General features: G+C 42.1%; 4 protein-coding genes across 5 annotated transcripts; 1 reads left to right on the forward strand and 3 right to left on the reverse strand.

The window, feature by feature from the left end:
* Nucleotides 1-9738: 9738 nt before the first annotated feature.
* Nucleotides 9739-21993, forward strand: LOC104254564 (granulocyte-macrophage colony-stimulating factor receptor subunit alpha). The gene is made up of 11 exons (XM_059825700.1): nt 9739-9826; nt 9998-10134; nt 11144-11264; nt 11891-12020; nt 12113-12288; nt 13449-13588; nt 16448-16486; nt 17453-17582; nt 18241-18334; nt 18974-19055; nt 21925-21993. Exons 1-11 carry the CDS (start codon nt 9739-9741, stop codon nt 21991-21993), a joined length of 1206 nt encoding a protein of 401 aa, XP_059681683.1.
* Nucleotides 21994-24726: 2733 nt separating this feature from the next.
* Nucleotides 24727-28600, reverse strand: SLC25A6 (solute carrier family 25 member 6). Its single transcript, XM_059836071.1, has 4 exons — nt 28434-28600; nt 26749-27235; nt 25863-26003; nt 24727-25361 (listed from the first exon to the last, which is right to left on the reverse strand). Exons 1-4 carry the CDS (start codon nt 28542-28544, stop codon nt 25204-25206), a joined length of 897 nt encoding a protein of 298 aa, XP_059692054.1. The 5' UTR covers nt 28545-28600; the 3' UTR covers nt 24727-25203.
* Nucleotides 28601-30943: 2343 nt separating this feature from the next.
* On the reverse strand, nt 30944-62506 carry ASMTL (acetylserotonin O-methyltransferase like). 2 transcript variants are annotated; one of them, XM_059835598.1, is made up of 13 exons: nt 62414-62506; nt 60659-60790; nt 58791-58838; nt 58096-58160; nt 56019-56080; nt 53822-53930; nt 47362-47788; nt 44290-44452; nt 42279-42463; nt 40179-40308; nt 38914-39057; nt 38217-38339; nt 30944-31639 (listed from the first exon to the last, which is right to left on the reverse strand). In XM_059835598.1, the coding sequence occupies exons 1-13, from the start codon at nt 62504-62506 to the stop codon at nt 31425-31427; spliced, it is 1896 nt and encodes a 631-aa protein (XP_059691581.1). In that variant the 3' UTR covers nt 30944-31424. The 2 variants fall into 2 exon arrangements, with proteins under 2 accessions (XP_059691581.1, XP_059691588.1); XM_059835605.1 differs by lacking the exon at nt 30944-31639 and adding an exon at nt 35956-36555.
* A 15844-nt stretch (nt 62507-78350) lies between these two features.
* P2RY8 (P2Y receptor family member 8) lies at nt 78351-79577 on the reverse strand. Its single transcript, XM_009821410.2, has one exon. It carries the CDS (start codon nt 79554-79556, stop codon nt 78483-78485), a length of 1074 nt encoding a protein of 357 aa, XP_009819712.1. The 5' UTR covers nt 79557-79577; the 3' UTR covers nt 78351-78482.
* Between the last annotated feature and the right edge of the window lie 64602 nt (nt 79578-144179).

The following is a 144179-nucleotide window of genomic DNA, read 5'->3' on the forward strand; positions in this document are numbered from 1 at the left end:
GGATGCTTTCTGTAAAAACTACTATAGGCATACCACAGCTTTTAAATGTGACTGTATTTTCCTTCTGTCACATTGATACTGAGATCATTCTAGAGCAGATTGAGTTTGCTCATGCCTTACTACTAAAGACCAAATGGAGTCATGTTTGCTAGCATCCGGCTTACCAGGGATATGATCACTACCACTGAGTAAGACACATCATACAACTGGTAACATTAGATAATAAGTTTAGCAACGTTTTCCTTGATAAGATTTTGCTAGTGAAAAAATTAAACATACAGGCTATGCACATACCTCTAAATAAAAGAAAGCTTCAAGGCTGAGTATCACTGGCTGGCTCATATTCACATAGCTTAGGTGGATAGATTAGGTTTATAGCAAACCTGTATTGGAGAGAGCTAGGGAGTGAGCTAAGAATTGAGGAGTGTGGAAACCAGGTGCTTGAGTCCTCTCTGGGGCCCTCCCCTACGTAGCAGGATAGACACACGCTGAGGGGTCGAGACACTTGTGAGGCTAGCCAGGAGAGAAAAAGGAAAGAAGCAAAGCAGAAACAAGCATAGAGTTAAGGATGGGGGGTTTCATCCTCATAGAGTGCTGTATTATCTCTTATATTAATGAAATATGAGGAAATACCACTTACACAAGAATATATATTTTTCTTCTAGTCTGATCCTCCAAATAACACTCCCAACCAGTATGACATAAGTATGTGTTCCTTCTGACACCTTCAATACTGAGGTCTGTTCAGAGCAGAGGGAGTTTTACCACACATGCCTGCAAAAGACCAGTCTGGGCGAGGGTGGACGTCCTGGAGGCACACAAAGCTCCTACAGATGTGGTGCTGGAGCCATTTGCTTGGCCACTGGGCAGAAAGTATGGATGGGTCAGGCAAATGACTTATGGCTCACCACAGCTCCTATATCTCTTACGCTGCCTGCAGGACAGTGAAAAGCCAGGGGACCTGGCTATGTGTTGGCACGTTCAGCTGGGGCAATAGAGAGAACATAGGCACAACACAACACTAATCCTTTCTTGTGTAATTTGTTTTAAAATTCAGTCAACTGTGAAACACAAATCCTTTGAGAAGCAAACCCCCTTAGTGCTGTGGTCAATGGAAATGGCCATTTCTTACGAGGAAAGTGAACGCTTACAGGCCCTGCTCTTCTCACTACAAGCCCAATCACACGTCCAGAGGCTGGAGGCAATGGTGTCAAGCAAGCATTCCTCTAAGCAGGCAGGGCTGCAGATGACTCCTTCGGCAGTGCTCCAAACAAGAATTTCCATGAGAAAAAGTGGCGAGTGCTTGCAGCATGGGGCTGATGTCGTGTGTAGGAAACCTGAGGGAGATTTTGAAAGCAAAGGCGTCATGAGAGCAGGCAGAGGGAGATGACAAGAAGAATGATGCAAAGACTATAAAGGAAAGGTGAGCAGACAGTTGCCAGAGAATAAGAAAATAAATGCCTAAAAAGGAATGTAGGATGAGGAAAGGAAGGAGAAAAGGTTAAGAGGGACTGAACAGATGGCACAAAATGGAGAAAAATATGGTTATATGAAAAGGGGCAGACTAGAAGGACAAGAGGTCTCGAGGTTCCTATGTGCATTACTGGAAACATCACTAAGAGCATGAGAAAGTGGAAATAACTGTTGAGACCAATATCTCACATAGCATTTCATGGCCAGTCCTCCATACTGTTTGTACTTAAGATTCTTCAGTATCACTTCCCAGCAGCTGTGGCCACATCCTTACTGTAGCATGATGATTTACAAAGAAAAGATTGATGCTGCTAGAGATAAGCAGAGAAGAATCAGGCTACAGTGAAGAGGCTCAGACCGCCACGCCACATGAATGAATGTGGAGTCACCCTTTGCAGGTACTCAACACTTCCTCAGCAATTTAAATTTCCTACAGTGATCTGTAACAGCTGTAACATCTGACTCCTCAGTTTCTGACACTGCAAGAAGCAAAAATTTGAAGTAGACTGTTCTGGGGTGAGGGATGTAAACCTCTAAGAACAGAGGGAGTTAATCTTCTTTGAAAAGTGGAGATCCATTTGTGATAGCAAACAGGAGAAAAATACTGTGGTGGTTTGACCTTGGCTGACCACCAGGTGCCCACCAAGCCGCTCTCACACTCCTTCTCTTCTTTATTCTCTACTTCCCATCAGCAGGTGATATCCAGCCACTCCCTGGGAAGGAGGGCCTCAGTACACACAGCAGTTGCTTCAGAAGACTTAATAACAAGTGAAATGCCTTAATAACTTCAGAAATGCCTTAATAACAAGTGCCTCCTTCCACTCCCTCCTCCTTTCTCCCAGCTTTTATTGCTGAGCATGATGTCATATGGTATGGAATATCCCTTTGGTAAGTTTGGGTCAACTGTCCCAGTTGTGTCCCCTCCCAGCCCCTTGCCCACCCCCAGACTACTGGCCTTTGTGGGGTGGGAGAGACAGCCTTGATGCTGTGCGAGCACTGCTCAGCAACAGCCAAAACATTGGTGTGTTATCAGCACCGTTCTAGCTACAAACACAAAGCACAGCACTATATGAGCTGCTCTGGGGAAAGTTAACTCCATCCCAACCGGACCCAATGCAATCTCTACCCCTTATTCCATACCATTTTTGTCATGCTCATGTCCCACATACTTTGATACATTTACATGTCTTCTGATCATCCCATTGTATCTGTTTCTCATTCCTGAAATCTCCTCTTACCAACACTTACAACTGCTACTACATACTTAAAGCATCTTTATATCCAACATACAGATTTATGCATTCTCATTAATTAATATCCCCTGTCCCTTAACAAATAGTTAGATATTATTTCCCCATTCCATGGGCCTCTGTCACTCCCCAAAATGTCCATAAGAACAGGCTATGACTTTGGCCCATCTGTCAAGGTCATTGCTCAGGACAGGGGAAGCAGCACGATTGTTGGGTGCCAACACCAGCTTGGTTTGGGTCATTGCTGCACTCACCGGTTCCTTGCGAAACTCACTCTTTGTCGTTTCAGGTAGTTCCTGCTACATTACTTCCTACAGCATACAGTTCACAACATGGATTATGTTTCCCGAAGGTTAAATCTCCTTGAAGTACACACTGGATCTCCCCATCCTTCCACATTACCCACCAAGTACACACAGGCCCTTGAGAAAAGACAATCTCATAAATGGGCTTACCTTTTCCTAAGGAGAAGGAACACACACTGCCTTCCCCAGCAACTTCCCTATGAGCACTACGGGGACCTTATCTCCTCCCACAGTATGCAGGGCCTTTGTTTGGGCAGGAGCAGGATGGTTAGCCAATCCTCTGGTGGCTTTTGCTAAACTTAATCCCAGTGCTTCCATGCCCCAGTGCCCAATGTTCTCAGCATAGTCTTTAACTGCCCATTATATTGCCCAATATTTCCAGAGGCTTGTGGGTGATAGGGGATGTGATACACCCAATCAAAGCTGTGTTTCTTGGCCAAGGAGTCTATGAGGTTATTTCAGAAATTAGTCCCGTTGCCTGACTCAATTCTTTCTGGGGAACCATGTTGCCATAAAACTTGCCTCTCAAGGCCCAAGACAGTGTTTTGGGCAGTGGCATGGTTTACAGGTATGTTTCTAGCCACCTGGTAGTTGCCTCCACCATGATGAGTATGTAACACTTGCCTTGGCGGGTTCGTGGCAGTGGTCCAACACAGTCAATTTGCCAGGCTTCGCCATATCAAAAGCCCAGCCATCACTCTCTATTCCAGGGAGACCTTACTCACATGACTCGCTTGATCGTGGCAAATTTTTCACATTCATGGGTGACCTGCATGATGGCGATGGCCACCATGGTCAGGTCCACCCCTTGATCACAAGCCCATCTGTGTGTGTAACTCTTCCTGGATGTCACAAAGTTTCATGGGTCCATCGAGCTACAAATAGTTCACTGTTATGCTCCCAGTCCACATCCCCCTGAGCCACTTCAATTTTGGCAGCCTTGTGTACCTGTTCGTTGTTTCGATGTTCTCAGTGGTGTGATTCTTCGGCATATGAGCGTCTACATGACGTACCTTTAGAGGCATGTTTTCTACCTGGGCAGCAATGTCTTGCCACAATGCAGCAGCCCAGATGGGTTTACTTCTGCACTGCCAATTGGTTTGCTTCCACTGCTGTAGCCACCTCCACAGGGCATTTGCCACCATATGAGTCAGTATAGAGATAGCATACTGGCCACTTTTCTTGTTCAGCAATCTCTAGGGCCAGTTGGATGGCTTTCACCTCTGCAAACTGACTTGATTCACCTTCTCCTTCAATGACTTGTTGTGTGAGACTCTGCACAGCAGCTTTCCACTTCCGATGGTTTTCTACAACATGATAGGATCCATCGGTAAACAGAGCATAATGCCTTTCATCTTCTGATAACTTATTATATGGTGGTGCCTCTTGGACACGAGTCACCTCCTCAGGCAGTGCTCCAAAATCTCTGCCTTCTGGCCAGTCCATATCTCTTCCACGACTCTTGGGTGGTCAGGGTTCTCCACTTGAGCCCATTGTGTGATCATGCTAGCCGCTTACTCCATATTGCGTTGGTTGCATAATGTGTAGAAGGGATGTTTCTTTTAAACATCCAGCCCAGCACAGGCAATCACGGAGCTGTGCTTGTGTACCAACAACTTCTGAAGCAGCTCAAACCCCCTCATATGCTGCTAGTATCTCTTTTTCAGTCAGGGCATAGTGGGCTTCCAATCCTCGATACCCCCAGCTCCAAAACCCTAGAGGTCAACCTTGAGTTTCACCTGGTGTTTTCTGTCAGAGGCTCCAGGTGATGCCATGCTCCCCAGCTCCAATGTAGAGCACATTTTGCACAGCTGGTCCTGTATAGACTGGTCCAACAGCCACAGCACAAGCTATCTCCTGTTTGATCTGTTCAAAGGCTTGCTGTTGCTAAGAGCCTCACTCAAAATAGATCTTCTTTCGTGTCACTCGATAGAGAGGGCTCACAAGCTGACTATAACCTGGAATATGCATTCTCCAGAATCCCACAAGGCCTAGGAAAGCTTGTGTTTCTTTCTTGTTACCTGGTGGACACACAGCTGTTTTCTTATTGATCACATCCATAGGGATGTGACAAGGTTAATCCTGCCATTTTACTCCCAAGAACTGGATGTCCTGTGAAAGTCCTTTGACCTTGCTTCTTTTTTTGGCAAAAACAGCTTTCAGAAGGATCTGAATTATTCTTTTTCCCTTTTCAAATACTTCTTCTGCTTTGTTGCCCCACACAGTGATGTTGTTGGTGTATTACAGATGTTCAGGGGCATCACCCCGTTCCAGTGCAGTTTGGATCAGTCCATGACAAATGGTAGGACTGTGCTTCCACTCCTGGGGCAGTCGATTCCAGGTGTATTGGACACCCCTCCATGTGAAAGCAAACCATGGCCTGCACTCTGCTTGCAAAGGAATTTAAAAATGGATTGGCAATGCCAATTGTAGCATACCACTGGGCTGCCTTTAACTCGAGTTCATATTGGAGTTACAACATGTCTGGTATGGCAGCACTCAGTGGTGGCACGACTTCGTTCAGGCCATAATAGGCCACTGTTAACCACTGTACTCCGACACTTTTGCACTGGCCATATGGGTCTATTAAAGGGTGAGTGAGTCTTGCTGGTCAGTCCTTCATTCTCCAATTGATTAATCAGCTCATAGGTGCGAACCAGGGAGTCTCGGTTGGTGTGGCCGTGCCACTGGTGCACCATCATGGTAGCAATTGGCACATGCTGTTCTTCAATCCGCAGCAAGCCCACAATGGAGGGATCACCTAAGAAGCCATGTAAGGTAGACAGCAGTTTAATCTTCTCTGTATTCACGGTGGTGACACCAAAAGCCCATCTCTACCCTTATGGGTCCTTGAAGTACCCTCTCCTGAGGTAGTCTATGCCAAGGATACAGAGGGCCTCCGGGCTGGTAACAGTAGGGTGCTTTTGCCACTTGACTGTGCTAAGTTCACCTCAGCCTTCAGAACAAACAACTGTTGGGATACCCCTGTGCTCCAGAAATCCAGATGGGGTCTGTGCCTTTATATCCTGATGGCACCAGGGTATACTGTACACTGTTGTCTACCAAAGCCTCATACTTCTGTGGATCTGATATGCCAGGCCATCAAATCCACACAGTCCAGTAAACCCAGTCATCCCTTTCTTCCTCCTAGCCAAAGGTAGGGACCCTCTATTACTGGTTGGACTATTCACTGTCTGACCCTTACAGTGCTAGACCAGAAGTCCCTTCACCAGAATCAAGGGAAGCAATTTCAGCCTTTCTGCATCTGGAGGATTCCTGATTGCCGCCTTCTGTCTTAACAGCAACTAAGCTGACAGACTTCTTGAGTGGCCCCTTCTTAGCAGCTGCCTTCCCCCTCAGTTCATGTACGTTGTCTTCCAGTTTAAAAGTGGGGCCACCATCCCACTTCCTCGTGTCCTCCTCCCAGTCATGCAGGAAGAACCAGAAAGTGCCACATGGCATGTACCTGGGGCTCCCTTTCCCTCTGACCAGGGCCAGAGAGAACTGACTCCATAGGGTGTCCCTGACACTGGCCCATGGGGACGAGGAGGGAGAGAGATTTTCTTCAATATTTTGAAGCCAGGAAGATGTTCTCTCCACAGTTGATGTATCTGAATCTGGGCAATATGTCATCACCAAGCTGCTGGAATATCATGCTGGTGCATTTTGGACCACCTTCCTCCACATGGCCCACATACACAGGATGTCATTAAGATCTTTGGAGAGCTGGCTGGCATTCAGGTCACTGTAGACAACTTCCAGCACTGCTAATTCTCTCAGGTGCTGGGTGCCTTCCTCAGCGGTAGTCCACTTCCCTTGGTAATTCACAAGATCTCTCTTGAACGAATATCTTATTGTCATGCTTGACAGAAGCCACCTCCAGAGACTGCAGATTGTTGCCTCTTTTCCAATTCCTCTGTCAATTCCCCAGTCCTTAGTGAGGGATCCCAGCTCTTGGGTTTCCTTGTCTTCTAATTCCTGACTGTTGGCCCACTATCCCAGCTTTGGAGCAGCCAGGCAGCAATCCGCTCTCCTGGCTGGCGGCTGTAATCTTTCTGCATGTCTTGAAGTTCTCTTGAGGTCCTAGCATTTATTGCATTCAGCTTTCATTGCTGAGCATGACCTCATATGGTCTGGAACATCCCTTTGGTCAGTTTGGGTCAGCTGCCCCAGCTATGCTCACCCCCATCCTACTGGCCTTTGGGTGAGAGATTGGTGAGACAGTCTTGATGCTGTGCAAGCACTGTTCAGCAATAGCCAAAACGTTGGTGTGTTATCAGCACTGTTCTAGCTACAAATACAATGCACAGCTGCTCTGGGGAAAGTTAACTCCAGCCCAGCCAGAACCAAATGTTTCTTAAGCTAGAGAAGGACAGCACTTGAAAGCACAACCATGAACTACCTTCTTGAACCAGGCAGCAGTGCCAACCCTCTCCTACACTCACACAGCCTGGAAGGGGAGGCACAGCCTCCTACAAATGGTCTATACACTGCTTCACCAGAGACAATATTCACACACTCTGTGAGAGACAAGAAACAAAAAAAGTAAGCAAAAGAAACCTGACCAGGTATAAAATTTGGTTGCTGCTTAAAAAAATGCCTTAAGGAAAAAGACTTCCAAATCAAAGAAACTCAGGAGAGGGAAACAGAAAATCAAATACATAAAAAATGGGAAGATACTAAAAATGTTAGTAAGACTTCTATATAGCAATAGTCAAAGGCTTTAAAACAAGTAGTGAGAAATTATTTATGTGTACCAGAAGCAGTGAATGGAATTCAACCAAATCTCCATTGACTATAACGGGAGCTTAAACAACTTGTGCTTATGTAGATACTGACTTGTAGATACATTTAGATGTCTTACTATCAAAATTCATCCCACACAGGATATCCGCAGGTATGCTAATAGGTCTGTTTCATTATCAAGACGTAACGGAGGCAAGTCAAGAGGGGAAAGAAACAATGAAAAATATCTTGTCTTTTGTAGCATTCCTTGTTGAAAAGCATCATTAGCATATACTATCTCATTTCAGGAAATTGGACTGAAAAACACACGAAGACAGAAGTAGGTTCTAGAAAATGTTGACAACTTACTTACTTACAGAAAGAAAGTTGTAGATGCAGAGGACCAGAATACCAAGAATGAAGGTGTACACTGTTTGTAATTATGTAAATCTTTGTTCAAATGAACTGTACATGAAGACTTGAGAGTTACAGTCTCTGAAATAGCTCTAAGCAGGTTCAGCATTTTTTCCTATCCTCTCAAGTACATTTTATAGCCCAAGTTCAATTGTTCATCACTTATATGTTTAAAATTATTATGGACATATTCTATGAGGTAGCATCATATTTTGACTACAGAGCAGACATCCTCAAAGTTTAATAATGCCCACAGTAAGATTCAACAATTTCTGGACCCAAAACAAATAATAACAAAGAAAGCATTAAAAAGTATCTTATTTGATAGTGAGATACAGTAAACTAGACCCAACAACTGGGATTCTTTAGTATATTCAGTTTTCCATGAAAAGAAGTGAGAAGTGAAAGACCACATATAAAAATGAAAAATTCATTCACATTAGTCAGGAACTGACAGAAGTGTCATCAAGTTTATGATAAATGCTGCTATTAGGGATATTCAGGACAATGGAAAAGCAGCTGAATCCAGGGCTATACAGTGCCAAATGGCCTTTGGAAAGGCCCATCAAAATTCCAGCTCCTAAGGTACTTTTCTGAATGGAGAGCTGTTCTTAGGTAATCTGTGGTCAGAAGAGAAAAGAAGAAAAGATGATATAAAATAGCACTGAAATTGATGGATAACATATACAAAACCAATGGTCTGCAGCCAGCTTTAATCTTTGCCTCCAGCAAAAGAATGAGAAGTTATTCAGGGCATTGCTCTAAACATTATTTTAAGGGCTATTAAGGCCTAACTACATGAAATCTTGAAATCAGCCCCAAAAGCCTTTCAAACAAGACTGCATATTTGCCATAGTCAAAAAAAGGTAAGCAGGTCAGCATTTAATTCCTGCTAAAACCTGATGGAGATTGAGACTTTTCTCTTCCTGCTTTGCTTAGGCAGTTCAGATCTCAGGGACATTTTCCATGCACTTCTCAGATGTAATGGCAGGCGCAGGTATAGGCTCTGGACATGCCTGATGGTGATGCTGGCTTTAACAGAACATTCATGAAGTGAGTCATCCACACCCCGACACAACCAAAAGCCAAACCATCCACTTCCCAAAAGGTGCCTTCAACAAATGGTTGAAAGTCAGTCTAAATGCTCACTTTGCAGCAGAAGCTGGAAAGCTCACAGGATCAGAAAGCAAGAAAACCTGACTTTCGGATGGTATGGTTAGGATAGATATGTGGGACAACAGTAATCCTAAGTCATGGTCTCTGCACCAAATACAGTGAGTGTATGTATCATAATGAGAGTCTGTGGCCTCTCTATGTCAAACCACTGTGTTGTAATAGACAACAGTGAGGCTACTCAGTTCTTTCAAAGAAGAGGTGCCTGCCAAAAGTCCTGAAGCACACCCTCTACTTAGCTTTTCTAAAGAATATTTTCTAGGGGTGACTCCTTGACTCCTGCCATGAAAAAAAATGAAGATTTGCAGAAACCAAAGTACAGTTGGGCATCAATTTTCTTTTTTTTTTTCCTCTTTTTTTCCCTGAAGGCTTCATTGTCTCTTTCCAGAGAAGAAAAGATGTTTGATATTCTTGGACTCATTTGCATGATTTGGTGGAGTATGATGTTATTTCATCCCTTGCATGCTGACATCCAGTGTATGGGGCGTAAGTATGTTTTTGCAGATATAAGCTGAGAAACAGGGTTTAATTCTTCATTTATCAGAGATATTTGCAATTAATCTGGCAATTGTCATCTTAAGCCTGACAGATACTATCCTTTGCATTCAATAAAAGCAATAGCATATCCTTACTGAACTTACTCTTCAATATTTTCAGCAAAAGCACAAGAATCACCTATTACGAATGTGAAAATGAATTGGAGAAAAATGGAACTGTCCTGGGAGAGCAGCAAGAATTTCTCTAAGTACCAATGTACCATCATGGACAGGAACATGGAACGTGTAGAGAAAGAGGTAAACTTGATATTTGTTGAGATAAATAATTGCAACTTTTTCTTTACCTTTTTTCAATTTCACTTACTTTGAAAAAATGAATCAGTTGCAGGTAAAATCTGATCAGTGATTGTTTGCAGTCTGCAGCTTGATCTGTCAGGGGCTGTGCAAAGCCATCACCTATGCCAAGGTGCATTTGCTGCAGGAGGAGTATCCTGTGCATACCACAGAACTGAAGTTCTGGCACCAAAGTGGAAAGGAGGTGATAGCATGACCTGTACCTACGTTGAATCATGAATAGGGATGCAGCTGCTGAAAAAAAGGGGCTGTGAGACTAAGTGAGACTCCTAGAAAATTTAAAGAGATAGAGCAAGAGACCCTTCAAATAAAAAGTCAATTCCACAAACACTGCCATGTATTTTCATTATCTCAAGTTCTTGTTTCCCAGTCAATTGGGTCATGCCTGTAGCACAGGTTATGTTATAAGCCCACATTATCCAAAGAGAAAAGTAGGAAGCTTGACAGAAAGAGAGATAGAGATGGCTTATTTAGCCTACCAAAGCAGATGCCTTAAACAGAAATACATATTACAAAACCACATCAATCTTTGTTGAAGATTATAAGTATAATGCCATAGACACCTTTCTGACCCAAGGGGAGGTCAGACGAGGACTTCTATTTTGCTTAATACTTTGATTAAATTCCATTGTGGTTCCCTCATTTATTAACCATCTTCTATTACGCCACTGGGGTACTATTAGCCTTCTCTAATAGTTGCACACTAGTGTAGCATCCAACTCCTGAGCTGCAGACCTTTTTGTGTAGTTATGCTTTTGATCGCTTAGCTCCATTCTGCATCACCCTCAAGTGGCAAAGGAGAGAGTTAGCTCTTGAAGCTAAACCACATACATATACACGCAAGATTTTGGCCCTACAAACTGAGTTTTTGAGTTGCACTTCCATGGCCAGCATCTTCTAACACCAGCAGAGGAAAAACAGAGAAATAAAACATCAACATGTTCTTTTTCAGGTGAATAGTCCACCATGCAGGTTTCCAGTAGAACAACACTTGCGTCTGCATGAAGGGGTATTCTTTGTCATTGAAGTGCCAAACACAAACATCTCAAAAAACTGCGCCTTTATCCCTGAAGGTAATGTCTATGGTCTGGGTAAGGTTTTCTCCATTTGCAATCTTTTAAAGGTAAAAATTGCCTTAGAAAACAATTCCTTACACAGTAGGTAACTGCTTTATTTTGTATTAAACATGATTTTTTGCAGATCTGCTGAAATTATTTGCTCTGTAATGCTCTGCAAGAGATGCATTACTACAAATGTATCAGTAATTGCATTTTTCTCTTTCATACTAGGGCTCCAAAATGCCACTAAATTACAGTGGTTTAAGGGTGGATTCAAGTAACTGTTCTGGCTATTACAGATTAAGGTGTTAGTGCCCATTTCTTTATTAAATGCTTTTCTGATGGGCTGTTGGTGAGTTTGTCAGGAGCCAGACCACAGGAGAAGAACTTCTCTCTGTAACACCAAGGATGATGTTAAAAGGCAATGTGCCTTCCTTTACTTGTGTGAATGCTCTACTCCCAGGTTTCACAGTTCAGAGGCAGTCAAAATAAGGTGAGAGTCCAGCTTTCTCTCAGCTGTCAACCCAAGCAATAACCAGCTGGAGTTGCAGGTGTCTAACATATCTAAGTGTGTGCCAAGATCCTCCAGCTTGGAGCAGTCACAGGATTTTTCCTCATCACGGCTATTCCCGTGTTTGCAGGCATGAATGGGTCGGCCATTGAAAACTTCTCCTGCGTGATTTATAATGTTTCCCTCATGAACTGCACCTGGCAAGCGGGCAGGGATGCTCCAGGAGATACCCAATATTTTCTCTACTGGCAAAACTCGAGGTAAGTAGGTCTGCCTGAGTCTAGGGAAATCTGAATTCTCATTCGACACATCACACTGACCAAGTTTAACTGAAATACCTTGCTATCTACAGATATGGCGACGAGATGGAATGTGAGCTTTACATTAAAGGTGAAAATGGCAGAAACATGGGATGTAGATTCCAAAACGTGAGGATAGAGACTGAAAAAACTTACTTCCTGGTGAATGGGTCTAGCAAAGACTCCCTGATCCAGTTCTATGATGAGTACATTCAGCTGTATAAAATTGGTAAGTGAACATTTTTACTTTATTACCGTTTTATAAAATAAGGAAGTGGGGAATTTTTCTCTGAAAAGAAGAATAAAAAAAAGTCTGTAGCCATCACAGGATCCTGCACTGCAGGACAGACTTCACTCCTGGTAGCTGACAGAATATAGTTCCAAAAATTAACTAAAACAAGCAAAGGCAGAGGCAGCCTAAAATAACGGCTCGGCGAAGTGGTGTGAACATATCCATAGAATCCAAGTGATGAAATGCAATGGTTAGACTTTTAAGGCCACCTTTCTGATGGGCTCATTTTTCCATCCCTTGATTCCACACCTCTCTGGGAGCCACAAGAGCTACGTGTCCTAAAAACAGAGGGAGGGCTCAACTTGCAAATTAAGACTGCGTTAGTAAAATAAGTGGGTACCTATCTGCAAGCTAGGTGTTTAAGCTCTGATAGAGACCTGGGACAGGATTCAATTGCCTAAAGACATGCCTCTAGTGCCATCTGAGACACCCTCAGACACTTGAGGCATCCACAAAGCTTGCATATGTGGCCCAGGACCTGTGAGACACCAGGCTCCTCCTGGGTGTCCTGTGTGGTCTGAAATGCACAGCATGAGACCGACTCCTGCCTGGAGCCGATGCAGGCTGTAAAGCTCAGAGCTACTGAGATGAGCACGACTGCTCCATGGTACGCCAAACAGCTTTGCAGACATCATGGGCACTAATGATGAGGTCTCTGCTGACTACAGCAGTTAGACACTTAGGTCACATCTAGTCAACTATATTGTAGGCACTCAAATTCCCATGACTTGGTCTTCCAACTGAATACTACCACACGCCCAAAAATCTCCATCTTTTTTCCTATGGAGACTTGTATTTTCAATGTGAAATTTAGATGTAGAAGAAAATGGCACTGTGCTGACTGTACTACTGAATTACACAAAATTCTTCATACTTTTTTTACACAAACTTCAGTTACTTCAGATGCCCAGCAACTGAAGTGCTATATTCCTGTTCTGTTACTGTATTTAACCCCTCTTTACCAGGTAACATTTGTTAACATCAGTAGCACACAGATGTACACCAGTTGCCTCAACTTCACATGTATTTTACTATGAACACATGAGTTGTAGCTGATTACTGACCATGTCTACATTAATTATTTCATTTCTTTCCAGAAATACTTACTCCTCCATTAAATGTCACTGTCAATTGTACTAGAGATCCAGCGGGTTGCATAATTACATGGCAACCACCCCTTACAAGTCATGTGGAAAATGTAAACTGTTTTCAGTATGAAATTAGCATACAAAAGAAGGTAAAAACAATTTCTTGGTTTTTATTTGGCACCATACCTACGCACATGCATATCTATAATGTAACTTCTGTTTCCTTTATTTATTAAGTTCTTTCTCATAAGCTGTGGTGTCCTCCTGCTCCGTCCCTGCTGGCCTCACATCCCGCTGCTCATGACCTTATTTCAACCTAACAGAAAAGCGGAGGAGAGCAGGGAAATGCTATGAGGGGTCTCTGTCCAAAGGCCGGGAGAGCACCTGAGGTGCTCTCCTGCATGAGCACGTCTCTCAGCAGCTGACGGCGTGATGGCAGCCTGTGATCTGCAACAAGGGCACTGCCTGGGCGACAACCTCCAGCCCAGGCCAGGGCCCCTCGTGCTCCCCCTGCTTCGCAGGGCACCTCGGCTTCAGCCACCCTGACGGCATGTTGCAGATGCTGGAAAGCTCACAGCCACCCCTCAATTTCAACACGTGGGACTGTTTTGCCCCCCTGAGCCTCCACCCCTCTCCTGCCATCCGTTGCCCTTTGGCAGCCTTCCCTCAGAGGCCGTCCTTCCCCTGGAGCCTGGCTGAGCCAGCCTGACTCCCGCCTGTCTACACAGTGTCCGCCAAAACTTCCATTTTGAAACCAGTGCTGAAATAGAAACCACTCTTCCCAAAAACTAGATACCAGCAGCTCAGGGGGAAGTTCGCACAGGAGCAGGGTAGACGTCCGCAATGGATGCGTTTGCTTTTCAGTGAGTTGCCCTCTACTCTCTCTGCAGTCAGATGTGGTGTTACCCATCTCCTACCAAGGTAGATGACAGACAAATCATGTCCTTAAAGCCCTTCTTTCTTTCTGTTGTCTGTAAGAGAGGAACCTAAGATGGCTATCTCAGATGTAAACGTGTATGCACTAAAAGTGAGCTGTGATTTCTCTTACGCTGTAGGCAGAGCACTACCAAATTACGGTAGTAACCACAGGAAAAGTGCAGGACGACACAGAGTGTGTCACTTTACCATAGCTGAGGTATGTCTGGTTTCCATCAAATACGATGGAGCAGAGAGGCTGAGGTATCAAATCCTCTTCCACAAATCTCAGTGCCTGAAGGACCTGATTTTAACACCCCTAAGGACAAAGGGCAGGAAAATTCTTTGAGCCCATGGGTTTGACAAGGAGGCAAGGAATAGCACTCCCCTTCCCCATCCCTGGGATACCTGTCTCATCATTACGTGATTTCCTCACGTGGATAACATCTGCGCTGTGACAAATTAGGGCTCCCTACCTAACCCATTTCCCAGGCACAGCTCAGAAGCTTATCGTAGTGGTGATTCCTCAGGCATTTGTAACACAAGACCATTACAAGAAAGATCAGCTAAGGGTTAAACATAAATGTACAACTGCAATAAAGCAATACTTCATTAAAACTCATTAATTCATTCAAAACAAGGCCTGCAGCTTGCAGGACGTATGGATTATCTGGATTTTGTATCTTGCATGCATTAATGGTATCTACCTTGGTAGCTATTTCAAGGAGCAATTGCAGTACATGTAGCTTTCCAGCTGGCTGGTATAATTTGACAGTAAGATTTGTGTGAAATACTTTGAATATTTTACAAAAAGATATAGCTACAACAGATGACTAAAGCAATATTATTAAAACGTTTGTTTTAAAGAAATACACATTACCTCTTCTTTCCCATGCTGCAGTCAGAATGGGCGGGGTTCAGTCGATTCCTACATGTGGGTGTGAAATTCATCTCACAGACTGAGACACCTTAATGTAGGTGTCTGCAAAGGAGCACAGATATCCCGTAACAGTCAATGCATATCTAGGGCTCCGTGCAGCTGAGCAGTAGGTGCCTCATGCCCCTAAATGTGCTATAGGTACTGGAGGTACCAGAGGTACCTACACGGAGATGGCAGATATAAACCACACCTTTTGGGAGAGGCCATCAGCGGCAAGGCAGGATACCCAGTAGCAGCTAAAATGGCACTATACATCTAAGTTTAGGCAACTCAGTTGCACCCTCCCTGTTCACAGCAAAGGCTGATGACTTTCATTATGTCCTAAATTGAAAGAGCTCAGATGGCAATGAATAATGGGGAAATACTAGTCTACTTTATAATGCAACATATGTGGCGGGTGTATTTTCTGAAATGAGATATTACTTCCAATAACATCGTTCTGACTTTTCCATAATGCCAGCTATCCTTCTGATATTACATGCGATAGATGTTTCCAGGACCTCAGCTTTTCAATATTTTCTGGGATCCTTGCTAAAATCACTGCTGTTGATTTTGTTCACTCATTTTTGAACGTATCCTTTTTTAAAAATTTTCAGGTTCTTTGATCCAGGTCAATGTTTGATTCCAGTTAATTAAATTTTGATTGTATGGGATGTGTAAGTAGCTCTTCAGAGTACTTTGGGGAAAGCCCCCGAGAATGGATCACTCAGATGTCTAACAAAGACTTTGACTGGAAGGAGAGTAAATTTGCTGTTCACATCAATTTTCTGCCCATGTTATCAAATTATTGTGAAATCACAGCTTCCAGTTCTGCCATGTTTGGAGGATGATTTGATTGCTTGCGTAATTTGAATATACTTCTGCTGGATGAGAACGCACAGTGTAAATACGCCCTTAGAGGCAAATACAGCTTCTCACAACTGCTGATAAATAATTCACGTTTCCTTCCTTTTCTAAAATGAAATGGAGGAAGCCAAAACTCTGAATAAAGTGCTACATTCTGGGACATTACTGGAGCAGAATATACAATTGATTTTTCAGTTTAAAATTACTTATAATCTTTATAAGCAAGAAAATCAAAACAAAAGAGGGAGAAATATTTGATTATTTGACAAGAAAATAATAAAAATGAAGATTTGTCTTTGGTTTGCAGGATGAGGCCAAAGAAGAAAAAAAGGATCATCCCGTAAAAGTAAGTATTCTTGTCCTATACAAATTTGTGCTTTTGCCCACTTCAACATATAAATACCATTATACAGAATATAGTTACTTCTAGAACTGTATTTTTTGTATCAATATAGCAATAAGAATTCAGGAAGTTATGTTTCTGTGGAAGTGGAAACTTCTTAATATATCCCTCTTGGAGGGGTAGCTTACACTAGGCAAAATTTTCCATGAATTTCACAAAACTTCATACTTTCCATTTATTGCACAAATAGATTTTGATTAAGACAGATGTGACATTTTGCTTAATACAAATTGGAAACATTCTCTTTCTTGTATCTGTTGGTAGAAAAGTACCACTGTAGTTCAGGACAGCTAGACAGAGGGAACATCGAGATCTTAAAAACCTGTGGAAGTTAATTGCGATTCCAATACACACTGTCAGTCTTCCCCTGACAGATGAGTGGTCCTTTCAGCCCTGGAAGTATCTTAGGTTTGGCAGATTCCAGACTTCATATAAAGTATCATGAGCCCAGATGATACATATCTGTTATTGGATTGTCTCAAAACCATTAAGTCTGTTTAGCAAAGGCAGATGCCATCCAGGGTATATTTGCATGATTAATCCCTGTAAAGGTTGCAAGGTGAATTTACAGGGTGCTTCTCCAGTTTCACCTTTCTGTCCTGGTTTTGTTAGGATCTATAAACAAGGACAGGGAAAATAGTGTCCTTAAAGCGTAATAAATTGAATTAAATTAAATACCCAATAAACTTCAAAATCCAACTTCAAACTTCAAAAAACAGAACGATTCAGTGGCAGGATGAACTAATTTATCACGGTTTTAAATTTGGGGAGAAGAACATTTGACTACTACATACTTACGAAATCATACAAATTAGTTTTTTATAGAAACTGTATCAGGAAATTAAACCCCAAATTTTATTAATATTTGACTATAGGGTGAAATGGACATTGTTATTGCTTTGATTTTAGGTAAGGAACAACAGATACGAATTCCAAAACTACAATGAGAAAAAAAGATACATTCTGAAAATCAGAGCACGTGGAAAAAACTGTCTCGTAAGCTCAAACTGGGGGGAATGGAGTGAACTGATCGAGTTTGGTAAGACTGCAAAATATTATTTTAATACAGATTTTTTTTTTTTCAGTATTACCATGTTTGCCTCTTTTTCTGCCTCACACTCACAGATATGAACAAAATCTTAATTCTTACTCATGGAAGGAACCGGGTGGAAATTATTAATGTGGAGGAGATGCTTAAGTACTATGGCAACAGAGGCTGATACCAGCCTTTGATTAGTTGGGATTGTGAAGGCAGCAGTTTCCCAGATGCCAGGGCTACAGGAACAGGCTGAGATAGACCCAGTCTCGTCTTCAGTCCGGGGTGCGGAGGCTACCTTTCAGTTCTTTAAGTTTTGGCCATGAATATCATCCTCTTCCTTCTGCACCTTCCTTTTCACCCTTTCCTCAACAGTCTTTTTACAGTTCCATCACTTTTGCTCTATTTTTCGTTCTGTGACACTGTTTCTCCTTCTCCTTTTCTGGATTTTTTTTTTTTTAATTCTCTACATTTTAAATGTTCAAAATGTTTTAAAATGCATCAAGTGTACCTGAACTTTTTGACAAGGTTCTGCACTTCTTAGTCAGGTTGAAGTCCTTCAGATTATTCAAAAAGTTGGATTAAATTTGCATTCATTACTGGTAGTCACAAAGGTAGCTTTTTGACATGCTAAGATATTTCTCTCTCTTGGATCTTTCAGGTCAAGGGAAAGATTACTATTTTTTTGTGATTTTATTTCTGATAGCACTTGGAACCATCTCAGTGGCACTGCTCCTATATTGTCTTTTCAAATGGTAAATCAATCTTCTTGATGTACAAACTGCTGATATAGTACTATTTCTATGAAACACATTCCTCCTATCTCCTACCTCCCTACAAACAAACAAATAATTTTATTATTAATGTGATAAAGCATTATTACCAGTATTGTTGTGGATGCCACTTCGACATGCAAAATCACTACAGGTGAAAAAGGGGGAACGGATGTTAAAGTTAGTAAGTGATTGATTCCACTAGATACTGCAAAAACATTTCTGTTCTTACTCTTAAGCATTTAAGTTCCACACTGCTTTGAAGCCATTGGCTTCACACAGTACCAGACAAGAGAACAAAGACAAATTAACATGTCATTATTTTGATAAAACTTCTCACTTAGTGGTGAAAGAAAGTTATCTCATGTGATTTATTGAAAGTAATTTTTTAAAGTATTTACTGTGACTGTCATCACAAAATAAATTTTAGTTACCTGAGTGATAAGACAGTTACCCACCAGTCTACACTCAAAATATTTTCCTTCTCGCTTAGTGATTTGTAAAGCAATAGCTATTCAACCTTGAAAGTAAAAAATGTCCTTAAGGTACAACACAAAATATTTGTGTAAGTTATATTACCAGTATTTTTAATTTCTTCACAATCCCATTTTCTATCCAAAGGTATTGCAGTTTCAAAAGCATATTTCCTCCCGTTCCACAACCAAGAGACAAATTTAAATTATCAACAGATGAAGACATCCAGGTATGCTTTCCTTTCAATTCAGTCAAATTTCTTAACTATAAACCACAATAGGCCAAAGACTAGAATAACTGGATACAAAGATGAGAGTTAAATTTGGTCCATTAAAACGTAATTTGCTCCCATGCAAAGTATGCTGCTTTGAAACTAGAATGCCAGTGCTGAGACTACTGATTATCCTGTATGTATTTGCAGCCATATGTTAAGACCAGAGTTATCCCTTTTACTAAGACCAATAATTTCTGCGTGTACCAGTTTTGCTAGGTTTCTGCTCATACTTTGAAAATAATCTAAGTGAGAAAGCATTTGCCATTAACATTTTCAAATATCAATGATCGTAATACAATGTGAATATATATTTTGTAAGTCTGACCTACACCCCTGTAAAAAAACCTGTTGCATTGAATCATGAAAAACAAGGCTGGAAAGTGTCACCAGCTTAACTAGCCCTCCTCTTAGCTTCAGCATAGGATTAGTTACGACAATTTTGATGTTTTGTGCAAATTGTGTTCAATCGATAGTCTATGGCATCCCTATGCAGTCTATTCTAATGTTTAATTATCTTTCCTTTCAGAAAGCTTTTTTAATAGCCTGTTTTACCGCACTTAAAATCCATCACATCTTATCCTTATTCCTTTCCTGTTCACAGCATCTTACTGTCAACAGCAACTAACTCTTCCAGTCTTTCTTCACATTTCATGACAACCAGGCTTCAAACCATTCATGCTTCTCTTCTCATTTGTCCATTTGAAGAGTGGTTTGCACAGCATCTGCATAGTGAGGAAATGCTTTATAGCAGCTGGCTAAAGCAAAGATTTGCTTGTAAGTCAATAAATCAGGCTAGTTGTTCATTGCCTAAAATGTTTCAGTGGGCAACACCACCCTTTTCAATGAGGCTTTCAAAAGTGACATAGAAATTTTCCATCAATCCTTCACAAAGACTCCTCAAAGCTATCACTACTAAAACTTTCCAGTTTTGGTAACTATATACCATCACATTGTCCTAACCTATTTGTCTTTGGTCCTACCATCTTTGGCTTTAATAGAAGGCAGGTAGCAATGTAACTTGGATGAGATACCTGATATCTCACTTCATATCAGGCAGCCAGAGCTAAGGCTCCAGAGCAGCAGTCCATAGTCCATCAATTGACTTGATGATCTTACAGGTCTTTTCCAACCTTAATGATTCTGTGATTCTGTGAAATTATTAAATAGTAATTGCTAGTAAAGTAGCAAGCAGTCCTTCAAAAATTGCAGCCCCCCCGGATTGCTTGCTTTTACTAAACTTGAGGGGCTTCCAAATTCCTGTACATACACTACCAGAATTATCCAAATCACTCCACTACAACCCAGAAGCCTTTGTGGATGTGGTTTTGTAAGCCGTGGCACGGGCACTTCCATGCAGGAGGCAACTCATCAGCGGTAATTGTCAGAGTACAAGTGAAGCCCTCAGCTCAGGTTGCCTCATACCTGCCAACAGGCACCATGACGGTAATTCATAAGTCTCTGACATGTCTAAACAGTTCCTAAACTCTTCTTTGCCTATTTTAATCTAGTCTTAAAGCCTAGTTTTATTTTACCTCTTCTCTCCACACTCAGGTATCTAACACTGATTGAATGCTGTAATTCTTCAAAGCCGATAATAAAGCACAAACAGGTTACCTCGGGAGAGCTCGCCTCTCCATTGAATACCAGGACTCTCTCTTCCTGGCATTTAGTGCTAATATATTTACGAGCTATTTTGAACCTGTAATGTCCTTTAATTACACCTTTTTAAAGTTGCATTTCCTCATTTTGTCCCTACATACTCCATAACCTTTCACATTTTCTCATTGTTTTTCCTGTTTCACAATACAACTGTTCCTCAGATCACTGAAAAACCTCATGATTTACAACCCTAACCTTTCTGCACTGAGTTTGCACTTGCATCCTTAACACTCCTGTTAAAGAACTGCCAGTTTTGCTATTTGCTAGGGGTAAGATCCTACCAACCAATTCACTCGGTTCATCAGACACCTTGCAATCCTCTAACCCATTTTATTTTACTCATCTTCCTTCACTTTTTGGTCATTCTCACCCCAAATGCTTTTCCCACCTTCACTCAGAATTACACTTTTAATACTTTGTTTTCCTCTTTTCCTGAATTAAATACATTCCAAGAACTTGTGAGACACACTCTGTGTGAAGATGCATTGCTTTCCTCAGTGAATGGCCCAGTAGCCTAAAACACCATGACCATGAAGCCCCGCAGTGCTCACCAATCCCACAGATTTCCTAGACAAAATTCCCCACCAAGACATGCTGGTTTGATGTTCTGACCCTCAACGACAACAAGCTTGCTTTTTTTCCTTGCCTTTTTTTTTCCTTTTTCCAGTACTATCCCTCCTTTTTTTAAAATCATATTTATCTCCCCTCAGTATTTTAAGCCCCAAGCCCTGTATCAGTACTATAATCTTACCCACCAACTTCCACTCTCGCAGAACTCCAGGTTAACCAATGTAAAACCATATGATAGCAACCAAAATGTTTTCTCTGTAAGTCTAGTTAATGCCTGCATATATATGGAAAACTCAGGCAATACTCCCTGAAAAAAATTTATTCTATTGTCTCAGTTAAGGTTGTCCAGCATTTAAATCAACTTTCATTCTTTTTCCTTTGGTTGACAAATAGCTAGCACTGGTAATGCATGTTAAAAGTCAAACAATCCTCAATGGTCCTTAAACTGTTTTCTCCTGCTTTTGCAAGCATTTCTTGCAAAATAGCAAGATGAGGTGCCTTTGGTACTGGCGCATCTAACTTTTAGAAATGTTCTCTGATCATCAGCAGTGACCCTGTAGCTTATTGCACGTTACAGAATTTCCTTTCTCTTTAGACAGAATATGTATATCTATCAGAAAAAATTTGTACCGAGGAAGTAAGTATGGCTGAAGAGATGACGTAACTTTCCAAAAAGAAAACTCTTTAATTCCCCAAGGTGAAAGAAAATCATGGATCCTCCTGACAACTGAGGAGTACTTCAAAGCACAGACTAGAAATGCATATCGTCAACTGTAAAACTATTTGTCCCATAAAAATCCACCTAAAATGGAGCAGGGGAAAAAAGCGGAGAAAAATCAGTAAAATTTTTTTTCCTTTGTTCAAAAACACAATGCCTGGCAGCTAAGCTTTTCTGCAAACACCTACTGCGAAGACTTGCTTAAACTGTGCTGTTTTCTTCAGAATGTAAGAGAAGGCCTCATCCACAACACAGAAGAAACTTGTTACTATTTCCTGCCTTCATCACCATGATGCCCCTTTCCTCTGAATATAATGATTTCCTACAGGATGATAGGATTGCTCAAGAATGCCACAGTAGTTAGTTCCCCCAGCTTATAATTTTTACATACCCAGAATATTTTCTGAAGGGGAACCTAGCTATTCAAGATGCGTTTAAAATTGCCCTTCAATCTTGCAACCAGCAATACCAATCTGTCTCAGTATATTCAATAAACTTTATGCAAAACAGAAAATGGGAAATAAAACAACATTTGCCAAAAGTAACTATTAATGCTGGGCTGCCAGTCAGCCATTTCATTATCTCAGTACTTCCAATGCAAATGTGAACCTCTGCAATATTAATATGGACTTAATTCACAAAGATAGTATTTAAGTCTTCAAAAAAGTCCAGTGTAACAGTTGTGAGAATTGGAATAAAATCTGTAATAAGGTTTAATAACTCTATTTTAAATGTAAAGATTTCCTCACACCAATGCATTTTACTAATTCCCTTCAAAGTGTGCAAGCCCTATTTCCAATGCCTTTTTAAAACAACATAGGCTTTAGATGCCATTCTTTTCTTCTACAAATTCCAGATATTTTCCTGTTAGAAGTATTTTTCAAAATAAATGTTTCACCAAGTGCTTCAATAAGGCAGAAAACAAATGCTTTTTTTAAAAGTCTCATTTATTGTTTGCCTCGTATGTTCCCACACTGCATAACCACACATTGAAAATTGCTGCTGCACAACTAAGGGAAGCCATATACTAAAAAAATGAACACTAAGTAGTACATGCTGAATGCACAGCACAGGTAAATTGCAGTTTCACTTAAAAAAAAGCCACCCACACTTGCATTGATTTCTTTTCATATTTCTTCTATTTAAAACCTAGTTCTGGAGGGGAGGGAGGAGGTAGGGTGAAACATCTCCTCCCCCTTTCAGGGGCTGCTCAAGTACTTGTCATTTTTGGTTCTTCCTCACAAAGCTTGGGCCACCATGCACGCACAGTGAGGTTATGGGAGGTATTCTATCATTATCTCTACCTTTCAAGCCACTGATATAGAAAACAAACCTAAGCAATGTATTTATATAGACAAAACTCTTCCCCTGCCCCCCCAAATCAATATAATTGCAACTGAAAGAGCAGGTTGATTGGCAAGGTCAACATCAGATGACCAGCCTGCACCATGAGAGCACTACCAATTACTGAACAGGATAAAAATACTTAGAGTAGGTACATAAAGCTGCTATTAGTCCATGTACAAAATAGCTGTGTAATGTACTTAAACTCACATAGAGATACTGAAAGCAGTGCTTCTGCAACAGTGAAAGGAAAAAGGTAAATTACGTTTCAGAGGAAGGTAATAATCAGCCAAAGCCAAGTGGTTAATTTAAATACTTCATCTTGAACAGCAACCTCAGAAGGCACACAGAACTCAAAAGACGGCTCAGTCAGCCTTCAATGACGCACAGAATGACACACTGTTTCCTTCTCAAGATATAGGGAGAGTTCTTTAAAACATGATTGGAAGATGAACAACTTTTTTTCCTTTACTGGTCCCCCTACCAAGTCTTTGGAGGTTACAAAGTACAAAAGTGAGATCACATACATATGAAGAATGGCACATAGGTGTTACATTATCTCAAATAGCAGTATGAGAAATCATTCAATCTGATTTTGGTATTTTGACAATCCTCCGAAATAGACACCAATCAGTTAATATTGAAGGCTGACCTACTTTGATCTATATTTTACAGCTACACAGAAGCATACATATTCCCTCTCACATACCCCATCAACTTCACCTTTTAGAATGAACCTCATTTCAGATTAAATTTACCTTCCAGAGGCCCTGAGCACTGCTACAGATCAGGCCAAACAGTATCTTGAATAGCACAATCAGCATTTCCAAATAGCAGCAACAATACAATAACATAGGTTACTCAGAGTTGAAGGCATTTACTAGGTTCCTGGGTTTTTGCATGAATGCCATGTTGCTTTCTATATTGATTTGTTTTAAAAAAGTCATTTTAAGCTGTTTTACCAACAGCAAGAGTACTACTTTTTGACTGTCCTTGGGACTTTGAATTCTCCTCGCACTACAACAGAACCGCCCCCCCCCCTTTTAAATAATATGAAAAGTTGCAAATCAGTTTCTAAGAATCATGCAAAAAGCCACTTGCAGCAGCCCATCATATACTATCAGGCACAAAGAATGGGAGTGGTTTCTATTAGTATAACCCATGCTTCTGCCCCTCTGCAAAGTTCTCACATTCAATTATTTTATTTAAGAAAAAAATCAAGCTTATTCTGTTACAGAGGTGCAGTGTAAGTGTATCAGAGGAGGCATTATTTTAAACAAGTTTTCAAACACAAAAGGCTTTCCCAAAGCTTTTATGTAATAATTTCAACACAGACAGAGTAAGTATGTTTATTGTTTTACAGCAGAATGCCCCAATTTAAGAACAAAATTGCTAGATGTTCAGCTGTGCAAAATGGTACATAGTGCTTCAGTACAAGTGGAAAAGAACATGATTTGTTAGCAAGTACTTTCAAATACAATTTTATGGTCCTAGAAGATAGGACTTGAAACCGGGGACTGATCCATAGGCAAACAATTTTTTCTGCCTAAATTGGACCCAGCCACTTTGGACCCATAACCACTGATTCCTCATTGCTGAAAAAAATCACCACACTGAATTGCCAGATTCAGTGTCTTCATGCATGTTACCGAGAAATGGATCAGTCCTCTATGTCAGTTTCTAGCCCCATCTACAAATATCATCTGGCTCCGATAAATAAGACTCACAGGAATTTCTTGAAGGTCAATGGTCCATAATGGTAGTTATTCTACATGATCTGCTCAACTTGATTTCCAATTCTAGTTAGGCTGTTTAAATGACTTTCTTGAATTCATCGTACAGCACAAGCACAAAAGCACCCCCCATGCCTCTGAGAACATTAGACCATGCACCCTTGAAGAAGGCCTTTCCTCCCTCATCCCTTGCAATCTTGCGCCAGCAGTCAATTGTTCCAGAGTACATGATATCAGCTGCAGAAAAAGAGCAAAGAGTCATTTTTAAGTCCTATGATTGTATCTAAGATGTTTTTAACAACTGCCCCATTGCACTTCTACAGCTACTTCGTGATGTCCCAAACCACATTTTAAGAGTGTAATACAATACTTAGGAAGCTTTTCTATTGCCTGAACTATCTGCTTGCTTGGTTATTAAAAGCTAAGTCACAAAATAAAAACATTAAGCATTTTTTTGGCAATTATACTGTCCCCTAACGACCTTCATTTAATTTGTCATTACAAACAGGCAGTCCATTTGCCCATTTCATATTCTATAAGGAAAAGTCCTCAGCACAACTTGCAAAGTTTGTCAGGAATTATGAGCCCTACTGGATTTCCTCATATTATTTAGATATAATATAACTTAAATCATATTTATGGAACAAGGAACTGTAAGTGCTGAGGGATCACTGTTAGGAAAAAAGGAACTCTATCTTATTAACGCTGCTTAAAAGAACTCACAAATTAACAGCCTACCTCCTTTGCGTCCTGACTGCATCATCATTCTACGCCGCACTGTATCAAAAGGATAGGAGACCACTCCAGCCACAGCAGTCACCGTCTGGGCAATCATCCAACTGATAACAATATGAGTATTTCTGGGATCTGGGAGCATGCCTGCAATAAAAAGTAAGTAATTAGCTTTTTATCTTGTACATCCTCCTCCAGTTCACTCACTGCACGACAGCTACTTTACTAGAACTATTATGAAACATTGTAAAGCCATCTTTAAAGTTGCAACAAGACCCTTGATAAACTTTAAACACGCTGAAGCAATATAAAAAAGTTAAGGAAGTTCAGAGGATTTTCTTCTCAGTAATCAAAACAAGTAACATTTAAGCACCAGGATTCTTTTCAAACTAGCATAAGAAGAGATCTAACTATTCCCTCCTCTTTTTAGAAATAAATGTCACTAAATTAAGTCACTGTCCCTGTGAATTACATTAAACTATCAACAACCTCTATGCCCAATGTCAAGCTTAAACAAGTGCTTTCTAAAAGCAGTGCTCATTCCCATTCTGGCTAAACACACTTGAATTGGTCTAATATAACTACAGTAATGCACTAAACAAAAAAACCCTTGTAATTGTATATGGTTACCAACATGCTTTGATGGCACTAAGAAGAACTCTTATGTACAAATACAAAACCAGGAGTACCTGAACCTAGCCTGGGGCCATCAATACATGCCCGAGTTTTGCCTTGAACACTGCAGTGTCACTGATGTTGGCACCAACACCCCTTTCCACCTCCATGCTCACATAAACTATAGTTACTACACAAAGAATAACATCCAAGAATAGACATAAAGAGACAATACAAATCTGAAAATAGGTTTATCAGAACCCCTCTGAAATTTTACCTTTTGCTGTATCATAGATCCCAAAGTAGGCAGCTCTATAGATGATGATGCCTTGGACAGAGACATTGAACCCTTGATACAAGCCACGCAGACCATCAGACTTGGTAATTTTGACTAGACAGTCCCCTAGACCAGAGAATTCTCTGTCTGCACCAGCTTTTCCGACATCAGCAGCCAAACGGGTTCTTGCAAAATCCAAGGGGTAGACAAAGCAGAGGGAAGTGGCTCCAGCTGCACCACCAGAAGCCAGGTTACCAGCAAAATACCTCCAGAATTGAGTGTGCTTGTCTACACCTCCCAAGAACACCTGCTTATACTTATCCTTGAAGGCAAAGTTGAGAGCTTGAGTTGGGAAGTATCTGATGACGTTTGCCAAGTTTCCTCGCCAGAAAGACAGCACTCCTTGTTCCTTTGGAATACGCACTACACAATCAATGATACCCTTGTACTGCTTATCAGCGGCAATTTGTTTACTTGCATGTTGTACCTGCAAATAAAAACATGTATTTTGACTGTATGCCTTGGCAGGTCTGCACAATAGCTGGGCTTAAGTTGGCTTATACTAGGAAACAAAAAACTGTTAATGCTGAATGCCTGATAGTGGCTGTGCAAAAAGATTAAGCCTCTGTCAACCATGATAAACCAGCTGTGACAGCAAACTTCCCAGCAAAAGCTCCTGGCTCAGTCTGAATCTTAAGACTAAGAAAAACTGTATTTTGGTGAAGACCAAGGAACTCGAGGACTAACTTGAGTTAATTCTCCAGAATTGAAATAGGTTTTATTGAATAGGTTTTACACACACACAAAACCAGATAATGTATGCAAAGGAAGAACCGTAGATACAGCATGTCTTGTACAATCCTAAAAACCAGAAAAAGGCTAAAAATTGTTTCCCAGCGTCTCCAGAGCTCCAGACTGGCCAAAATAGGAAGGGCCAGCCGCGAGGAACAAGGGCAAGCAAAGACAAGTAGGTGAAGACCAGGACTACCTAGAGCCACGAGCCCCTACTGACAGAGCCGGGCCTGCGGGCGGAGGGGGCGCCTGAGCGAGCCGCATTAGGACAGGACTTCCAGCCGGGGGTGAGGGGCGGGCGGAGAGGGGGCCGTCAGCCCTGCGGCCGCCCACCCCCCCCGCCGCCCACGGCGAGGCCGGGGGCCGCGACCGCCGCGAAGGTCACGCGAGTCACCTTGCTGCGCCAGGCCGCCCCACGCCCCGCCCCAGGGGTCACACGAGGCCCCGCGCGCCGGTCGCAGGCCCGGCCCCGCCCCGCCGGCGGGCCAATGCGCTGATTGGCCGCGCCGTCACGTAAAGGTCACCAAGATGGCGGCGCACTGCCGCCCTCCCCCCCCCGTCCTCTGCGCGCTCGGCGCCAGCAGCGGGACGGGAGGAAGTGACCCCCTCGCCCCTCCCTCCCGTACCCCGGCGCCACGCCCCCGCCGCAACGCCGCGCCCCGCGTAGCGGAACCGGCTCCCCCACCGCCGCCGCGGGCGCCCACCGCCCACGTGACCTCCCCGCCAGCCATCGCCGACAGGCCGCCGTCTCGCGCGCGCCCTTTGTTCCGCGGGGACGGCGCCCGCCCTCCTTCCCTCTCCCCCGCCCCCGGCCCGCGCGGGCCTCAGCAGGCGCCGGCAGGGAAAGGTGACGGGCTGCCCCCACTCCCGCCGGGCTCGGCCGCGCCGCTGACCTGGAGCAAGAGCTTGACCCGCTCGATGGGCGCCACCGCCGTCTTGCTGATGGCGGCGGCGACGCCGCCCGCCAGAAAGTCCTTGAGGAAGGAGATGGCCTGGTCCGCCATGTTCGCGCCGCGTCTGAGCCTCCGGGAAAGAAACGCCGCTGCCGCTCAGGCCGAAAAGGCGGGACCGCTGCCGCGCATGAGCTAAATGCCGGGCCCTGCCGGCCCCGCCCCCCGGCGCCCCATTGGCCGCACCGCCCCGAGGGCGGGGCCTCGCCTCCCAGGGCGGGAGGGGCCGGGTCGCCTCAGGGCGGTGGTTACGGCGGGCGGTGGCGCGCGGCTCCCCCTCGCCCCCGGCCCGCGCGCCGGGCGGGGCAGTGCCGCTCCCTCCCCCCGCACACCCCCGCCCCTGCGGCGCCAGTGGCGCAGCGCCGCGTCGCCCAGGGCGCCCTGGGCCTGCCGGCCCCCTCCGCCCGCGGCCGCCACCTCTGAAGGGCGAGAGGCCTCGCCTCCGCCCGAGCGCGGCCCCCGCGGGGCGGGGCGGAGCGGCGCGGCGGACCCGGCACCGCAGCGGGGCCCGTCTGGCCTGGCCCGGCCCGGCTTCGCTCGGGCCGCAGCAGAGCGTGCAGGTCACCGTTGCTCGCGCCATTATTTCCGCCACAGCCGCGCTCCGAGGCGTTCTCTGCTGTCGCTTTGTGCCGTTCTCGGTAGAGCACGCAGGAACCTGTACAATTTAACAGGTCGCACCTGGCAGAAACGGTGTGCGCCACAGGGCCGGGCACGAAGCAGCGTGCGAGGCGGCGGAGCACCGGATTTGGGGTACGGGTTTGTGAGCCCGGCTGGTCAATCAGCGGGACAACCAGGCCAACTGGGAGACCAGTTTGGTGGTAGCTGTTGGAAGCCAGTGTAGGATGGCGGCATCGCTTTCTGCGTGGGGCCCTGGGCAGCAGCAGCAACTGTTAGGAGGAGGGGTACAGATTTGGGGCACTGTCTGGGCACCAGCAGGTTTTCCTGCGCGCTCGCCACCCTCAGGGTAACGCTGATCAAAGGCATCTCCTTGTTTCCAGGTTATGTTCCCACCTGCTCCTCCTCGCCATTGCGGTGCCAAGCGTCACATTGGCAGGCTTTACTGGGCAGTCACTGAACAGATCCGAGACAACGAAATGCCAAAGAACTTAATCACGTTTTCCTAGAGGGATGATGGGGAAGCGTGGTCCGGCTTCTTGTTTGGGTGCTCAAAGTTATATGCTGTAAAAAGCCGTTCTGCAGGTTGCCCAAGCAGGCGCTCATGGCAGGGCCTCTGCCCCTACAAACACAGGCCTGGTCTCTGTCAGTAATTTCTGCTAATTTTACTGTATGCTGAAACTGAAATTTTATACCTAATGGCCAAACTTCTGTCGGAAATTATACCTATTCTTTCTAAAAGTAAGACTTGAAATTGTTCTAGCTGGAGGGTGTTAGTTCACATGCACCTTTTGCAATTGCTTTCAATTTTAATGGATGTTTCCTATAAAAGTAAAGCCAAACTTTTTTTTAAAATAGATGACTGGTGAACCACAAAGTTGCAGTAGCTGAGGTGTCCGAAACCACTGCTTACACATGTATGTACTTTGCAGGATTTTAAAATGAGAGCATCTCTCTCGGAGGGTGTTGTGAGAACAAGATGTGCCAGGCATGGCCTTTCTCTCTGCTGTAATACAATAGACCGTGTATTAGATGTCACTATACTTTTTTTTGCACGTAAAAAGATACAAAGTAAATTGTGTGCTATTTTATATTCTAAATCATAATACATATACAGTGAAGTGACTCCTGTGCCCACACAGGGTTAGGCACATACAGTGTTACAGGACCATATTTTGGATGTAATTAATGAAAGGATGTGGTGCATATTCTCAGGCAGGCACACACAGCTTAGTGTGGTATTTTTTGTTTAAAAAAAGCTCATAACTGAATGTTAATACTCTCGTAGCACAACACAATGTGTGCAAGACTGGGGGTTTTTCCCCATAAAGTTTTCTATTGATTAAAAAAGAACTTCATACTCAGGGATTCTGAAACGTTGTTGGTTTGAAAAATTAAGGTAAAACATACGTAACGTTTCTGATGTGAAACTGTTCACTCAATAGTTGTCCTGCCCTGTTCACCTTGGGCGCTCAGACGCATCTGACTGGGGGAAATCCTTTTCTCTTCAGGACCATGCTTCTCCTTCTGTTTCTGCACTTCTTTTTTCCTTTTCTGTTCTTTATCTAATCTCATATTCTGCCATCCCTTTTGTAAGAGCTCACAAATTAAGTAGGGCTAAAAAGGAGGAGGAGGATGTTCTTGAACCACATATGATACCCCCACATTTCATCTCAAATTATAATCACAGGTGAAACTTTTGCTTTTATACAACTGCCTTTTCCAGAAACCTCACAAAAGGCAGAGGAGTCTGTCTTGACTCTCTTGAGAAGCTGCTGCTCCAGTGTCCAACCTTGACTATGCCATTGCAGTAGCAGTTTCCAGACTTCATTAGACAATGTTTCTTTATTTACAGTAGAGAGTGTAACATAAAATGGTATTAAAATATGGTGATGGAGTATTGAAATGATACCTGCATTAACCTCCTGAAACAGGGGCAAAGCGATGTGTGCTGGTCTAAAAACTGGACTATTCCTATTGCACCAGGTATGAAGAAACTGTGATTTCTCAGCAAGGTGAATACTGCCGTAGGGCTGCTGATACCATTTGTGGTCAGAGACTTGTTTCTGAGGGTACTACAGGTGTTGTGCAGCTACAGTATTACTGCCATCAAATGATGCCAGAATCTTCAGGCATCTTTTTACCCAAGTTCAAAATAATTGCAATCAATCTCTCCCCCTTTTTAAAAGTAACTTCAGAAAGCTGACGTAACATTTCTTGTTTATGATATTGATGGGAAACTGAGAATGTATTTGCATAATTATAAAACATCAAACATGACTAGAGACATCCAGATTTTCCTACTAAATCAATTTTTTTCTAGGTTTTAATGCAGAGAATGACATCTAACAAATTTCCTGTCAATCTGATTTTGACATTTGTGAATCCATGTTGTTCCAGTAAGCCTCGATATTCAGAGCCACTTCTCTCCTTCCCCTCTGTCTGCACAAGCATGTTCAAAGACTGCAACAGAGCTGTGCTCCTGTTCTTCTTCTCATCATCCAATACCATTTCAGCCAGCAAAATCCCACAGCCTAATTTAAAAACAAATGCATGCAACAGTACTAATCCATTATCAGGCAAAAGAATTTCTGCTACCAGTTATAAGGGTACAAACTACAAGACACAGGTGATTTCATTTATCATTTATGGATTTGCTCAGTTATTAAATGACTAATCCACTATTAAATCTATAATCCACTCCTCTCACAAAAACCAGGAAATTCACTTCCACGCTATGGAGGGATCAAACACTCTCAAGTCAAGTCACGTCTCTTTTCAGGGGAAGAGGGGATGACTTCTGTAGACTTGGCATGAGAGTTATGGACAACAGAGTAAGACAGGAATAGTAGTTACATCTCTCTGGGATATATTGCTGCGTCACATTCATATTAAAATGGTGCCAAGCAGACAAAACAGTGGATGGCAAGCATTAAAGAAGCAAAGTTGTCCATATTGTACATTACTTTTGTAGAAACTGAGGTCTTTGTGGGGGGACTGACCTAGGAATGTGGGCAGAACTTAAATGATCCTGTTTACACACAGCCTCTTCCTCCATCTTCAGACCCATGAGGGGAAAGGGAAGACGAGAGGGCTACTGACAAAACAAGCATTGTTTCACTCATTGCGTTTTGGCCTTGCATCTTATGCAGTGGTTTCTCTTGGCACAGTGGGGGTAGGAGGCCACCAACTCAGACCAAAATAGCAGCATTTTACAGTGATTTTAGTACTATTAAGTGCTGCATAACATTCACATCTTTCTGACCCTTAAGACAATGCCCTCTGAGCCATTCCTACCCGTACACCTCAGACATTTAACAATCGACAAAAAGTAAATTAAACGTAACACCGCAGTCTCTTCTCCAAGAGACTGCGATCTGTGGATAAAATTGCTGGCTGAGACCTCAGTGTTAACTATCAGGAGTCACGGAAGTCCTTCTGACAGCTTATTAATAAATGCCCTGTTTCTTCCCTGTATCATCAGCTACGTTACTAAACGCAAGTTCAAGCCACCTACCCTGTGATGAACCAATGACACAGGTGTGCTTCACAAAGGAAAAGGATTAGCCAAGCATGTCTGAGGTGAGCCTGAACCTACGTTATCTGTCCAGTAGGACTTTTCTGCCCTAATTCAGTAATCCATAGATTACATAGCTGCATTTCAGCTAGCTCGCTTAAATATGTTCTATCCACTATGAAATGTATAATCACTTTTCTTAGGAAAACCAGGAAATTTCCTTTCACAGATAGGTGAGACGAATCATCCTCTGAAAATGCCTATTTTTCTACTGATTGGAGAGCTCAAGGGGACCACATGATTTGAATGCCTAATATTTAGGTATGTAAAGTCAGGGTGATGAAGCCGGTTTGTTATGATTCAGTGGTTTCTATTCCCTCTCCCCATTCCCATGTGATTCTCCTTTGCCTTCAGAGAGACCTGGGAATCACTGTTCCTGGTTACACAGCAAACATTGCTAGGTAGAGTAATGCAGGACTATCATTTCTAAGTCACCGTTATATTACAGCTTTGGAAGACCGTGTCCAAATTTTGTACACTCTGAAAGGAGGACACAAATAGAAAGGTCCTTATAATTTGCCACGGAAAGTTATTTGGGACATCCAGATAACGTCAGGGTAATCTGGAAAAAACATACCCAGAAAGCACAACCAATGTGGGAAGAACACCTTCAAAAATCAAGACACAGTAAATTAAGCTAGTACAGGGAAAAAGAAAAAAACATTCTCTCTACAGTTAATGAAGGTTTACTAATGTAATTGAAATTTCTTCATGAGAGGGACTGAAACAGAGCTAACTTTCATCCTTTTCTGGAAGCATACTTTGAGGAAGAAATTTTGGCCATGGTTTTATAGGAAATAAAAATTAATGGTCATAACAGTCTTTTCTGAATTGGAAAGTAATTTAATCCAGATTATCATTGTTTAGTAAGGACATAATTTCCAGCCAAAAGATAGGGGTGGAAAAAATAAAGTGCCAGCCCTCCAAAACCTTTTTTTAAAAACAAAACATTAAATACTTCCACTATCCAGGACTCAGCTAACACATCCAAAACTGAACTGACAGCACACAAAGGAGCTTGGCCATTAAATAGCTCTTCCTAAGCTTTTGCGCTGGGTGACTCAGATGACATACTGCCCTTTGCTTCTGTCCCATTACTTTTCCAGGCACAAGTACTGTTAATAGCTGTAGCAAGGTCAAAAATTGATATAAAAATGATTGAGCTACGACAGCCAACCAAGATGTGTCTCTTCTTTCTTACAAACATCTCTGTCTTCAAGGATTCTTACCTCAGCATTCAGTAAGCAAGTGCTGAAGTTCTTGTTTCTACTATTCATCTATCATTCTGTTAACCCCCATGATTCTCCACCTCAAAAAATTGTTTTCTGTGCATTACATTTCCCCTAAACTGTTGTTAAGGCAGAATGTGGGTAAAAGACAGCATCCTCAAGAAGGCATAGCTGCATGTCACTTCCCAAGGAGCAACACAAGACCTACAGGCTTTTTTGGCAGTTCATTTGGATTTTAAAACTTACCCCCCTCATTCTTCATGTCTTAATTAGTGAAAAGGCACAAATTTTCCTCAGCTATGCCTATTGCTTAAGAAGTCTTTTCAGTGTAGCACCATTAAATCCACCCCTTCTACCAGTCAGCAAAAGATACCAACTTTCTCCAGAGCAACTGAAAAACTCAATTTGGACATAAATGAGAGAAAATGAGTTTATATTATTTCTCAGGTGACTGGGCAATGTCAAATGATTATAGAACAGCTTAGGCTGAAATGGACCACAGAGATCTCCAGTCCAACCTCCTGCCTGAAGCGGGACAGCTCTACAGTCAGCTCAGCTTGTTCAGGACTTTGTTCTCAGATCTTGAAACCTCCAAGGAACGACATTCCACAACCTCTCTGGGCAACCTGCTCCAATGCCTAATTATCCTGAGAGTGCAAAGCTGCGGTGCAGTACCACAGACACCATGCCCAAGGGACTAATGCTTAGTGTGTATAGAGTATTGTGCTTTAATCACAGAGTATGTTGAGGTTGTGTGGTAGCCAAGCACATTCTATTCAAATTTTACAGTCAGATACATAGTACTTAGAGGCACAGTTTTAAAGTCTGTGACAGTTACAGGTGTGCCAACTTTAGGATTGAAATTTTCTGACTCACAGAGCTTATAGCAGCTTGAAGAATAGCATTATGAACTTTATGAATAACTGTGAGATGAGAAACATCTGATTGCTGGAATAAGTCTCAAAATAGAAACCTGTTAAGCGTAATGGCAGGCTTCATGTCAATATGGAAAAGAAACATTTTAAATTTACTCAGTTGTTGAATATTTTGCCTTATCTTTTTAAATGTCTGTACAGATGAGATCAGTCAAATTTCCATTCATAAAAACCTTCTGCTAAGAATCAAAATTCCCAATGTGGTAAAAGTCTGACATTTCCTTGATTTTGTGCAGCTGCAATACTCTGTAGTAAGCTGTTTCTCATGATTAATTGAATCACTGTGGCACTTTTACTTTACTCAGTGCTCAAAGAGCAAAGTAACTTCTGATTAAGTAATGTAAGACAGAGTCTACCAGGCAGACGCAACTCCTGACCTTGCTCATCAACTCTCTTTAATTTGCTGAGGTTGGTGATTCAGCATAGGCATGGCCTCTTTCACGCTGGCTAATTGGGATTATTGCTGTAGAAGCTTGACAGGCAAGAAACTCACAAGTGATAGAGAAGAAAGCTAGTTTGAAAGTGCAACTTTAATCTCCAGGAAGGCTTCCTCTACAAAGTACACTTTAAATAGAAAAAATAAATAACAATGAACTATCAGGAAAAAATAAACATTAGGAGAGGTGACGTTAGTGACGAAGAGATGGGATACAGTATGTACTTCTCCAATTAAAGATGGGATCATGAAGAAACTTCTATTTTTAATTTTCATAAGAGAATTTACACATGAAACCTAAAACTCATCTCAAGTAATGAGACAGAAAGTGTATGTGGCCATTTAACCATATTCAGAAAAACCCAAAACTGATAGGAACCGATAGGAACAGCTCTCAACTGCAGCCTGGGTGGGTACATACTGTGGCTGGAGGTCAGAGGCTGCTGAAGTTTCTCTGTGACATTATAGCTGCTGTAGGAACATGTTTGAGCTTTGTCCTATTTTCACTTTTGCCTGTGGAAAAAGCGCTTACAAAAGGGTATCCTTGAGACGTTTTTGAGTAAAGCCCCGCAGAAAAGTGAAAAAGAGGACTAGCATCCCCAAATTCAGACAGATGGTACAGTATCCATTTTTATTTTTTCATTTCTGATAAAAATGAGCAGTAACCATTGAATACACTGCAGAGGGAGAATTCTCTTTAATTTTAAGGTCCAAGAAAACTAAGGTATTTACATGGCTTATAAAAGCTTGTAATTTTAACTTGCCATGCTATACAGCTATGTCAAGTCTAAGCTTAATACAGTCTGCAAACTAGCCAAAGGAACTGGACATGAAGTTATTTAACATACAGCAGTTTTGGCCTGCCCCGACACTTTTTAAATGCATAGAACTCACTCCTGCAGAAGCTGCAGTGCAACTTTTATTCAAGGCCTGTAACAACTATGCTTCAGATAAAGGATCAAAATGATCCTAAACTGACAATATGTGCTGGTTGATGATGGGTATATTGCACAAGTGTTGTAAAAACTCAGCATCCCAGTTTGCTTCTGGGGACACTATGGTTACAGATTCTTCTTGAAGCACAAAACAGCATCTAATAAGTTTCCTGTGATCTTAATTTGTACATTTGTGAACCCATATTTCTCCAGTAGCTGTTTATATTCTAAGCCACTTCTCTGCTTGCCTTCAGTCATACTGAGGGACTGTAGTACAGCTCTAGGAGGGTGCGTCTTCCGTTCGTCAAGCACAATTTCTGCCACTAGCAAGGCACTTCCTGCATTTCCAAAACAACCGGAAGTGGCTCAGTAAAGTATTTCCAGCTTCAAGTTTTTAGCTTTTTGTTCAGAGACAGTTATAGAGGTCCCTCAGACTAGTGTTTTAATGGTCTTCAGAGGAAATCAGTGACAGAACTCTCAGTAATCTCTTCCTGGAAGCAACCATTTAGTTGTTAAAAGGAAAGGGGTGTTTAGAGCACTGTCTCCCCTTCAATGACGTTCGGATCACTTCCTGACTGTGCTCTTAAACTCAGTCTTGTTTCCATTTGAACCAAGCAACTCCTGTAAGCATCTGTCATACCTCAATATTTGCATAAGAAGATTAAGACAGTCACCCACAATTTTCTTTCATAACTGCTAAAAAGGATTGTGCTTTATGGCCTAGGTCTAATTTTGAATGCTCTCCTATGAAACAAACTTCATAGCTACAGTTAATCCTTTTGGATTAAGGAATCAGTTGATCTTAGCAGTCAGGCTTTTCTGCTTTTTGTCTTCTCCTTTGATCTTTAATACTCTTCAAATATGAGTCAACAGCGTGCCCTGGCAGCCGAAAGGGCCAACCATGTCCTAGGGTGCATCAAGCACAGCATAGCTAACCAGTTGAGGGAGATGATTGCCCCATGCTACACTGCACTGGTGCGGCGCCACCTCAAGCACTATGTACAGTTTTGGGCACCTCAATGTAAGAAGGACATCAAACTATTAGAGTGTGTCTAGAGGAGAGCAACCAAGATGGTGAAAGGCCTTGAGGGCAAGACTTATGAGGAACAGGTTTGTTCAGCTTGGAGAAGAGAAGGCTGAGGGGTGACCTCATCGCCACCTACAACTTCCTCAAGGGGGGCAGTGGAGGGGGAGGTGTTGATCTCCTCTCTCTGGTGACCAGTGATAGGACATGAGGAAATGGAATGAAGCTGTGTCAGGGGAAGTTCAGATTAGACATAGGAAAAGGTTCTTCACTGAGAGGGTGGTCGGTCATTGGAACAGACTCCCCAGGGAAGTGGTCATGACACCAAGCCTGTCAGAGTTCAAGGAGCGTCTAGAAGATGCTCTTAGTCATATGGTTTAATTTTAGATAGTATTGCAAGGAGCAGGGAGTTGGACTCGATAATCCTTATGGGTCCCTTCCAACTCAAGATATTCTATGATTCAAATGTAGGAGAAAGAAGATGCCACATATTTCTCATGAAATCTGTGCATAAAGTAGTGCTGAACTCCAGTTTACCATATTCTGGGCACTACTGTGATAGCAAAATGATAGCAAAACAAACTACTTCCTGAATAGCAAAACAAACTACTGCTTCTTGATTAACCTAAAGGAACTTTAGTTAGACTACTTGTATGTATAGAAATAAGCACATGCTTAGTTATTTGATGGTACAGGGCTTAGTAAGAAAGACTGGGCATGGCAGAGATAGGGAAGATGACGTAGTTGCATATGAAGTCTGCAGCTATAGTAAGGGTTGATTTTATACAGTTTTATTAGCAGCTTTGTTTCCTTTTTTTCTTAGTAGATATTACCATAATGCAAGCATAGACATTCAAGCAAAGGCTACTATGATTGGACAGAAAAATATGCTTTTTTAGTATGAACTTCTTACGATTACTCATTATGTTTATGCATTAACACGCACCTTTAACCCCGCAAGATGAAAAAACTTACCTGGTTTGCAAACAGCTGATATCTTGCTTAACAGCACATGTATCTTTTCATCAGGCCAGTCATGAAGAACACGTGAAAGGATGTAAAGATCTGCTTCTGGAAGATTGTCCTTGAAGAAGTCACCTGTCGGAAAGCAGAGTTAGTACATTCCTACAGAAACCACAGAGTACATTCCTACAAAACAAAATGAAAATATTGCGGAGGAACTAGGAGCTTCAGCAGAGGCAAAGAAAGAAACAAGAATGAACAGGTATAGAGTTGCACTGATTTGCAGATAAGGAAAGCATACTTAAAGAGAAGAACATATCACAGGTAAGAATTCTGTAACATATAAAAACGGAGAGAAAGCCTAAGGCAAGGAAGAGACATCAAAGTCCTTTGTAGCCACCATGTTGATCTTGCCTAGAAAAGAAAAGCCTAAGACAGAACATGCAGCCTCTAGTCCCAGTGGTACTCAAAAATGACTAATTCATACTTCCTTATTTATACACATTCTCCAACCATAGCCAGTTTGTTTTTATCCCCACAGGCTTGAGAAATACAGTGTCCCCATTTAGCATGGGTGAGCGTACATTGCCTTGTACTAAGACACATATTTGAGGTTGGAGCAGGGTAGCACACCATTTTCTGCAGCAAAGAGCCTGCTCTGTGCTCCAGGATAACAGAAATAAGACAAAAGATCATGTGTTACATTTACCTGATACAAATGTCACTGGAGCTGTGTGTTGTCCTGAAGGCTGAAAGTAAGAGTTGTTTGCAATGACTTCTGGAAGGTCAAATACTGTGACCTTGAGATTTGGGTATGTTTGTACTAATTCACGAGCCAGAGCTCCAGTGCAACCTGTTGAAAGTTTAAAAAAGTCAAATCAAGTCTCTTCTGCCAGCATTTGCAGACATTTTTAAAGACAAGGCTGTATATAACATTAAAATAGAGACATCAAATGAGAATCAGAGGTAGACAGTCAGCTCCACAATTAACATGGGCGATAGCACTTCCTGGTGGATAAAGCAATGCTTTAAAGCGTAGGGAATGCAAGCATGACTCCTTACTGTCATAAAATTGGTAATATGACCTTTGATACCAGTACCTCAGGGTTTTTTTTGGGGTAGAAGAACATTAATGAAAGGGCAAGGACTTGTAATTTGTGGATGAAGAGCCCTAGAACTATTTACCATTTACAAAGCACTGATATATGAAGTTTGACAAATACTCTCCAGCATGGTGAAGGATAGGGATGGTAAAGTCTTCCAGTCTCTGCACAAGTGGCAAAGGTTGCACCAGTATTGTGTTAATTCCTCTGACATGCTGTCCACCTTCCCAGGCACTAAGTAAAGCATTCTTCCTTCAGTGGCTCTTTCCCTACGTAATAACACTCCCTCTCTGCAACTCCAAACGCACGGCAAAAAAAGGTCACTAACAAGAAGAGTTTCTTCACGTGTTATCATTGGTTTTCAACATTTTCGTGGTCATCTTAGGTATTAATTATTAAAACAACAAACAAAAGAAACCCATTCTAAAAGAATCAAAACTTTTTGTTCTAGCAGTGCAGTGTTTCAAGTTTGACATCCCAATATAGAAGGATTTAGAAATAAATCCTTCATTACTTTTGAAAATCTTGGACATGCCAAAGGACAGCAACAGCACAGCTGAAAATGGAGCTCCCAGCCCAATATTCTATCAGCTGAGCCACAAACCATCTTGTTTTCTGTGTTGAACTGTGTCATCAGTAAGTGTGACAAACATTGACTTATTTCAAACTACTCAAATACTGTTTAAGTAACTCTGCTTTCAGTTAACTGCACTCAGTCCTTTTATTCTGACATTATAATACTAGAAAAATAACAATAGATAATATTATTGCAGTTCTAGTAAAAAATATACATATGTTTTAAGTAATAAAATATAGAACTGAAATCAAGCTTTTCCCTTTACTTGTATGCAAGTTCAATTACAGGCAATACCTCCTAAATCACAAGCAGATTTAAAACGTGAAAGATCAAATGCTGTAGCCACGTCTCTTGCTGTCAGGTGGGCAATGCTGTGCATGGCAGCCATAAAACGTTGCTTCATCTCCTGGCTGTGATAAAGGTCCTAAAAAGGGCAAAAAAGCACTGCAATTGAAGTTTATTTTCATTACTTAACTAAAACTATGTACAACCAAGGCAGTAAGTGCACACCATTAACATTAGAATTCTAAAATTAAAAGATCAGTTAAAAGTGCCATTGACTAGTTGCTCATACAAGTCCTTTGCTGTTTCACTGTAGTGATAAGCACATTTTTGCATCCTCTCCAAAATTCTGATCACACAGACATCTTTTGCAGTGCATCTCAAAGGACATACACTTGGCTGGTTTGAACCTGCTCTTGGTAATGTCCCAAGGGCGGTTAAATTCAACACTTCTGCCCACTGAAACTGGGGCAGCATAGCAGGAAGAAGGGGTAATCTGAAAAGTGCTTTTTAAAGAAATACTGTGCCTTTGACATATGTTTACTAACATATTTGCTCCACAGCAAGATGTCTCCAGACTTTGAACTGTTTGAAAGGACAGATTGAGTTTTTTCTTTCCGTCTCCTAAAGTCTTCCTCCTTCTTGATATACTCACAAATTGCTTTCATTTAATTCTGACATTTATTCTCCCATGATGGGAAAATAACTAGATGATTGGACCCTAACTTAAACCAGAAACATTAAAGCTCATACTGTGTTTTTTGATTAGGTGAGATGCAAGCATTCAGTACCAAAACTTCATGCCTTTACCTTTGAAATGATACATAAGAATGAATCCCTTTATATCTCACTTTCATACAGACTTCATCAGTTATGTCTGACTTTACAGCAACCATGAAGTGGAAGTATCTCCAGGCTGGGGTATGCATAGTGCCACAGGCAGCCCATATATTCTGCTTGGATATACTATCCTGTACACATATGGAGCCCAGGCCTGACATGGTAGCGACTCCTGCCGCGAGCATCACCCAAGCAAACTCAAGTTGGTAATCCAGATGTTTAACAAATTATGAGATCAGTCCATCCACATTAAAAAGCTTAACTTGCACAAGCCAAGTATCTAAATTCCCTTTAAAAGAGCCTTTGAAGGATTCCTCAAGGAGGTTCTATCCACCAGTAATCTAGGTACTAACATCAGGCTAACAGGACCTTCTTAAGTCTCCAAAAGCCCTTATTTCCTTCCATCAACTGTATATGAGGGATATAGACATCTCCTTTAGAAGACTGGCTTCATCAGCATCTAGAAGTTAAGTATAAATTAAGAACCTCAGCATGTAGTCTGAAGTATACTTTAAGCCAGCACTACTGTCAGAGATGAAGTCCTGACATATTCTCCTGCTCACTCTACTAGCCCTCTCCTTAAATGGGCACAAATATTTATGCCTCTCAACCTGCTTCACCAAGCAGATAATTGACAAGTTAGGCTAGTTATAACTCTAAGTGATTCTCCAGTCTGAACACATCCACCCAGGCTAGCGCTGGAAAAGGAATGCTATAGATGTGGAAACAGATGGAAGAAAGGACAATTCTTATCAGCAATATATACCAGCTTGAAGCACATGTAAAACTACAAACCTTCATAAAAGAGATTGGATCCCTTCTCTATTGCATCAACACAAAGTAACTTTGAAAAAAGCTTTGATTACACTGTCAGCACAGATTGAACCAGATGCACATCAGTACCGAGTGATTGGCATCCAATATGGAGGGAGTGTATGTGTGATAAGGTACTACCTGGTCTTATAAAAAGGTCACATAAATGTAAATTTAACAGCCCCAGGGAGGTTGTTCTGAGAGTGTGTTAGCTGGATGGGCAATACTTTAGCCAGAGAATTTTCATCAGCACTCAAATTTCCCAGTATATTCTGTGATTGCTCCAGCACTTTAGAGCCTAAAGTTGAGGGAACAGAAATCTGGGATTAGTGAGTTGCATTGTGCTTCTACCATTTCTGAGACTGACGAACCTTCTCAGACAGCTTAGTCTCCATTTGCCTGTAGATCAGTTCTGGGGTCCTCACAGCTAGTTTTGATACTAATAAGAGTTTACATTACCTTAAATATATCCTCTGCTTTCTTTCCAAAGGCTCGATGGTTCTGCCTGCTGCCTTCTTTGACAGCAGACTCCAAGTTTGTGAAGAGAGGCCAAAGGTGGTCATTAGAGTGGATAATATAGCCATGAAGTGAGTATTCACCATCTGAGGTCAGGTAGGTATTTACTGAATCTGTATTACTGTAACCTTATGGGAAGAAAACAAATATAACCAGCTTTGTTTCAGTTCTTTACAACTGTCATTTAAGATCTGAAGGCATGCTTTACTGTGTAGCTGTTAAATAGCTAGCAAATCCTGATCTTAAGATCATATTATTTTTTGTACAAAGATTTCTATGAAATAATTCTAAAGGTCTTCTTATTCTTAAAGGAGCAATGTACTTTGTTTATAAAAAGAATTTAGATGCCAGAGGATATAGACAAGCACTGACTTTTTGGGGTGGTTTTTGTTGTTTTTTTTTTTAAACCAGAGTACTTCAGTTACTACACCTGACATTCAATGGAGAGTATCAAAAGTCCCTCATTCTTGACTGTGTTTTTCTTTAGATTATGCCTTCTCCTGCCCTTAAATTCAAGCTTTCTCCAGTATGTTTTGCTTTAGGGCTTTCTCCTTGGTCTTGTCCTCTAACAGAGTTGAAAGCCTCCTTTATTTCCTTTTCTTGGCACTTGACCATTTCAAGTCTTACTATGTAAATGATGCATATGGAAACTTATAATTACATAGTGCAGACTGAAAAAGTTAATCCTAATACTGACTCCCTCACCTACATACACCTTCAAGCACTGTTCCACTTAGGGGCACTAAAATTTAAGCTGTTGTCCATGAAGAGGGACACATTCCAGAGCTCTCCTCATTAAAACCCTGATTCTCTGCTGAAGATTGTGACTCTGCATTGCTGCAGCAGGGAATGGAATTTGGTCCCTATTTTAGATAGAAACATAGAATCATTCAGGTTGGAAGAGACCCTTAAGATCATTGAGTCCAACCGTTAACCTAATACTGCTAAGTCCACCACTAAACCGTGTCCCTAAGCACCATATCTACATAACTTTTAAATATCTCCAAGGATGGGGACTCAACCACTTCCCTGGGCAGCCTGTTCCAATGCGTGATAACCCTTTTGATAAAGAAATTTTTCTTAATATCCAATCTAAACTTCCCCTGGCACAACTTGAGGCCATTTGCCCTCGTTAGATCACTTGCTACTTGGGAGAAGAGACCGACACCCACCTTGCTACAACCTCCTTTCAGGTAGTTGTAGAGAACGGTAAGGTCTCCCCTGAGCCTCCTCTTCTCCAGACTGAACAACCCCAGTTCCCTCAGCCGCACCTCAGAGAACTTGTTCTCTAGACCCTTCACCAGCTTCGTCGCCCTTCTCTGGACACGCTCCAGCACCTCAACGTCTTTCTTGTAGGGAGGAGCCCAAGCCTGAACACAGTATATGAGGTGCGGCCTCACCAGCACCAAGTTCAGGGGGACAATCATTTCCCTGCTCCTGCTGGCCACACTATTTCTGATACAGGCCAGGATGCTATTGGCCTTCCTGGCAACCTGGGCACACTGCTGGCTCATATTCAGCCGGCTGTCAACCAACACTCCCAGGTCCTTTTCTGCCGGGCAGCTTTCCAGCCACTCCTCCCCAGGCCTGTAGCATTGCATGGTGTTGTTATGACCCAAGTGCAGATGGTACGTCTGAGCTATTACACTGCTCCCTGGGACTGCCCACTCAACTTTTTCTTAGACATTTGGTCAGTAATATGTCCAGAGAGCAAAAACAATCTAAGGATTCCTCAAAGTAGACCTGAAGGTGTTCTTTAGATAAAGCCTGCCCCCAAATGAAACAATTCCAGCTACTAATAATGAAAGCAAAGAAGCAACAATCCGTTCCCCTTTCCCCCAAATCCCAGTTACCCACAATATCAGGTCAGACCCTGTGACCTTCAAAGCATCTCTTCCAGTCCTGCATGTCTTTCAGTACTATATGCAGTTGGGGGGAGGAGAAACTAAGTCACCTTGTGGTGTTTTCTCCAGTAATCCAAGAGCAGCACATGCATCAAGGAGTCTTTCTGTTCCACACACAGAGGTTCCAACCTCATTTGCAATATCCACAGCCTTCAGCGGACCTTTATCTTTCAGGTGATCAAACATCTTCAGCTTAGAGGCTACAAACAGAGCCTACAGGTAGGAAAAAAATTGTTAGCATGCTGTGTTTAAAAGACTGCAATCAAGAAGCAAAAGAACTATACCTTTTGCCTAGAATTATTCTACACAACTACTGTTCTTTAAGAAGTGCAACACAGTTTAACAAAACTCCTAAAAACTGCTATACCTTTCCTCCCCTCTCAGAAGGCTTCACTATCTTAGCCAAGTAACAGAATTTTTAACAGAGGTGTTTGGGAAGGAAGGGAACTCGAAATATTCTGGAACACAGCCTACAGATTTCATATGAAGACTACCTCTTTATTCAGATATTTAGGATATCCCCATCTGTAAGTTTGTTCCATAACGTCAAACATTCTTAAGCATCTGAACCAATGCCAAAAGATCAAATTAAATTTGATTTACCCAAAAACGTAAGGAACTGGAAAGCTCCACTAAGGCAATGTAACATCTTCAGTTGCTATAATATCGGTCTTTGTTTAATAAAAATTATGAAAAAAAAAGAATAAAACTTCAGAGCACAACTGTACTACATGTACACCTTAACAGGACATGTACATATGGAATGAGGAAGAGAGAACAGCTAGTGCCTGATGGTGAAGAAAAACCCATGGACAACGCAGCTGTCTAAGTTGAAAAACTTAAGTGAACTCATAGAGATATGCTAAGCAAACCAGAGAGGAAAGTTAATGATATGTGATAATATATACCTCTCCATCTGAAATTAATTTGTAGTTCTGCAGTTTCAGTATTCTGAAACAGTTAAAACACCTAAACCCAAGAAGCTTATGTAGAGCACAAGAGTGGAAGCACACACAGCAATCACAGAATGCATTTCTTTGCAACTGCAGGCAATTCTAACATAATTAAAAATCAAAGGCAGTCAAGGAAAAAAATGGATTGACATTCTGTTTAATAAAAATCAAATGGAGAGAAAGAGATTAACTTTGAGGGGAATGTCTGGTACTGTGTGTCTACATATTTTACCATCTTCATCCTCTTTTTACAGTGTTCTCTGTTACTCTAATAAGAACATAGAGCTGGGATTTATTATAATCCAGGCTTTCACGATACTGAGCCAATTGCATCTAGTCTACAACCATTTGGCTTCTAAGACCTGCCTAATCTTTGGACTGATACCACCTGGAAACTATAAGAACAGGAAAGAGAAGATGAGAAGATAGGGTCAAAAACCTGGCTGACCCAAATCACTCTTTCTACCATTCTGTAATTGTCAGTTCAAGGAGGGGAAAAAAAAAAAAATCAAAGAAGAAAAAACCCCAAAGGTCTGAGTACAGATCAGACTACGCAAATTCAGAACATATTAAGTTTAAGAAAGTATGGTTTAACCCTGATCCCCTCCTGTTCTGCAACAGCAGCTGTATGTAATATAATAGGCAGTAACATCTTCATCTGCAGGAGATTTCACTCTGCTTTATGAAGTCATTGAAAACAACACTCAAGTATCAAAATGAAATAGAACTTGAGAGCTTTTGTGAAACTAAATGCTTTTGTGCTCTTATCCCTATTCTTCAAGTGGAGAGATAATGAGTTTTGTCAGATCACAGGAAGTGTTCATTGCAACTGGTAATTAATTTTACAAAGATCAAAGCCCAGAGGAAAAAAATTTCCCACTAGTTCAACGTTAAACTCAGCACTTCATATTATGACTTTACACTGGATTAGTGGGAAAGGAAAGCTGCTTCTTCTATTTACAGCCTCCCCCGTCTTTCACTGCACAAAACCGAATTCAGCATCACATCACTGTAAACAATGTACAAAATGTACAACAAAATGCTGATGATTCTCCATGTATTTTACTTAAATTGAAGAAATGCTAAGCATAATCTCACCCATTCAAATACATCAAAACTCATTCCCTATGGATACACAAAGAAGTTCTTAAACACAGCAATCTCAAGGCTGCTTTACTCCAAATCTATCAATACTGCTTTGCATACCTGCAAGCAGCACACCCACAGATCTACAGTGACCACACTATGGTCTTCCTTCAGATCCGAGTACAACTTTCCACTGTTTCAGCAAAACCACTGTCCACTGTCTTGCATGTTTCCCCCCCATCCCCCCTCAAATTTGTTATATCTTTAGTTCTAGGTTTGTCATTTCACTGCCACTTTAGCAGTTTTTTCACCTCTTCCTAAACCATGAATGACTTGATGGAGATCAATGATCTGTTAGAATGACTGGTGGTCATTTCTCCTTCACCTTCTTCACTATTGTCTTCACTACACTGGAGCTGTCAGTAGAAAACTTGGCAGCACTTAAAACGTCCAGCTACTTATGTCCCATCACACTTGGCTGCTACACTGAGCATGTGACCTTCTATTTGTAAGCTGTTATATGTGTGTCTCCATCAGATACTGCATGGAGATTATCAGCTAAACATGCCTGGAACATGAAACAGGGTATAAAAAAATAATCTCCTTAATAGGGAATAAAAAAATTAAGATCTTCCACAGAATTCTAATGCTAAGCACTGAAAGTTACAAAGGAAATATAATATTCGTGTCACAGTTTTAAGTCAGCTAAGTTAACTATATTAAATGCTTTCTTTGCAGAGTATATAAAGGTAACTTCCTGCTCGATTGTGCTCTTGTGATCAGTAGGAAAAAAAAAAAATCAAACTTTTTTCCTCTCAACCCAAGAGACAAAAATTTTTATAAAATGGGTACTTGAAATTTCATAGAACAGATAGAAGCAAATACCAAAAAACCCAGTGCTTGCACTGCACCAGAAGTTTCAGCTATCTTAGATTCTCTGGTACTTCAGTGATCCTTTTATACTTATTATTAATACATTCTTACCCCACCTCAAGTATTTCACATTACCTGCTATATATTGAAGGCTAATGAAACAATCGTATCAGTCAGCAATGTAATGAGTAGTTTTATTTTTTCTCTTACCTTTGAAGCTCTAAAACCATCCATCAGTTCTAGAATTTTAGATGGAAGTTTTGCTGCACTTTCCGACACTCCATTCTGATTTTCCAAAGGTACCATAAAACCAGTTCTGACACTAGAACTGGTTTCGGAACTGTAAATAGCTCCTGAGGAGCACGTCCCACTGCTGTCCAACTTACTAGCACCTCTGTGCTCTGTGAAATTTGAAGATTCACTTTCTCCATCACTTAGGTTCTCAAAAGTGTCCACGGAAGGGATAGAGTCATACTTTTTATGTTGTACATTATGTTTAGGGGGTGGATAGTACAATTCTGCTAGCTTTTTGCAGAAGTGATTCAGAGGAAATCCCACCACATTCAAGAAGTCTCCATGGACATACTCAACTAACATTCCACCGAGGGCCTGGATTCCATACCCACCAGCCTTGTCCCTGGGAGAGAGAAAGCAAAAACAACATATATCTAATTAAGGTTAAGAGTAAAGGTAGCACAGAACACAAATAATCAACTAGTACTGCAGAGTCTGGAATAAAGACCAGTGTACTCAAGTTAGAGGTAGATTAAATCTACTAGTTAGGCTCAACACTTCAATTTATAAATCACAGGACTGCTGTTCTTTAACCCCAGCTGGCAACTAAGCACCACACAGCCGCTTGCTGTGTGGTGCTTATACAAGGATCAGTATTTCTACGAAGAGTGAGTAGCCTAAGGTCTTTATGCTTCAGACAGTCCAAGTGCCATAGCCACCTAAGCAGGAGGTACATCAGCTGACTGCAGTCAGATTGTGTTGCCATGGGTTACCCAGCATTCTCCAAGTCCTGGCTAACAAAATGGTAACAGCAAGCATCACTGAGACCAACGTTGCCACTGGGTCACCCAGCTGCATACTGATCCTAGCTCTAGTCCACAAGAGGCTGAAAGGCCTGTAGGAATACGTTAGCTCCAAAAGGAGCTCACACTGAAGAAGACATCTTAGAACTCAAAATGATTTTAGTACGCGTCTTGCAGATCTCAGTCACAGGAATATCTAAAATGAGGATCAGGAAGACAGGACTTTCTTGGGGAGGAGCAACCTATTCAAATACAAAATCCACTACTATCCCATTCGGCCCTATCCAATTCTTGTGTAACCCTCTGAGATACAAGTAGAGTTGTCGTTCACAACACTGTGCTCTTAGATGTCATGGGAATACTAGTAATTTGGCACAGGAATGTATTTTCACAGAAAGTAACCTTGGAAATCTGATTTGTCTTTAGGTGTAATTATGCAAATTCCATGGTGTGGAATGGAAATCCATATAGGCAGATAAGCTGCAATAGACCCAACAATTTTACTGTTCACCTTTAACAAACAAGGCAGTTGTAAGTATGCTTAATACATGATAACACCAGAATCTGAAAGCCTAAATCAGCAAGCTTTGAAACCAAAGGTCAGTCAGTCTCAGATCTATTAACTTCAGATAGTATGGAATTACACAAACTACTTGTGAAAGAAGGTTACTACACAAAGATTGTAGATTTTTCATCTTACAATTTTATCACAGAATGATGATGATAGGGGTTGGAAGGGACCTCTGGAGATCATCTAGTCCAACCCCCCCACCAGAGCAGGTTCACGTGCAGCAGATTGCACAGGAATGCGTCCAGGCGAGTTTTGAATATCTCCAGAGAAGGAGACTCCAAAACCTCTCTGGGCAGCCTGTTCCAGTGCTCTGCCAACCTCAAAGTAAAGAAGTTCCTCCTCATGGTTAGATGGAACTTCCTATGACCAAGTTTCTGCCTGTTACCTCTCGTCCTGTCACTGGGCAGCACTGAAAAAAGACTGGCCCCATCCTCCTGGCACCCACCCCTTCAGTATTTATAAGCATTGATAAGATCCCCCCTCAGTCTTCTCTCCTCCAGACTAAAAAGGCCCAAGTCCCTCAGCCTTTCCTCATGAGAAAGATGTTCCAGTCCCCTAATCATCTTTGTAGCACTTTGCTGTACCCTCTCCAGCAGATGCGGCTTCACCAGGGCAGACTGGAGGGGGAGGATAACCTCCCTTGACCGGCACCCCAGGATGCCATTGGCCTTCTTTGCCACAAGGGCACATTGGTGGCTCATGGTCATCCTGTTGCCCACCAGGACTCCCAGGTCCCTTTCCACAGAGCTGCTCTCCAGCAGGTCAGCCCCTAACCTGTACTGATGCATGGGGTTATTCTGCTCCAGGTGCACTACCCTACACTTGCCTTTGTTGAGAACGAACAAGCTATTTACATTTTTAGAACTTATTTCTGGATTCCCTTTCAGATAGTCTCCTAAGAGAAACAGAGGAATCAGTATCCCAGCAAATGGGATTTTTGAATTGCTATAAACTAGGGAACAGGGCTTTTTCTTTAATCTTGTATTTTAAGCATGACTGTATAGCTTTGTCATTGTTTAAATTATTCCTTCTTTTATAACATACTTCAGACTTACAGCATCTAAATTAGGAATATTAGTCCTATAATATTCCTAATATATCCTATAATAGTCCTATAATATTCCTATAATATATCCTATAATAGACTAAAATATATTTAGCCTAACAACTAAAAAGTCTCTCCATTTTTAAATGAAGTAGCAGTCCAGTAGGATAAAGTCATTCTGGTATATGCTGACAGGGAGGCAAAAAACACTGTGCCCATCAAAAGTAGTGGTATCATACTGCCAGCAAAGACATTAACACAATTGGCCACATCTTGTTTATTTTTATACAGAACTTTACATTCTGGCATTGGATCCTGAGTAGGATTCTCTACTACAGCTACAGCTTCTAGTCCAAAAGCATAAGGCTATGTAATTAGAAACAGTTCCATTGATTTTTCAAAAAGTGTCTTCCATGCTAAAACCCAGAATATATTAGTATTTACACAGTTCTTATAACTATCTCTGGCTAATGTGACTGGCTTTTGTAACTGGATGCTTTTATTAGCACATCACTATAACTTTAAGGCTTCATATATAACACTATGCACAGCGTCAGTTAATTTGCATTATAATAAAAAATACAACTCACTTTAAAGATCTTTTGACAAACAAAAAGATCACTGCTGCAACCGAAGCGTAGGAGATACATGATTTCAGCAGGGATGTGTGCAACATCCACTAATTTTTTTAAAAAAATCAAACCATAAATACAATGGGAGAAAAAAATGTTAAGAAAGAGGTAAAATAGAGGTAACTCTTGAAAAGCACATTTCCTTTATTAGCTGTAGAACTTTAACTTTAGTCATGCCACAAAACAATATATTCCTTTATACAATATTTGAGTTGTCCAATACAGAGCCAATGATCAAATAAATCACTATAGCACTAACGAGCACTGCTGCTCCTACAGATGAAAGGAGATGCTTGGTTGGATTTTAGGTGGGTTTCCAAAGGCAAGAACACATGTATGACAGTTACACATGTGTCTTGACCCATACAGTCACATTAGTAGAAATACAGACAAATTTCAGCCACATTAGACAGAATCCATCTGAGCTAGTGACTGGGCTTCACTAATAGTCAGAAAGATATAAATACATCACTGACAAAATTCATCTTTATTGAAGGAAACATTTCAAGTACATTAGAAGCTGTACACTAATTCCTTGCATCTCTATCAACTATTAGTCAGTTGATTGGATACCCAAGCTTAGTTATCTTCACTTCACAGATCTATAAATTAGACACGTCCCACCTTTAGTTCCTTTAAATATGAAGTTAGTGGTTTTGTAGAGCGGAGACACAAAAACTACTGGCATGACAGAGGTAAGGAGAAGCAGAATTTGATTGCCTATCTCTTGGGAGAGGCAACAGCTAGATGCGCAGTCAGCATACACACATCATGGAACCAGTCAGAAATGCATTTGCATTTGCAAAGGAACTTGCAAAGGAGCAGAGGTAGGCAGGTACAAGAAAAAGATTTGCTAGTAAGTTCTGGTGAATGTAGAACAACTATTACAGAGGAGTCAACTCTAGCGACATGATAGATTAAAAACAATATTCAAAGTTAATTCTAATATAAGAACAGTACAGCTCCCCTTACTTCTGTAATCCTGCACCTGGAAGATTTTTGTTCTTATGCTCTACAAGCGGGTAACCTCAAGCTATCCATGAGCTAATTTGTGCTGTGAGACGGTAATTATTCATAAAATCTAAAAGATATATTTGCTACAGCTTTGAAGGAAATAACTCTTAAGAGAAATCATACAAGGGAAGAAAGTTAGACATTTACATTCTACATTTTATTACTTCATAGTTGTCTGAAACTGCAGAGCTCCAGCCTCTGTAGTCACCTCTTTCCCAGAGTGCAGTAGGGTCCTTTGGTTTCATTGCCACCATTCAGAGCAGAGCTACCAAAAACCACACAGGATCTTCAGACTAGAAGTTGTGAGCAGAGACAGAGGAGGTTGTTCACAAGGGAAAGATTACAAAATAAAAAGCTGGCTCAAAAAGGCTGGCAGAAACTAAGTCTACTCATTACACAAGCCCAAAACAGTTAGGATTACCATGGTCCAGCCCTCTTTCTACAGAGAGTCAGAAAAGGAGGAAGAGATCCTGCCAGCAGGCAGAAAATCCTTGGCTGGAGAGAGAACAGGAATAAAACAGAAAGGGAAAGACCACCTTTCTGCAGCCAAAGTTTTTGAGGCTTTTTATAGCCTCATCACAGTCTGCCTTGAGATAGTGCTTTTCCTTCCTCCTTTGTTCATACTTTAAGTCAGCTATATACTTTCAGAATTAGTTCCTGTGTCACCAGTGACTGACTTTTAAAATACTATATGCCAATTTTGTCCTTGCTATAAAAAGAACTCAAGCCAATCCTCAACAGCAGACAAGAGTCAATTTTATTTTAATTTTTCATGTGATCATTGTCTTTATGGTTTCACAAAATTAAGTTGCCATTAAAAAAAGAAACAAATGGTCACTTGAACTGCAATAGTGTTCAGAAAAACCTGTATGCACATAAATGTGTAACCAGTATGGGTGGCCATGGAGGAGGGGACAAAAAACCAAACAAAAAACCCCATGAGAGACTTTTCCTTACTGTTTTGCAAAATTTATAGGACACTATATTTAGTAGTTCCTTCCCATGGCCAGAGCAAATGCTTCCTATCCTCTTGATTATACGAATGAAGATTGATTGGCTTCTGCTCCAGAGAATAATGAGATACAGTCTCTTAACCTTTGGTCCCTGAGAAACCCTTGCTGTCACACACCCTGTTTAGCAGAATGAGCAGAACTACCCAGTGCTGCTCATGAGCCATTTTCTGCAGCACAGCACTGCTAAAGCTTATTTTCTTCCAGAGGAAATAATCAGAATATTCCAAAATATTTTTCAACCTGGCATTCTTCCTAAAAATCCATAGTCATTTCTCCTTCAAACTGCAACTTTCTGATCAGCTGCACACTAAAGATCACCTTCCAAAAAACTAACTAGGAATTTGTTGCAAACTGTATTCTTGCCGTAAGATTCTTCTCTGCATAATCCAATTTTGCTTCAGTCTCTTTAATAAGCTGGGGATCTTACATGTTCAGAAAGTATGCCTCATTTATACATAAGCACTTAAATAAATCCAAAGTCTACACTGGTTCGTCTTTCCCCAATAAAACATGACTGTATTGTTTTATAGCACAGATGAATGTAAAACATACCACGACTGATATTCTCACACAGTCAGAATAGAAGTTACAGAGCCAAAAGTTCACCTCAGATCACCAGATATGCAGTCCATAGTGCTAACTACAGCCTGATTTGCCTTCACTAAGCTTCAGGTAACACAGAGGAAAATCAAATTCCATAAAGTCACAAACATTCCCTTGTTGTCTCCAAATAAGTACTTTTTTTTTAAACAATCTAGTTAACTTCATCTTAGGAGTAGCTAGGTATTCTGTTCTCATCCTATTTCTTCTGTGAAATCAATGCTGTCTCTAAGTAGTATATTGCAAAGATAGAGAAAACACATAAGCTCAGAGACAATTATGGCATAAAAACACATATAAGCTGTCCACAAGAAAAAGTGAAAATTAAGTTGGCATTTCTTGCATCAGAGCAGTGCAATTTTGATAAACTAAATAAATCAAGTTCTAGCTTCTTTAAGGAAAGTTCTCCAATACCCTGATTATCCAATACTCACTCTATTCACCTGTTTTATAACGAGAACTATCCATTGTCTCAGGTATCCAAGTTCCCTGAACATGTCTGTTAGCAGAGAGGTAATTTTATACTGCATGAGTGCTTGCTCTAATCCAGAGTATTTCAACAGTCTTCACTTTCCCTGGAGGAATGATAGTTCTAGACAAGAACAGCATGCCCACTTTGCATCACCCATACTATCATTTTCATACATACACAGCAAAATTTCACAGAACACAGGACAAAACGTTTTATGCTTGTGGCTAATAACGTACCCTAAGGCCTACTCTTAAGGACTGTGTGATAGCTTCAGGGTCTTACTTACATTGGCTCCCCACTATGAATGTACTCCCATAAGAGCTCTTCAGACAGGTCAGAAAATTTTACTTTAGTCTCTTCATAGAAATCAGTGATTTCTGTCTCTAGCCGATTATCTACAGAAAGGAAGAGGTCTTATTAGAAACAGATATTGTAGTTTAGAGAGCATAACATCTCAGTTTTATTTCAGTTCATATTTATTTTATGTTTTTGCTTGGCAAAAATTAAAGATACTACACAGATTATGAAATGACTAATAATGCTCTTTAGGGACAGTGGACTCATAACTTCCCCCAAAAGTAAAAGCTTGCATTTTCAACCTCTGCAGTCCTGTCTTGCAGCTAACATGTTGCTCTCCCTCTGTGGGATGCACTCTTAAATTAACGATGCTTATGCAGAGCTAGCCTACAGATCCAGCACTAAGTACAAAGAAGACTACAAACACCCTTCTAACTTTATGACTCTTGACAAAGAACTCTTAACAACACATCATAGTTAAACATGTAGCTGTTACAAATGCTTGAATGTGAATGTACAGCTGTATCTGTACTGCAGACTCAGGCATCCCGCAGTCCCATCAGTAACCATCAGTGTCATTTTCATATCATCTCTCAAGAAATAACAAGATTATTTCAGACTTCTGTATCTAGAAGTGGTTGAGAGAAGGCCAGAGATGCAATAAAGTACTGCACACCCAGGTGTGGACCCTGTTGCATGTGGTACACTGTGAATCTGGTATCATTGCGAATGGAGGCTTTTCCAAAACGTGTTTAAAAGGAAACAGCCTTGCACAAATGAGTGTGCACGTTACAGATTATTAGTTTTCTCTACTCTTTCCTATAAAAATCAAGGTCAGCACCTCCTGTTACTGCTGTTCTGATAGCAGTGGAAATTCTTGAGGAGGAATAAGAAAGATCCACAATACAGACCAAGGGAAGAATACTAACCAACTAACCAATGGTGATAGTGTTGAAAAAACATTTAATGACCCAGCTGAAATAAAGCTGTTGTATATGAAGACAGATTACTGTATCTTTGGTTTTTTTATGAATACTGAATCAGCTCAAGATGAGAATTTCCTCTGTAACATATATGTGGTACTTAACAGCAGCACTGTAATTATAAACTAAAACTAAAAACGTATTCTAGAAGACTATTCCATTGATTGCATCACTTGGGGAATATACAGACTTATGGTATTTTTATTCATCTAAGTATGACATGGCTTAAATTTGTAAACTTCAAATGAGACATGCTGTCATAGCATCAGTACTGCAGCTGTGTAAACTTTTACTGTCTTCCTAGAGTAAACAATGAAAGGCATTATTATTCTTGCTGGATTGCTCACAGGAACCCCTTGATAACGTGTTTTATTTCTTTTGCAGCAGCTCTCTTTCTACCATACTAGCATATTAGTAAGGGTACTGGATCACTGACTATTTCTGTTACAAGAGTTAAGAGCAATCATTCCAGTAAAGATTAAAAGCTGTAAATAATTTGTCTATGGAAAGAGTATGTCCAGTGAAATTTCAGAGAAACAATCCTTGCAAAAGTTCCACTAAAAGAGTATTGGCATAATAATCAGAGGAAGTCCCTCAAATGAAATACTCCTCAAATTATATTAATGGTACAGTTATCATAAAACCCACTTGCTTACTATGTAAATTATCTAATAAAGAACATCGATGTATTACTCCCCACAGTTCATTAACAGTCTGAGGCATTAAGCCATTACTTTACTCATCCCCTAAAAATCAGCTCTAAATCTTCCCTTATTTACTGAAAAATGAAGTAACTACAGATACAGCAACAGCTTGTATTCATCAGCTAGTGTAAATAGAAAGTTGGTATGGATCAGATTCTGCTCAGTCACACAGTTTGTAGTGCCTTACTTGAAATTCATTTAGAATATTTCCACAGTGTACACTGGTCTTTTAATTAGTCCCATAGCTTTCACAGACAGTATTTCTAAAGTCTATTGTATTTTGTCATCCTCCTTCCTGGGTGAAAACTGAATACAGTAAGAAGGTTGGCTTTTGTGAGGAGTTTTTCATTTATATATTGATAAGGTAATTCTCATCTTGAGTAGGAAGCTAATTCAGACTGTATATGAAAAATTTCCATGCTGTTTCTTCACTTGTACAAGTCCTTATGAGAATAATTTTTAATGAAAATACTGAGTTTTAATAAAATGACACATGTACCTTTACTGCTGCAATGTATAATAGCCACTCCTGTGAACACACTGTGCTCTTTTCCACTCAACCTGTCAGGGAAAAAATGTGCATTAAGCAACATTTTTATGAAATCTGTCATGTGCAAAAATGTTCTACATGATTATGTTACTACAGCCTAAGAAACAGAACATTCCATTAATACGCTACTTGATGGCTCTGACATGTATTCTAAATAAATACATTTTATTTTATTTTTTTATTTCAATTATAGGTGAAAAGACATTGGCAAAACTAAAAAATACTATCAAGACATTCAGTCATTTCAAGTCTCCAAAATCTCACATGTATTAATGTCTACAATTTGGAAAAGTAGTCCATGGTATCAGCTTATTTAGTGTACATAGAGAGAAGTGACTATTTCAGACACATAAGAAAAAGCCAATCAGCATAAACACTACCATTACAGGCACCTTCACTGAAAGCTGGCGATAAATAGCTAGGTGATGCAACTTAGACTAAACAGGTGATAGGCAACTAGGTCTTAGGTGTTCATTTCATCCAGACTAGTCCCCAGGGATCCAATGGCAAGCCAGAGTAACAGATGCAGAGTGTAGGGGCAGAGAGCCGGTTACTTACTCCAGACCCATGTGCTCTCTCTTGCAGTGGCTCCAGAGCGCCACACTGTGGCCGATTAATTTTGAGGGCTTTACGTTTATTAATCTAATGTGTAAGCAATGGAAGTATAATAAATAGCTTTGAAGAGACTAAGTAAGGAATAGTCTCCTAGAGATTAGCCAGGCTATTATTTGATGTGATGAGAAGCATCTCACACTCTAACTGTCCCCCACAAGCTTCCACATAATTAATTGTAAGATGAAACAGTGAGTGAAAATTTTAATCTGACACCTTGGATATATGCAAATATACATCTTGTCTGCATTTTTTCCCGTTCACATAGAACAGGATTAAGAGGAGTTCTAAACCCCTAAATTTTAAGTGCATTTTATCCATGATTAAGAGACTGACCTACTGAACTTAAAAAATCTGCCAAAACATTTGTGTGTTAGAAGTAGACTAAGAGCTGTTAAAAAAAAAAAAAAGTACTATTTTTGAACTAACCAAACTTGGCATGATTTCAGGCAAAAACAGTTGTGAGAAATCTCTTGACAGACAGACTCCTTTGGGAATCTCCTAATAACATATGCTGCTGTCACTTTTTTATTTTAAGACTACTACTTTTAAGTTAGTAACATGCCACAAAGGATCAAAAATTCAGCCTAAGTCATCAATGAAAAAAAAAAAATCTATCTAAAATAGACTTACAGAGCAAAACTCCAAAAACTACCAAGCCACCTGTATTCTCTCTTTAGGAGATGCGTGAGTTAGAACGTAAACAACTGGTGAAACAAGCAGTGCACCTTTTTTGTATTACCCCCATAAAACATAGTCATGACTAGTCGATCCATCATATCCTTCAGAAAGGAGGTGACTAGAGTTATTTAGTTGGTGTTTCTTAAAAAGAGAGAGTGCTACAAGATAACATTAAGCTTGTAAGGAAAAGTATCCTTTAGCAAAAAAGCAGAAGCCTCAAAAAACATCAGCCCACCATCCATGGAGAACACTGATGGAAGTAGATTTTTCTTCCTTGGTTAAACTATAGAATTTAAAGCAATTGTCCACGGACACATATCACCATGTACTTTATTGTACATGCAATACTCTTCCATTAAATGTCAAGTCTCAAAACACTTCTATGATGGTTCTGTCCTCTTTCCCATCATGATTTCCCTCCGTATCTCCCCTTCCTGTAGCAGCTGCAGTATACATACAGTCTTGTGGTAAGTCACTCAGAAAACTAATCCAAGTGAAAACAAAATGGTGCATTATGTCCCTGATCAGCTTCCTAAAGTGAGGGGGCAACAGCAAGCAGCTGTGGGTAACAAAGCAGGCCTAACTTTTTCAGTTGCAGAATTGGTTTACACTATTTAGAAATGATTGAAAAATTAGTGTCCACAGAGTTCTTCAATATACATCAAAGAATCTGTACAGCTCCTTTTAAAACAGCTTAATATACACATTTGGTATCTTACTTAAAACTACACACCTTGACAGCATCCTATACGCATCTTGCTTATCAACTGGTTTCTCCAGGATCTGCTCATCCACAGTCTAAAATAGAAAGACAGAGTGAGTGTGCTACTTTTTCTCACTTTTCAGAAACTGAGGTCAGAAATGATGTTTAAACCACCATTTCAGCCAGGGCTTCAAACACGAGTCTACTGAGTAGAGCAAGAAGCACAGATACTTTGGTAGCACACGTAATTTAGTGTCAAGCACGAGTGCAACGCTCTACCATCCAATGGCTGCAGCTCTCAAACAAAACAGTAATTAACTTCTTATGTCCTTAACCATTCACTGTCTCTGTGGAGATGACAGGTATAAAGCGATGCCTGCTAGAAGGCACAACACTGAACAGTTCACATAATCTGGACTTCTTGACAGTCAACAGTTGCCCTAGAACAGAATTTCCATGACATGCTAGAGGATCCAAGGCAATACTTATGCAATACTAGCATCTCTGCAAAAACAGCAGCAAGGCTTCTAGCACTCAAGATACCAAAAATTGTCTTGTTGGGAAAAAACCCTAAAAGCCACACCCACAAAATCCAAAAGACCCATCAAATTGCAGGTATAACTACTCAGTGAAGACAGTTTTCAAACTTTAACTTTTTTAAAGATACAAGGATTTTCTACACTTGTCATAAAAAAACCAATGCTAAACCATGTAAGACTTCTTACCACAATAGTGTCTGCTCCTATGACAACATCAGGTGTTCTCAGGTGTTTCTGCAAAGGCATAGAGAAAGAAGATAGTTCTCAAAAGAGTAGAAAGAAAAAAACCTTTTAAAATTTAAGGTAAAAAACCATAAATTTGCTGGTTTACAGGTAGGGCTTTACACTGACCTGAAAACAAGGCACTTGTTTCTCCTTTTGCACTGTTTACAAAATAGTAATCATTTATATCACCATAAAAGTGAAGAAAACAAGAGGCTTGAGCAGACCATGCTCAGGTCATGATTTTTCCCAAATATGTTACTGATGAACAAATGCATTCAGTAAAGAACCTACTGTATTCTCAAAGATCAACCTGATCTTAAAGGTGGCATACAGAATTCCTTTAAAGGAAGTGCCCAGTGTATGGAAGTCAGGGAGTACAGCTGTGAAGCCCTCTAGGATCATTTTTCCAAGCCAAGTTTTGCTGAAAAAAACTTTCTTTAGCAACACTTTGCTTATCTCTCCCAAAAGGGAACACATACAGTCTGTTTTGGGGAACTGAGAGGTAGGGGTATAAAGACTTCCTTATAGCCTTTTCTTGGCTTTAAACTGTAATCTGTTCTTATAGTTGAGTTTTGATTTATGAGGTACATAGTTATTATTTAACACAGCAAGACAGGAAATTTGTCTGTAGCTGTGATCAGTATATTAAAAACTTTGTAGGGAGGTGATTCTTCTATAGAAAGGCTGTTGATGTGCTTTAAATAGTAGAACTAATTAAAGCTATCATTAAAAAAATCTTGTAGGAAGAAACATCTTGAAAACCACTGAACTAGCATTATTGCCAGCATAGTGTTTTGCAACGAAAGCCTAACGTAAGTCAGTTAGCGAGGTTGGGTTTAAAATCCACTCTCCTAATGTAGCACAGTTCTCTGAAAAGAAGTCGACGGAAACCTGGATAACGATTTACATTGCAGATCATGCAATATTTGCTTTGAAGAATGGTGACATCTGGCAACATTGTTGGTTTGAAGTATTCGACATTCCTTTTCTGCCATCAGTATAGGTTCGAAAAACATACTCCTCTCTTTCAGAGCTACATTATTAAGAAATTATCGTGGTACATTTTGTGGGATCTAATCAGCTAGACTTCTAAAGAGGTTCTGGTAGAGAACAGCCTATGTGCTCAAACATAGCCATCACAACCAAGGACAGAAGTCAAATATGCCACTGATGGTATAAGTTGTACCACTGGTTTTGATAATATTTAGGATACAAAACAGACGCCTTGACTACAGAACCTGCATAACATCAGCTTCTCCCTTCTTAAAATGAAATTGCCCATTTATTTCTCCACAATGCTTTAAAACAGAATGTGTCTTCTTTTTCTGCTTTCCTCCAGCACCTCTATACTCAAAAATTCTGAGCTATTCTCTTGTCACAACTGTTCAACTGAAATACTGTTCAATGAAAGCTACAGCAAAGCACTGGATTCACATCAGTGTGTTTGCCCATAGAATCTGCCTCCACAGTCAACAAATACCTGGAATGAACAGGTACGATCGTGTGTCAGGATAAGTTCCAGACACACACCTGAGTGTTGGAAGATATATACTACCAAGTATATATCCCAAGTGAGAGTAGGTACGCTGCTGACAAGAGATGCAGGCCACTTGTGTTTATGGCAAGGCTGAACTGCAGGCATGAGACCTTCTTTTGATTAGGTGAGTTAATTTCAGTAAGCTATCTTTCACAAATGACATAAAACTTCCATTTCCCTTTGGGGGGGAAATACACTCAGAAATCACCTAAGAAGTACATGTAAATTAAGTCACAGTAAGACACACCACTTAAAGACAAAAATCTCATTGCCGAAATAGCTGGTAACTTACTACATGCATTCTGTTTGCTACTTCCAGAGCCTTCTGTTTTGCTGTTTCCACAGCATACTCATAAGGGGCTGCAAAAGATGACTTTTCAAGCGTCTCCTTAAACCAGGATGGAACTACCTCAAACCGCAGGCCCTGTAACAAAGGAAAGCAATGCAGTCAACCTAATCTTGTTATTAAAGGTTGTTCCCAAGACACATTAAGCAAGTGACAAATTTGATTTTTGCTCTTTCCACTTTAACACATCCCCCCCCTTACCTCAAACACATAGAGGAAAAAACAGTCCTTTTATTAGTGTTTGGTATAAACATATCATTTGCAAGCAGTCCAAAACAAAAAACCCAATCAGAAAGAAGTTTTAAACTGGTGTGCTTACTTGATTTTACCCTTACTATTTATTAGAACCTAACTGCATTAGTAATTTCACCATTCTTCTCCTGTAATAATCTAACAGTATAAAACTTACGCACTTCATAAACGGACTATTCTACTACTGGGTTTATTTTAATTTAACCCATCCATAGCACTACTTGTGCACCGGAAGTACACATTCCTACAGGAGCTTTACCACCCACACTTTTATGTTATTATACATGTGATAAACAGAAAACAAGAAGAGCCAGTTTCTGTATGTTTTTTTCAAAAACCTATTCTTCCTAATTCTTGCCTCCAGGTTATACCTGTAAATTTACTACACCCAGCAGGCACATTATGTTTCTAATAACTTGGTGCATCCTTGAACCTTAGCACTACTCCACATCTCTGTATTTTGAAAAGAATATACTTTTTCCCATTTAAGTTCAACTTCTCCCATGAAGAAGAATAACACTAAGCAATCTAAATCAGATGCATTATAATAAAGCGCCGTTCAATAGCCTCCTGCAGCCCGCCCAGTGAGGTAGCCGTGTTCCTCCACAGGGGCTCCACAGAGGTCATGGCTGCCTCTGTGCGCCACAAGTGCTTTGCAGAAAGGAGACAGCTACCTTATTTCCACTGCCCACCCCTTCCTCCCCGATACTAATCCCATGAAGTTTTCATACGTTTCAGAAGCCTAAGTCAAATTTTCCAAAGTTTAGGTATTAAGTATCTAAAGTAAGGGCAACAGAAGTACATTTTTAATTACTGCAGTCTATTGTAAGACTTTCCAAACTTTTCTGTTATACGCCAGAAGTCATTATGTTGGCATTTTTCAGCCTGAGCAAGTCTTTTGTTTGTTGGATTACACCACCTCCCTGCCAGCAGAACACTCTAATCCACTCTCATATTAAACCCATCATACACAGAACTGACACGCGCGTTATTTGCTTACAGAGAAAACCTGACCAGGAAGAACGGGGAGTGGCTAACAAAAATAAGAAGATTACGTGCAAGCCGGCGCGCAGCTCGGGGGACGGAAAGGCGGCGGCAGCCGGCCGGCCTCGCGGGCCGCAAGCTCCGACGCCCCCGGCTCCGCACGCCGCTGCCCAGGCTGGCAGGCGGGCGCGGCCGCGGGGAAGCCCGGCGGCTGCACTGCCGCCATCGCCCCCCAGACGAGACACCCAGCTGCGGCAGAAGGCACGGCCCGGGCTTGTACCCGCCTGTGCCACCAGCCCCCGGGAGCTGACGGGCGGGAGGGCCGGGAGGCGGCGGGCCCCGCAGGCCCGGGCCAGGGGGCCGCGGCCCGCGCAGCCCGCAGCGCCCGCGGCTGGGGGGCCGGAGGGGCAGCACCGCCGGCCTTCTCCCCCGCCCAGGCGAGGCGAGCGGCCCGCCCGCACTCACCACGTTGGTGAGGATCTCCTGCCGGCGCGGCGAGGCGCTGGCCAGCACCACCCTCTTGCTGACCAGCTTCCCCAGCACCGGGTTCAACACCATGGCGGCCGCCGCACCCCCGCCTCCCGCTCCGCGCAGATCGGGGCGGGAGAGGGTGGCGGCGGCCTTATACGGCGCCGCGGCCGCGGGGAGGAGCCGGGCGGGGACCGTCCCAGCCAGCCGCGGAGGCCTCGCGGGGCGAAGGCGGGTGGGTAGGCCCCGGCCCCGGGGAGGGGAGGGGGTTCGGCCGGCCCGCCCGCCCGCCCCCTGGGCCCCGCCGGCCGCGGCCTCGCGGAAGTCGGCCTGCGCCGCGAAGGGGCTCGGCGTGTGAGAGACGGGCCTCGGCAGCCGCGCTGCTGCGAGGGGTAGGGCAGCTCCGGGGGAAGGTGCAGCTGTACCGGTAGCAGCTGTACACCACCTAACGGCAGGCTTAAAGGAAGAGGACTGGACACCACCGGCGGGTTCTGCGTCCTAGGAGCCACGTTTCACCCCCACCCCCCCCCCACCCCGATAATGCTTGAATGAAGTGAGCGTTTGGTAAAGAGGTGATACCACTCATTTTTTCAATGAGAAGGAACAATTATCATCGCCTGATTTGATGCAAATCTTGGTGGATGGGATATCCACTATTCAGCCTTTTAAGCAAGTAGAAAAAGTTTAACACAAAAGCTTGGATTTATTCCCAATAACTTGCAAATAGTGTGATGCTATATGTATTTTCTCTGCTGCTTAGTAAGAAAGTGAAATATGTACTCTAGACTTAAAAAGATCTATGCAGTCATGAAAACAGCAGTTTGCATTGAATAGTCGGGTCTCTTGACATCTGTTTAATGGACCGTATCTCTCATGGGTTGTCTTAGGCCTTGCCAAATCTGGTAGCCCAATGGAGGCGAGACTGCTGCAGCTCCATGGCCCAGGGTCCCGCCGCTGAGCGTGCATTGCCAGCAGGCACACGCGCACACACTGTGCAACACGCGTACGTGGATGCACAGCCAGGCTGGCAGAGCAACAGCACTGACACGGACACAAACAGCACCAAAGCTCTTCCTGTTCCCCTCGCTCGCTGCTCAGGATGAAGGTCTGTTGGTGGGAAATACATACACATATGTATACACACACACCCCCCCCCCCATACCTACCTACCTACCTACCTACCTGTATGCAATGTGGACCCCTCCAGTAGCAGACCCTAGGCAGGGCTCCTGTGGCACCAGGAGGGGCTGGGGCAGGGGGCTCTGTTGCCCCTGTGGGGCTCCTGGGGCTCCCCCCACCCTCGGCCTCCTGCTCCTGTCATGGTGAATGGGGGCCAGACTTTTGTCACCATAACCTAACAGGTTGTACATTATCCTAAGAATCAGAATTTAAATTTTGAAATTAGATTTTTTGTGGGTGGCAGTGACTTGAGAGCAGAAATGAAAATTTATCTTTAAAGACATTTTTGCTCAAATAATTAAAAAATACTAAGAACCTAGGGAAATTATACTGAATTGAAAATGGAAATAAAATGCTTAGATTAAATACAACTGTGAATGTAGACAGCTGTCCACAGCAAATCTGTAATACTGAAAATAGTTCTGGGATAGCTGGAGAGCCGACTAGAAAGGAAGGGCTTGTGTGAAACAGAGAGAGGAATAGCCTATGCTTGTCATAGAGCTTGTCAGAACAAATTCACTGCTGTTTTTTCGGGGCTGTCAGCTGTGACACTGCTCTTCGCAAACAATGAGGCTTGAAAGATACTACAGAAATGGAAACCAGAGTATCTTTCATATGATACTAATATAATTTTTGACTGAATACAAGGACAAGGATCTCATCAAGTAACAGAAACATATGTTTCCTGGCACACATAGGACAAAGATGTGGAGTTATTTCTCTTGGAAAAATATTGCGTCCCTACCCCTGATGCCTGCAAGTTTAGCATAATTGTAAATCCTAATGTGTGTACTTATGGCTTAGACAGGTGCACTCTTCGCTGGGTAAAAAACTGGCTGGACGGCCGAGCCCAGAGAGTTGTGGTGAATGGAGTCAAATCCAGTTGGCAGCCGGTCACAAGCGGAGTCCCCCAGGGCTCAGTTTTGGGGCCGGTCTTGTTTAAGATATTTATCGATGATCTGGATGAGGGGATTGAGTGCACCCTCAGCAAGTTTGCAGACAACACCAATTTGGGCGGGAGTGTTGATGTGCTCGAGGGTCGGAAGGCTCTGCAGAGGGATCCGGACAGGCTGGATCGATGGGCCGAGGCCAATTGTATGCGGTTCAACAAGGCCAAGTGCCGGGTCCTGCACTTGGGTCACAACAACCCCATGCAACAATACAGGCTTGGGGACGAGTGGCTGGAAAGCTCCCCTGTGGAAAAGGACCTGGGGGTGCTGGTTGACAGCCGGCTGAATATGAGCCAGCAGTGTGCCCAGGTGGCCAAGAAGGCCAACGGCATCCTGGCCTGTATCAGAAATAGTGTGGTCAGCAGGAGCAGGGAGGTGATCGTGCCCCTGTACTTGGCACTGGTGAGGCCGCACCTCGAATCCTGTGTTCGGTTTTGGGCCCCTCACTACAAGAAGGACATTGAGGTGCTGGAGCGTGTCCAGAGAAGGGCGATGAAGCTGGTGAGGGGTCTGGAGCACAAGTCTTATGAGGAGCAGCTGAGGGAAGTGGGGTTGTTCAGTCTGGAGAAGAGGAGGCTGAGGGGAGACCTCATCGCTCTCTACAATTACCTGAAAGGGGGTTGCAGAGAGGGGGGTGTTGGTTTCTTCTCCCAAGTGACTAGCGACAGGACAAGAGGAAATGGCCTCAAGTTGTGCCAGGGGAGGTTCAGACTGGATATTAAGAAAAATTTCTTTACTGAGAGAGTGGAATAAGCTGCCCAGGGAGGTGGCGGAGTCACCATCACTGGAGGTGTTCAAGGAACGTGTGGACGAGGCATTGTGGGACATGGTTTAATGGGCATGGTGGTGTTAGTTGATGGTTGGACTTGATGATCTTACAGGTGTTTTCCAACTGTAGTGATTCTGTGATTCTGTGATACGTCTTCAACGTGACTGCGATACTAACCAAAGAAAAGGAAATTGCAATTGTATGGATGCTCCTAGAATTTGGGACACACTTCTTATCCAGAGTCATCTTTCTATACTATGCCTTGCTTTCTGTGGGATATAAGCAAGCTTGATAAACTAAATTCAGACACTCCAGAGGACTAAGACAATAATGCAAAGTTTTCCATCTCAAACCAATGGGCCTGATTTTCTTCCTTTTCTCATTCTATTCAGTCTTCCAGTGTAGTTTCACTGGCATAGGAACGAAGCAATGAAGTTGTGACTCCAACTCAAGGCGTGTATACCTATAAAGAACAGCCTTGACAAGAAAGAACGCCTTTTGTTCTTGACAGCTTGTTTTGATAGACAGTAATGGAACACAGATCTGTAGTCATCTGTAGAGCCTGTAGAGATGCATGCAACATCACTGATCTTTCTTACATGTGGTGTCCCATTAACACCAGAGTAAGCCGAGCATGACTTGCCTCCCTTGGCTGAATTATGCTTGTATACTGCTCCTCTGATTTGCACAACAGACTTTTTGAAAATAAATAATAAATAAATAAATAAATAAAAGAAATATGTGGAATTTCTCTTGAGTCTTTTCCATGAAAGTTCAGACAATGTCCAAAAATGGAGATTGCTGCAAGAACTTTCTATGTGAAAAAAAAGAGATATGGCTTTTTGATTATTATTTTTAAGGAGACGTGATTACTAAACTTTTATTCTGACAAACTTACATGAGAAAGAGTGATTTAGTTTATTTAAAAGGGAAAAACATGAAACTGTTAAAATACAAATTTTCATTTACCTTTATGTTATTTTTTGCTGGTGTAAATGTGGGTTCAAAGAATCCTATGTGAGCAAGCTAAATATAATCACATAAGCCGCCACAGTTGGGTGAGGTTTGACAAGTAGTCATTATTAACTAACTGCGGCATAGCAGCCTTGCAAGCGTCAGGCAGAACAAGTGTGAGGCTACAGTGAGCTGACCGAGGTGAAGATCAATGACACCAGCAGTTATCAGAAAAGTTTCTGTCTTGGCTGACTATGCTAGTCAAAGATTAGCTTGTCCAAGGTTGGTTGTGAAACTGTTGACTTTTTCAAATATCCGAGGTATTTTGAACAAAAGCAAAATAGCAGTTAGAGCTCTGAACTGCAGGGACCTTTCCTCGATATTTTTGTTCTGGACTTCTCTGCTTTTCTGCTTACACATTTACACTATGGCCATCACAGTAATACCTTCCAGCATGTAAAGAACACTGCAATAATCAAATTCTTGTGCCTACTTTTATGTATATTGCAATGAGTGTAGGTATTCAACCTGGATGTATTATTTGGCTGAGTCATCTGTGCAAGCACAAGATGAACTTGTTTGGGGAACAATGCATTTCCATTGTGAAGAAGTTAGTGAATCCTAGGGACGTTGCTATGAAGGGAATGAACATTTCACCTTTCACAAGGCAGCTTGGCTTTTCTAGGATAATCTTATTAATTCCAAGAGCTCAGGCTTAAGTTTTTTAAGCAGCCTCTTTCTGCCATTGAAATCCTTGCCGTAGTCCAATGTGTCTGCACAGTTCATGAAGTAATGAATACCTCTTTTTTTCTATTACTATAGGGAAAAGAACATTAGTGGTATAAACATGGATTCTGTTTCACCAGCTCATCATCAGGAACTCTCCTCTGTTTAAAAACATCATTGTATCATTTAACATTACCTGTGCTATGTTTTATTTTTATCTTTTTATGTACAACTAGTGATTAACTAGCAGTCTTCTGAGCAGAGTTACTCGCTTCATGTAACACTCTATCTCCTTGATCTGTTAAGATTGCTTTACATGTTCAACTAGATCTGTAGGTTGTGAAGGGCGTATTCTAGACTTTTTTAATAAATTCAGATGCTTGCAAGGTATATAAAACAGAAGTACATGTTGGCTCTCAAGTTATTTTGTCATTGCTTCTTGCAGAGGACTGCTGAAGTTTTACTAGAAAATTTTAAGACTTTCAAGAGCCATTTTTCCAGACTCGGGGAGCGCTTTCAGAGTGGGTACCCTAGATTTCTTTCACCAGTCTTATTGTTTAGCTCTGTATTCTCATAGTCCATTTTTAAGAACCCCTGTCAATTCGGTTTTCTTCGGCTCAGATCTAAATGCTCCTTCCTCCTCTTCTATCCAACTTGGAAGGCCTGCAATAGCTCAGTCTGTCTACATGATCACTTCCCGTAATTTCCTTTCTATTTGAAGTAGAGTGGTGCTACAAGCATGTAGAGGTATTTTGGGGAAACCACAGGAAGTCAGATTAAATAAGATTTCATCTTAAATATGTAGGCTGTATAGTATGTGATGTCCCTGTAAATGATTTTACATATACTTAATTTGAAGATGTTTATCCCACATAGCTATCAAATGACATTATACCTTGCTTGTGAGGAAACTCCACAACTGCTGAGGGAATGCAGTGTATCTAGTACCAGAGGAATACCAACCAGCCTGTCTCTCAGGCAGCTCCATGTCCATCTCATGGGACAAGGAGAAGCAGCTACATCAAACATGGGTATAGCAATGCCCAGGAGGAGAACATGGCCATTCACAAAGCATCTTTTAGCAACACGGAAATCACTATCCAAGACCCGGTGAAGCATCCTTGGTCAGCATATTTAAATAGTGTAAAGAGTTTCCTTCCAAGAATCATTAAAGAAGGGATGTCAGTGATTCAGACTAACTGCTTTGCTTTTGGCCTCTCCCACAGAGAAGGTATTGCAAGGTGGAGAAGCTTAGAGCCTTGGAAAAAATCTCCCTGTGAACACAACTAAATCCTAGTGAGAAGGGCACAGAATAGCAGGTTTTGTCCCTGTGTTGCCCAAGAGGACGAGCTGCCAGGTCCACAGGGCAGAAGAGAGAAAAGAACACTTCCTTCCTATTAGTTTCCCTCTGATATCAAATGTGTGCCATAGCCCCTTCTGGGATGAAACTGCAAGCACACCCCAATTTACATGATATAGAAGCAGCATCACAGTTAACATACGCTTCCAGCACTGTCTTTCCCAACTGCTGCCACAGCCCCAGTGTATGCTGCTGAAAGCAGCTTCTGATCTGCAGCTTGCTTTCTCTGTGCTGTTAGCTTGAGGCCAACAGTCAGCCTCAGAGGAGAAGACAGGGCAGTGCCTAATATCCCTGTAATCACTGGGACAGGAGGGTAAGTGCTTGCTGGCAACATCTCTAGTTATCTGTGTGTTTGTGTGTTTGAGGGGCAGCAGATTATATCGAATCCCTGAGCCTCTCTTAAAGTCACGTGGCTGGTTTGTGCTGCAGGGATAGTTCCACCTCTAATCTCGGCATTGCTCCAGTCTCACTCCTGTTAACACTTACAGAATCTCTAGAGAAAAATAAATAGTTTATCAGACTATAAAGACCACTGTTTCTGAATTGTTTATATTTAAAAAACACATAAGTTCATAAAAATATTTTCAGAAAATGTGTGCGTGTGTACATAATGTATATATTATATAAACAACATGCACATGCTATATATGTGTGTGCATTTATATAAAACGTGTACTCATATAATGTAAGAGACATACTTGCCGAAGTATGAAAAACGAGTCTTCCTTCTACTTGTACAGTATGAGTACTGCAAAGACAACGGTATGAAGTTAGGGAAAATGAAGATAAGATGCAGAGAAAAGAAGGTTTATTGGCTCAGTTGGAACCCCAGCTCTTCCAGAAAATGACTTCCGAGGCTCCAAGGTCAAGAACATTCGTGGAGCTCTTAAGAATATGTTCGTTATTTAAATCTCCACAAGAGGGCGGTGCATCCCATAATTGTTCTACATATTTGCTCGCATGCTTTAACTTTCGAGTAGCGGTAGAGAGCTGTAACTTTCAAGGACTGAAGACCACGCACCGCGAACACTCGAAGTCCTAGTTTAAGTGTAAGGATTGCTGAATATAACTGGGTATGCATGCATGTGTGTACATATAGGGGCAACCAGAGCTAATGTTAATGTCAATAGACCTAGCAATACCTTGAAAGAGATGCATTGAGATTGGAGTTATAAAGGGACATCATCAACACATTAACAGGTGCTAAGATATGTTTGTAACAGAGCTTAAGGCTCCTCCAGCAAATTTGTATGGTTGTAATAACAGGAATAATTCCACCCTGTGACCCAAAGAACATTATTGAATATGAAACTAAAAACTTAAGAGTAAATATTGTCAGATTAAAGGCTTTATTTTTGTCTTCTATCTTCTCAATCTGATCAGATTTATCAATTGAAGAAAAGTTATTTACTGTATTTTACCCTTTTTTTGTACTCCTTTAAAGGTTTCGTTTTAGCATCAATATGTGGGAACACTTGCCATGTTAAAAAAGCTCAAATATATTAACTTTTTAGGTGAAAGTGTACAGAGTGGTTTGCATTAATCAGCAGAATGGGATGAGATACTGATGCGCTCTGCATGTACTATGGAAAGCAAGGTGAAATAGGGAAAGGAAAAATGTCAGCCTGTGGACAATAATGAGGAACTGAGGAAACAGAACCATCAGTGTTGCAGTGCTGAAACTTTTTGAAGGAGAAAAAGCCATTGCACCTCCATAGAGCATTTCTAATTGAGAAGGTGGTACAGTCTCTTTGTAGAGGTGAATGATGGGAAGAAGCTTCCAGTCATTTAACTTATATATCTGCCTTTATTTTCTGAAGCCATATGGGTTTGGGGAGGTGAGAAAGACCTGCAGCCTATTTAAGTGTTTGCTGAGGTCCCCAGGAATATTATTTCCCAGGTCATGAGCCAACATGGCTTTCCATCAGATGAACCAGCTGCTGTTAGAAGCATGAAGATGGCAAAATCCAAAGAGAGCTGTCAAGAAGAAGGTGGTAAGAGTCCTGGAATACCAGCATTTCTTTTGTGGTGTGGGTCCATGGTAACACAGAAGTCTACCAACATCTAGATGTCTGAATGCAACCAACAGCCAAAGCAGCTATCATGTAGGTTTCAGAAATGGAGGAGGCAGTCAACACAAACACTGCCAAGCAATAAGATGCTTAGCGCAACACTTAATATCTACTTTTGATCAGGTAAGTTGCACCTTTTGTGCCTGGCAAGCCCACATTTCCAGAGCTCTGAGACCCTCTGTGACATGTTTGCTCGGTATCTAGGTAGTGGTTTATTTGTCTGTTAATCACATTCCTTTCCTTACAGCAGAGGTCTGGAGATTTGCTGCTGCTTCCAGCTTTCACACTGAAAGGGCTCTGTGTTTCTAAAATGAAATTGTCTGTTTATGAAGAACACTATTTACGGACATTCTCCAGCTGCAGTTGGCCTCTTGCGGAGACTAACTTTCTGGATCTTTTTCCAAACTCTCACTTACTGTATTTCTCCCCCCAACTGCCACAGAGGTTACTTCTTCAGTTACTCCCCCATCTCTGTTTTGAATCTGTTTATACCTCTCTTAAGTCTGTTGTCCTTTCTCCTTTGACAAAGCTGCGCAGGTATACAGCAAAGGAGCCAAACCTTTGAGTTTCCTCAGATTTAAAGCACTCAACAAAATACTTCCCTGTTTTTCTGGTGCCTCACTGTATCCAACAACAGCAGTTAAGGGTGTTGAAGACATTGGGGAAAGTTTCAAAGGACAATTAGCCTTGGCAGCTCTCAGCAGGACAATGTGCGTGCTTTACTTTCTGCATCTGAGAAATTCTGGCATGCCAGAACTAGATCATGTGGGCAGTGGTGTGGAAACTGGGGAAAGAGGACCATCATTGTCCCGGTGCTTAAAGTTTCTGCAGAAGGAAAAGACTGACTGCAGGCCATCATCATGAGTCAAGATAGTCAAGGAGGGGGTTGAGGTATTTATTTATGCTAAAAGCTAGAAAGGTTTTCTGTTTGGCAGCTCTGAACTTCTTGTGTTATAATTAGAGGCCTGAGAGTCTCCTCATTTGATAACATACTCCACCTTTTTAGTCTTTAAGAAAAAATATTAGAAGTCATGAGACTTGCAACCAAGTCATGAAAGACCAGGAGTTCAGTAGGAGTCCAGACTTCAGACAGTCAGGGTTTTTTTGTCAAATAAAAAAAGCAAGCTTTAAAAAAGATATTTCAACTAAGCATTATGCTCTACTCTATTATGTGCTCCATAATTACACTTTATAGGTTTGGCAAGAGAACATTTACTTGCAAAAAATTAATCCAGAATGAATGTAATCCATATATATCAAGATGAATAGTATGATTGAAATTTTGCTCTCAATAACTCCTTTAAAGACTATGAACTGCAGCATAAATGAGGAAAGACAGTACAAGACTTTTTCCAGTAAAGAGTTCCTCTGTTTTTCAGGATGGAATTAATTACAAAGTACAATAACCAAGGCTTATATCCTAATCGTTCTTTTGAGAGTCATTTTATATTAGGATTTTCATTTTGGGCCCTTAAAAGAACTGCAGCTTTAGCTAAATCTAAAAAATTGCCAATAAAACTGATTCTCCTAACGGACTTTGCCAGGACAAGATACTGTCAGAATATCTTAAATACGCTTCTCTGGAGGAACTGGGCAGGTCATTGAAAAAGACTAGCGTTGCATGCTCTTTCAGCAAAGGGACACTAGAGGGCTTGCCAGTGTATTTGTGACAATTCAGGCCAGGGAATCATACTCTTGACTAATGCAGCTGTGACAGCTTTGAAGGGTAGACTCAGCTGCCACCTGAGAAGTTGAAAGGGAGCCAGCAACTGTGAATGGCCATGCCCCAAGAGGACAATGAGGTCTGCTGCTAGTCAGCTCCAACAGCAGCAGCCCTCAAGAGAGTCAGGTGATGGAAAAATAAGAACAGAGGTGAGAAAATATGTTAGAAATGGAATTAATAATGATACACTTTGAAGCAAAATTGGTTAACTGTTACCAGCAGCTAGAGGGGTTTGTTGAAGAGTGATACATGAGTTCGTCTTTACCTAAACGTGAGGGACTGCTTGATCAGGGGGGTTGGACAAGGTGACCTCCGGAGGTCTCTTCCAACCTCAGCCATCCTGTGATTCTGTGACTTGTCAACACGGCTAAGTGAAAGAGGGCCAAGCTTGTGTCCCAGGCTCCCCCTGGGGCACTCTCAGATCCCTCCCTGACTCCGGGATAGACTATTCCAAGACGGTAGCAGGCAAAGCTCCCTGCTGAATCCCCACTGTCAGCACCCCAGCAGGCAGGGTGGAAGAGGCCAGGCTCCAAGGCAGTTCTGGCCTTACCTGGGAGCGTGAGACTGACTAGAGTGGGGCCAAAGGGCTGTCTAGCTTACGGTGTCCTGCCTCAAGCACTGGCATTTCAAGAAAAGGAAGAGCAGGGCAATCACATAATGTCACTTCCTCTTAATACTCCTCCAACCTCTGACCATTTTAAGCTCAGGGGTTTTCCTGAGTCTGTTGTTATTTGCCTACTTAGTAACCTACAATTGATTTCTTTTTCAGGTGCTTTTCCAGTTGCTCTGTGGACGCATGTACTATGTGCATCCACAACATCCTTGGCGAGGTGTTCCCCAATTATTCTATGAGTTATGAGAAGAGATACTACCTTTTCCTGGTTTTGAGCCTGCATCTCATTAGCTTATGTACTGGGTTTGTGTGGCAAGGTTTTGGTAGCAGGGGGGGGCTACAGGGGTGGCTTCTGTGAGAAGCTGCTAGAAGCTTCCCCAATGTCTGATAGAGCCAATGCCAGCCAGCTCCAAGATGGACCTGCCGCTGGCCAAGGCTGAGCCCATCAGCGATGGTTATCCCAGAGGATAACATATTTAAGAAGGGGGAAAAACAACTGCACAATGGCAGCTGGAGAAGAGAGGAGGGAGAATATGTGAGAGAAACAACTCTGCAGACACCAAGGTCAGTGAAGAAGGAGGGGGAGGAGAGGCTCCAGGCGCCGGAGCAGAGATTCCCCTGCAGCCCCTGGTGAAGACCACGGTGAGGCAGGCTGTGTCCCTGCAGTCCATGGAGGTCCACGGTGGAGCAGATATCCACCTACAGGAGCAGGTGGATGCCCGAAGGAGGCTGCGACCCCGCGGGGGACCCACGCTGGAGCAGTCTGGTCCTGAAGGACTGCACCCCATGGGAAGGACTCATGCTGGAGCAGTTCATGAAGAACTGCAGCCCGTGGGAGGGACTCATGTTGGAGAAGCTCGTGGAGGACTGTCTCCTGCGGGAGGGACCCCACGCTGGAGCAGGGGAAGAGTGTGAGGAGTCCTCCCCCTGAGGAGGAAGGAGTGGCAGAAATGACGTGTGATGAACTGACCACAACCCCCATACCTCGGCCCCCTGAGCTGCTGTGGGGAGGAGGTGGAGAATTGGGGAGTAAAGATGAGCCCAGGCAGAAGGGAGGGGTGGGGGGAAGATGTTTTAAGATTTAGTTTTTATTTCTCATTATCCTACTCTGATTCAATTGGCAATGAATTAAACTAATTTCCCCACGTCAAGTCTATTTTGCCCGTGACGGTAATTGGTGGATTTTCTCTCCCTGTCCTTATCTCGACCCAAGAGCTTTTAGTTATAGTTTTCTCTCCCCTGCCCAGCTGAGGAAGGGGAGTGATAGAGTGGCTTTGGTGGGCACCTGGCATCCAGCCAGGGTCAACCCACTGCAGCTTAATACGTTGTTCCCCAGTTCTTGCTTGGGCAAAGGCAGAGAAACTTATCCCTATTAGCTTCTGCACTCCATTGAGGATTTTGTAGACTTCTTTCCTACCTACCTTACATTGTCTCTTCTCTGAGCTGAAGAGTCCTAAACTATTTAACTCCTAAGGTTTTAAATTCATACCGTAGATCATCCCACATGCCCTTCTCTTGACTTTTTCCAGTTCTTGTAGATCCTATCTGTGATGAAGAGACCAGAAGTGCACAAAGTAAACAAGGCGTGGATGAACCATGGATTTCTACAATGCTGAGCTGATGCAGGGAATTATGTATTATGATTCATAGTGGTCACTGCTGAGCAACATCATTTTGTACACAAAACTCTGAGTGGATTTCCCCATGTGCATTACTTCACGCTTACCAATGCTGAATTTCACCCCCAAACATCTATGCTGTCATGCGCACCTTTGTGTATGCAGCATATACCCTAAGCATCTCCTTAGAGAAACACCACTCTGGTGGGTGTCGGTGTATACCTCATGTTATTTTAAACACTTTGAACTGGAAAAAACAACAAAAAATGAGTGAGTGACTTTAGGATGATCTCTGGCTCTCTCATGTATCAGCATAGATGTAGCCAAACAGACGCTGAACCCAAAGTGGAGCATAGTCAGTCTAGGGAATGTTTATCAGGGCACCACCAGCCCTGACTGTCCCTGCCCAGCCCCCCAGGGCTCCCCCCACCCTGCCCAGGGCCCAGGACCCCATGTCAGCCCCACAGGGCCATCAGCCCCCGCCCCAGCGACGATGCAGCAGGGCCAGTCTCCAGCTCCCCACAGACCTGCCCTGCCCAGCCATGGGCCCCACTGAGCCAGGCCCACCCGTGGGTCCATGTCCCGGCCGGGCCTCAGCCCACTCCCAGGGAGATGCCCAATGCCCGGGGCTGGGGCTGCCCCAGTGCCACCCGGCTGCCCTGCTCCTGGCTGGGGGTGCGACAGGCCCTGGCAGCCAGCCCCCTTCAGAAATGCATTGAAATTTAAAAATACATGTATTTGATGTACCTATTGGGCAAGGAGAATGATTCCATGTTAGCCAACAACTCATTCAAGTATTGCTGCTTTTAAATTTGTGTGAAGGGGGTATGCCAATGCCAGCTTCTAAGATACATATAAAAAAAAGAAAAAACTGAACAGGTATGCAAAGAAAAAAAAAATCTTCAAAATGCTTAAGGAAAATAAGAGACTTAAAAAGATACAGAAATCTTAAAAAAGCACAATAGCAATGGGAAACAGATGCATTTTATTTCATAACTTGGTTTCCCTGCCCTCTTCTAAGCTTGGAAGTTTCTCACACGTGGCAGGTGCAAACAAAGGAAAGAATCTTAAATCATGTCCTTTTTATGTTAGGTTTTTTTATTATTATATATACAAAAAAATCTAAGCATATTCATAGATTGTACTGCTAAACAATAATTAAAAAAAAAAACCCACCACCACCGCCCCCCCCAACCAACCAAACAGAAGCCTATACATTCATGTCTTCTCAGTAAAATTACATTAACCACAGAGGCAATCAAGTAAGCATGTCGCCCAGGACCCATATTCCCCAAACCAAAGGCAATATAGAAAAGAACTTCTGAATAACCTCTCAAAGGCAATCTATATTTATATGTATATATTTTTATATATATATGTATGTATGTCAACTCACACCCACTGACCAAGGAGGGTAGAAGTCTTGCTACCTTATGGTGCCCCAGAAGGACATGTTTCCAGTGTTAAAGAAAAGTATGTGGCGCCACTTTCATGATTTCTTCTCCTCCTCTCTAAGAAACCCCTCCAAAACTTCACAGTATACACCGTCAGACTCAAAATAATGTAGTCGTTGGGTTCATTTCTGTATTCCTTTCTCAAGGAACAATCTTGCTGACCCAAATGGGAGTTTTGCCTAATCTGAGCTAACTAGAGGCTAGTTAGTAAAATGGCATAAAGAGGTACCTGAAGGAGGCATCCTTCCTGTTCCTTTTTAGACAATGTCAGAAGAAGGATGAAGGGCTATGAAGAGCTGTGTGAGGCTGGAGAGAAGAACACTTTCAGTCAGTTGTGAGCATCTTTTCTCTCTTGCAAAAGGAGCAATTCAGTATTTTTCTAAATATAGCAGTTGATGGCCAAAGTGCAAAGTTTCTGTCCTTTTGGCTCTATTTGGTGTCAGTTACAGTTCAGGCACATTGCAGCATATTTAGGAGGCACTAAGTGTTTGAGGATCAGGTTCAAGATAAAACAGTTCAAGATAAAACTTCGAGAAGTAATGGTTTTAATTGTAAAAATACTTGCATGTTAAAAAGAAAAAAAGGAAAGAGATTTCCCTATAACCTCCAAAAAATTTCTGCCACAGCAAAATGCTGAAAACAGTTTCGGTAGTGAGAAAGTTGGAATTCTGTGAAAGTGGATGGTGAAGGGACTTCAACAGCAAGGTGAAACCATGCACTGCTAAATTAATACACAGATTTGCAAAACATAAGTAAACAAACTGAATTTTTGCCTGGTGGAGGTGGAACTGCTTAGGAAGAGCCATCGTTCTTTCTTTGGAGGCCCTGGCACAAGCAGGCATTTTGGAGCACGTGCTAGAGCTGACACAGGAGGTCCACTCACATGTGTCCTGCTCCTATAACTGAGGATACTTTAGCAGAAGATAGGACATAAAAATATCTCACAGTTGATTTTGCGGTTATCCAGCCTCTATCATGAAAGAAATTCATGGTAATTAGTGGTGGAAAATTGTGTTTTAATCATGTCATACACAAAGAAAAAAGGCAGATTTTAAAGGGCCTTGGGTATTGCCTTTTACTTAGGCACCGGAGTTCAGAAACGAGCAGCATGTGGTGCATGAACCAACTATCCACGATGTCAAAGACAGCCTCCTACTCATTGCTGGATGGAGCTGCAGCATATAGCTACCCTATAGCTTTGTCTCACTTGTGAGGGGAAACTTGTCTGGCTCTGTCAGGTGGTTTTTTGGCTCTTCACTGTCAATGAGGGCAAAAGGTAGGTAAAAAGCTGTAAATACTACAGTAAAAACTTTGCCTTTGTTTGTCCCCAGTACATATTCTGTAGCAGTTGTCTTTCCAAGCACACAGGCCATTGTTGAGAAGTGAGAAGAATTAAAACATGACACAGTATATGCAAACAAGATGGAGAAAGATATTTCAGAGAGGAGTCCCAAACACAGGACTGCACAATCAACCTGCCGTAACCTATTTCCAGGGCATTTGGTACATCTCCCATTCTCAAGCCTTGCTTTCATTTTTTCTTCTTCTTTCCATTTGCCCGCTTGAAAGATGTTTCTGACATCTGGCCATAGGGACAGGTTTTCAGATGGTTTCTGCTGGCACAGAATCACTCCAGTCTGTGATTGAATTCTCACAGATCCAGCTGAAAATCTGGTTAATAATCCAAACCATTGCCCTAAGGAAGGTAAACTCACTGTCCATGCACTATATAAAGCTAAATTCTCTGCTGAGGGAGATGGTGCTTCTGTCTATAGCCTACAGTGAATTGGTGAAAATGACTTGTTGATACCAATCGCATACGAGCAGCAGCATTATTACTGTAGTAGGTCAATGTGAGAAAAATCTGTTTTCTTAAATCAACTGCTCCCCACTGTCCTGAGAAATTAATAACTTCAGGAAATGAAAATATAATCCACTCAGCAGCTGAAGCAGTCTCAAACATTGTTAGTTCTAGCTTTCCTTTCATTGTATGACCTATTTTGCTATATAAAATTGAAATAAAGAATATGAGTCAACCTAACCTTTTCAAAAGTTAGTGTGGTTTGGTTCTGATAAACAGCTGGGTGAGTGTTGTGGTGAATTCACAGTGGCTATGCATTAGGAATTAATGGTAAAATGACAAGCTATTTTTACCCATTATTTTACAGAAATACAACAAGAGAGAAAGCAATACATTAAAAAAAAACCAAAACAACAAAAAACTCAGCATATTGCTTAGAAAAATAACTCCCCTACCCCAAATCCAACTTCAGTGTATGCTCTAATTCATATACAGTAATATTTCACATTCACTGAGAATTACAAGCCTTTGGTTAAACACTGAGATCATACAACCTGAAAGTAATTTTTGTTCTAAACTTATCCCTTGGTTTCATGCAGTAGGACTAATTCCAGGCCAACCCCTAATTATCAGTGTTGGGTTTGGTTCAGTGCCTTCTTGAATAAACTCAGTTCCTTTAATGCTTCCATTTCTTACCAGAAAATACTGAAGTAGGATGCACAATATAAGTATGGCTTGAGTTCTGTCACTGGAGCAAGGTATTTTGAGGGTAGCCATTCAAAAAGAAACGTTTTCTGTGTCTACTCATGGATCTCACAGGTGCCTTTCTTCTGGGGATGTCTAAGGCTAAAAAACACTTTCCTGCCTTTGCAAATAGACCTTTACTCCCTCTAACCCATCCATAGGTCCGCTTGACATTGACCTGGCTGACATTGTCCTGCCAGAGAATAAGCTTTCCCTTCTGTTTTCCAGACTGTCACTGAGCAGTACCTTAGGGCGAAACACTTGCATGAATTTCTGGTAAAATTCTTTGGATGCAAAATAATAGATGAAAGGATCTATGCAGTTGTTGAGGCAACTGAGGCACAAGGTGAGCTTGTAGGCAGGGTACAAACTCCTGCCATAAAACAGGCGGTTGATCATATGCACAAGTAGGATAAAGTTATTTGGGGCGAAGCAAGTGATGAATACCAAAAGGACTATCATTGCCAGGTATATGGATCTAGTCTTCTGCCTGTTACCATATCTGTTCGATGTCTGAATAAGCTTCCGAATGGTGCCAATATAGCATCCAACTGTTACAACAAAAGGGATCAGGAAGAGCACGATAAATAGCGTGAGGAGAAAGGCTACCCAAGCTGCGAAGTTGGGCAGCATATCCCATTTGAGGACATCAAAACAGGTTATAATCCCCAATTCTTTCACTTCATAGGTCAGATCTGTGCTTTCTAGTGGGTAGAAGGCTAGTAGCAAGAAAATCCACATACCTAGGCAGGCAGCCAGGGCATATCTTTTTCTTCTCCACTTGATCAACTTCATGGGATATACCACACCCATGTACCGCTCAATGCTGATACAGGTCATGGTCAGTATGGAAGAATACATGTTGGAGTAGAACATCACGGTCACGAGGCTGCAAAGAGTCTTGCCAAAGCCCCAGTGATTGCTTTGGATGTGATAAGAAATCTGGAAGGGAAAGCAGCTGGCCAGCATGAGATCCGTGATGCTTAGGTTGATCATGAAGATAACAGAAGGTGTTTTGGGTTTGATGTGCCAGCAGAGCACCCAAAGGGAGAACAAGTTGCCAGGGATACTGATCAGAGCCACCAGTGTATACACAACTGGGAGGGTGATGGAGATAGCATTATTCTGGAGCATTGCCAGTGTTTCAACGTCCAGGTGGGATCCGTTTTTAACCATTATTCACAAGGGGGTTGTTGATCCCTGTAAGCCAGCTGGATCATATCACAAACACTTGGCTTAAAAACCTAGAGGACAAATGTCAAGAGAGAAAAGCAACATGTCAAAATAGAAATTAAGAACATACTTCTATTAATCAAACTAAGAAAAAGCCCTATGTAGTTTGACAGATTATCTCTGAATGAACAGAATCCATTAAAATTATCTCCTAAAAAACTCTCTCCTCCCTCCAAATCATGGTAACGTTTTACCAGTCTCACTTCTTCTTAGGTCTGGACAGCTGCTTTTTCCCTGCTGAATGGCTTTCTGATACTTTTTGCAGTCTGTACGTTATCACACTTTTTATGTTATTGTAACGTAAAGAAAATCACATCACAAATTGAGATTAAATTGATGTCTGCATGAGAACGCTATGCCATAGGATTTCCATGAGCTAAATCCATCCTATCTACTCTGGATGTCATGATCTTGCTTCTTGTAATACAAAATATTTTCTGACTTTTTTTTTTTTTTTGTCCAGCTAAACAGTGATCCATTTCAAGTAAGTGCTGGATTTTTTTTTAATTTTTTTTTCAATTGGGGAAAGGAGAACATGCAATCAATTATTCTTGGTATATTCATTATATAAACAGAATATAAGGAAAACACCATATATAATTGAGAACCAGGGACAGATTGCAGTTGCTTGGGCTGGTTTACAGGCTGATGGGACTAGGCTAAAGAAGTAACAAGCACTATTCTAACAAAAAAAAAAGCTATTGAATTTCAATTTTTGCAAGATGTAAGTTATCAAAAAATGTTCTGTTTGCAGCTGTCTTATTGGCATCACCTGTAATTCTGCAAAATTAATTTCAGTTTTCCAGTCTGCAAAGCAAACCCATGCTTTCACTGTCTGGGCTATATAGATCTTTCTTGGCAGACACAATAGGTTATAGCTTAGCTTATTTATTTTATACAGTGCAGCAGCATTTAGCAGCTGCAAACAAGAACTCATGCCTCAATGTGTTACATGCATGCGTGCTTACTTTCATTAAGCTGCAAGTACAGGAATGCAGTTTCACAAAACTACAGGGTCGAAAAAGTGAAGAAATGTCAATGAATGACCAGAAAGGCAGAAGATAGAGCAACAGTAAGTTCTGCGAAGAGTGGCAATAGGGGCCTGAAAAGGGTGCCAGGCCAAGCCAGCCGATAACTCTGGGCACATCTACGCTGTTTAATAAAAGAGGGGCAGAGACTGGGTTCAGGCACATACTCCTACTTGTGGACTCTGATCACCTGCGCTGTTTAATCCAAGCATCTCTTTTCAAGACACACCTGCTATAGGAGGTTAGATTAAAAAAATGTAGGTGCCAGTCAGCTGGTGTCACTTAACCTCAGATCTAGTTAAATAAGACCTTTAATTTAATGGTGTGGTCATAGCCCATGAGCAGTGTTAATAGGTCAGTCCCTCAGAGAGGTCAGCCCTCGGTGCTGGCTAACTAGCTGGAAATAACCATTCTGACAAAAACTGTGATATCTGTCAGAGGCTTTTACTGAATAACCTTTCACAAAATAACTGTGGATAGTTCCTGAGACCTGGCAAAGGTGAAGTCTCTACTGAAGGCTGTAGTGCAGTAGAGAGATACGCAACTCTAAAAATAAACTGAGTGCAGATCCAGCAGCAAGAAGCTCAGTGGGGGCTTATTTCTGTTGTTCTTGATCTGATCAATTTGGCATAATGCTTCGAATGTCAGCTAAAAATATTCAGAAGTAGTGAGAGTCAGTATCAAACAAGTGATGTTAACTAATGTTGCCAGTCTTTCAGGAGCTTCCAGCTGAGCTGTTGGAAGCCCAGAAAAAGGCACAAGAAAATAGGAATTGCAAAGAAGTCAGAGATGTGTTCCTACTATATCATGCACATGACACATAGCAAACATGTTCCAAGTAATAAGCAGATCACATGATCACAACTGCAAAAAGACCTTTGAGCCAAATCCATTGCAGATGAAATTCTGTTCTTGTTAGTGCACTGCTCATAAAGCTATTGATTACCTCTTACATTCGATTTTGTGTTAGTGCTAATCACAAATGTATTTTCTTCTAAACTTGCTTTTTCTGAGAGCACAACCTGAAAAGAAGGAGAAAAGAAATTGCACGCATAGATTCTGCAGTACGCAAAACAATTTTGGGATTTGTGGCCTGGCTAAAGGCAAATTGTATGCACTTGTGGAACACTACTGTCAGTAAAACACACGTGCCGCCCAAATTTAGGCATCTCTTGAACAGGGGTTGAAAGGCACCAGACTTTGTGGTTAGGTACCCACAAGAGCCCTCCGAAAAGGGTAGGTGCCCCTGGCATGGTTTTCAGTAAGGAAGGTGTCCATCACAAGGGGCAAAAGAAGAACGATGCAATGGTTCCCTAGTGTCTTCTGAAGGGGACAAGGGGGCATGCAAAGCACACAAGACTGTTGTTGCAAGTCATTCTCAAGGGCAAATAGCCTCTTGGGGAAATGAGGAGTACAGAAAATCCTCCTTCCAACTTTGCCTTTCCTTTTGCCAAATCCTTCTGGGGCTCTAATCCTGAATTCCTTGTTCAGGAAAGCCTGGGCTAGCAGAAATTCCTACTCTGACTCACCCTTACTTGTGATGCTTTGTTTTTTACATGCCCAGGTTAAGCTCCTGGAACCATAATGTAGCATTTCAACATACTTTACTGCTCCCATTATTGCATCTTATTTGGGTTTAGTTAACACTGTTTACATTTTCATCTTGTTCAGGGCAACTTTATGTCCTTCCCCCAATGCAACCACAGTCTCTGTCTGTGTCTTGTGGTTTAACTTGAAAATGTCATAAATCAAAGAAGAAAGTAATCTTTATGGGGATTAGAATTAGATTCCCCTTACATTTTATGACTTGCTTCCTTTCAATTTCAGGTTGCTAACACAATTCAAATCAGGGGAGCTTGAACGGATTGTCTGCAAGAGAAACTTTTCTGCAGGATAATTTTAAAACATCAACCCCTAGCTAAGGTTTCATATTCATAATCTGTAAAAATATAGTTCTGTTACATAAAAATCCCTGTTAGAAAGACATGGTTTTGCTTTTATTTTGGGGAAGAGCTGTATTTAAACTATGACAGGCAAATGGACATACAGGTAGAGTGAAACAAAAACTCAATAAGGATTCTTCAAGCAGTCCAAGTCTTCAAGGTCCAGTCTTACTGCCATTTACATCAGTCCTCAAGCTTCTGACATAGAAAGAGACATGTTAAGCCTTTCTGCTTGCCTCATTTCTGAAACGTTTAGCGGCTGGATGTATTTTAGTTTTGTATTAGGTACTAGGAGCACCCACAGCCTCTGGAGTAACCATCACTAAATCCAGGTAGGATTTTTTTGCTCCTCTTTGTATTCACTGGCTCATAGCACTCTGGACAGAAAGCTCACTTAGAAATTCAGTAATGCCAGGTTTTCATCCAAGCTGTAAAGTGACAGCTGCTTAGTGCCTTTTTGAAAGAAATAGTCATTCCTTTCCCTTCAATTGACAAAAGATGGCAAATCAACCACTAAAGCGTATACTGAAAATCAAACAGTAAAAACCAGAAGATGGCTGTGTTATTTCTTTGCTGTGGAAGAATAACAATAGAGATATGTCTACTTTCTTTTTTGGGCACTACTAAATAAAACTGATGTGTTTCCTCTCGTACATCTATTCTCTTCCTGTTGTTGATGTCAAGTGCACCTGTGAAAAAGACTGAAAAGTCTGTGAGCCAAAAGAAAACCAGAATTACCATTTTATAAAAAGTTTTGTGATTCGTTTTTGTAATTTGAGATGGAAGAATAAATCTCAAAACATATCATGCAGCAGAAAGCCTTCCAAAACCCACTTTGTTTCATCATTTTTGGTTCACTACCTGTCAAAGCACTAATGTGTAGAATAAAAAGGTCTTATTTCATAAATTCTTTGATATTGTTACACTTTTAGAAAGACACCCTTCCAGCAGAAGAATGTAGGATGGCATATTTCAGATTACAGGAAAACCTGACTGAAATGCAATTTCAACTCAATTGCAACTAGATTCAGAATGAAGCAAAATAAAAGCACAGATTTTATTGTAAGCACTTAGAGAAATCATATTAACAGTTTTTAATCAATGCAAATGTGGCTGAAGAATGTATTTTGTTCTTTCTCAAAAGACTGCTTTTTTGAAAAAGGAATTTATTTTATTTTTTTGCTTGCTCACTTTAATACTATTACAAAGCAGTAACAAGAGCTAAAGTTAGGATAGTTTATGTCTACCTAAAGGTAGCTAAAATTGGTGAAAACTTAGGGGTCCTCAGTGTGCAATGTTCCTGCTGGGATTCAGCCCCTCCTGGACTGTCTGAATTGCTAGTGAGATTAAAGAATATTAGACAAGCACAGAAAACAGACACTTAATTTCTATTGTAGACTGAGTATGAGAAGAAGGAGCCAGAAAGGTATGGAGTTGGGAGCCAGTCATCTTGAATTGTGGGAAAAGTGACAAACACTTTGGTATTTAGATAGAGTAAGGGGTTTTAATATGAGGAACAAGAAGAAAAAGTGCCCTTTTGTAACATATCTCAGTTATTGTTCCTAAAGCATCGTTGATGCGATTCAGAGAAACACTTCTGCAAATGTTCAAGCTCACCAAACTGAGTAATGTAAATGAGTACATCTCTGATTGTGTGTTCCTTAAACTGAACATGAGCTTTACCGAAAGAGGCTGCAGATTTTGTCTGGATGGTTCTTTCTCACCCCTGCAATAAACTTTCATGCAAATTTTAGCTTGTGGGGTTACATCTCTACATCTCTAAAAGCCAAGGGTTCACTCAGTCAAGATCTGAACCTAAGTCTTCTAAGAAAATTATTTGTAATGGGGCTTCCCTGTTCTTTTTGCTGAATTATTTTTTTTGTTTCTGTTGTTTTGTTCTGAGTATCATTATTGCAAAGATCAGAAACTGTTGCTGAGCCTGTAGTTATGTTATCACAAAGGCATTATTTCACAGTAGGCTTTAGCTTATCTTCTTTAAAGAATAAATACATTTGGGAAATGAGACTTCTACCTTCTGTGTACTTGCGTGTACAAATATTTCTGAGCAAACAAAGTTAATCTGAAAACATCTGCAATATTCCCGACCTTCTATGTCATTTAGCTTTAGAAGAATAAAACTGTTCTTCATTTCTTGTTTTTCACCAAAGATTATTCTGATAAAGGACACAAGAAAACCATATGTATGCCTTCACTGCAAAAGATGGCGCATTTTTTACAATGAAAGAGTTACTTTATAATCACTATATTAATCAAAAACTCTTGGGGAGACAGGCTTCAGTCTTTATCTTAGTACACCCAGTCAAAGTAAACTCTATGTTGGTTATAGCTCTGACCTCAAATAGTTAGGGCAAGGTAAAACAAGAGTGTCTTCTCTCCACAAAGATTTCACATTGAGAGGTAAAAAACGCCTCTATATTTTCAGGAGGAAAATGTAGAAGCATTACCAGCTTTAGTGTAGTGGAGGGGTACATGCCTGTTGAGCTTGTTAGCTATATCAATCTAGACAAAAGCAGCTTTATTCAAAAGTGAAGAAAAATAATCCTATCATTTCTGCCTACTAGAGAGTGTTTCTGTTCTCTGGCCTGAGAGAGTGCAAGTGGGCAGTTTCCAAGATTCAACCAAAGAGGTCTTACTAAGTGTGAAATCTAAATATACAGGTGAGAGGCAAAGAAACATCACAAGGAAATACTGTACCAATTCTTCAGAACTAGTTAAGTAGTAAAATTAACTGTACATAGCTACCTTTACATTTCCTGTGACTGTCCTGGACTATGCAGTTTTGCTGATAGTTGAATTTTAGTTTGCTTGAACCTTCAACTTCGACAGTCATAAATTAGCAAAGTCAGGATTCTGTGCTGGTGTTAGCAATGTTCATCCTAATTTAGATAAGGTTTGCATAAACACAGCCACTATCATCTGTACTGATAATCCTGTTCAGAGTGAAACTAAGTGAAACTAGTCAATGTGGTCTTTAAAAAGTTCATTTCTGCAGTAGTCCATTTTATGGAAATAGTAAGGCTGTGGGCCAGTATTGACAAAAACCTCTCAGTGTCTGAAGCATGGTTCTATGACTTTAAGTGCTAGCTACTTAAAGCAGTCAGTAACTGAGACTATTAAGTAACTGAGTAAAATGAAGCACTTTGCAGTTTTCTTTATTGGTGTGCAATATAGTCAGCTTTTAAAAATTCTGTGAGCAAAACCTTAGGTCAATTGAAACCCAGCTTGTGTAACTCTGCTGATAGATTTTCTAGGCTGGTTTAAATTTCAGTCAGAGTGAGCATCCTAAACTGTATTTAAAGAGGATCCAGTTTATGGGCTAATAGCTAGAATATTATATATATGTTGGTCTTTCCTACATACACAGACTTTGTAAGCTTCATTTTTTCAAGCCTGATATTTTTAAAAGGATTAGCAAAGCTAAGATGACCCCTTTTAAGAATTCAACATAGCAGCCTAGGAATTCATTCAACAGGACTTATGCTCCTCTGCGGTCACTGCCCATGTGCATGCTCTTATTTCCCAACAGCACAAGGTAACTTGCCTCTTGGTGAAATAATGCTATCTTGCACATATCTTGGAGGAAGAGCGTGCATGCAAGCAGTTACTGAAATACTGCTAACACTTGGCAGGGAACCTTGACTTCATTCAACCACAGTTTTTGTCAGATGGTGCGTGGCCATGGACAACCAGCTCGCAAAGCTTCTTTTAGGCACTGTGGTGGACATCCTGGGTAGTGTAAAGTTATCCTGTGCCTGAGGGCCCTCCTTCAGGTAGCTTGCCACTAAGCTATTATTACACAATATTGAGTTACATCAAGATGATGATTTATGTTTTTATAGAACTTTGACCACAGAAAGTGCCCAATCAAGTCTAAATTTAAATAAGACATGAACTGATTTCCTTTATAACTTTAAATCTTTCAAATACTGTCTATGTCCAGGATTGACAGACAATGGCTTCTGGTCTGCAATTACTTCCTACTACAAGTAATTGCCTCACATAGCTTTTGTGAAAGTCGGAGGAAAAAGCATAGTTGATCATTTCCCTTCTGACCTCAAATGCCAGGAAAAGAAGTAACTGTTGGCACAAGGTGTTTGTGGTAGACAATATGACAGTTTCCCAACAGAGAATCCCTCAATGTTTAGAAAACTGTATGGTCTTACATTGAATCTGTATGGTCTGATTGGCATTTTACAGCAAACATATATATTTTTTTATATATATATATTTTTCTATTTGATATCTTACTTTCTATCTTTTCATCTCTCTTTTCTGTAAAACTCTTTTTGAATGTTTCCTCCCCAGCTCAGTCCACAAAGGAATTGAGGTAGAGCTGCATGCGTGTTTTGGAAGATTATCTTTAGAGATTAAAAAAAAAAAGAAAAAAAAAAAGAAAAAAAGTTCACACATTGCTTTTTCTTGCACTTGCACTAAGGATATGACAGTCTGTAGCTGTTGATCGATTTAACATATGATGGAGTCCATGAACAGGACCATCAACTAAGTTTTGTAGGTGTAGCTGAAAGGATGGCATGGTATTTGGGAAATGTTTTGAGAAAAGAATGTAGGGTAATTCTAAAATTCATATAATGTACTGGGGCAAGAAACTGGAAATAGTATTTTTAGGGATGAATCAAAGAACCTGGCTGAGCATGTAAGTCATCTTCAGAGAGGCCTTCTTCCACTACTTCCACTAGTTGGTCTCAGTATGTACAAAACCTCTTACAACCTCCTAGATAAATAGACATGTCCCAAAAAGCCCACGCTGGATCCATAACAACTGGTGACTTGTAAATACAGGCTGAATTGTTGTTCCTCATGTTAAGTAAGACCTATATGAATATGCAACTCTCTTTCCAGAGCAGTAGCATTAAGTAGCAGGTTTTGGGTATAGCTGGCACCTTTCTTTCCTCGTCCTTGCTACAGCAATGGATTTAGCATCCGTAGAAATCTAAGTGTCTATTTCAGGGTGAGTTGGAAAGTGTGCATGCCACTGACTGTACTGGGTGGATCTCCAGTGACTGTAACAGGCTCATATATAGTCACTTCCATTGTAAATGCAGGTGTTTGAAGCTGAATCCAGCCCATTTTAAACATCCTGTTGATTCAGATCCTGGTTTCCTGGAAGCCCGTAATTGCCCGGATTCTGTCAAAATCTGAATTAGTCCACTAAAACATAATTGTCCCCTTTCACACTTGGACTGCTCAGCTGCCACTTTAAAATGACCAGGCCAACTTCCATGTGAAAATGAATTGGCACAGAATAGGATCAAATGCATGATTTTACCTGCATCCATCTTCTTCTACCTGTGTGTCAAAACCTACAGTCAGTTTTACGTGATCTTAAAACTGTTTGTGTAGCAAAGATGCCACAGCTGGGACTCAGAATAAAAATTATTTTGTCTTCTGTTGGTCCTGCTGCTGTACTTGCTTAGCACATCTCACTTAGCCTTTATTGACAGCCCACCTACAGGACCGACTGCTCTGCTCTCTCCTCAGACGCCTTCTGCAATGTACTCGTGGTGAACTCCTGGCAGACTGGGCGTTCTCCTGGCTCACACATCAGTTAGAAGTGATTCTCACATCAGCACTAGTGAAAACAGCCTTGGCTGAACAATGCATGAGACAAGGGGCTCTGTAGGAGGTAAACTGACGTGCAGTTGGCAGCTTTCTTGCGTATCTGATTCTCTGCTCCTGAAAGGGCAAGAAGAGCTAGATGTACAGAAAGAATGAACCTTGCTTCCTGTCAAACTATGCCTCTTGCTGGAAGGCTTTGATGCAAAAACTGGGCTGCTGGAAGATCTTTTGTATGGCTGGAACTGATATTGTGTCCACTGATTCCCCTGGACCCTCTGTCAATACCTGCTGAAAACAGGTGACCACATTTATTTCAGCAGGAGGGGTCTGCCTGGGCTGACGAAGGGCCAGCAGGCAGCGATGTATGCAATCCAAGGCGGTGGGAAACATGTGAGCTCTGTGGTTGTTTCCTCGTTCCCTAGGACTTTGGATAATGCTTCCCAGCCTTGCCTGAAGGGAGCAGTGGTTGGGGCTCACCTTGGGTGATCTCCATGAGAAATTTTGCACCGTTACAACTCTTTCCTTTGCACAGTTTCTCTTACTGCATGTTGTCACAGCTCAGAGTGCGAATCCTGAATCGTGTCTGTACTGCTGAGCTATATATCGGTGTATTTTTCCTGAGTGATGTTCAGTTGCCCATGTATATGGTCTTACAAGTGGTTGTGATTCTCTGCTAGAGAAAGTTTCTTCATTTTTTCAACATTACCATCAGCAGTCAATAGTATTCAAGCTACAGTCATGGGGTACCCTGGCTGATTCTGCCTTTTAATAATGGTCATATCATGATCAGGGCATGTGTCACTAGGACAGCCATGTATCGCCTGCATCTATCTCAAGGGGAGCAACTTAGGGCATGTGCAGTACCGCTATGGAGCCCAGATGGCATCACCAGGATTCATTTACCTTGGGACCAGTCCTGCAGGACTGGTATTGAAGCAACTCCCAGTGAAGTCTGAGGCAGCTCTGTGTGCTGTGCGCACAGCACCTCAGAGCTCTTTGCTGGGTAAGGTAGAAGCTGGCTCACCCTGTCCGAGCTCATGCAAACTCATGTCGTTCATATGCTGAAAGAACTGAAAGTTAGCTTCTCTGAAAAAGCTCAGGGCTTATGTTGAACATCGATAACTGCACCTGTGCTGCTTGTGGCTGGCACAGGGCACAGTATAAATTCACACGCGCAGTTAGAGGTATGATCGGTAACATATAAGAATTGGAGATTATGAAATGGGAAAAAAAGAAAAAGATTTCTAACAAAACCTTCACTTCTTGTTCAGTTTCTTTGTGACTACTCGAGCTATCACACTAATATAAAGAGATACAACAGGAATAGCACCCTGAAACCGCATCTGCCATTGTTTCATTCTTTTGAAAGTCCTCGAGTGCAGGTGAGAAGGCAGGTCAAAGTTCTGATCTTCAGCTGAACCAAACAGCAAGTGCCCTCATATTCAGGCTTTGGTCTTCCTCTCAAGTCCTCACTGCACTTAGGTAACTTAAATGCATAAATAAGACAAAAATTGGATTCTATGCTTGTCTAACATACTCCTTCTGCATTGAGAAGTACATAAGTGCGCTTATTATAGTCAAGATATATGCTGATATATTATGATATGAATGTTACATATGAAATAATCACAGGCAGAAGTCAAACATGTTCTGCAGCTGGTTTTGTTGGGGGAGCTAGTCTCTGCTCTTACCAACAGACAATACATTGCAACAGCTCATTATTGGCTTTACTTTAGATCCTTTTTATTGCTAACAAAAATCCCTGAGGTATCTGGATCATCGCTGCTCTGCAAATCATTACTGGCATCTTGCCATCTTGAGAAAAAATAATGGAAGTAAAGACGCTGTGCTCTGAAGGGTGTTATTTATTGACCTGTGCACTAAAAATTAGTGTCTTAACTATATTTTTTATGACCTTGGCATTTAGCTCCAACTTAATAGAGCTAATTCTGGGTATTCCATTTGTAAACAGCCTGTATCTCACAATCTCTTCTACTGCATATATCTGCGGTCTGCTGTTTTTAAGCATATGGGCAAGCAAACACATTCTTGCAACGTAAGCGAAGGTGTGCATCCCCATCTCATCAGTCACTCTATGTATTTGATCTCCCTCATACAGACAAAGGAGGTTGCTTACCCCTCTGGGATAAAGTTTTGCAAAACAGTTCCAGGTTACCATGTGAGAAATTGTATCCATTACATACCATAGGACATACTATACTACAGCCAATATACTACCACCTTACATGCTACTCTGTCTCTGCCATGAGTTGTCTGCTTGCCCATGTGCTTAAGGTAAATAAACACAGCCGAGATACATTTCAAAAGGTGACCATCTGCACGCAGCACAGCTGGCATGAGGTGAGAGCAGCCTTAGCATGATTCTGATGCAGGCAGTGCCTCATGACAGGGTACACCAACAATGTAAAGGAGAGGTGGGAAGCCATCATAAGGACAGGTAAGCATTCTTATTTATCCAACTTATAAAATGAATATTATGTATGCGATATTATTATGTCAATATACTGATATAATATTATATATCAAATATTGTATATTAAACATAATTTATAGGATATATGTATAAGTGTTTTTTTCACTGGTACCACAAATTGAAATGCCTATAAATCCCATAATAAACACCCCAAGTGCTAGAATCAATCTCTTTTTTATCAGATGGTGTTTTAGCTTGTATTACTGATCCATCATATATGTATGTGTGTGTACATATATATGTGCATGATATTATATATCTTATGATAGTATATTGTATGATCATATATAATAATATATATTATTTTCTTACAATTGATGATAACATTCTTCTGTTTTTAAACTTTTTTTCATGACTGCAAGTGAAATTTCAGCTATTTGGATATTAAGTGTTAGTAGGATAAACATTTAAATGAAGGGAAAGCAATCCTGCGGTAGAGGAGCTCCAAGTCCTAATGTAAAAAGTGCTCAGACTAAATTTAAAGTTTCAGTTTCACTAGGTCCAAAACACTATAGAGAAAAATGGAGGCTCCAGAGCTCAGCCAGTCTTAAAGAGAATTTCCTTTTAAGGTGACACTTGAAATTTAACCACCTGGTAAAGTAGACTAAGTCTGTGAAATGCAGTGACAAGGACAAATACACAAAACTGCATTAGTTTTTTAGAATTTGCTTAGCTTAACCCCTAGACTGGAGAACTTAGAACTTTTAAAGTTTTATCATAAAACAAATCCACATATTTTAAATGCAAGCTTTAGGTGATTCCAAACATAGCTATATACATAAGGTCTGCTGTGACTCAGTCTTCAGTGAGGTGCCACACACTGTGGCAGCTAATTAATTGCCCTTAATTAATTATTTCCTGGCTGTGGATCAAACTATTGAGGTCTAGCTGAGGTCTAGCTGAGGCTGGGGTCTAACCTTAAGCAAACTATTTGGCTTTGTCAGAGCAAGAAGGGTGCCCCTGGGTGGCATGAGCTCTCAAAATGAGGCTACAGGACAGACAGGAACTTGACTGTAGTGAGAATTTACGTGTGGGAAAAGAAAACACAATATTCTTACTCTCTAGCACTTGAAAATGACAAACACTCTTCCCTTCATCCAAAGGGAAGGTTGAAAAGGAAAAGGAAATTAAACTCCTCCTGTTCTGCTAAAACCTACTAACACAATAAAACAAATGCAATAATCCAGCAGAAAAGAAATATGCTGAAGAAACTTGCAAGCACAGCATAAAGGAGCAGACGCTGCATTTCTGAGGAGAATGGGCATTTACTGACAGAGGAACGGCAAGCTGGAGAAAAAGCTCCTACGGGTGGAAGGTTCTTCAGTGGCACAGATTAAAATATCATCTGATAAAAAAGAGCTAAATTCTAGCCCTTGGGGAGGTGATTATGCACTTTATAGATATTTCAGTTTGTGTGAAAACTGCCCATTGGAGATGAAGACCATGAAACTCATGAGATATGTAAAGACAAACTCTGAGGTAGTTTTGAAGACTGGTACAATTATGCTCCGATGAGATACTAATAACAATAGAGCAGTAGGAGACAGTTCTTTGGAGGCAAAATCTAGGTTGTTAGGAGCCCTAGGGACCTCGAAGTGATATGCTCTGAAATATTACTGCATTCCTGCAGCTTTAGTGTGTAACTTGAAAATAGATGCATACATAAATGATATAAATGTACTAAGAATAAAGGAACTATTTGGTGCAGATGGCGCCTATTCAGGGAAGTATGGTTTGACCTAAACCAAAACTGGGCAAGGCTTCTGTTACCAAAAGTTAAGGTTATAGTTTTTAAACTAAAGAATAGAGGAAGCCAACTGGCACAGAAAAGCATATAGTTCAGGATGACACATACTTAGGGGTGGGAATGTTATTAAATCCTCTGTACTCTTAGAAAAAGAAAAAAGGACAGGAAAAGGTATTAACAAAGTCCAGGAAGGAACTGGACAAACAGTTTCTATGTGTGAAGTGTATGAAGCAGATCATGTGAAACAGTCAGCCAGAAAAAAACCCAGATATTTGTGTCTCTACAGATATGTAAAAAGTGTAAAAATGCTGAGGCTGATTGCCCTGGTTTTCAGCTGGGACTCTGACCTAATTTAGGCATCTGAGAAATCTGATGAAAGTAAGTAACTGTTGGAAATGGTACGGCCAGGGCACACACTGATATAGCCCAGCCGAAATAAGCTGTGTTGCTGAAGGATCGGTACTATTGTATTACAGGAAGCTTTGTGTCACATCCAGTAAACAATTCAGCTGCAGAAAACAAATGAGACAGAATTTCCATGTGCTGATGGCTGTAACTGAAGGACTGTATCATCAATCACATAACGAGGATGGTAAATATGGCAGAGATGTGCTTGGGATAGAAAAACAGCTGTGAGAGCAAACAATATGGAAACAGAAAACCCCTTCAAGTACCCCTAAACAAACCGGGCATATGTGCAAATGATGTGTGTGTTCCGGCACCACAAGTGTGACTCCTCATGGAAACCACCTGTTCAAGACCCAGAGGGGAGCTCCTCGCAGGACGAGGAGAAGCAGTTCTTGACTCAGGCCTCTGTCATCCTGAGCCTCTGCAGCGGCAGGAGCACCAACCTGGGGTCTCCTGCTCCCCATCAGGACACCCAAGAGCTTTGGCCTGTAGCCTATCGCATATAAATTTCTACAACTTCAGCTGCTTAATTAAAAAAATAATATTCTATGTCTGTGTGTGAGGTTTGACCCTACCTGTGTTTAGTGGATATGTCTAAGGAGACAGAGCTTCCTCTTTGCTTTTTTTTCTGGATCCTTAAGGTGCTCGGCTGGAAGATACACACCAGGTTGTCCCAGCCATTGCTTTGGGCTATTGGCACAAGCAGCGCTGGATAATGGCAAAGCCCAGGAGACAGGGGAGACTACTGGTGAGCCTGGCCCTTTGCTACCTGGGTACAGAATTAGGTCTTGGAGAAATACCAAAGGAAATTCTAATATCATTGAAGAATCCCTTTTCTTCTTAAAAACACCTTCTCCTGTTCACAGAAGAGCAGCTGCTCTGACTGGAGGTAGAGAGGGAACTTGGTTGGTACTCTGAGCATTGCTTGGTACTAATAAACCACATGCACTTGGGGCTGTTCTCTGCTGTGGAGGTCGGCTGGCCAGGGACAGCCTCTGCCCATGCTATCAGGCTTCTTTAGCAGAGAAGCACGTTCCAGTCACCAAAAACTTCCCCTGGAGCTGAATAATCTATTAGCATCGATATACCATAAAAATACAACTTGTTGGCCCCAAAGAAATGCATAATACATGGAAATCTCTGATGAGAAATGAGACTTGGTAGAAAACAGCAGGCTTGAAACTTGGGCTCTCGTGAGGGCTTCCCTATCGAAAGGTTTTGGTTCCCTTTTTCACTCTCTTGTAGTGCCATAGATCTCGAAGGAGAATTGCCGCTGGGAGCTCCTTCACTGGCAGGCACCTGATGCTTTGGCAGTGGCTGAAATGTGATCGCAGCCCCCACAGCAGCCACCTTCTCTTCTGAAACCCCAAAGATGCCCTCAGCTTTCTGGGAGCAGAGATGGGATGGTGCTTTTGAAAACACAACCTGCCCCCCTGCCCGCTGTGAAGAAGATCAGTACCAACTACTTTCTCGCTTCTCTTTCTGAGAATAGTGGAGGTCATTTAATTTTTGCTGCTACTTAGTTCCCAGCTCTGTTTCGGGACCCATGGCTCGTGCTTGCTCATGGGAAGTTCAGGGGCTCAGGGCCATCTCAGGGTTTTCCCACAGACCTGCCAAGCCCATGCTCTCCCCAGCCCTGCTGAAATGACCTGGGGCCGGGGCACGGTTTCTGGACGTGCGCGTGGTGGCCAGCCTGCCTCTCCGTGTGGCATCAGCCAGGCAGTGGAGAGACCCGGTGGGGCGTGTGAGATGTAGTCACCGATGCGATGCCTGTGATAGCCACTTAGCATTACAGCCTGCGGGGGGGTTAATGTGGTTTGGCAAGCAAATGATGGAAAAAGCCAGTGTTTTGAAACTCATTCAGGGAACTGAAGGAAACCAGTCCAAGTCTTTTTTATTCTAACATCTCAGCAGGTCTTTTACAAAAACGTAAAGGCAATGTAAATTCCAGGAGAGCAGCTTTAGTAACCTTTCTTTTTCTGTGTGTGTTTCTCTGTCTCTTGCTCTGCTGCTTTGTCATACACATATACAGAGAGGGAGAGAGGAAGAAAAGGAAAGCAGAGTTTTAACCTTTACAATAAAACCGTTTTCTTGAGGACTGGGGTTTAGAAAAGGTTGTGCATTACATTTTCAATGAAAGAGCCTGGAAAGGCAAAACAAATTCTCACAACCCCTTCTAGCACCATCCATCCAGCCATGCAGGTGAGCAAAGCCATAGTGCTCTAACATCTCAGATACCAAAGATAAGAGTGCAGTGATAAAAGACGTTTCATCACATGATATGGGGAAAGTTTTGTACAAGTTATGACTAGCTGCTCAGTGCAGGTTCCTCTTTCAATTCTCTGAAACTCTTTAAAAAAAATTACACACACAAAAAAAACCAAATTTCAAAACCAGTTTCCTCACTTCAAACCTCCCACCACTCCCATACCATCTCTATAGATGTTACCTCTAAGACGTACTATAAACTACACATAAAAGTTACTTGTGTTTGCACTGCATGGACTGGCAGTTTTTAGAGCATTCTGTTATATCTTGTTATAAACTACCCTAGACAAAAAACCGAGGCTTGTTATTTAGTTTTGTTTACCTGTTTTTTAATGTAAAAGAAATCTATCCTTTTTTTACCAAAACTAGTAGAAAGAGAAGACACATAGCAATTCATCAGCTAAAACCTATCCTTTCTTTTTAAAGGTTATACAATCACAACAGGAAATATTTTGAAATGGTCACACTAATCACAAGACAGACTACTTTTTAGGCTGAACATGTGTTTATACTAGTCTCCTATTTTTAAGTCACATCACATGCCAGCTCCTTGCCATTGCCATTTGTATTTTAATTAGAGGTGAAATAATAACTTTTGCAGTCTTCAAGAATAATAGGATCATACTTCATTCTTGCTTCGTTCTTACTTGCTATACTCAAATTCATAATCTGACAGAAGCAAAGAGTGAGAGCTAGCTAGTTTACATGTAATTAAATGTCTGGCTTTTGTTTGCCTTGTAATTATTGCCTTTTTTTTCTTGTTTCTTTAAGCACCTGCAGCAAAACAGTATTTGGGAAAGATGCTAATTTTCACCTAAGTCCTCAAAAGGAATTAGGCATCAAAATATTTTTGAGGAATCAGTCCTTAGCAGTAGCATTCCTGACTGGTTTCCATGCACCTTTCTGCAAAAGCAAAAGCAAAGGCAAGCTTGTCTCCTGCTGCCAAAACTGTAAATGGAAAAGTAGCAATGATACTTTGACCAGGAGAACAGTATGTCAGTGACCTCTCTGCAATGGCACAATAAGCAAAATACTATGACTTTCTAGATTAGAGTAAGGATCCACCTTATTGAACATGCCTGTGTAAAAGGATGGCTCTGGCACTCCAAGAGTACTTCCAAGGTGCTGGGATGAAATGGGCTGAGGACAACACCTACAAAGAGCTTCCTCATTATGACTCCTGCAGAAAACCATATCAATAAGGAGATGAAAATGCTGTTGACTTCTCTGTATCTTTTTGTGAAAAAGCCTCCTTGCAATTACAAGGGGTAGATAATTAAGAAGCAGGACTCTTCTGAGAGTTGACAAGACTGTAGACATGTCCCTGAGGGTGATAATCAGGTCGTCTTCAATTCCAGTGCGCTCTCTTTCACTTGCTCGATAGCTTTTAAAAAGTCACTTTCCTACTCTGATTTAATTTTCTTTTTTTATATTAATGTATTTGCCCTGCTCAGTTACCTTGCTCCTGATGGTTTAAAAAATATGAGTGTCTTGCTTTGTAAATGCTTCAGGTGTTATAAGGAGAACAAGTGGGTTTTGAAATTGCTGGCACAGCACATGCTTTTATTTAACTGAAGAAGCAATCTGTAAAAAACATACTTGCATGCTTACTCTAAGATGTAACTGTTGCTGTAATACACTACCCATTTACTTAGAAGATTTTCTGTTCTTTTCTAGAATGCCTCGAGAAGTTAGATATGTTCTGTATCCAGTTTTACAGAAAGTATTCATCCAATTAATTAACATTAATTTACTGGAATCAGTGGACTTGTTCTCAAGGTTTATGACTACGTTTTTCCTAGACGAGTCATCAAAATCTCTTATGCTACAATCTCTGCAAACCTTTCAATGACTTCTTAAAATAATGCAGTAAGCTTGATGAAATAATTCAAAAGTTATGACAGAAAGCTCTTGAATGAGTGAGTTTTTGTGCTATCTTTTTGAATGTCCAGTTCAAGCCATATTCAAGGGACTGCATTTGTCAAAACTGTGTTCAGATTTTTTTTTTTTAAATTGAGCACTTCCTTGTACCTTAAATTGTGATACCCAAATAATGAGACTTCCCAAATCAATTATGAAAATAGAAAATTCTTTCATTACAGGTAGTGGGGTTTTTTCTGCCCAAATTATAATAATGCAATAATATCCTAAGGGGAAAAATCTCCACAAAGTGCAAGGTACAATAGGATTTTCTGGTTCTCAAATTACTGAATACCTCATATTACAAAAGACAGGGTATGGCTTTGTACACTGGATTTCTGATGTCTTTTTCTTGTCACTAGTCAAGCTCAAGAAAGCCACAGTTCAGCTGAAAACCAGTTAAAAGAGTTTCTTTAGAAACTGGGTATAAAAAAAAATTGTGGTTAGTTTTGCTCAATCACAAAAAAAGACAGAGATGCAGGAAAGCAACAAGTACCTAGAAGCAGTTAATACAGAATGCAAATGCACGGAAAGAGCCTAGAGCAGCCACCATCCAGACCTCCTCTACCCCGGGTTGTAAAAAACATAAGTAGACAGACGCACCTGCCTGCCCAGAAGTCTCCATGGCCCCGGCTGAGATGTCCCGTACCTCGCTGGCTCACAATTAGGCATTTTAGAATGAGATCCAGAAAACCAGGACACCGAGCAGCAAGCAAGCTAGACAACAGGAAACACCTTGGTCCCTGAGAAAGCTGCAGCTTTCGACACTTTGCTGAGGGTTTCAAGGCGATCTCTAGCTACAACCATTTATTATGACTGAAATGTCTCCTGGAGTGAGATGCTTGCATCAGTCTTATCTCACAAAAAATGGAAGGATCCAAATCAGCAACAAGAGTACTGTTCACATTTCCCAAATATCATTCAATGGGGTTGTGGGAGGTATGAATTAATTTCTGTCTTCAGAGCGATGAGATTTGAATCAACACCTCCCACCAAGCAATAAGATTTTCTATTAGTCACTTCATATAATACATATAAATTACATTGAAATAGGAACTGCAGTTTGGATGTCTTCTCCTCTCAGGTACTGAACAAAACACTACAGTCTTTTTTTCTCACCCACGAACTTTATATCCCAGTTGCACCATGCAAGCTGGAACAAATTCAGGTGCAAGAGTAAGGATAAGTTGTAGATAAATGGCTTTAATGTGGTGGTTAATGCATTTCTGCAAGAATGGTTGGTTCCAATCAGATTAGGTAAACATCCTTAATGTATAGAGAGTGCTCTAAGCATCCACAAGATTAAAGGGCACATGGCATTGCCACCTTTCTTCTGGCTGTATCCCATGCAGGATCTACTCCAGTAAGTCTCCAATAAGTGCTTTGTCTATTTATGGTATACTGGGTCCTCAAAATGATACAGCACAAGCAACAGTCTTTTCCCCACTCCACAACTGTGGATCATTTTAGGTCTTCAGTCTGAGTTGGGTATTAGGATATGCGTGCTTCTGAGCACTTGGTGACTGGGCTTCATAGTTTCAATATTGGGCACCCCCAGCAAAAGCTGAGCAGTTGAAGACCTTGGTCTTGGATTTTAGTACTTACAGTGCCGACAAGAGAGCATTTGGGCCCCTAAAGCTTTCTTTCAATGCTAGCATTAAGGTTGGATATTGGAAATGCCACCTGTGAAGAAGTCTTTTCTCCTTTAGTGTGAGGTTGGGGTGAATGCCAGCAAGTAGGTCAGGCACAGGAACATGCAGAGGCCTGATGTTGGGCATGTAATGTGAGCCACAAATGCACATTTGCCTTGCTATGCTTCTGGGATTGTGCCCCTTTTGCAGAATAATCTTCTTGGCTTGTGCAGCTAAATCACCCCTTGGTGTGCATAGTCCCACCCTGGATACATTGCCTGCACTGTCTATTGTGAGCCTCAGTGGCAGTCAAGTAAACGTACTTGCCTTTCCTGCATTTGCGGCAGTCCCAATGGCTTTTCTCTAGGTCAAAAATCCTGGCAGGTATTCCATACTGTACTGCCACTCAATCAGCTAACCAGTCCTCTGAGGTCATGGTACATCCGCAGACATTTTAACTTTTCCCTTGCCAAACTGCTTGAGAATAGATATCCTATCCATATATCCTCTCCCAGCAGACTAGGAAAGGCATTCAGCAGATAAAAGCTACCTGGCTCAACTCTGCATTTTTGTAGCATTCTCCCAGACAAAGTAGTCTGGATATAAGGGACTTGTCGGGGTGGACGAAGGTGAGTCTGGCAGGTGGGTATGGTGCCTTCACTGTAAATCACCAGGCCGAGTGCTCATGTTTCTTTCCCTCCTGACAGGCAGGAGTGAAGTAGGGCTGTTCCTTGTTGCACAAACCTGCCTGACTTCCTGGGTTGTTTAGAGAAGGATGATGACCCTCGGCTCACAGGGTGTAGTTATCTACTTGCTCTACCTCTTGCTGAGGTCCCTTACATATCCCTTCTCCTCCAGGCTGGGGTGGGGAAGAACAGTATAAAGATCCTATACTTACACTGCCTATGTTTACCTGCTAAGAGGGGCAATTACACAGGGAGACACCTAGGAAGCTGTTTTCCCCACTTTAGGGACAGAGAAAAGGACTTCAGTAAAAATGAAAGCTGGGCTCATGGAGTTACAACATGGGGCAGGTTGGCCTCAGAGCAGAGATTAACCTAATGCTTTTTTATCAGAACTAGGCTCACGGGACATACATGGAGCAGTTTACATACACCTCCTTGCCCCAACACAAGACCTCAGCTATCTCTTGTGACATCCTGTCATTGCTGGTATGACTAACTCCTATCAGTGGGTATGTGGATGCATCACTGTGAAGGACAGGGTTTGAGGAAAGTAGCAGACGATCAGGTCATTTTTAGTGTTGTGTGGTGGCAGACAGCAAGCAATCCTGATGCTTCTGATGCAATGTGTGATGTAGGCTTGTCAAAATAAAACACTATTAGAAGGATGAATGAGAAGACCATAAGATTCTCAGTGGTAAAAGCCTGACAAAACCCCACTCCTACCAAACCGTTGTCACCTCTTCAACTCCGTCTTCTTTTTCTGCTGAGAAGCTGCCTGAAAATTTCCTTGGCTTTCATACTCCCAGTTGGTTGGGAAGATGCATAGATTAACTTATTCATAGATTGTAAATGGAGAAGAAAAGCACGAGTATCTAAGAGATTGTATATTAAAGAGTTAAGAGGAAAGGAGGAGAAATAAGGAAGTAGTGGTTGAAACAATCTGCTTTTAAGCATACAAAAAGTTAAAAAAGACTTGATAACATTTTAAACAGAGTGTATAAACAACACAGAAGAGCCCCAACTAGGTGTTTTTTTTCTGGGGGTTGGGGGTGTTCAGAACTAATGGAAACTATAATGGGAACTTCAGAAATGGAAACTCTGCACTTTTAGCCAAAGAACAAGCACAGGTTTCTCACCCACCCAGACTGAAACATGAAGTGAAGGGACTGTTTCTAATAATGAGAAGAGAGGTTGGTTTCCAAACCCTTCCAGTGTTGGGTAGCACCATTTTTTCTACCCAGTTATTTAATTTGTGATCTATTAGATCAAAAGTATATAAAACAGAGCAAGTGCAGTAAAGTACTTTTACCTTGGGGTTTGCCACTAAGGACAGCTGGACTGTCAGTGTCAAAAAGACAAATACAAACTGATTTGCAAAAAACATTTACATACTCTGTAATTCTGATCGAAGAATGCTATGCTGGCTTTTTAAAAATTATACTATATTTGGCTGTCTTTCCACTGGGGAAATACTTTTGTCATTTGTCATCATTGATGGTAGTGATTCAGTAGCAGTGCAATCTCTGTAGCCCTAACATAGAAAAAAAAGTTCTAACGCTAAAGTCACTGTGTCTTGCAGATGCGTGATCAAAAAAGTGCTGTCATTTGCAACTGTCTGTATGTAGGACATTGGCAAAATCTATGGTACCGTGTTTCACCAGTGTGAGTGGTCGTGGAAAAGGACTTAGATGAGGGATGGTTTAGGATTAATTTACTTCATAAGTGAAAAAAATGTGAATAAAATTAATATAAAATAAATAAATAGATAAAGTTGAAAATATTTAATCCTGATCTTCAGAGCTATTTAGTAGTTTAATTGCTGCAAGCTTAACTTTCTGCTTCTGTATAAGCCCATTTAACACTTGTGCGTGAACCAATAAGACAGCACGTAACAGTCTGTAAGATTTTTATTTACCAGCATCACTGCGAGTTGTCTGTCTTCACTGCCTTTGATGGCTGCACATCAAGAGAGTTATGCTTCAGCTCAGATCTCGAAAAAGGAAATAAGCACCCACAAGATAGTCTCTACAGCACATTTCTCCTCCTCCTCCGGAGGAGAGCATTGAGGCATTAATGCTGACACAGAAAGCGCAGACTGAATCTATTTCAGGGGAGGCTTGGATGTTTGTTGTCTTCCCAGAAGAAAGGAAAAGGGCACAATGGCACTGGGCTGCAGAAATGGAAGGCGAGGGCCAGGGTTTTGTGAACCACCATGGGGATAACGTACACCAAGATGCTGGGTCAGGCAACGCTTTCTATGAGCCAGTCAATAAATACTGTTCACAGAAACAGCGTAGGCTGCTTGGACTTAAAAGTGAAAGACTCTGTTTTTCCACTACACCTTCTTACCTGACAAATGAGGTTTGTGGGTGGGCATGTGGCCTTATCTGTAGGGGAAGGACGTGATGTGGGATAATCCAGAAGGGGATGTGGGAATCCTGGGTGACTGTCAGCCAGAGCAGGCATCAAACACTCCCACTTGTTCACTTTATCATTAATTTAGAAGCAAGAATATAAACAAAAAGACAAACAACTACTGACCCCAGCTGCTGTTCAGCTCTGTTTGAAAGGGATCTTTGGTCTATATTCACAGGTCTGTATTTCCCCTCTCTACCTCGATATATGTGAACGTGTTGGTTAATTCTAGCCAAAGTTGATAAAGGGTCTAAGTCCCAAGATTAACTAAATTTCTGTGCATTGCATAACAATATTTGGCCAACTAGATGAAAACCTGGGATTCAGACATTTATAATTCCACCTAATGTTTTGTAGCTCCTTTTCCTGATTTCTGCAACTGCATATAGTTTTCTGTGTATCATGGCCACAGTAACTCGGGAGAAGGTTGTAGACATGTGCCATGACAATAATGACAATCTTCACTGTATAGCAATCCACTGTAAGTCACAGAGTTGTAGGAAGAAAATAGGCTAGCGTTTTCTACTGCCCACAGAGCCACTGGAGAGCTTGTTGGTGTTATGTCCCCTTTTGGGAGAGTGTCACAGTGAGTCTCATGCTAACTGCTCAAAATGCCTCTCACCCATCCCTTTTTCAGCCTGGGATCAAAGCAATAAAATTGTAGCTCAGAATAAATGGCAGAGGTTACAAAAAACAGTCTGCAAATCCTACACTAAATCCTGCTTGACTCAACACATGACAGATTCAATTTATGAGTAGGCCAAGACCCAGTGAATACATTTATCTTCCATTGAAGGCAACAGGAAGAGAGAGCATTTAGCATTTGGCCCTCCTGAGCCCAAAGCTGGACACAAAAATATCTTTGATATAGAAGCGTGACTTTATTTCTAATGCCTGGCACACTTTGAATTTCTGGCCAGTCCTTTGTGAACAAACCCCTACTTACTAATTTCTTTTTTTCAGATTTACTAGAAAAGTTTAAGCTGATCATATATGGAAGGTGAGAACATTTTTCTTTGCTGAGGCAGGTGGGGGTAAAGGAGCATTTACAGCTCCTGTAGCATGTTAGTCTGAACCATGAAATTGTTGGCAATGGCAAACTGCAACACCACATTTTTTATTTGAAACATGAGGAAGTCAAATCCCCAGGTGCCCCCACGCTCTTTAGAAGTAGGCAAAGATGTTTCTGACCACCTGTTTTTCCTTCTATACTTATGACTTTCTGTGATTCTGTGATTCTGTGACTACACTAGTCCCAGAGACAAGTTAGAGCAGCCAGAAGAGTAGGCACAACCAAAGGAGCTGTAGTACAGTTTGGCTCTCTCTGCTCTCCTACTGCTAAGTGGCATAGGAATAATCTTTCCACGTGCTGGTGTTCCCTGTATAACGAAGTGATCCCCAGGCACTGCTGTGAGAGACTTCAAAATTCGTTTTTGCAGTACTACAGCAGCAAAAACTGGGAGGTGCTGAGAATTCACCCCACTCAGTGTAAACATTTTCAAGCCAAGGGTAGACCAGCCATCTATGTTATTGATACCCAGATCGATTATGATCTCTGCCTCTCTCATGTGCAGGTAATCATGCACTCATGTAAGACAGCACACAAACATTAGCAGGAATAGACACGTGAGTCAAGCAAACCTATCAGAGTACTATAACATGTAAAATTGCACCATGTCCTGTTAGTTTCTCTGAGAAGTGGTGTTGATGGAAAACTTTTCATTTAAAAAGCTGAAAAAAAGCCTTTCACAAGTATATGTGATCTAGAATCTCAAACATTTAACACACACACTGAACCTGAAACATCTCAGTGATGAGTTTGTGAGGCTATTTTATCCACCGAGACCAGATTTTAAGGTTGTGTATCTACACAGCAGGGAATTGCTGAGATCACAAAAGCCAGACACCTAGCAGGAAACTTCATTCTTTATCCTCTTAGAGGTGTTAACTCTATCTTTATGCCCCACGGGAGAAATGTGTGACTGAGGACACGTCTTCATGTGAAAGAGTGGGTTCCAGGTATTTTTTTTGACAAGCATGTACAGATTTAGATCATGAATTGGGCTGATAAAGAGATATGTATGCAATGTGCAAAGCAGTGTTTAGTTCAACTTGAGGGCTTGATCTTGCTCCTGCTTAACTTTGTCTCACATTCTTGTACTAGCAGCCAACTTCTGTTAGCGGCAATCATGGATAAGCTGCAAACTTTTTGACTATGTATTTCTAAGGACCACAACAGCTCTGATCAGTGCACTGATTATTTAAGCACTGTGTAACTGAGATCATCAGCTTTGCAGAGACCTGGGATTGAGGGGCGGGGAAGGTGTCCTTTATGAAAATATCTTGTCTTTTCCTTCCTTGTCAAAATACTCAGAATGCTCATATACCTCAGGAAAGTTACTGCTCTAGCAGCCTGGACAAATAAACAGCTGAAGAGCCTGGGAGCCAGAATTTCATCAGCAGGTTCCCCTGGTTGCTTTGCAGTTTAATGATCCTACTAGTGAAAAGCTGGAAGTCAACAAGCTGAAGAGAGCCAATCAACCCAGATGCCAAGAAACTTTACAAGTCAGCTGGCTGGAAAATGGACAGGTTTAAGCCTGCCCATTTCCATTTGATCTTTCTTGGAACCAATGCCCTCCCAGCAATTTTCCAAGGGCAAAATACCCCATCAGAAAGATTTAGACTTTTTTCTCCCCATTGTTCAATGAGTGACACTATGCCTTATGTACAGAGCACTGTTCAAACTCTTATCCTCAATACCAAATAAATCATGTATTTGTGGGCATTTTTGTGGCATCCAGTGTTATAGCATCAAAGTGCTTCAAAAAGACCCACAAATTTCTTCTTTACTGCCTTCCTTCAATATGAAGATTATTTAACTACATATTACAAACAGGAAAGTGAGGAATGGAGGCCCTGAGTTGCCTGTGACCTGGCATTACATAAAATGTTACTGTTTCAAAGCCACATTTCTGTTGACTATATCTGGATCTCTGAGTACTCAATACTTCTGCAAGTCAGACCCAGGTGTCTTTTAATAAGCATTTGAAAATAAGGAACTCAGAGTTTATGCCTGTTTCTGAAACCTTAACCCCTTGAAGCCAGATCTGAAACAGAATTTCAGGCTCTGTAAGATCAGCATCACATGGGTGGAAGGATTAAGGCACCAATGAAGACTCGGGTGTCTCAGAATGGGATCTGAAATAGTCAGCAAAATGATGAGGAACAGTGTGAAGTCAGGACTCTTCACATGCCACACACAGAGGTCATCTGGAGAAGACTATGGATGAGCCTTGGAAACATGAAAACTTGCGAACAAAAATCTTAGTGAGTCTCACAGAACATCCTGTCTCTCGCAGGAAAACCACTGGGAGACCTGAGCCTTGAACCTCTTCATGAAGGTTCCTTTTATGAAAACTCCCTGCCTTTTCTTTCTGGGGACTGAATATGGTTTGCTACAATATTTAAGATGGTTGACAGAAGAAAAACACTTCCCTTCCCTGTCTAAATGATAGAGTAGTGGTAAAGGTCAGGAAATAGATGCCTCAAGTTGCCTCTGAAGTCTGACCATGGGACTTATTATCTGAGCAGGAGATGGTTTTAACCACAAAGCTGCTGAGTACTCCCCATATTTCACATCAAAGATGTGCAATAAAAAATTATAGATATGACAACTCAGGGAAAGATGAAAATGCCATGCAGGAAAGCAAGAGATTCTCTAGCCTAGTGACAGGGGCAGTCTTCAACTGTAAGGTAGTGGACATGGCCTGGTATCTACTCTTTAGATTGGCCTTTGGGCAGTGACTGCCTAATGTGAAACAGTGTCTTTGAAGACGAGACTAGAGATGAGGTCTTTTGCCGTCTAGCTGAATGATATTTCAGGCATCTGCTCCTCTTTTGTCCAATGACCACCGCTTGCTCTTCCAGCTTCAACTGGCCAGGTGCAAATCAGCCCAGACTGTGGTAGCTAGCATATTGTCTAGCTAGCATATTGTCTAGCTAGCAAGGAAGGAGGTGGATAAGGCTTTAAATACTTTCCAAAGAGAGCGTTGAACGTGCATGTTCTTTCTCCTAGGAGAGTACTCTAGAGGAGGAGTTACACTATTTCCTACTCCTCAACTGTGTTTGAAAAGAAAGTACTTGTATTTCCAAAGAAGAAACAGTCTTACTGATGTGCTTTAATCATGCTCCTTACTGGCACTAGGGCAGCTCTCTCAGTCCTGTCAAAATCCAATTGCTCTATAATTGCAAATGGATGCCTGCTCTATACTTGTCTTTAAGTATCTTAAGTACTGCTGTCTTAAGTACTGCTATCTTATGTTATGAGAAGCAACTACTAGAGTATAATTCCCCAGTAGTCAGAGGCTGTATAAGAATTGTCCCTACTTGGACTGAAGCTCTGAAGTTTCACGCCAGCTCCATTTCAGGGATTCCTCATGTGTCCTTTTCTTACGGAGATGCCCTTTTCTCAGCATCACATAAGACTTTCAGCTAGAATCAGTGTCAGAGTCTCATTTCCCAGGACATCACTCAGTCACTAAAATCACAAGGCTACTTTGCCTTCTCCTGTAGTCCTACCTCTCAGTCAGCATGTCTCCTCCAGCAGCAAGTAGATGAGAGCTGATCAAGGAGACAGGCAACAGTCTCCCTCTAAATGGACTGTTGATTGATTTTTTGTGCTGAAGTATTCTTCTTTAATATTTACACTTAGGAGACTGGGGACTATACCACATGCACAAGGGAGATGTTACTACTCGAAGGGTATGTCAATATTAGTAAATTAAATGCTATCAGAACCTGGGCTCAGGCCATGAAATTAAATTCCGTGGGCTGTTACAGTTCTGGCAAAGTTTTGTTTCACACCAACTAATGCTCCCTCAAACAACTCTGGGCACCACACAACCATCTAGGAGTTATCATAGACCAAAGATCATTCCCAAAAAGGAGTTTGGATGCAGCCATCATGTTTCAGAGGCTGAGAACAGTTGTTATTATAGAGGCGTCAGATAAGGTAAAGACCAGAGTATGACTGGTCCCAGCAAATGGATGTAGTGCAAAATTAATTGGGTAAAAATGTATTTTCTGTCTAGACCACTAGAGGGTGCAGACAAACCTAATTTGCCTTGAAAATTTATTTTTAGGTTACTGAGACCTGGATATTTCAGGGTTTTCTCCAGACTGTCTGAGGAAAAGAGCTGAAAGGATCATGCCTTGCTGTCCTCTACAAACGCACTTACATCATCTGTAGCATGTAACCCAAAGTCTGTCTTTCTCCCGTTAACCGCTGCCCAGACACCGCTCTCTGTCCTCGTCTACCTCGATTTCATACCACCAGTTTTCCTCTTCCCTTTTTTTTTCTTTCCCTCACCATTTCTGTTCAAGCTTATCCACAGTTTCCTACCCTACCTCTTGTCACCCCCTGGGCTCCAGGACGATTTCCTTTGATCCCTGCACTGCCTAACTGTCACAAGGTGAAGTAACAGAAGTATGAAAGGCTTATTCTCCCAGCCTTCAGCTACTAAACCATTGTAGCCTGGAAGTGGGGTCTACTCAGTGTACCCAGGATCCTGGGAGAACAGGATTTCAGTTGGGCATGATTTAGAGAGTCTCAAAGACCAATGATATTTTTGAAGTTGTGGAGGGGAAAAAAAAAAGGAAAGCAAAAGTCTTTACAAGATGATTCCTTTCTTTGTGCTTACTCACCTACTCAAAGCAGATGCTTGTGTTCCTGGATATTCCCTTATTGCCTCAGCAATTGCCTCATACAGCTAAACTCTGTGTGTAACATCCTGCCAAAGAAAATGCAAAACTTTTCATCTTAAATGTTGATCAGACTTACAGGCAGCTCCCTAAGGAATTTGTCTCGCCGTGATCACCACTGATGTTTCCGTGCTGCAGCAGATCAGATTTCCTCTATGAGTAAGAGCTGCAGAAAGGACCAAAGAAAAAATCTTTTAAGAATCAGTTGTTACCAAAAAATTTTTTAAAAGGATCACATCTAAAGATAATGCCAGACAGTGACAAGCACTGATAACATTGCCTTTCATAGCTTTAAAATGCAGTGTACTAGCTTTAAAACGTACTTGTGCAGGATTACTAGAGATGCATAATATCCACATCTGAAGATAAAGAGAAGATAAAAGAGCACATACTTTTTGGTGACTTGATATTTTCCCTTCTTAATTTTGCAGATCTGAATGAGATGCAGCGTCTGTTGTAGTAAGTAACCCTAGCTGCTTCATCATGACCGTACCAGTGTATAATTTCTGCTGTTATTTCAAGACTTAATCAGCAGCTGGGAGAGCAAGGATGTGAGGGTAAAATTATTTTCAATTCCCCAGCTACTGAGCCTGAATTCCTCATGCAGTAGTGTGAAAATGTGACAAAAATGTGCAGCTCTTGATGAACAAGCTTAGAGATGCCTTGCCCCAGTCTTGGGCCCTCATCAGTCTGCACAAAAAGGCAGAATCGCTCTGTTACACTATGAATGAGAGCTAAAATCCAGAATTTAAAAAAATTGAGCTGTTGCATGAAGCGTGTACAGATCTCTCTCTCTCTTTCTCTGTCTGAGTATTTAGCTTTAGTGAAATACTCAACAACACTGAAAAATAAGACTACCAATGGAAAATTTCAGTAAGGACAGAAAGCTTCCAATCAAAAATGTGTGAAAAGAGACCAGATCAAACTGACATTACCAGATTCAAAGGATGTAGAAAATGAACGCTGTGGGATATTTCTCATTGATTAGCACCTAAATTTAGACAAAAAATTGGATTATATTACCCATTTTAAGCCTATTTTAAAATAACAACCCTAACTCTCAGGCTAAGAGTCCCTCTCAGGTTTCCTGGCTATAAATAGTAAGCCCAGGAGGAACACCAACTTGACCTTCCCACTCAAGAACTGGCAGTAAGAGTAAACAAGCCCAAACAACAGTCCCAAAGACATTTACTTATAAAATGAGCTCATTTCATCCAGGAATTTTTGAGGCAGTAGTCAAGGGCCAAACACTCCCAATTCTAGAAAGTCATTTTTCAGAGGAGAGCTCCATTTTCAAGCTCATTTTGCACACTGTGAAAAACATGAGAACAGTGTCAATAAACACTCCTCATATGAAAAACATCCTTCTCTCCATTTTGAGATTTTGCAAACATTAGTTGTCAGCAGTGAAGACCCCTGGACCTCTGCTTCAAAATAACTTTTTATCTGAAAACTACGCAAATATGAAGTGAAGTTGTTAGGCGGCAGTACATGTGCAAAACACCACCACATCTTTTAAACACGTTTAGAAATAGTCTTGGTGTCTCTTCATGTTTGAGCAGGACAGAGGGAGCGACCACAGCATAACTTCTTGAGGCTGGGTTGTGGGCTGCTGGGTTTCTCCCGTCTAGCCACTTGACCAGAACACAGCAGTTACTGGGGGAGACCGCATTTACCATACAAGGAATGGCTTTTCTAGGGTTTGTTTCTTTTCCATCCTGTTATGCTGCTGCATATAACGTACGCCTCCCTCCAACAGAGAGCTGAGGAGTACACCCTTTTCCCACACCAAACAAAGGTACTTACGCTGAAAGACAGCACTGAGAGCAAATATTTTAAATCACCTAAGCTGGCCTTTTCTGCACTTACAGTCATCAGTGAGAGCAAAATTGTCCGCACAGGCAGATGCAGCTGAGCTGAACCCAAACCCACTCTGAAAGACAGAAGGTTTTATTTCAATAAATGTACCTGAAGGGACGCTAAAAACTGAAAGCAGAAGCAGTGGGTAAGTTGCTGGTTGGCGACAGGGGAGGCCTGGGTTCAGTTTGCTCTTCCCACACAAAGCTGCTGAGTACTTTCCCTTGAGCTGTGCCTATGCAGTAACTGGGAAATGTGACTGCAGGATGGGTAGGCACACCTCAGCCAGCTTTCAGCTAGCAAGCTGTAGCACAGGTTGCAAGTATTTAGCAGCTAAGGCCATACAGAGCTGTAAAGAACAGCAAATTGCTTAGCATCGATATTCAAACTGAGAAGACTAAGGCTGATGCAAATGCTTCTACCCATGCCATAGCCTTTTCCCTAGCAGAATGGTGACATGCTCTCTGGCTGTGTCCAAACTGACATATGGTTGTTTGCAAGGGAAGACCTGGGATTCTTGATCAGATCACCTGCACTGGGGAGCTGCAAAAACCAGGGCACAAGTCTGGCGTCAAGAGGGATTCATCTGAGTTTGCCATCTGCAGATGACAGTGACAAAACTGTGGCTCATAGAGTCTTTTAAGGGTGAAATTCATTACAGAGGTCCAAGTGCTACCACAGTAGCAATCACACAGTTGTGGAGGTGATTTAGGAATTAAGTCCACACATTGATAGGACTTGTCTGAACCAAACGAATGCTTTTGAAAACCCTAGCTAGATTCTCCTAACCACTATGTATAAAATCCAGAAAGTGTTTATACCAAACACTGAGCACAGTCAAGGAGCCAACGTCCAAACATTAAAACTGATTACAAACAAAGACTTAAAAAAAAGCAAATGCCAAAAACCTGAATCTCCAGTGTATGACTTCAACCAGGGATCCTCACGGCATGTACAATTTCACTTTCTGTAGGGCGACCTGGTGACAGCACATTATTATAATAACTGCCCTACAGATGGCTATTTTATGCTTGTTTCTGAACTATTAAAAAAACCTTCACGCAAATAGTCTCTCTCCCTGTCCATTAAGAGACAACAAACACAGTATGCAAGAGTGCACTGTGTTATGAGACTTCCTCCTGGTGCCTGTCTGTCTGAGTTCAGTTTTTATGCATCAAAAGACCCCAATGAAATTATAGTGTTTTATGATATGGTTCCACAGTCACTTCTGTGTGTATGTTTGGTTGCTGCAAACCTCAGGAACAGTCTCAGGATGACTATCATATGTGACTCTGCAGTAGCTAAAGATAGATATCAGGTCCAGATTTACAAATAAAACTGGTCCAAAATTATCTGCCTTTTTTCCTCCCCCAATATGTAGAAGCTCATTCTTCCTCCTTTTAAAAATACTGCTGAAGACACGCTATGATTTTTACTACTCTCCTTACTAAAGCAAACTGTACACCTGAGAATCCCTTATTTTGGTAGTGGTTTGTGCAGAGTGAACTCCTTAAAACTGGCGGTAAGAGTTTTCTTTCTCTTTTACTGCAGTATTTGCTGTAATAATTCTGACTTCTGGCTATGTGTAATATAACTTCTTCATTATCATTGCTCTATTATTAACCTATACAGTTCGTTCTTTATTTCTACAGCTCACAGTCATATGGCACAAAGACACACACGTACTTCTTGGATTTCGATGAACTTTGTTCTCCCTTCGGATGTAAATAATAGGAAGGAGAACAAATCAGTCTTGACTGAGTCTGACTCCACTGAAAAACAATTTTGAATAAACAATCAAGAAGTGAAAAGCTGTACTCCTTACCTGGTTTGGGATGTACAGTGCACCTTGAAAGCCTCTTAAATGACAGAGAAGAATTAGAAATAGTTGAAAGTCTGTACTCATCCAACCACAGGGCTCAGGAAATGACCGTGTATTTTGCAACGATTAACTCCTTCCTTCCTTCTAATGTCTTCGCTTTTTCAAGTACGGTAAAAAAATTCATCTTACCCTTCCACTGCAGTTTGGTAACTAATGCCATGCCCTACGCATGATTTCTGTTTCACACTGAGAATATGCAGGTGGCCAAAGGAGATTACTCTGATCACCTCCATGGAAGAGAGAATTTGCAGTGTCTTCTGCATAGTACATTTTACTGTTGAGTGAAGCTTATGTGATGAAGTGTAGAAATGACTAAGTAATGGCTTGAGCACCTAACTCATTTTTAGAAGAGGCTTAGAGCAATATTCTCAACATGACTTCAGTGTTGCAGTGCCCAACAGCGCAATAAAAAAAAGTTATTTAAAGTAGCAGCATCCATTGCAATCTGGATAGGCATTTGATGTACGTATGGTGTATGATACTTTTACGTACAGGGGACCTCTAGGTGAAAGTCAAGCATGCTGGAACACCAGGCATTAAGTCCTCTGTGCATAAAAACCCTTCTGCCCCTAAAAGCCTATTTCCCTTGGCTGAACATACCTGTTCGACTGAAAGGCGTTTCTGAGCCTGAGCACTATATAAAACCATTAGCCTGAAAGCTAGTAAAGGCCGGTTCCACACAAGAGCACAGGCAGGAGCACAGGCTGCTTTTGGGGAGCAGGCACCTCCATGGTGAACCCAACGTGGGCTCCTGGGCTCTCTGCATGCAGGTGCAGGGGGGATCGGCACCCCAAAGTGGATTCCCCCCACTCAAAACAGCAGGCTGAGAAAGAAAACACTTCCAACAATGCAGATGGTAACTCTGAAGACAGATCTCCTTTTTTTATGATTTAGAAAACAAGCCCTGGACATATGTGCATACGTGCCCTTTCCACAGCCGTGAAGTCTCTTCGCCTAGGCATGTGTATGTTTCATTTTAAAAACTCTATGGGAGAGGGAAGTGTCACTTGCTGCATTTGGGATGTTGGTAGAGGAAGAGAGAATAGAAATGTCACCAACATGAACTTTTATTTAACAGTTTTATAGCTCAAGCACCCATCTATGATGGTTTGGGTTTAGCCTTCTCTTTGAGAAGAGCTAAATCTGTGATTTGGGCATAAAGCATGTCAAAAGTCCACAGAAGCTAGAAGAGGGAGGGATCTAGTCCATTCTTCTCAGCAAAGCTGAGCTGACAAAGCAGGACTTGATGTGTCAGTGAGCCTGTGCTCCACAGACTTTTCCATGGGAGAGGCTTTGTATCATCCACGTAAACGACTTTAAAGCAAGGACCAGAGCTCAGTATTGTCCAGCTCTCGGTGGATAGTGGGTTTCAGAGAGAGGTTTCTTCTTAGATTATTACTACTTACAAGACCTGGTCACTCAGATCTTGGATTCCCCTCAGCAGAGTGGCCCAGGTTCACCAAAAGGACGGGAAAGGGTACACATCCCAGCTGTGTGCTTAGGGGATTATCCCAGAAAGTGGGAATAGGGAGCCTGAACCTGTCCACACTGAAGGGTCTTCCACTGCCTGGGTCAGTATTCTGGATTACTGCATCGAGGGTGGCTAGGACCGCCTTCCCCAGCACTGCTCACAGCCACCTTGCCTTGTGTGGAGAGCACTGCTGCGCCTGTGTTGGACAGGGTTCAGGTTCCTCCAGGCAGGCAGACACCCCAGGGTGCCTCCTCCCTCCCCCGGACGACAGCAGATCTGGTACCTCAGCCTGCAGCCTGCAGAGCTTCTGAGCCTGTGGAAGGACCTCATGTTTGGGTTATCTGAGGCCGGGGTGGTTTTCTCACCTAGTTCTGGGCGTTTGCACTACAGATGTCTACACCAGAGCTAGTCATTCAAGGAACTCTTGAATATAGGCATTGGAGAGAAACAGACCTTTGCAAGGTTCTTTATCTGAGAGTTTTAATAGCCAAGTAAGAGCTCCTTTTGCTATATATATACACTTGTATACGTTTTTATGCAATCAAGATTTTACAAAAACAACAAATAAAATCCTTATTCTCTTGAAGTTCTTCCATTGACTTCCTAGGGATTATTTCCAGTAACAATGACTCCACTCCCGAGGCATGCTCCTGTGAGACACTGAGGAGTGTGATCTGCACTTGATGTTCATCCTTTCACAGTCTACCACAAAAAAAACACGGGGATACTCAGGATCCTTCCTTAGTTCCTTTTTCTGAATGGAGGCCAAAACATTCGGGTGATTCCTCAAGGTAGGGCTCTTTATTATTTAGCTTCATATGAAGAAGCATCAGGGAGTTTTACATTAAATGTTGTTGCAGGACCGAGACTCAAGTTCTTCTTGCCTTGACTCCTCTCACTTTCACATACAAAAACTGAATCAACTGTCAGTCTTTGTCAGCTGCCAGACTTGCTTCTCACCACGAGCCTACAGGTAAACAGGAAGGAGTTTCAGTCTCACAACCTCAAAGCATGCAAAAAATATTGAATCGGACCTCCTAAAAACTAATGACATTTGGTTTGCTCCCTAGGTTGTTATTTTTTTAACAACAATCTTCTTTCAGTTCAAATATAGCAGGTTAGAAGTAGAGCTTTTTTCCACTTTTTTATCCTTAAGGTTACAAATATTTAAAATTTTACAACTTCTTTCGCTACCATTTTTAAAGAACCTTTCCCCCCTAAAACTGGGAAAAGGAACTTTCAGAACAAAAAAATCAGCATTTACTTTTGGTAAAAAAATATGAAATTTGACAGTCCTGGAGTATTATATGATATAATGAGTATAAGCAGTAATTAATGCTGTTGTACAATATACTATGGTATATCGTAACATAGTATAATGAAAAGGAAGTTATTTAATAATTAAACTGAATTATTATTATTATTATTACTACTACTACTACTACTACTACTACAAGGTAATCAATTTGATGGGACTCATTTGGCCATGTTAAAATTTCCTCAGAGAGCAATTAGGTGTTAAGAAAGCATGACTCTGAAGATTAATCATGTCTTTCAAAATGATTATGAACAATGCTGTAAATTTTTATAGATCAGTTTCCTTTGGGTGAAGTTCTAGCCCTCTGTAAGTCCATAGTCAGCTTCTTACTGAGCTCAGTAGGGTCAGGAGTTCATCTTGAGAGTTCTCCCTGGAGCCATCTCAAGCAGTCTATGAGTATTCAGGTTCCTGCCTCTCTTGGTAAGAATCTGCACTTCGATTATGTTCTCGTAGGAGACAGGGACATGACTTTTGTGTAAGACATTTTAGACTACTCTGGTAATATTTTAGACTACTTTTTTTTTTTTTTTTTTTTTTATGAAAGCTCCTCAGCATATCTCCAGCACAGAGATCTTCTTCTAGGGTGTATCTGCACCAACCTTGAGGGCAACCTGAATGCAGCTCTGGCTTCTGGTGCCCGGAGGAAGCAGATGCAGATGGGGATCTGATTTGCACAAGGCGCTGAGGGATCCCCAGCCTCAAGACATACCAACCCCTTGCATAAAAGTAGAGAAAAAAATAAATGGTCTTGGGGAGCTTCACTAAGGCTACATGTGGTTATTTATTAACAGCAGTTTTATTCCTAGAGGAGCAAATACTAGCTTCTCTTCTGCAGCTGAGGAGGGTCTGGGGTAATGCACAAGTGCAGGCTAAATACAGGACCTGCTTTGGGTCCCTCTGATGAACCCAGCCTGGCAGTCAATTAACACAGCAAGGCCTAACCACTGGAGGGCATGGCACAATTTTAGCTGTGACCTGAAAACAAGCAAGAGAGGCAAGCTGCCATTGCACTCTTCCTAAAGGGTTCTTCATCTCAGCTTGAGGTGCATCGGGAGGCAAAGAGAGCTTGCACGGGTGGTGGTGGAGGGGTCTGTAAGCACAGCGATATGGGAGTGTGAACAGCGTGGTGGAGGGTGGGCAACCTCAAGAAAGAAGTTCTGTTCTTTGGGAGTGAGAATACAGAAGGGTAAATTGTATGGAAAGAACGAGGAGCTGGGAGGGCTGGAGAAGTGAGGAAAGGTGACAGGAGCGAGGGAGGCTGAGAGAACGAGTCCCAGAACTGTGGAAGGAGGGCAAGCAGAACAGAGGGGAGGAAAGAGGGTCTGGTGACATCCATCCTGTATCATAGCAGAGGGGAAGGAAAGAAGGAGTATTCTGGGACACTTCTGCTTCTCTGTCATCCAGCACCAGGAGGTCTTGGGCAGGTCTCCAGGGCTCAGGCACTTGGTCCATTCTAGGCAGGCAAGATCACCATGGCATGAAGTGTCCCACAGCAAGGTGAGCTTTGCAGAGGGATGGAGGGAAGGCAGGTAACCAGTGAAAAGAAAGAGGAGACCCCTGCTTCACAGTCAACTTGATATCTCCAAGCTCCCTAACACCCACCCACCTCCAGAGCTCGGAGCTGAGTTGTGATGCCATCAGTGACAAGGACAGACAGAATACATTACTTTGGCACTCATTGTCCAGGTGGCAAAACTCATTTTTGCCCATGTCGTTGAGCTGGCTGTGCTATGATGCCGTTACACGTCTGATGAAAATCCAGACCTCGGTTATGACTGATTGTCCATTTAAGTGCTAATATGCAACCACCTGTGGAACTCTCCAGAAAGAAGACAGTCGCCTTAAGTCTCCAGGGAATAAGTGGATAATCTTGACCAATTAATTACTTCTAAAATTAGATTCAGTATCCAGATGTCCTAGGCCCATGAAAGGGTGGGATGGTGAGAAAGAAAACCTACCTAACAGTTTTTCCTTGCACAAGGAGGTGTGACCTGCTTCCTTGTCCAACAGCACGGCCTTCGTAAGGTCAAAACATTTCAACTGATAGTTATTCATCCCAAATACTGCAGGTTCATGTAGTTTTGCCCAAGAGAAAATGAAGGGAAAAAACTCAAAGCCAAAAAGATTCATTGCAGTGTTTTCAAACTGACATATTTTCATGTCAGTTCAGCATAGGAAATTTCTGCCATAGGAAATGAGTGTTGCCTAATTCGGTGGCAACAGTAGTAGTACATGATATGGGTCTTTGCTTTGCTTGAGACGGGCCTTCCACTTCCTGGGGAAGCATTTCAGTCACTGGACTGCAGCATAGTTTGGGATCAGGATCTCTCCAATTAGATCTGTTCTATCACCTCCAGGGAAACTTCCTACTTTTTACAGTGAGGTGAGTGTCCTGGTTACACCCCAGAACTGAACTGTCTCAAGACTTTGAGACTCTGAACATCTCCTCCTCCTCCAAACACACTCACACCTGCCCCTTGGTTTTTACGCAAAACTGGAGCCATTCGCCAAATGAGACTCCTGGCATGTGTTTTTCTTGCAGTCTGAGCAAGGATTTCTGTGCTGTGTGGAGGCAAAGTGGGAACAGGTGAGTGAGACCTTATTGCAAGCAAGAGATGTGAAAAAGTCTTGAAAAAAAGAGAGGGAGAGTGATGACAGATGGCAGAAGGGAGTGAATACTCTATGATGTGCAAAGGGGAGGGAGAAGCAGGGGAGCAGGGAAAAGGGGAAAGAACCCTTAGGTAGCAGCAGGCAGGGGACACAGCCTGCAAATCAGGAAAAAACAGGTCCATCAGATGCACTGTGGCATGCATCAAAGTGCCAGTCCAGATGCAGAATTTGGCTTTCCTGTTCTATGTTGTATAAAATATTGAACTATTCTTTGTGCAGAACAAATCTGCAGTCTGGTGACTGTTCCTGGGTGGGAGGTGATGCTTGGATCGAGAACCAAGAGGTGCCTCAGTTTCTTGCAGCTGAAACTAAAGCCCACTTCATGAAGCACCAGAGCTCTGCTTCCAGGTCTGTGGCTGCCACCTCACAGCACCCCTGTGAATCTACTGCTGACATTTCTAGAAAAAAAATCCCAAATGAAAAGATGTATTTGGGCTGAAAATAAAATTTTTATCAGCTCAAAATAAAACACACGTTTCTTGATTCACTGAAAAGTCTTGAAATGGGAAAATTCTTTACCATGGGATAAAGCACTGGAGGGAAGAGAGGCCCAAGAAAGCTGGTTAATATTCAAGGATCATCTCCTCCAAGCTCAGGAGCAATGCATTCCAACAATGAGGAAGTCAGGCAAAAACTCCAGGAGGTCTGCATGGATGAACAAAGAGGTTCTGAACAAACTCAAATGCAAAAAGGAAGCCTACAGAGGGTGGAAGCAAGGACAGGTAGCCTGGGAGGAATACAGAGAAATTGTCCGTGCAGCCAGGGATCAGGTTAGGAAAGCTAAAGCCCTGATAGAATTGAATCTGGCCAGGGACATCAAGGGCAACAAGAAAAGCTTCTATAGGTACGTCGTTGATAAAAGGGAGACTAGGGAAAATGTGGGGCCCCTCCAGAAGGAAACGGGAGACCTGGTTATCCGGGATATGGAAAAAACTGAGGTACTCAACGATATTTTGCCTCAGTCTTCACTGGCAAGTACTCAAGCCACACCAGCCAAGTCGCAGAAGGCAAAGGCAGGGACTGGGAGAATAAAGAACTGCCCACTCTAGAAGAAGTTCAGATTCAAGACCATCTAAGGAACCTGAAGGTGCACAAGTCCATGGAACCTGATGAGATGCATCTGCGGGTCCTGAAGGAACTGGCAGATGAAGTTGCTAAGCCAGCATCCATCATACTTGAGAAGTCGTGGCAATCCAGTGAAGTTCCCACTAACTGGAAAAGGGGAAACATAACCTCCATTTTTAAAAAGGTAAAAAAGGAAGACCCAGGGAACTACAGGCCAGTCAGTCTCACCTCTGTGCCCAGCATGATCATGAAGCAGATCCTCCCGGAAAATATGCTAAGGCACATGGAAAACAAAGAGGTGACTGGCGACAGCCAACATGGCTTCACTAAGAGCAAATCATGCCTGACAAATTTGGCGACCTTCTATGACGCAGTTACAGCATTGACGGATATGGGAAGAGCAACTGACAACATCTACCTGGACTTGTGCAAAGCATTTGACACTGTCCCACAGAACATCCTTGTCTCTAATTTGGAGAGTCATGGATGTGACAACTGGACCACTCGGTGGATAAGGAATTGGCTGGATGTTCGCACTCAAAGAATTGTCGTCAATGGCTCCGTGTCTAAGTGGAGACCAGTGACAAGTGGTGTTCCTCAGGGTGTTCCTCCCAACAGTATTGGGACCAGTGTTGTTTAACATCTTTGTCGGCAACATGGACAGTGGGATTGAGTGCACCCTTAGCAAGTTTGCTGACGACACCAAGCTGTGTGGTGTGGTTGACATGCTGGAGGGAAGGGATGCCATCCAGAGGGACCTTGACAGGCTTGAGTGGTGGGCCCATGGGAACCTCGTGAAGTTCAACAAGGCCAAGCAAGTGTAACATCCTGCACACGGACTGGGGCAATCCCAAGCACAAATACAGGCTGGGCGGAGAATGGATTGGGAGCAGCCCTGCGGAGAAGGACTTGGAGGTGTTGGTTGATGAAAAGCTCAACATGACCCGGCAATGTGTGCTTGCAGCCCAGAAAGCTAACCGTATCCTGGGCTGCATCAAAAGAAGTGTGACCAGCAGGTCGAGGAAGGTGATTCTCTACCTCTCCTCCACTCTTGTGAGACCCCACCTGGAGCACTGCATCCAGCTCTGGGGCTCCCAACATAAGAAGGACATGGACCTGTTGGAGTGAGTCCAGAGGAGGGCCATGAAGACAATCAGAGGGCTGGAGAACCTCTCCTATGAAGACAGGCTAAGAGAGTTGGGGTTGTTCAGCCTGGAGAAGAGAAGGCTCTGTGGTAACCTTATAGCAGCCTTCCAGTACTTGAAGAGGGGCTTCAAGGAAGATGGAGAGAGACTTTTTCCAAGGGCATGTAGTGATAGGACAAGGGGTAATGGCTTTAAAACAAAAGAGGGTAGATTTAGATTAGATATAAGGAAGAAATTCTTCACTATGATGGTGGTGAGGCACTGGAACAGGTTGCCCAGAGAAGTTGTGGATGCCCCAACCCTGGAAGTGTTCAAGGCCAGGTTGCACAGGGCTTTGAGCAACCTGGTCCAGCGGAAGGTGTCCCTGCCCATGGCAGGGGGGTTGGAACTAGATGATCTTTAAGGTCCCTTCCAATCCAAATGATTCTATGATATGATTCTATGAAATTTTTATCCCCGATCCTCAGTATGCCAGGGGCTTTAAGGTTTTGATCACTGTCATTGCAGTTTTGATCACTGCCTCCATTGTAGACTGCAGTGAACTGCAGCAGTACACAAGCTCACTCTGAATAAAACCACCTGCACAGCACAAAGTGGCTAGAGCCTTAGCTTGAATTGACTCAGTTTCAAGAAAACTAACAACTGCTTTTGAAATCGTTTAGAAAACTGCATGTTTGCTGACTGATTGCTGGTCTGACTAACCCCTATTAGGCAGATTTCAGTTTGATAATACCGATACTCAGTCTTTAAAAGTGACTTCCCCTTGCGATTATTTCTATTTCAGGGTATGATCCCCATGTAAGTGGGTCTCCCTTAATTTTCCCAGGCGGTGTAAAGGGGCCATTAAATAGGCAAAAAAGAAATAAAGCAGCGATCAGAATTTCTTCCTTTGTAATTAATTATTGGACGTATTTTTCCACCAGTCATATAAAGTCCAATTCTGTTTGTCATTTGTCTTTGTTAAAGATATACTTAAATTTTAGCCTAAGGACTGGACTCAGGACTGAGCACCTCAAGTGTTATTTCTGTGGGCGAAGGGTTGGGAGGAGGCAGGATCCAGACCTCGGTCCATGGGGTTACTGCATTGTGCAGAGGGAATTTTCTCCCAGACAGAGACAAGCAGAGGGATCAGAAGCTTAGGTAACTTGGGTTGGAGGAAAATGCACTCACTTGTTGTCATTCTCCAGGCACCTGCTTGAGCTGGGTCCCCAAAAGTGGAGATACACAATGCTCTCTGCTGACATGGCTACGCACCCATTTCCCTGAAGCCCTCCCAAAGAGTGGGTCAGCTCAAGAGACAAATCTCTATGGTTCTGCAGAAGGCAGTGGTCTGGTGGTCCCTCTATACTCCTGTGGTTGAAGCAATTGAGTGTTGCCCCACAACTGAACTCTTTTTTGGTCCTCTGCCCCATAGTTCCTAGGAGTTGCTAGTAACACCACTTCAACTAAAGTTTTCCCAAAGTGGACATAGTCTTGGGGTCTCAATTTCTGGGAGCATGCCTTGAAACACCTGGGGACTGACCAGCTGAAGTCAGTAGGGGCAAGGCTTTGGTGAAAAACTGTGTTATTAGGACCATATAGGTTCCAGCAAAACTTCTGCTGGTGGTCATCAAGGTTGTTTGGTTACCTTAGCCACAAGCAAGGCTTGTTTCCTGCCACATCTCAGCCGACCCAGACACTTGAGTGACTGGTGGGCAGACTGGCAGGAAACCAATGCTTCCTGTCTGCCTGTTCCCTGATTAACCAAGCTCATGGATATATCACAGAATGGTTTGGGTTGGAAAGGACCTTTAAAGATCATCTAGTCCAAACCCAAATGAAGGATGCACAAGTGGGAAAGCCTTTCTTCAGGCTGCCCAGCTTCCTAGCTTCTTGTAATCACGGTCTCTAACTCTTGGACAAAAGAGGCAGGAAAATGGCCCGCTCCTGCAAAAGTCAATACACTCACCTTACAGAAGCAAAGTATTTTTCTGTGGTTAAAAAGAATAGCTTTTTAATGCTTTGGGTTTGTTTTTGCTTTTTGTTTTTAACAATTAAAGTGTTTCAGTTTTGTTTTGCACCTATTTGGAAATCGAGGTTTTTTGGTTTTGTTGCCCAGATGTAAGATGTGACAAATTGGGATATGCCGAGTAGATGCTTTAGAGCAGCCATCATCTCTCTAGCAGCGGGTGCTGAAAAACGAGGCTGTGGCTGCCTCATACAGGATGGTGGGAACTCTGTAGGTTTTTGTTGGGTTTTTTTCCCTCTGTCCCCTTCTTGCATCATGCAGCTGCTGGGAAAATACATTCACCCATTTTTGGGTAAGCAGATGTGGCTGTCAAGTCTTGACTGCCACCAAAAATCCCTTGAAGACATGTTGACTTCTACCCCCAACATTAGGTGCGCAAGAAACAAGCCTGCCTACTGAACAAGAAGGGAAAACAAAAGGTGAAAAATTATCAGCTGCCCAGCACCAGCGATTCCACTTGCCAAGGCAGGGGGACAGTCATCCAGGCCTTTAAGACGACTCAGGATTAGGCGCACCTAGGAGGTGGGAGAGCCTCTTTCTTTTTTTTTTTTTTTACTGTAAAAAGGTTGTTTTTCAGATGTTATGTAAGATGTCCTATTTGTCTCTAACTTCTCACTGATTAAAACGGATTACAGGAAGGAAGCACTCCACCCAGTTTCTTAATTTAACATGCAGTGTTGCTTAAAGGTGTCATCCGTGTCTCAACAGAAATCTGTTTTTTCCCCTTCTTTTTAAAAAAAATAAAAGGGGAAAAAAAAAAGCAGATGATCTTACTGCTCATTAATTATTAATTACATGGTAGTTTTACCCAGAAAAGCTTTTGATTTTTCCAGCTGCACATTTGCTAAGAAATCCTTTCAGCAAGATAGAAAAAGATTTAGTATTATTTCTTGCGGAAAGGAAATGGCGTGTGAGAGAGAGAGAAGTTCAGTGGTGCACATTTCCAAAGGGCTCTGTATTGCAGCTCAAATCAGAAACGTGGATCTTACTCTTATGATCCAAGCATCAGTCAGTACCATCAAACAGAAAAAGTGAGGGTCAAATTGTGTTCCCAGTTCTTCCAAGGTGGGAGTAAAACCACTGCAGCTTCTGGAATGTTTCCACGCTTACCGCCATCCTGATGGAGCTACAGCTTTGCTCTTTATGTCCTTGTTGCTTTTGCTTGCAAAGCTGTGCATGCAAAATGCTCCCACTCAGGGCAGGGAAGGTACGTTGAGGTGACTCAGGGAAGAACCCAGTTCACGCATGGCTCTTGGGATGCTCAGGGGGTGCAGCGAGCCAGCTAAGAGGGAGTGCAAGGGGTGCAGCACCTCTGGACATGCAGTGAGCACCAAGGGCAGCGGGGAGGGGAAAGAAGTGAGGAAGGAAGCAGGGTGGCTCAGGAAGCCTTTATAGGAGTGCCCAGGCAGCTGGGGAGGAGAGCCGTCCGGGGCGCTTGCTGTGGCAGGTGTCCTCTCAGCTGCAGCTTTCCAGAGAAGCAGTGGCCTCACATGCAAACCTGCTGGCTTGGACACCCACAGCGCTCCAGCTGCGGCACGACTCGGGCTCCCACGGGGCGCAGCCGAGGATCACGGAGCCGCTTTTGTGGCTGGTGCTCCTTGGCAGCGGACATGCACCTAGGGCCAAACTTTGGGTAGCAGGTGAGGCTGTAAGGCCGGTGCCCAGAGGGAGGAGAGATGCAAAGCACCAGGTTGATTTTCTGCTGTGCTATGCTTTGCCATATACTTCAGATACTAGGGGCTAAATAACACAATGGGCCATGCCCATAAACGGCTGATAAAAGCACTGACACCATTAGACAACATACACACAATATGTTAGTACTGAATCTATCAACAATGCAAACAGTGATTGCAAAGAGGAAACCAAATTTACGTAGACAGATTAAAGCCAATCTGTGGGTCTTTTTGCCATTCAGTTTTTAACTGCAGGCTCTGTCAACTCATCTGTACTTACCCTTGACCCAGGCAACAATGAATTTTGCTCTCAGTCCAGATATTTCTTTGCTGCATGACTGAATGTTTATTGTATTGTCTTCAGTCATTTCCTTTAACAATGCGAACGGGAAAGAAGCTTTAGAAGAATTTTTTTAAGCCCAAGAAATGTAGACCAACAGGGTGCCGGGCCCCTGCACTAATGTATACCTTGCATTTCAAATTCAGAGACATTCATATGCTGGAGCATTCTGATGCCAAGGAAGATCAGTTCCTTTTCTGCTATTCACACTGAGCTGTATTTAGTGACAATAATTGTCTCCCAAAGAAGTTGCAATCATGTTCTGGCAGAAAGCAGTGTACACTCTTCCATGGTTTTTGCAATCTGAGCTCTAAAATAGCAATCTTTTCAGGTCCCAAATAAAACTATTTCAGATTAAATATATTTTCAGTTCTGCAATTCTTCTCTCGGCAAGTTCTTGGCATATCTTCATTTCCATTGCCTGTCTCAGGAATGCATCTGCAGATCTTCATTTGTGTCTTTTGTTGAAACTCTTTGCAGCATAAAAATAAGCAACGGGATCAAAGCGGAGACTATTTAATGCCAGTGAAAGCTTATATAACCACAAACAAACTCTTCAATTTGGCCATATAGCCTAACTGGATTACTGTTATCACTGTATCAAGCATATAGCACATCATAAAAGTCTTACACAAAACAAACTTGAAAGCACTAGTGTGCTTTTTGGTTTCCCCAAATCGTGTATGAGGGGAAGCAAGAAGTTTTCAGTAAGTAGTTTTTGAATAATTGCGATGCCATTTCTAGCGAGGAGGGAGAAAGCACAAAAAGACCTGCGAGCCAAAGCAGTGTCTCTAAGGTAAGCAGTGTTTCTTAAGGAAAACATAGTTCAGGTCAACAAGCACATCCAAGTGAGCTGCTGTCTGCCACTCCTGTGCTGAAAAGTGTGGTGTATCTTCCGAAGTGGAAGTAAAGAGTTGAAGAAGATGCACACCAGAGGAGCAGTCCTGAGCATCTCAAACATTTGCAACATCGAGCGACCAGTTCCTGGGCAGTGCCCAAGGGTGCTGCGTGTGGCCTGAACCAGAGCATCGCCTCTTTCTGCAGAAGGCAACAGCCACAGGGTGATGGAGAGCGAGGGCAAAGAGCCGGCTGTTTCCTGGAGGTGGCAGGCAACGTAGGCTCTTGTGCTATACAGCGAAGCGCTGCTGGTCAGGTTAAGGGGGAATTTCACAGAGGGAACCCAAGGCATCCAGCAGCTACAGGGGACCTGCCCAGAGCCTGGGCTGACAGGGAAGCGAGCAAGAAGAGGGCTGGCAGGGCAGCAGGCAGCGTTTGCTCTTGGGCATGTCCCCTGTTTTGTTAGCTAATGCTGCCACAGCGGTAGGATGGATTTGATGATCTCATCTGCAATTACTGTTTTAGATAAGAAAAGAAGACCTTTTTTATGAAAGGAGGCCAAATGGGTAAAGAATAAACACATTTTATTTCCTTTTTAAATTTATATATTATGTATATTTAAGCAGCAAGTTCCCTTACATGTCAGAAACCTTTTAACGTCTTTATTTTCATCTCAGTAAACACTATATATTTTCAACGATATATAATTTTTTTTTAAAGTTATTTTCAGCAGTGTTTAGTATGTCTCCCTGTTGTAATAGCAATTTAGGCATTTGTACTTAATGCATCAAGAAAGGATGTTCTCTTAGGTACTCTGAATAGCTGTTCCACCAAATAAATGTTTCCATTAATGTATGTTTTTACCCACACTCAATTATTCCTCTCTATTCTCCCAGTCCCAGCTTTTCTTGTCACCCCAGATTCAGCCCAGTTCTTGCTAACAGGATTCTGGTTAGAAGGTGCTGTACATGTTTAGAATTCTTAAATTTAGTGGGATTTAAACCTATGCTTTTTTTTGGATAAGGCATATTGTCCCAAATGGAGGTAAAGCCCTGGTTGTTTACACAGGAAGGGTTGCAGTTCATCAGTCCTCGTTTGCATCACTGGGCTCCAGTACTGCAGGCAGCACTGCAAGGTGCCTTTTCCCCTCTCTCCCACCTGTGACCAGACCATTTGTGGCTTTGCAACTTGCAAAACGGAGTGGTGGCAGGGGGAAACACGCAGCTCCAGCACCAGCCTTATTCTGCGGTCTTGCCAGTTAATATGCTGGTGGAGAAGCACTTGCTAACACAGCTGCTAGGAATACCTTTGCAACACCTACCTTGCTTTATGCTAGAGGTGGGCAATCAGCCTAAAGACAACCTCTCCTTTTAGCCCACCCAAACGTTCATTTTCAGCTCATTTTCAGGGTCACTGCTTGCTGCTCCCCACCCCACAGCCTGCCACGACAGCAACTGCAGGAGAGGGGTGGGAGGAATTTGGATGCTGAAACGCACCTTCCCTGTGCGAACACAGTGAAGGTCCCACCCTCCCTCCCTGGGTTTTCTCCCCATGCGTTATGTGGGGTTTCACTTTTTTGTCCTTCCTCCCAAGAGGACCCTCTCGCCACCTCAGAAAATCTAATTTTGCACCTGCCACAGCTTCTGCTGTTGCAAAGTTAGTGAGGTGTGAAGCGAGTCTCAGGCCAGCATGAGAGGGGACAGGTAACAGTGCCTCCTGGTGAATTCTGCCATGATACCAAGCTCCTGAAACAATGAACGCAGGTATCCTCAATTATTTGACGGGCACTGAACTCCTCCCGCAGGCTGAATGCTGTCGCATGCAAATATTACAGGCCTGATGGCAGCAGCCAAATGCCATCTTGAACCCCTTCCCCCTTCACTGAAGGAAAGGGAGCAGCTCACTGAGTGGGGCTCGCAGCTCCTTGACTGGTGGCAAGTGTGGCAGCATTTACTATAGCTGCAGTAAAATACACCCATGAGTGAGCAAATGAATCTGAAGATGTTTGGAAGAAAGCCCCGGCATATTTTCGTAGCTCTAATGGAGACACTGAAAGCAGCGATAGCTATCCCAGCTGAGGTGGCCAATCTGCTGGACTACTATGAGCTGCTGCTTCTCCTACGTGACCTGGACTCCTTTGGGGAAGCTGGATCCAATGGCAGAGAAACAAGCCTGTTTAGCTGACTGAGAGTAAAAATTCAGTCCAAAAGCATCTACAGCAGCATTTTCCTCGGTCCTTACTGACCAATTCAGCACTGAACAAACTCCTAAGAAGCAGCTAGGAGCCAAATGAGAAAAGGGAAAATAAAAAAAAAAAAAAAAATTCATTTCCAGGAATTCTATGTAGTCTGGCACCATGGCTTTGTGAAAAGGCCACTGCTAGGACCTGAAGCAAGCTTTTCTCTGGGTTTGATTTCTTTTTCCCCACCTAATGTTGAAGTATCTTTAACCTTAACTTTAAGGCCTTGGTGGGAAATTTAAGGATATTGATTTTGAACTTACAGTGGCAGCTAGGCAGCAGGTAGATTTTCAAGTCTCTAAGCACATCTAAGCCTCCAGAAGATCAAAATATTTTGTGTTTCCCCAGTTCCCGCAGCATGAATTATTTTGTATTGGATTTCCTATCCTGCAGATTCGTCCTGCTCCACCTCAGATATGGGGGATATTATTCACCTTCCTTATTGACTCCCACACACATAGATGAGGGGCAGCCTCGATTTATTAATATGCAGTGACCTGTTTGTAATTTCTGATTCTAGAAACATAGCTGCAAATGTGAGAGGCTGAGCCTTTAACGAGCCCATGGCTGGGAATGATAAGGGATACTTCCTGTAGGTTTTAGCTCCATCTATTGTTTTTTGTAACAATGGGGAAAAATGAAATGTGTTTTCTAAATCAGAAATTTTATGACACAGTTAGTTTGCATTCCCTAATGAGGAAGCATTAGGGAATACCAAAACTTACAAAGGAGAAAGAATTTGAGCAAACAGGATAAAAATTAAGGCTAGCACATCAGTAATTGCAGCTCATTGAGCTACCTTGAATGCATTTAAATTTAATTGTTCAGTAGGCAGGTTCTTCATCACATATGTAGAAGCCTCGATTGACACCACCTTCCTCCCCCATACAAAGGCATGCACCTTCCTGAGCATGAAACCCTTGCTCTCACATGCAGCAAGATCCTCCTTCACTGCAAAAGTCCCCAGCTCCCCCCTTTTGAGATGAGCTGTGCTGTCCCTTCCCTAACAGCAACAGCTGGCACCGCAAACATCCTCCTGCTCCTGCCAGAACAAGGCAGGAGCAAACAATTGCTGTCCCAGTGAAGGGAAGAGAAGCAGCAGGAGGGACGGCCAACCCAGCCCCTATTCCAAACGCCTGCAATGCTCCTGCATTGTAGCTTATGCCAAGTCAGCTTCAGGAAAATCAAATCTGCTGATTTCAAAGTCTTTGCTCCTTATCCCCCCTCTCCCCAGCTTCTTTCCCTACAGCAGGCTCTGGCTGGATGCAACGCGCGGCTCTGTCCCGGGAAATACACTTTCAAAGTGCTGCAGGGCACGCGCTGCTCCACTGACACAATGCAGAAGTGAAGCGTGCTGCTCCTGGGGCAGCTAAGACTGCGACTCAGGCAGCCTGAGAGGTCTTCAAGGACCTGTCCAGCCTCTGCTTTGACTGTCAGATGCAACAGAAACTAGGGAGCTTTGACCACCGTCAGGGACCTGCCACCTCTTGGCCAAAGCCCGGACACAGGCTAGCACTGAACTGCAGATGTGCACGGGCAATTGCAACCCAAACACTTCCCTCGACCTCCTCTTCACCGCCACCATTACTTTACTTGGCTCAGACTTGGCTAGTTGTACAAAATGGTCGGATTAGCAATGAACAATTTCTCTTAGGCTCAGCTATAGCTTGTAGCTACCTTCACCCTTGTCTTGTTAGCTAAAATGCCATTTCCTTTTGTCTTCCTCTACCCTGTCAGGCCAGATAAGTGTGAGTTTAAAGCTCAAGTGCTAATCAACTGACACTGCAACAGTTTTGCGGATAAGAATCACATTAGCTGTGTAAAAGCCACCAACCCTTGTTGGCTAGATTTCTGTCCTTGAAGAGAGAGGCATGGCCTGGTGGGCAGTTTGTCCCATCTCTCTGAAATAGCTGCCCTGGAATAAAATGAAATCTCTTTCTAGAAGCGCCCAACTCTCCCCATTTGACAAGATTAACCCAGACACCTACATCTTAGACTGTTTAATTTACATGAGCTTTATCCCATCCTTTGTGACTTACTCCAGAAAGTCTTAAATCATGTGTATTTTAAAGAACTAAACTCATTACTGCCATTGCTGAGCATATATTCAGCATGTAGCTTCCCAAAACTGGCCTTGGTATACTCAGTATATGAAACTAAAGTATTTTAGAGTGAAGCTTAGATGAAACCTGATAACAGATGAGTATAAAAGTTATTTTCTCCCCCCCACCCCCATTTCTCATAAAGAGATATAACTATTTCATTTCTGTGGGTGTACAGATTAGAACGATTGAAAACATGAGTCTGAGTTAGTACCAGTTGGTGCAACTGATGGTCTAGCAGATTAAGTCTAGGGTATTGCTAGCTATGCATACAGATCTTTCAAATTAGATGTGGCAGAAAGTAACACTGTGTTTTTATTCCTTAACACTTTTACCTGGAGGTCCTACTGCCAGTCTCATGCATCTAGAAATCCTAAATGTGATAAATACTAAGAGATTGTTTTAAAAAACATATTATTTCTTAAATACATGCTTTATGGGTTGTCATTCACTGAGATTCATACCTTCAAACCTTTTTTCTGAAACTATGGGGATGAACAACTTTCTCTTAAAAGCAAAAAAAGGGGAAGAAGAAAGTTCAAATTATAATTAAAAGGAGCCAATTAATGCAATTAAAAAAGGGATCTGAGGTGATCTGGCGTTGAACCTAAACCAGTTCCATTTATGCACAAAAAATTTCCATCCAGGGAAAAGAGAGAAATCCAGCATCATCAGCCATTTTGAATATGACCAGGTGGAAGAATCCCAGGCAGCTGTACTGACACAGGAGGAGTCATGCTGCTGGTGCAAGATGTAGGCAAATCCTTCTCTGAAGGATATTGTTGCAGCTGCAGCATGGAGTTAGAGGCTGCTAGCTAAATGTTTCCAGATCAACAGGAAAAGCCAAAAGCATGGTGAGCATTTATTAAATGTAAAATGACATTTTTAGAAGCAGGTTGGAATGTCAAACTTGTGGAAACTAGGAGATAATAGCATGAAAATCACTCTTCCTCTGCACAAACATTGTGAGAAAGTTTGCCTTTTAACTACATAACCATATTCCCCCTTTTCCCTTGTGCATCTGCCTCAGTCGGAGGGTGGCTACTGCTAGGCTACCTCAGCTTTACTTGCCTGTATGAATGTAAAGGCCTACTAATGCCAATCATGCATGCTATAGAACCTGGGTTTGTTGATACGTCTCATCGAAGCAGGAGCTGGGTTTATGCACTCCCAGCCCCACAATCCCATTTCTTTTGTATCTGCACGTTAGCCTAGCCACAGTTCTGGCTAAGTATTTATGGATAACCAGAGTCAAACATTTGCAAGGGGGTGAGCCTGGAGTACACTTGACCTCACCTGTGCCCCGTCTTTCTGAAACCCAGAGAAGGGAGGGACACCGGGATAAAGGCTTGGGGACTCGGCTACGCCTGTGCCTGACCATGGGCTGGGGTGTGGGTGCATCTGGGCTCGAGCACAAGTCCAACATAATGCAAAACACTTGTCCAGCAATTGCCATCACGCATGTAGGACTTGGAAGCTGTAGCGATGCGTAGCTACCCACCAGGTGGTGCCATGCAAGCACAAGAGTTACCATCGCTGGTTTACAGTAGTACCTGCACCAAGGACCTTGCGTTCCTCCAAACTCTGTAGAAATCTGAGTTATTCCACATATGAGCACTCTTTTTTTGTTGTAGTAGAACTCAACCCTAGGAGATAATTCTTGCAACTCTGTTGCTACCCTGCTCTTTGGAGCTGTATTCTATTTTTAAATAAACAATATAAAGTAAACATGAAGGAAAGAACAAGAAAGAAACTATTGATATAATTCATACATTTTTTTACACTATCTCCATTGACTTTTCTTTCTCTCAGTGTTGAAGAGCATGTATTCAGTCCTGATATAAAAGTTTCAGCTGATGTTTCGGTATTGAAAAGGTTGTGCTTATCAGCAATGAACAGGAAAACTGGTGCTATAATAATGAAAAAGTTTTGGGTTTTGGTCGGCAGATATCAAGACTGACAGCACACAGCTTGGGATGGAAATATGTGTATCTGCTGTCCCAGAGTGGGAGGTGAGCTCTGACATCCAGTAATACTCTCTTCCACTTGTCCTCACAATTACTTTTACTGGTATGCCCTTTCCCCTACACATATCTTAACAATCTTTTTTAGACAGTAAGAAACTGAAAAGAAGGTTATCTTCATCCCTTGGCCTTTCATCTCCTTCCTGAACTCCCTAAGAAGGACAATCTACATCGAGCATTTGACTTCCTTTTGTTTCTTTTCCATTTGACTCATTCCTGCCAAGGTATCTACTGCGTCTGACTTCCCCTTCTGGATACAGCTCATCCGCAGGGCTAAGGAGCCGCAAGCAGCAAGAAAATCTGGCACTTCTGGAGGCAGGAAATAAATAATGCAGTATAGGCAGAAGGTGAGAAGGGATTCTCCACTTTTGGGAGGCTCTTTGGGCTGTTTGGTGCTTTGATGCTAGTGAGAGGAAGAGTTGGGAAAAAATTGCTGAGTCCTGATAGCTTCGCCCAGACAGCCCTGAAGTATAATTCAAAAAGCTTTAAAAAAATTATACGAAAAGTCTTAAAGCCCAAGAAGCAATGGCCCACAATACAGTTATCAAAGTTCAGTACTGTCCAATGAACAACTTCAAAGTGAGACAGTCCTGTTTGCAAACGCTACAAGGAGTCAGTCCTCATGCAAGGCATTGGGATAACAAGAATAGAGCCATTTCAAAGTAGGATCCTAAAATGCCCAGCTGGAGAGTGACAAACTTTCCAGATGTTCAAAGCAGAACACCTGCATCTGCCTCAGAGCTCGTGGGACATGCTCCCAGGCCTGGGGCTCAGCACAGACGGCTTGGCTTCATGTCAGAGGAGATCCTTGGATGAAGGTGCCTGAGACTTGAGGACAGAGGGGCAAGTGCCCTCGTCTCAGCTAGATGGAGAGCTGCCTCAGGTTGAGCGGGGTCATAGCAAGAGAGACGGTGCTGAGTCAGTTTTGGATTCCCGAGGCTGAGGCAGTGGCACCTGCTGAAAACCCCCATTGTTCATTTCCAGGGAATTGCTGCCGAGACAGAGCAGGAAGAACATGTTTAATGCCATGGCTTTGATGCATGACTGAAATGGCAAGTTTCTGACCCCCAAATGGAGGGTTGTAACTGAAAGCTCATTCCCATATTACTGTTCTTGCGACAATAATAAAGCACCTGAAACACCTCTGAAGAAAGGGACTTTTTTGCTCTTAATCAGACCAGGTGCCATAAGTCTTGTCATCTTAATGCCATGGCTTCATGCCAATTTTATGCTGAATTTTAACCTCATAAATACAACACAAGGCAAAAAATAGTGTTTATAGTTCCTTTTGCTAGGCATTCCTCACCAGTAAGGACCATGAGCAGTTTTTCAGCTATTTCACAAACAGATCTTGAAAAATGGACTTTGCATCACCTGCACGAGAAGGCAGAAAAAAAGGAAGCACTGAATTGCAAATTACTAATTGGTTTCCTTTTCCCTTCCTTGTGTTTTAGCAATGGGGTCCTTGACCTCTACAGCTAGCTCACAACTTGTCTATAAATTACCACCAGGACTTTGATTTACTACTAAGTCAGTTCAACATCCAACAGTTAAAAACTTCAAGCCATCCTTATCTCTAAGCAGCTTCACTGGCACAGAACCAGTTTCAAGCTCTTTCAAGCAAAGACACATAACAATTTGACAAGCTCAATGTTCAATCAATTTATTTAAGGCAGGACTTACTGCCTACCCTGTACCTAGAAAAAGTAGTTTCCACAGCAAATACATACATGAGGCAATAGAAAGCCAAGTCTATTGGCTTTCATTTTATGGCATGGCTGGGTCACATTCTCAATCCATAAATGAAACTGCACTTACACAGTCAACAAAGCTCTGTTTTGTCCCCATAGGATCTCACCAGAAACCAGACACTGTTAATTTTTACTTTGTTGTGCCCAGCTGAAGCTAAACCCATCTCCCTGTGCAGAACTGCCAAAAGTAAAAGCCATTTAAAGGGAGTCAGCCAGACTATACAGACCAGTTCCTCAACTCCATTAAGACTTTTATATTGAGATGGTTTTGGCAAGGCAGCTGTTATTGCACAGAAAATTTAGTCCATATCACATCCCTACACTTGCCTGTGAATGGTGAGGCAGTGATAAATAAATAAAAAAGAAAAAAGCTCCTCTGATGAGAAGTGGAAAAGCTCTACATTGTTCAGATTAGAGCTTTTACCTTTTGTAACTTGAGCTACATCACTGCCTGGAAAGACACTTTAATATCTAAAACAAGTGATATGAAGCTCATTTGCATCCTCATGTCAGTAATATCCTTAGCAATATTTTTAGTGTACTGAAGTACCATGTAGCATATTGAAACTTTGTATTGAAATACAAATAAGCCCCATGGTTATCAACGAACCTTTCTGTTGTGGTCTAACCACTGCCTGTAGAGAGAGATATTTCAAAATTGTCTGACTTTATCCCCTCCTGAGAGCAGTAAGTCCATACCACACTACAAAAAGTCATTATCTTTGTGGCTGTATGAAGTAAATGTAAATAAGGGTGATGTTCTTAACGTTCAAGGCTTTCACCTGCTCCAATCTACCCTACCTCATTAGAGCTGTAGACTCCTCTCTCTTCTCTACTGTGAAAGCCTTTTCTGAAAAGTTCAGCCACAGCCACAAGAGAACAATGTGCTTCCTGAAAAAGACTTGTGCAGAAATCAACTTTTTTTGTTCTAAAGAACAAAATAGTGAGCAGCAAAGTGACCCTCCTTCCAGAGATCATCAGAAGGAGTTCTGAGGTTTCTGAGAAGTTCAGGTGCTTTCGAGATTTGGGTTTGGTCTGAGTCAGAACAAAAGTATACATACAGAGCTTTTTTTTTTCATTTCTCATAAACCAAAGATTCCAAGAAATTACAATTTTTCCTCAGATGAAACACACCTTGAGTGCTGCCCCTCTTCCAGGAGGTTGATGTTTCTGAAAGTTTCATGCTTATTTGGTGCAGCAAACCCTCATGGATTTTACTGAGTTACCGAGTATGCCTGTTGCCTGCTGCACAGACAAATACATCGAAGCCTCTGCTCGCCGCACGAGCTCCTCAGGCCATGGCCACACTGGCCCCTGCCAGACCCTAAAGCTTTTTCACACTGCTGGCCCCACGCGCCAGGACCCTGAGAGCCCTGGTTGGGACCCAGCAACTGTGTTGATAATGCGATATGTTTCCAAGAAAACACTTTAGGTAAAACAACAGCATTTCTCAGTGATACTCACAGGAAATATTCAGACCAGCTCTGCTGCTGAGCCCCCACTCTCCAAGGCCCCGAGCGCAGCCCCCCGCTCTGCCGCCCTTCCCCGCTCCTCGGGGCCGGCTGCCCCCGCTCAGGCCAGCCCTGCTGCAGCCCAGCTGGGTAACCTGGAATCACAGCGCTCGGAAAGAGCTGGGCGGAAAGAGCTGGGAGTATCACCAGGGCAGCTTTACGTCTCCCATTTTCTTGGGAACTGCGTTTGTGGCCAGATCCTCAGCCTTGGTCCTTGCCTGAGCTACACCACAGTCTGCGCCCACCCTCGTACCTGCTGACTGTCACCTACTGCACCCCGCTGGACTTTGCACCAGCCCCATCACTGTGGCCTTGCCGGGCAGTTGCAGGGCTCTGGGCTGGCCCTGGTCACCGTCCCCATCCCATCCCTGCTCCCTCACCAGGTGCTGCTGGATGGACCCTGGTCAGGAAGGGCACGGCCCTGCCAGCCCCAGGGCCAGCCCTGGCTCCTGGCTCACAGCGTGGGGCAGCCCATCCTCACAGCCCCTGTGACGTCCTTATGGGACAGTGAAAGCAAAAAGGGTGTTCCTCTGCTCACTTCTCAGCTACTCCAATTTGTGTACATACTTGGTTTTACAGGCTCCAGTCACTTCCTAAATAAAAGTCAGGGCACAAAACTGACAAAAAAAAAAATCAGAATACAGCTACTATGTGTGTGTGTGTGACGATGCAATCACTTGATCAAAAGAGCACAACTGAACCGAAAAGGAAGTATTTTGGAGATTTCTCATTAGGAGTTATCCTTTCAGTAGAGAGGTACAGATATGAGGTTATGATGTTGAACTCCCTGGATATGGTGTCATATCAAACAGAAGTGGGGAGGAAAAGCTATGAAACTTCAGGCTCTTCTTTAATCCTTTAATGGGAATTTCTACAGAAGATATCAATTCCCTTACATAACATATCATCCTTCTCAAAAAAGTCATTTAGAAACTGGTGAAAACCACTGTACTTTTCCCGTAGCTCCCTGGGGTTTATCCTAAGCAATTGCCCTATGAGGAAAACAGTGGAAGGAAGATAGGAACCACACTTTTTCACACTAACAGTTCCACAAGAAAAAAAAAAACCCACAAAAAACCCCCACTTCTGTAATAGCCTTTCTCTGTGGAAAGAAACTTTTGCCTAATTATAATTGATTGGCTTTACCTGAAATACTTGAAAAGCTCTATATATTGCCAACCTGAGTATTCATAAGCTCTGAACGCAGTGAGTATTAATTCGAAGTCATTTTTACCAGCTTTGCACAAATGCAGTCACCTCTTCACAGTGTCTAAAGTCAGAGATGTCTGTCCAGGACAGTGAAAGCTTTCTGCAGAAAAGTCCACTTTCTCCCCATGTTTACCAGCTGGCCAAGGTGCGTTGACACCAGTCCAGGTCCACTCTACTGTCCCTCCACCATCCACATTTCATCCACCTTCCCTCACTCTCACCACGCCAGTCTCACTTCCCCTCTCGGCAGCTCGTTGAATGCATGTGCAGTCAAGACAAGAACAGTCCCTCTCCCTGCAGCAAACCCATGAAGCACAAGTAAAATAAACCGAGCAGCTATCTGACTTTTGGTTTTCATTGTTACGCAGTCTCCACCCTACTCACTTCTGCTGTTGTGGGCACCTCGCCCACGTTTCCCACTAGCAGGTCTTTGGAAAGGGATGCTGAAGCCTAAGTGAATTCAGAAGGCAAAATCTGACCTGGGCTCTTAAATTATGTAAGCAATTCTGAAAACTTCAGCCTTTTCCTGAGATGGATATACGTATGTAAAGTACTTGGTGTCGTAAAACATGAGTGGAAATACACAACTGAGCAAGAGCTGAATACATAGTTAGCTAAATAGATTAACTAGGTCAGTAGTTGTAACACTGAAACCTTGTTTTCAGAAAAGAGCTGTTGCCTTAACCAGGGATGCTTTTCACACCTTTATTTAACCATGGTCTGGCCTGAATTCCATACAGACATTTTCAATAAAATGTGGCCTGTTACAGTACTCAGTTCAACACTTTTAATGTAATAATACAATTAATAGAGAAAAATAAAAGCACATAACTTATAATCCATTGGACTTTGGGGAATTTATAAATCAAATACTTGTCTGTGGGGTTTTACTCTTCTGAAATTTGTCTCACTGACAGACAAAGTAAAGGTATACCAAAACCTGGATTTAGCCTTATATAACTCAAAATACAATATAAGAAATAGCGATCACAGTTTCACAAAACAAATAGGGCTGAATGGCTCTTATTTGTTCATATCCTTTCCCTATGGCAAATTAGTTCAACTTCTGACATAAAAAGTTTATCTAACATCTTCTTATAAAGAATGATGGGGAGTATAACTTCCTCAGGCAATTTGTTCAAGTGACACCTTTAAATTAGAAAAAATAAAAGATCTTCCAGATGTGACCCTTCTTTACTCAGTCTGGAGCCTGGAACTCCTGTCTTACCCTCCCTGAACACAGAGAATGAGCTCCTTCCTACATAAGCCCTCCAAACACTCTTCTCCAGGCTACATGAACTCAGTCTCATCAAACTACAAAGATTGAACAAATACTACCACAAATCAAACACTCTTGTCAGCCAAACAAACTGTGAAGAGTTATTTCTGGTCCTAATGACTTTATAAGTTCTTAATAAATAAATTATTTTCTTACCTGATTTTTTAACAGACATTGAATTTCTTCAGTTTTTTCTCACTGAATGCATTTCTGCTGTAGAATGCCAAAAAAAAAAGTGTTATACTGTAACACCTACTTCCTCTTTTCATTTCTTTTAATCACTGACAAAGCTATTTTAGAATATTTGCTAAAAGGATACATATTTTTTCCCTGATTCAAAAATCTATTTTTGGAAGATGCACCCATTACTCATGGAGCACTGTACAGCTGTTTCACTCACCTTGCATCACAAATGCTGGAGTAACTACCAGAGGTATTTTTCCAGAACAGACATATGGTTTTGCAATGCTGTCATTCCCATGTATATCCACCTTCTCTTTAAAGCAAGGAAAGCTGCAAAGAATTTCTTAAAATATTAAGTGCAATTCAAGTAGAAGATGAACACAAGTATGAGGGAAGAATTAGTTTGCCTCCATGTTACTAGCCTGATCTGTCTTTGTCATTCACCCATAAGATTAATTTTCCATAGTGGAAAAAATACATAACCTGTTTCAATAGTGCTACTAATTTGAGATTAGCCCCATGAGGATGTCCTAAACTGTACCGAGACTCATGCTCTACAGCCCGTCAGACAGACGTCCAGTGCAAGGTGGCTCCAATATGACACAGAGCAGTGGTCTCCAAACTTCTTTGATCGTCCACCCCTAACAGTAAAAACTTTTTGAGCACCCCCTCCCCCCAATTTATGTATGGTTTTTTATAAATAAGATATATACATGTACTACTATATTAATATATCATGTACATTATAAAACCTAGAAAAAATAGAAATTAAAAAGGATGAGATAAAGACAAAAAAAACACCATTTAAAAAACTTATATTTTTATTTTATTTATCAATGGTACAAAAATATTTTCTTCCTGCACCCCAGTGGATTGTCTTGCAACACTCCTTGGGATGTGTGCACCCTGCTTTGGAGACAACTGACATAGACATCACATTAGCTAATGCCAACAGTGGCTACTGGATCCTTAGCAGACCTCTGTTGTCCCTGTAAAATCCATTCCTATGCTAAGGCCTCTTCCAAAAAGAGAGCTTTTGCATTTGTTTTCTTCTTTTGTTAAACTAGAGAACTTGTCTGCATTAGCAGTAGTGCTCCATGCTAATGACATCAGGTAAGAATCACTCCTGACTGGTGCAAACATCTGAGATTGGGAACAGGATGTCCTCTTCAAGGTCTAGCTGGGGTGCTGAAAGAAATTATTACCTCAGATATTCATTTGCTCCTTGGCAGATTGATCGTTTAACATGAGCTCCTCTAAGAGGACTTCATATATTAAGCAGTAGAAGACAGCAGCAAAATAGATTGCGGTAGTAATATACTTAGCAGCTTTCACAGCATTAGTAAAAATGAAAAAAATTACATACATCCAGCTTGGCTTTGTTCATGCTAATAGGAAATACAACAACCTGAAAGCAAGAGAGCTGAGAAGATTCAGAAGTGAGAAGTAAGTTGGGGCTTTCCAAGAAGTAGAAGTCAGAAAGTGTGATGATTAAAACCAGATATTCAGAGTTCTTTATATAGAATAGAAAACTCCAAGTTAGTTTCAGGTGTATTAATCCCGATAACAATCAGGAATACTTGGTAAAAATAGTGGTAATAATAATAATTTGCTCTAATTAATACAATTGTGATTTAGTAAAAGAGGTGCTTTGCTTGGAGATATGCCCATCTCTCTTTCATCGGGCTAGTGTCTATGGTACAGTGCCCATGCCTAGCACTCCTCAAGACCCTCTTTGATGTTTAGCCTCTCAGTTTAAGTTACATTCAATTTTTCCTCTATTAGGCTGTTCTCCTGTTAGTGATCTTCAAGGTGAAACTTCAGTTTTGAATATTAATGCACGTTTTCTTGCTTGGTCATTATCTATATAAGCTAGATTTTTTACTATTGTTATCTGTGAATTCTTCATGTATCGCCTGTATTTCACTACTCTTCACTTTCTTGTTTTATCATGTCAGATACAGCTCTTTTCACCTGCTGCTGTGAGAGCCTAGTTACTCTGGGGCACACTGCTTGAACGCTTGTGATTTTTAGATTATAAATGGAGGTCAACAAAGAGAGCAACACACTCTATGTACAAAAGCCTTCCTAAAAGACACTGCTCTATACAAGCAATATTCTTTGCTTCGGTGCAACATCAAAATTTGCAGCCAATTCCCTGTGCAGAGAAGTGGTGAGAGGGAGATGGAGAAAGAACCAGGTAAGTTTTGTTCTTCTGCTGTTTCTCAGATCTATTTTAAACTAGTATGCAATTTAATTAAAGTGATTCTGAATCTCACAGCAGTGCAGAACCCAAAGTCATGTACAGAAGCATTGACCTCAATTGCTCCATATGTAGTTTAGTGCAGTTTTTGTGTCAAGAGTTACAAATGACCTCTTGCAGCATTGGCTGTAGCAGACTAAAACGTGGCATTTGCCCCCAGCTCCTGCATAGTTAAATAAATTGGGCTGTGCATGAGGGCAGCAGAGCTGTAAACAAATATGGATTTTTCCTGCCTCTGCTTATGGTATTTAATTTCCATCAGAGGAGCCAAACAGACAGATGCAGCTGGTAACATCTTAAACTGAGGTAGCAACTTCTGCCCGACTCTGGCTGGGGAATTAGTTACTATCTGCCCACTGCCAGCCGGCAGCTGGGGGAAGGAGAAGGCACGGGGCAAGACTCCCCATTACCAGAGATAAAATCAATCGGGTCAGCTAGGCTGGAGCTGGCTGACTGGAATTTGCCTGCTGTGTGGGAGAGCGCTCATAGGAACTGCTTTGCTGACAGATCAGCAGTCATGGTTGTCTTTGACCAGCATCACTGTATTCAGCAGAGGATGCCTGGACCTGGTCTAAAATACCTGAAAAAGAGATGAAGTTGATGTGAAAATAGTTGAAAAACACTGTGTATGCAAATGAAAATTTCCCCAAGTACTTCTTACAAGTAGCGTCGCATGGACTTACACCTCGGTGTCACACAGGCTGCAGAATATCACCCACTGATTCATGCATTGAGGTCAGTAACCGCTGGCTGAGCGACAGACCTTTGAGAAAGGCATTCACAACAAATTTTGCACACTGGGCAATTCAGATGCTAAAACCAATTTCCTTTATCTTTTAAACTCATCAGTTTGAACAGCAGTGAACACTATCACATTTCTGGTGTCCAGAGCCTGGACTGAAAGGTTGAGCTTCCTAGAAACCAAACACCTCAGGTTCACAACAGTGAACAGTTGCTTCTGTGTTAAGAATATTCTGTTTTAACTATGTTGTAAAACTATGCCCTGACTATTTTGCTTGTGGGCTTGTTTCCCTTCGGACAGAGATGGGAAATGATCTTAGGCTTCCCACCTCATCTGAGGGAGCCTATGAATCATGAACGTCCTGTGATCCTCCCAGCAGAAGTATCCTAAGGAAAAAAGCAACTGCTTGATCCTTGGGAGAGAGCTTCAGCACTTGCCTCCTGCAGAGAGCTGAGATGAAGACTCAAAATCCATACCTGACTTCAGTTTTGACTAGTTTAGGCTCCTTCCAACTGGCTTTTTAGTACCTCACCTAAGGTGTTTGACTCCCTCCATGCACTGTATGCAGGTGTGCCCATACGGAGCAATGGCTTCACACTTCAAATTTAAGCATCACCATGCTTAATTCCTTTAGCTGGAAAGGCTTTATACAGAAGTTTTGACAAGGAGGGAAATTTAATTTCAGTCTCTTGGACAAGCATTTCAACTATCATATTGCTTTCTTCTGTGTACTGCGGAGAATCACTATCACCTGTCATGCACTTGGACTTGGCAGGCCTCGAGAGTTTATTCTTACAAGGATGGTGCTTTACTCTCAAACTGATGTGCCATATCTCTAAACTCGCTGTTTTAGTAAGAACATGCGAGAACGTCAGTGAAAGACAAGGAGAGCACAAAAAGGGAGTGCTGAGCTGAAAGTCGTCAGGGCAACTGCAAATGTTTGCTTAAAACTTTATACTTTCCTGCAAGCTTGTGATCAGCAGAACCTGCTTAAATAGAGCCATGGTCCCTGATAAATTGGATGAGATTACAGGAACAACATCCGTCTTTGTAAAGAAAATTGGGGTAGCCCAGCTCTGTAGCGAAGGATGATAAAGTTGTAGATAATCACTGACGTAGAATTTAAATTCTTCAAGTCCTCTTACAGTACCACAATCCACAATATATGAGCCATATATATGAAAAATATTTAAACACATAATCAGAAGGAAAGAAACATGAAAAAATCCAACCCTTAGCTCAATAAGCAAGGGCTTTGTAAAAAAGGTAACAAGTGCTCTGGAATGCTAGCAAACTTTTGAAGCCAGAGAAAAATCACTGAAGTCTAGTGGAGATACCAATTTGTTCTACCACCTACGTTTATCAGCAAAGGGTGAAGTGGGCAATTGAAGCTAGAGACAAAATTTTCTTAGGCTTTGCAGCTTTGCCCAGACAGGTTTATTTCCTACAAAGACTTTTAAACAAAACAATCTGCCTGTTATCATGATTTCCCCTTTTTACAGGTCAAAGGATCTTGCAATCATGATATTTTCCCTTTCTAAATCATGTCCTATGACTCACAGTTAGGTCCCCTTGCACTAACCTAAATAACTTTTCTCTTCTTTTCGTGCAAAGCTTGCTCCATGTGGTCATTTCATACCAAATTAGAAGAGAGACAACAATTAGACTGTAGCATATGTAGATGAAGATACACTGTTAAGTTAGAATTCATTATTTCTTTTATAATTAAAATTACTTGATAAGAATCCTTTTATTCTCTCTCCACTTGCAGAAAACTGTCACTTTTTTCCTTCAAACTGGACTGTCATTATATCAGAGATTATTACTGCCCAAAGATATGAAATAAAAGGCAACCTATAATAACTTCCTTCCCCTTCTGGCTCCTCATCCCATCATGCCTATAATATTACTGCAAACAGAATAGGAAAGTGCAGGTTAAATAGAAAACAACTGAAAAAAGTTTTATTCCATTCAGTCGCTGCAGAATCACCAGTTAGGAAGAATAGTTCACCTGCAGTGATGTTGTGGGTCTTGCAGCCAAAATACTGGAAACTCCCAGGATTTATGTGAGTATCTAGACATTGGTAGAATAAGTAAATCCTACAGAGAGATGATGTGTCAGATTTTCCCGTGGTGCAGGTCAAGACAAACTACACTATACCTAAAGCTGTCACTAGAACAGAGTTATTAGCCTTACTTCTCCTTCCTTTTACATTTTCTGCCACTTCCTGATAACACGTAATTTCTTACTCAGGTTAGTTTTTAGAGCACTCGTATCTTTCTTCATAGTTTTCTCCCATGATAAAGATGGCTAGCAATTATTGATTGATAGGCTTCAATATATTACTGACTGCTGAAGGAATTGTTGCTTGGACATGCAATGGCTGATATCTCATGCTCTATCATACAAAACTTGCAGAAATGCCTTCATTTATTTGTCACAGGGATCAGAGTTTTTTTAGATGTTAAATACCCATTTTATTTTTCATTGATTATACACTTCAAAGTAAGCTGCAAAATGAAAATACATGCTTCTGCCCAGTATCTTTCAGGTCTACTCTGGTTGATAAAGTCAGTAAGAAACGGTGCTCAGATAGGCAAGTATTTTGCCCAAAGTCACGTGAGAATCAGTTGCAAAACAAGAAACAGAATCAAAGCTGCTGCTTTAAGCATAGAAATGAGCAATTTAGAAAAACCCAGACTACGGTTTCTGTGTTCTTTGGACTTGTTACAGAAAGCCGTAAGTGAAACTGAAGAGATTTGGATCAGCAACAGTAGTGCAGAAGAAATTGAAAGGAAGAGCCTATGAAAGATTTCAACAAAGAAACAGCTTATACTACGGGTACCAAGGACCACTGTACTTATATGCAAAACACCCTACAATATGCTTTTTAAGCACATCAGTGATGGCTTTTACACTAGATTTGGAATACGAGCTATTTTTTCCATAGTCTTCATTGAACATTGACCCCAGAAAGAAGGAAAGAAATTTGAAAACATGGAAAGGAAATGGAAGATAAGCTTTTCTGCTTGCAGAAAATTATGTTCCCTGATGTTGCAGAAGGAATACTACTACTGTTAAAAATCAAATAGAAAAAAAACACCCAAAACCAAAAACCGGATGACAACTACGAACTGTATTTTAGTCATTGGGATTTAGTAGCATGTGTAAGATCTCTTTTACATACAGAGTTTTGGTAGAATACTACCTAAACTTTGCAGAATCACTTGCCATTTTCTGTAAATGTCGTTCCATGTGCCAGTGTCCTACTTTGAAATCTTTTGAAAATGTCACAAACTGACTTAGAATGAAGAGCCTGCCATTCTTTCCCTTTTGAAGTTGAGGTGGCCAATGTTAACTCAGACCTCACAGGCAGGCAGAGCCCTCACTGCCCGGTAGCACTTGAGCAGGGCAAGGTTGAGGTCAGGTTCCTTCAACTGTTGAGTGATCATCAGACAAGAAAAAGTGACAAACCAAATCTCAAACAGATCCAGGAAATCCTCTCGCCGTCCATCCATTCACTTCTGTGTGTTGCAAAGTGGTTTTGCACTGGGAAGACAACCACCACGTCCTTCTAAAATGTGGCTGTGAACTGCTCTGCAAGATGCTGTCTGACAGGCCACAGCATCAGATAACAGTGTTGTAGGAAGAAACAGAGAGCTCACAGCAACATCTTGGAGGGGGTGGGAGGGTGAGGTGACCCACCTTGGTGAAATAGGATGACTCCCTGCAAGAAGTGATGACTCCTCTGCTATGGAATCCGTTGACACACAAGCTACCAAGGACAGCTGGAATTGGGGAGGGGTTGCATGAAACAGTGTGGTGTTTGAGACGGCTGTTTGGTATGAGCACTTGTTCTGGTTTAATCCCAGTTGGCAACTAAGCACCACACAGCTGCTCGCTCACTCCCCACCTGCCCCAGTGGGATCAGGGAGAGAACTGGAAGAGTAAAAGTGAGAAAGCTTGTGGGTTGAGATAAGAACAGTTTAATAAATGAAATAAAATAAAAATAAATAAAAATAAAAATAAAATGTAATGAAAAGGAAAATAACAAAAAAAAAGATAAATAAAACCCAAGAAAGACAAGCGATGCAAATGCAAATAATTGCTCACCACCCTCCGACCAACGTCCAGCCTGTCCCTGAGCAGCAGTCTCCTGTCCAGCTTTCCCCCTACTTTATATGCTGAGCATGACATCATATGGTATGGAATATCCCTTTGGTCAGTTGGGGTCAGCTGTCCCGGCTGAGTCGCCTCCCAGTTTCTTGTGCACCCCCAGCCCACTCACTGGTGGGGTGGTGTGAGGAACAGAAAAGGCCTTGACTCTGTGTAAGCACTGCTCAGCAATAACTGAAACATCCCTGTGTTACCAACACTGTTTCCAGGACAAATCCAAAACACAGCCTCATGCTAGCTACTGTGAAGAAAATTAACTCTATCCCAGCCAAAACCAGCATAGCACTGGAGTCATAGGCCCAGATGAACTTGGCCACATCTGTCCATACTGTGGGCCACCAGCAGGTCTGGCTAATTAGGTGCTGTGTCTTCCAGTACCTCCCATGTCCACCTGCAGGTTGATCACAGTATCAATGCTTGCAGTGGTCCCATGGGGATGTTCTTCCAGGCTGATGGAGGCTGTGCCAGCACGATGTGCCTAGTGGATGAGGGAAAGGCTGTGGATGTTGTCTACCTGGACTTCAGTAAAGCCTTCAACACTGTCTCCCACAGTATTCTCCCGGAGAAACTGGCGGCTTGCGGCTTAGACAGGTGTACTCTTCGCTGGGTAAAAAACTGGCTGGATGGCCAAGCCCAAAGAGCTGTGGTGAATGGAGTTAAGAAGGGGAAGTTCACCAGGCTGTTGGGTAACCTGCACCTGGCACAGCACCACAGAATCACTAAGGTTGGAAAAGACCTGTAAGATCATCAAGTCCAACCATCAACCCAACTCCACCATGCACACTAAACTATGTCTCATAATGCCACATCCACACGTTCCTTGAACACCTCCAGTGATGGTGACTCCACCACCTCCCTGAACAGCCTGTTCCAATGCCTGACCACTCTCTCAGTAAAGAAATTTTTCCTAATATCCAGC

This window comes from Gavia stellata, chromosome 1 (genome assembly GCF_030936135.1).
Source record: "Gavia stellata isolate bGavSte3 chromosome 1, bGavSte3.hap2, whole genome shotgun sequence".
NCBI lineage: Eukaryota > Metazoa > Chordata > Aves > Gaviiformes > Gaviidae > Gavia > Gavia stellata.

Coding starts and splice junctions, on each gene's coding strand:
- LOC104254564 (XM_059825700.1), top strand. CDS start 9,739: ATGTTTGATATTCTTGGACTCATTTGCATGATTTGGTGGAGTATGATG. Junction 9,827..9,997: donor TGACATCCAGTGTATGGGGC/GTAAGTATGTTT, acceptor CAATATTTTCAG/CAAAAGCACAAGAATCACCT. Junction 16,487..17,452: donor AAAAGGATCATCCCGTAAAA/GTAAGTATTCTT, acceptor CTTTGATTTTAG/GTAAGGAACAACAGATACGA.
- ASMTL (XM_059835598.1), bottom strand. CDS start 62,506: ATGGTGTTGAACCCGGTGCTGGGGAAGCTGGTCAGCAAGAGGGTGGTG. Junction 40,309..42,278: donor AAGCAGAGGATATATTTAAG/GTAATGTAAACT, acceptor TGCCCTTTTTAG/GACCTTTATCACAGCCAGGA. Junction 38,340..38,913: donor TCCAGTGACATTTGTATCAG/GTAAATGTAACA, acceptor GCTTTCCGACAG/GTGACTTCTTCAAGGACAAT.
- SLC25A6 (XM_059836071.1), bottom strand. CDS start 28,544: ATGGCGGACCAGGCCATCTCCTTCCTCAAGGACTTTCTGGCGGGCGGC. Junction 27,236..28,433: donor GGGTCAAGCTCTTGCTCCAG/GTCAGCGGCGCG, acceptor TTTTATTTGCAG/GTACAACATGCAAGTAAACA. Junction 26,004..26,748: donor GATCTATGATACAGCAAAAG/GTAAAATTTCAG, acceptor TTTTTATTGCAG/GCATGCTCCCAGATCCCAGA.
- P2RY8 (XM_009821410.2), bottom strand. CDS start 79,556: ATGGTTAAAAACGGATCCCACCTGGACGTTGAAACACTGGCAATGCTC.